At 42.5% G+C, this 116,882-nt stretch overlaps 5 protein-coding genes across 7 annotated transcripts in view; 4 read left to right on the top strand and 1 right to left on the bottom strand.

The window, feature by feature from the left end:
• Positions 1–686, top strand: part of LOC129837737 (uncharacterized) — an 8,891-nt gene extending 8,205 nt beyond the window's left edge. The window contains exon 7 of the mRNA XM_055904146.1: positions 1–686. This exon is cut by the window's left edge and continues 1,496 nt beyond it. The gene's annotated coding sequence lies outside the window, so the exon portion shown is untranslated.
• Positions 687–10,451: 9,765 nt separating this feature from the next.
• myom3 (myomesin 3) lies at positions 10,452–85,616 on the top strand. 3 transcript variants are annotated; one of them, XM_055903502.1, is made up of 37 exons: positions 10,469–10,659; positions 13,321–13,447; positions 22,612–22,716; positions 32,846–33,005; positions 33,631–33,788; positions 34,361–34,453; positions 35,574–35,662; positions 36,733–36,777; positions 40,866–41,006; positions 41,990–42,151; positions 44,560–44,701; positions 52,691–52,890; positions 53,280–53,333; positions 55,203–55,330; positions 58,262–58,445; positions 58,742–58,916; positions 59,227–59,348; positions 65,006–65,193; positions 70,171–70,297; positions 71,166–71,350; positions 71,471–71,585; positions 71,768–71,924; positions 72,227–72,333; positions 72,416–72,460; positions 72,731–72,867; positions 73,876–74,020; positions 74,361–74,420; positions 76,634–76,701; positions 76,837–76,944; positions 79,824–79,911; positions 81,195–81,233; positions 82,198–82,303; positions 83,294–83,457; positions 83,746–83,782; positions 84,006–84,028; positions 84,145–84,200; positions 84,531–85,616. In XM_055903502.1, the coding sequence occupies exons 2-37, from the start codon at positions 13,341–13,343 to the stop codon at positions 84,795–84,797; spliced, it is 4,287 nt and encodes a 1,428-aa protein (XP_055759477.1). In that variant the 5' UTR covers positions 10,469–10,659; positions 13,321–13,340; the 3' UTR covers positions 84,798–85,616. The 3 variants fall into 3 exon arrangements, 2 of the variants coding, with proteins under 2 accessions (XP_055759478.1, XP_055759477.1); XR_008756706.1 differs by lacking the exons at positions 84,145–84,200; positions 84,531–85,616 and having other exon boundaries at positions 10,463–10,659; positions 83,746–83,858; XM_055903503.1 differs by lacking the exons at positions 79,824–79,911; positions 83,294–83,457; positions 83,746–83,782; ... (1 more) ...; positions 84,145–84,200; positions 84,531–85,616 and having other exon boundaries at positions 10,452–10,659; positions 82,198–82,286.
• A 688-nt stretch (positions 85,617–86,304) lies between these two features.
• Positions 86,305–87,679, top strand: LOC129837380 (fatty acid-binding protein 10-A, liver basic). Its single transcript, XM_055903504.1, has 4 exons — positions 86,305–86,502; positions 86,800–86,972; positions 87,272–87,361; positions 87,565–87,679. The coding sequence occupies exons 1-4, from the start codon at positions 86,436–86,438 to the stop codon at positions 87,613–87,615; spliced, it is 381 nt and encodes a 126-aa protein (XP_055759479.1). The 5' UTR covers positions 86,305–86,435; the 3' UTR covers positions 87,616–87,679.
• A 10,892-nt stretch (positions 87,680–98,571) lies between these two features.
• On the top strand, positions 98,572–102,804 carry LOC129838140 (serine/arginine-rich splicing factor 10-like). Its single transcript, XM_055904883.1, has 6 exons — positions 98,572–98,774; positions 100,046–100,150; positions 101,082–101,185; positions 101,467–101,656; positions 101,788–101,838; positions 102,016–102,804. Exons 1-6 carry the CDS (start codon positions 98,710–98,712, stop codon positions 102,242–102,244), a joined length of 744 nt encoding a protein of 247 aa, XP_055760858.1. The 5' UTR covers positions 98,572–98,709; the 3' UTR covers positions 102,245–102,804.
• A 6,957-nt stretch (positions 102,805–109,761) lies between these two features.
• On the bottom strand, positions 109,762–114,178 carry LOC129838141 (proline-rich nuclear receptor coactivator 2-like). Its single transcript, XM_055904885.1, has 3 exons — positions 114,026–114,178; positions 113,221–113,442; positions 109,762–112,763 (listed from the first exon to the last, which is right to left on the bottom strand). Exon 3 carries the CDS (start codon positions 112,735–112,737, stop codon positions 112,267–112,269), a length of 471 nt encoding a protein of 156 aa, XP_055760860.1. The 5' UTR covers positions 112,738–112,763; positions 113,221–113,442; positions 114,026–114,178; the 3' UTR covers positions 109,762–112,266.
• Between the last annotated feature and the right edge of the window lie 2,704 nt (positions 114,179–116,882).

Genomic DNA, 116,882 nt, shown 5'->3' on the forward strand with positions numbered 1-116,882 from the left:
ACACTAACATGTTAATTTAAACCATGACTGTGAAGTTTCTGTTTCATTTGAAGGAATTCAATTTACATCCAGGATTCAAGCTGGGTGGCATAAGGTAGTAAGCAGCCAGTCCTCTTATGTCATAACGTCATAGGCACAAAGCTTTAATTTCAGCATATCTGTACTGTTGTCTCTTTAATTGATTGTTTCTTGTTTGCCATATTATCTGTGTTATTGTGTTCCACATTATATGCATCGCGATGCTGGAGAAAATGTATAGCAACAATTGAAATTCATAGTAGTATTGAAGGTGATGTATACATTTCTAAAATATTATTGTCAGAAATACTAAAATGGCAGCATGAGTTACCTGAGAAACGTGTCAAATAACTTTGCTGTGTGTTTTGTCTTCAAAGTATGTGACCTCAATAACATCCTTCCATTGTTTGCTGCTCTTTTGAGGTGATTCAATTACGATACAGGAGACAAAGGGGGTAATTCTCTACGAGGGTGTGGTGGTCATGGTACTTTGGTGAGCTACTAACACCAAACAGGGCACTTAGTATCTAAATGAAAATACCTATGCGTTTACTACACTTTGATATAATAATAGGCTAATAAACTGTTAAAACTGTCAGGTGTGATGTGTATCACATATTCAACATATATGTACAGTATAATACTGATTTGTTTTTATATGGGTCACTTTTATAACTAATATGACTGTGAATTTGATGTTTTCATTAAAAGGTAACTACTGTGGTACTGAATTGGTTGATCCGTCATCGCTGTCAAAAAGTACTTCAGCAAACATGAGCTTCAGTAACATTAGTACGCAGGGGAAGTTGAGGGGAAGTCTTTATGGGCTGGCATATCACGTGCTTTTTCTATGAATATTCTTTACTTTTACAAATATTATCGATTACTCTAGATGAGTGCCAGCGTGAATAACAAGAAGTTTCACTGCTGTCTCATTGAAAGGCTCCAGCAGTGTTGTTCCTTGTCATGAGGTCTTAGCCAAACACATCAGAACAACCACCCTCACTGCCATGTCAACCCATTTATGCAAACAAGACAAAGGTCTCAGAAAGAAATACAGTGTGTCCTCCTCCATCCATATATATTAGATGACTCAAACAATAAAGTGTAGGCTGGTGGGATATTGAACAAAGGTACCAAGGTACAGTGTGGCTGCCAGTTGCCAGGTTACGGTTTCTGTACAACCAACTGTCGAACTAGGGAAAAGGTAAGATTGGGAGAAGTTCAGGGCCCATTTTCATAAAGCATCTCGGAGTAGTAGCACTGATCTAGGATCAGGTCCCTCTGTCCATAATAGTGTGTTCATTTTGATCTAAAAGGCTGATCCTAGATCAGCACTCTTACTCTGAGATGGATTATGAGTATGGGCCCTGCACTTGTATGATATCATACAGTAGCTGTGCAGCACGTTCCATTCAAACGTGTCATACTGCTAATAGATGAATTCGCTGGCTGCTCTTGGGGAACATTCTTCCAGGAATTTCATAACTAAGCCACGTTCATTCTAATCCTTTTTTTAAAATGCGTGCTAACGTAAATCTCCTGGGCCCTGACATAATTCCCTAAAATCTACTTCGGCCCTGGAGTCGGAAATCTAATTTGACACCAGCTTTTCTGCAGTGAGAAACTGGAGAGGTTAAACATCACGTAATAATTGAATGGATTTAATTGCTCATAAGCATAAAGTTGGTGAAGGGGAACTGTATTCGTGGTTCTGCTGTCCAGAAGGGGGTCTTGCCTCCAGGCCTCCAGGCCATTTTTTTGCCCACAGTATGCAAGCGCACACACACACACACACACACACACACACACACACACACACACACACACACACACACACACACACACACACACACACACACACACACACACACACACACACACACACACACAATGTCTTACTATACTTGTGAGGACTTTTTGGGGACCCCCAATTGATTCCCAATCGAAATCAAATGTTTTTCTAACCTCTAATCCTAACCCTAAACCTTACGCTAACCCCTACGCTGACGCTAACCCAGCACATACACTGGGCCAAAATCTAAATTGCACCTGGGCTGGAATAATACATTTTGGCCTTTCTCTTGCATTTCAAAGATGATGGTACAAAAAAATACAAAAGAACGGTTGTTTTTTTCTTTGTATTATCTATTGTGTTATATTATCCTACATTCCTTTCACATTTCTACAAACTTCAAAGTGTTTCCTTTCAAATGGTACCAAGAATATTCATATCCCGGTTTCAGGGCCTGAGCTACAGGCAGTTAGATTTGGGTGTGTCATTTTAGGCGATCCTTAAGATTAACAGTCTTCATTATAATTTGAATTTAGGCAACTAACAACGACAGGGCTTTGTGTTGGAGACTATTTCTTCCTATTCAAAACACAAGAGGTAGCCCTACCTGTTTGACAGACAAAATTATAGTCTACTATCCATAGATTTTGTCAGCCAAACCCATCGGTGTCAGTGAAAGGCTTGGTGTGTTAATTAAGAGTCTAATTAACAAATAAAAAAATCCCAATCAAAATCTGTCAGTTTAAGCTAGAGATATCAGTTTTTTTGCATGGGCTGCGTCTCAATCCACCACATCCGCCTATGACGGCCTTCCGCATCTGTGGTGGAAAGTGGCCGAGCTACAGACCAGGAGACTTCCCGAAAATTGGTTTTCTCACAAAAAATTCTGTAGCGTCCGAACAGTTTGGCCTACTAACTAATATGACCACTCTATGGAAACATAAGACTCAGGAGCATGATGGTGTTCCCCGTTTTGCTCTACGACCCCCCCAAGTGTCAAGGGGTGGTAACCCGGTACCGGTTGAAAAACGTTATTGAAGTATCGAAGTAGATTTGTGCCAACAAAAAAAAGGGTTTAAAAATGTGTCAAAACACAAAAATATTTCCAGAGCTTTCTTATATCTCCTGATATAGGACACTTTATTCATTATGATACATTTTGTGACTGACTGTTTTGCCATTAATGAATGTGTTATTCGATGTGTTTCTATGGGCTTTAGTAGTAAATGCCAAATTCAAATTATGTATAGTTTTACGTCTACAGGGGTCCTACAATTCCAAATCAAATTTCTAAATGATCCATGGTATGACCATCCTAAAACAATTCCATATGATAGCTTAGTAGAACCCCCCCCTTATGTTAAAGAAAATGGCTGAATGTAACGGCTGTCTCTCTCCTCATCCTCGGACGAGGTGAGGAGAGAAGGATCTTCAGACCAAAATGCAGCTTGAGGGAAATAAGCCATCTTTTTATTTATGACGCTGATGGCAACACGAAAAACAAAACACTTTCAAAAATACAAAACAAGAAAACGACGTATACGAAACCTGAACATAAACTTACATAACTAACACGTAACACTTACGGACAGGAAACATACTACATCGAAACGAAACGAACAACCGAAACAATCCCGTATGGTGTAAGACATAACACAGACACAGGAGACAATCACCCACCAACAAACAGTGAGAACGCCCTACCTAAATATGACTCTTAATTAGAGGAAAATGCAAACCACCTGCCTCTAATCAAGAGCCATACCAGGCAACCCAAAACCAACATAGAAACAGATAACATAGACTGCCCACCCAAAACACATGCCCTGACCATAAACACATAAAAAACAACATAAAACAGGTCAGGACCGTTACACTGAAAGCATAGGCCTACCGCTTGTTACTTTAAGATGAAAAATAAATGATGGACTTGAATATATAAAGCGATCTATAACGACGCTTTAATCCGCAATGCTTTATGCTAGAAACAACGTGTAAAATGCAGGGAAAGACGTGACTCCGATGCATATGGGATATCTTTGATTTAGCTCTATGACATTCCAAGGCTGCGCTACAACCTTCTATTGCCGACTACACAAAAAAAATGTACTTTGCTTGGGAAGTAATGTGTGATTCTGTCACTATCAATTGATGTTCAACATTTCAACAGGCTATTAAACAACATATTAACTCTAAATCAGTCAGGAGCAAGCCAGGTAGCCTAAGAAGGAACGAACATGTGTTATTTAGGCTATATTATTATTGTTATTATTTCAAGGCTATAGCCTGCCATTTAAAATATATATTGTGAAACATTTGTGACACGCTAGAGGCTGGCAGAAGTGTTCAGCATTTCAACAACACATCAACAACAGCACTTCAACAACACATCAACAACAGCACTTCAACAACATGCCTATAAATGTAGCATTTAGGCTCTATAAAATGAAGGGGAAAAAGTGAAAAATACTTAGAGTTAAATAACAATTAAACGCAAAATGCCTTATACATTGCCTTTGAATGAACTTTTAGAAACACGAGTTTGGCCAGTATCTGGTTTGAGGATCATGCGGTGTGCATGTAGGCCTACCTGATGATATGCGGCTGCTGTGTTAAAAAACCAATGGCTTTTTCTTAAATTCGTTGATGATCAGATACTTCAGTAGTAACTGGTTCTGTTGAGCTACATTTTTACAGATGTTAGAGACCTTTAGCGCGGTTCCAAACTTAGACTATCCTCTTTTTTAACAATAGCCTGTATACAAATGAAAATGTAGTGAGCATGTAGTGAAAGAGACTGTAACCATCCTGACAATGTGAGAGGTGGAGTAAGGATGTGGGAAACTGTCCAGCCCCTTGGCGGGTATTGCAGACTTTTATTCTTACTTTGACTGTTTCCCTTTGAACAGATGTCAAGACTTTTGAGACTGTGTTCACTTGCAACAACACTGACAGAAACTCCACCCTGTCTGTCAGACATTCCCTCTACACATCCTCTCCTGCCTCCTGCTCTCCATACCCAAGAAGAAAAGACAGAGAATTGCAGTGATGACCCTCTGGTCTCTTCTAACATACAGTAGTTCCCAAATCTCCTTGAACTTTCTCAGCGGATTCCAAAATAGTTTTTTCAATTAAGTGCAAATTGTGCAAAAAGTGTCACCGCCTGCCCTCGATCAATTGATGCAGTGAGAGTTTTACTCACTTAGAAATAATTTTCAGGTATTAATAACCTGATGTTAGCTCGCACTGACCCTATCAAAGGAGAATGTTTACATCAACTTCTCCTCACAAACAAAACAGCCAGGTGGAAAAGCCAGCATTGTATTTTTCAAAAAGTGCATCCAGGAGACGATGGATGGAAAATAAAGACGTTATCTAAGAGAAGTACAGTTTCTAATACTTTTTTGCTCTTTGGTGTTTCATAACTTATCATCTTACATATTATATAAAGATGACTTAATAGTTCCTTTGGGAGTTGAACTCAAACCTTTTGTTCCAAATTTCTTTTTTGAGAGTGGGCATTTTGATGGGCTCACTTAGCATATTCTCTGATCTGAGGCAAAAGGCAGCCTCTCAAAAAGATACAGCTTGATGGGGGGGGCAAACTCAATTTTCTTTGAAGTAATGAAAATCTTATCAGCTAGCGTTTGAAGACTTTGATGGGCCTAAACAAGGGGAACGGGTACATTTTGGTATCTTTTACAACACACTATCACCCCAATAGTCTCTCTTGGCAGTGGCTATCTTTTTTTCTACTTCCGCATATTAGGTTCCGCTCAGATAAGGTGGACCAATTCAAAACAAATCAAATCAAATTGTATTAGTCACATGCGCCGAATACAACAGGTGTAGACTTTACAGTGAAATGCTTACTTACGAGCCCCTAACCAACAAAGCAGATTCCCCCCAAAATATGGATAGGAATAAGAGATAAAAGTAACAAGTAATTAAAGCAGCAGAGGGGTACCGATACAGAGTCAATGTGCGGGGACACCGGTTAATTGAGGTAGTATGTACATGTAGGTAGAGTTATTTCAAGAGAGTAGCAGTGGTGTAAAGAGGGGGAGGTGGCTAGATGTTCATATTTTCTTTGACTAGATGTTCTTATGGCTTGGGGGTAGAAGCTGTTTAGAAGTCTCTTGGACCTAGACTATGACTATGAACAGTCTATGACAAGGGTGGCTTTAGTCTTTGACAAATTTTAGGGCCTTCCTCTGACACCGCCTGGTATAGAGGTCCTGGATTGCAGGAAGCTTGGCCCCAGTGATGTACTGGGCCGTTCGCATTACCATTACCTAAGTGTCTAAGGCAGAGCAGTTGCCATACCAGGCAGTGATGCAACCAGTCAGGATGCTCTCGATGGTGCAGCTGTAGAACATTTTGGGGATCTGATGACCCATGCCAAATCTTCTCAGTCTCCTGAGGGGGAATAGGTTTTGTTGTGCCCTCTTCACAACTGTCTTGGTGTGCTTGGACCATGTTAGTTTGATGGTGATGTGGACACCAAGGAACTTGAAGCTCTCAACATGCTCCACTGCAGCCCCGTCGATGAGAATGGGGGCATGCTCAGTCCTCTTTTTCCTGTAGTCCACAATCATCTGACCTCCTCCCTATTGGCTGTCTCATCGCGGGTGGTGATCAGGCCTATCACTGTTGTGTCATCGGGAAACTTAATGATGGTGATGGAGTCGTGCCTGGCCGTGCTATCATGAGTGAACAGGGAGTACAGGAGGGGACTGAGCACGCACCCCTGAGGGGCCCATGTGTTGAGGATCAGCGTGGCAGATGTGTCGTTAGCTACCCTTACCACCTGGGGGCGGCCCGTCAGGAAGTCCAGGATCTAGCTGCAGAGGGAGGTGTTTAGACCCAGGGTCCTTAGCTTATTGATGAGCTTTGAGGGCACTATGGTGTTGAACGCTGAGCTGTAGTCAATGAATATCATTCCCACATAGGTGTTCCTTTTGTCCAGGTGGGAAAGGGCAGTGTGGAGTGCAAAAGAGATTGCATCATCTGTGGATCTGTTGGGGCGGTATGCAAATTCGAGTGGGTCTAGGGTTTCTGGGATGATGGTGTTGATGTGAGCCATGACCAGCCTTTCAAAGCACTTCATGGCTACAGATGTGAGTGCTACGGGTTCGTAGTCGTTTAGGCAGGTTACCTTAGTGTTCTTGGGCACAGGCAGTATGGTGGTCTGCTTGAAACATGTTGGTATTACAGACTCAGACAGGGAGAGGTTGAAAATGTCAGTGAAAACACTTGCCAGTTGGTCAGCGCATGCTCGCAGTACACGTCCTGGTAATCCATCTGGCCCTGCGGTCTTGTGAATGTTGACCTGTTTAAAGGTCTGACCTGTTTAAAGGTTACTCACATCGGCTGTGGAGTGCGTGATCACACAGTCTTCCGGAACAGCTGGTGCTCTCATGCATGTCTCAGTGTTATTTGCCTCGAGGCGAGCATAGAAGTAGTTTAGCTCGTTTGATAGGCTCGTGTCACTGGGCAGCTCTCTGCTGTGCTTCCCTTTGTAGTCTGTAATGGTTTGAAAGCCCTGCCACATCCGACGAGCATCAGAGCCGGTGTACGATTCGATCTTAGTCCTGTATTGACGCTTTGTCGTTTTGATGGTTCATCGGAGGGCATAGTGGGATTTCTTATAAGCTTCCGGGTTAGAGTCCCGCTCATTCAATGCGGTGTTAGCGCCAGCCTCTGACTGTGGTGGTATGTAAACAGCTATGAAGAATACAAATGAAAACTCTCTCGGTAGGTGTGTGGTCTAAAGCTTATCATGAGATACTCTACCTCTGGTGAGCAATAGCTTGAGACTTCCTTAGATATCGTGCACTAGCTGTTATTTACAAAAATACATAGTCTGCTTCCCCTTGTCTTACCAGATGCCGCTGTTCTGGTGGCGGCAATATTATGTTCAAAATAATTAAAAAAACAAGTTACAAACAATGCAAATGAACAAACAAAAAAACACAATCAGCTGGGGGCACGTAAAACGTCTGCCTTCTTCTCCGGCGCCATCTTACTTACTTTAGCTTGCACCATTGAAATATATGCATGGCTCGTTGCTAATGAAGTTTTGTTCGGATCTGACAGTTTGATTGAGGAGCAAGCTGGACTCTGTTTCTCAAACAGTTGCCTGATATGATGGCAAGATGCCAACTTTGCCCATGAAATATAATGCTAATGCTAAATTGATGTCTTTCAACAACTACAAAAACAAACACACAGGATGAGACGCTTCATGTCTGGTAGCCTATGTTTGGTAAGTTTATTAGGTTGAAGATATAGAGCAATTTTTGGTTTACAAGCAAAAAAGACATGTTTTGAGTAATGTTTGTGCATCCTCTCAACAAAAAGGTTCACACAGGTCGAGAGAAACATTTGAGATGACAGACAGTGACACATGGACAGATAGTGACACATTCAATACCGTCTTTCACACTCTTACCTGCATCTAGCTTATCTAGGGTGTCATTAGTCCAACAGTTGCAAACAATAGTTTCTATTGGACAAATTCAGGTATTTTTATCACTGTTTCATTTGCTTCCGTTTAAGAAACGTTTTCAACAGCATCAGCGGAAATAATACACCCCTGATCAAAACAGTCACATTGTATTCCTTCTCACCTCTACGCACTCTCCTCCTCTCACCTTTTCCCTTCGTTTGTGGACTTCAGTGAACAACACATCAGCTGTATGTGACCAGGCGAAAAAACCTTTCCAAACCAAACCATATCATAACTGCTACACGCAGCCTACATCGTTGTCCCCATATGAGCTAAAGTAACGTCCTAGTCAACATAGCTAATAGAACTAATGTGTTAGTAAACCCACTACAATCATGCAGTGACGTTACAGTGTACAGTCAGTAAGCAGTTACACCAGCGGGCTTGAGAAAGAGGAGGATGTTGAGTGCCATCTCGACAGCGAATGGGTGCCATATTGGAGAGAGTTGTAAAGGAGAGGGGAGATGTAGAACCGCTAGCTCCTTTCTCAACATGGTCTCATTAGAATGTCAAAATAGTGGCATTTAACCATTGTAGCTATACAGTGTGCCACTTTAAGCTGACATATTAGTTAAGTGTCACCTAAATTGACGTATCACTTGTATGTCACTATAAAGGTGTCTTTATAACATTACTGACTGACTGATCACTGATTTGTACGGTAAGGGGAGCTAGATTCTCCATTACAACAGTAACTAATAAAGCTGGTCTCTTCAGCTGCTTTGTTCTGGCAGTGGCTGTCCAGTTATTCTTAGTCAGAATGTCACTGGTGGTATATGATGAGAAGAGGGGGCTGGCAAGTCCAGCTTGCGTTGTTTACTGATATACCAGAGGCAGGTGTGGACAGTAAATGCTTTAAATAACCCCCCAACCCAGCACACAAAGAGATGGCCTTGGATGAAGCCTGTTAGTGTCTTTTTAAACCCTATCACACGGCATCGAACTATCTTAACACACACACACATACATGCTTGTGCGCGCACAAATGCACACACACAGGCGCATACACTAAAACACATGCATACGTGCATGCACACACACACACACACACACTAGAGCTGGGACGATAAACCAAAAATGATCGACACCGACCATAGCGATCACAGGCATTTTGCTGATATCGTTCAGCAGTCAAATGTTATAGTGAAATTGATTTTTGTCCATATCGCCCAGCTGCCATCTCTCTCTCTCTCTCTCTCTCTCTCTGTCTCAGCCAGTCTGAGCTCCATGTTTAATAGTGTAGAACAGTGTACAAGCTTCAAGGACTAATCAGAGATCACTGTAAAAGGATAAAAGGAGACAGAGAAAGGGGGGGTGAGGGAGGAGGGGAAGAAAGAGAGGAACTTGGATCAGGGGAGAGACAAAAGTGAGAGACGGTGAGTGGAGAGGGGTGGGAGATACAGGCAGGAGAGGGGGGTTGATAGAGAAAGAAATCAAGGACGGAAAAGTAGTCTGCCAGATAAAGGGAGAGGTTTGAAAGGAGGGATGGCGTGACTGGATCTCAGGTGCAAACACAATCACTAATAACCCTATAACCCTTGTTCTTTGAGAGGGTGTTCAAGGCCAGTCTTTCAATAGAAGAGACTTTACCCATTTCGCCCTTGGTCTAAATTATGAGACAAGGCCATTATGGGGCCAGATGAAAAGGAACACAGAGAATGAACTAGCCCCCACCCCCATTTTCTGTGAATGTTCAACTACCAATAGGTTTAAGATTATCTTGTTTTATAGACACATTCACTATAAAAAATCAACCATATATTCACACTCATCCCAAGCTGACAGTTACTGATCAGACAGTTGGTGGAATACCTTTGGCATCGTTTCCCCTGTGGCCATTCCAGCTGTTGCTTTCAGCTGCCTAGATCATACAGTCCACTCAATCCTATTGTGTTGTTCTATTGTTGCTACTGTGGCATCCTTGGCCGCAGGTCTGCAGTGCTGACTGTAAGTCTATCTGGCTGGATGGCATTGACCGGTGTGGGTGGGGGTTTGGGGGTTGGTGGTGGGGGCACTGGAGGGGACGTGTCAGTAGTCTATATTTACCACCTTGAGTGCATTGTGTTTGGCCACATTCCCTTCGTGAAGGACACTTTGTGTCCAGGGCCAGGATCACCTTCACTGCTCATACTGGGAGAGGCAGAGCGAGGAGCACAGGAGAGGAAGAAAAGAGGTACTGTAAAGAGAGGTGAGACAGGGAGATTAAGAGAGCGTGAGAAAAGTAATTGAGAGAGACAGACAGTGAAAGGTGACAGGGGACAGAGAGAGAGAGACGTGTGTCCTTCATGGTCATCTTGAGGGCCTGTGGAGTATAACCCTTTCTTCAAAGACAAACGTAAGTGGCTTTTTAATTCACCCTTAAGGTACACCGTGATGTCATGATGTAATCACTTCCTATTTTCTTTCCAACGGAGTCTCATCCACAAGGACGTGTTAAGGATACATTACAAGGGTCATAAACGTCACATGAATATATAGTGAAAACCAGTATGGGAAAGTAACCCAATGACAATTTACGTCTGGAGACGTAATAAGTAAGGGAGAATGATGGACTTTTAATTAAGCCAATGGCAGTGGTGCAAAGTACTTTAGTAAAAATACTTTAGAGAACTACTTAAGTCGTTTTTGGGGTATCTGTACTTTACTTTACTATTACTTTTACATTTACTTCACTACATTCCTAAAGAAAATAATGTACGTTTTACTCCATACAATTTCCCTGACACCCAAAAGTACTCATTACATTTTCAATGCTTGGCAGGACAGGAAAATGGTTCAATTCACGCACTTATCGAGAGAACATCCCTGGTCATCCCTCTGTCTCTGATCTGGCGGACTTACTAAACACACATGCTTCGTTTGTAAATGATGTCTGAGTGTTGGAGTGTGCCCCTGGCTATCCATACATTTTAAACAAAACCAGAAAATGGTGCCATCTGGTTTGTTTTTTATAAGGAATTTGAATTTATTTATACTTTTGCTGTTCATGCTTAAGTATATTTTAGCAATTACATTTACTTCTGATATTTAAGGATATTTAAATCCAAATACTTTTAGACTTTTACTCAAGTATTATTTAACTGGGTGACTCACTTTTACTTGAGTCATTTTCTATTCAGGTATATTTTTCTATTAAGATATCTTTACTTTTACTCACGTGTACTTTTTCCATCACTGGCCAATGGGATGGCATATGTGTTTACAAAAATGTTTGACTATGTTTCAGTGTTTGTATTATTTCTTCATTTTTCCTCAAATTCATGTGGTAGAACGTCATCCTCTTCCTCCACGGAGTGGCCTCATCGGCCTCCATATGCAAATAATTCATGTTACTATACTGCTGAGCTTTGCATGGTCAAGGACATTTCCCTTTGTCTCCATGAGATAAGTATTTTTTAAATTGAACCTTTATTTAACTAGGCAAGTCAGTTCAAAATAAATTCTTATTAACAATGACAGCCTACTGGGGAATAGTTACAGTGGCTTGTATTCACTCCCCTTGGCATTTTTCCTACTTTGTTGACTTACAACCTGGAATTAAAATAGATTTTTGGTTGGGTTTGTATCATTTTGATTTACACAACATGCATACCACTTTGAAGATGCAACATATTTTTTCTTGTGAAACAAACAAAACAGAACTTGTGCGTGCATAAATATTCACCCAATTTTAGTCTTCTCTGACCAGACTACCTTCTTCCATATGTTTGGAGAGTCTCCCACATTACTTTTGGCGAACACCAAATGTGTTTGCTTATTTTTTTCTTTAAGCAATGGCTTTTTATCTGGCCACTCTTCTGTAAAGCCCAGCTCAGTGGAATGTACGCCTTAAAGTGGTCCTATGGACAGATACTCCAATCATATCTCAAGCTGGTTGAGTGTCAAAAGAGTCTCTACTTTTGGCAGCCTTCATATGGATATGAGTTGAAATGACTCTCTCAGGACGATTAGGTAAAGCTCACATGTGTTGTTCAGACAATCCATGATCTACCAAATAACAAATAATTCATCCCCGTGTTACTTTGTCTTTTGTCATCAGAGAGTTGGACTGTGCAGTCTATCAAGACATACGGGAAATTGCACTGCGAGAAGAAAGAACATTACTCTCCACTTTCTCCACAGGGGTCCGGGTATCCAGACACGCACCAGCTAAGACAGATGCATTTTAATACGATGGAGGTTGACCTGTTTACCACCTGTGTACAAACAACCCTTTAGTTTCTCACAACAATGAGCTGTGAAGGGAAAACAGTGGGGATGCTATCCTATTGAAGCTTTTGCCATTAGCCACTTGCTAACATCAGACCAGCAGGATCACTGCAATGTAAATCAAAGCATTAAAGCATTAGACACTAGCCACTCGCTAATGTTAGCCCAGGTCGTCCAATGTAATTCGAACAGACCAGAAGGAAAAACAAATTAGTGTGTTTATAATGCTAACACGCTAACACTGGTGACAGTTGCTTGTGAGAGTGGGTGGAGGAAGTTATCACTCAAGCTCTGGCCTGGTTCTGTTGGTTGGGCGAGCTGTAGTGTCGGCCTCCCCCAGAGCAGAGAGTGATTAATGACTGCTTGGGTGGCAGGCAGCGGCATGGTGGCAGACCTGAACTAATGAATTATAACTCGCTCAATGGCCCACAAAGGGCCAGTTCATTTAACAGAGGCCTGAAGCACACCTTTCTCCATGCCAGCTGCACCTGTCTTTACTTCAAACACAAACAACACATTGGATTGTGTTGTTTTTGTGCTAATATGATATTACATGTTTTGGATGCATTTTCATTGACACCTGGCTATTTGAGATCCACCATGAGCATAATTACTATGGTCATAAATGTACATATTCCTCACAATGAAAGTGAAAAGAGATCTCTGTAACATTCCTTTGCGAGTCTCCAACATGTCAACTCACAGAGTGGTCCTACTGTGCAATGTTAGATCATACATCATCCTCCCTTCATCCCTCCCTCATCTCTCCTACCTCCTTCCTCCACAGGTGTTGGTCAGGGGTTCACCATGGCAACCAAGACGCTGATGACACGGGTCCAGGAAGAGCAGTCCCACCAGATGTCCCACAGCATGGCACTGGCCTCGCAGATCAAGAAGAAAACCTTCACCTCCAGGTAAAGGCACCCTGGCACACACACCCTGCTTCGTCATCATACCATAGATCATGTTCATCCAATGCTTTTTATAAAAAATTAGATAGAATAAAGAATTTCCAGAAGATATCTAGTTGAATATGGTGTTCTGTATATAGACTATATACAAAATATGTGGATACTCCTTCACATTAGTGGATTCAACTATTTCAGCCACACCCGTTGCTGACAGGTTATAAAATTGAGCACAATGCTATGCAATCTCCATAGACAAACAATGTCAGTAGAATGGCCTTACTGAAGAGCTCAGTAACCTTCAACATTGTACCGTCATAGGATGCCACCTTTCCAACAAGTCAGGTCAACTGTAAGTGCTGTTATTGTGAAGTGGAACCGTCTAGGAGCAACAGCGGCTCAGTCGCGATGTGGTAGACCAGACAAGCTCACAGAACGGGACCGCTGAGTGCTGAAGCGCATAGTTTGTAAAAATCGTCTGTCCTCGGTTGCAACACTCACTACCGAGTTCCAAAATGCCTCTGGAAGAAATGTCAACACAAGAACTGTTTGGCGAGAGCTTCATGAAATAAGTTTCCATGGCCAAAAATTGCCTAAAATTGCCATGCACAATGCCAAGCGTTGGCTGGAGTGGTGCACCCGGACGCTCGGGTTAGAGTGCTCGGCCTCCGACTGCAAGGCACTACAGAGGGTAATGCGTAAGGCCCAGTACATCACTGGGGCCAAGCTTCCTGCCATCCAGGACCTCTATACCAGCCTGTGTCAGAGGAAGGCCCTAAAAATTGCCGAAGACTCCAGCCAGCCTAGTCATAGACTGTTCTCTCTGCTACCGCACAGCAAGTGGTACCGGAGCGCCAAGTCTTGGTCCAAAAGGCTTCTTAACAGCTTCTACCCCAAAGCCATAAGACTCCTGAACAGCTAATAAAATGGCAATGTGTATTGCCCCCCCTCCCACCCCACCCCACCCCCATTTTTACACTGCTACTAATCTCTGTTTATTATCCATGCATTGTCACTTTACCTCTACCTACATGTACATATTACCTCAATTACCTCGACTAACCTGTGTCCCCGCACATTGACTCTGTACCGGTACCCCCTGCATATAGCCCCGCTATTGTTATTTTATTGTTGCTCTTTAATTATTTGTTATTTTTTTATTTTGTTTTTTTTTTTTTTTTTTTTTTTTATTTTTTAAAATACTTTCTTAACAGTTGCTTTTCTTAAAACTGCATTGTTAGTTAAGGGCTTGAAAGTAAGGATTTCCCTGAAAGTAAGGATTTCCCTGTTGTATATGTGATCATACTTCGTAACTATTGTATTGTTTTTTTAAAGAAAGGAATAACCAGCCTGTGGTCCAAGTTGATTGCTGTTTATTCTGATGATAGACACAAGAAAGCACATTAGATATGCAGGACAACAGTATGTTGGGGTGGCAGGTAGCCTAGTGGTTAGAGTGTTGGGCTAGTAACCGTAAAGCTTGCTAGATCAAATCCCTGAGCTGACAAGGTAAAAATCTGTTGTTCTGTCCCTGAACAAGGCAGTTAACCCGCTGTCATTGGAAATAAGAATTTGTACTTGCCTAGTTAAATAAAGGTTCAAAACAAATTATGTTGATGGCTGTAGATTTGTGATTCAAAGCATGCATGTCAATATCAGACTGGTTATTTTGTATTCAAACATCATAACAATGACAAAAATGTTACAAAATACAATAAAGGGAAGTACCAGACGACAAACACAAGGAACCACATTAGATTTGCAGGCTGTAGATTTGTGATTTGTCTGTTAGCATGGAAATAACTGAATTAGCAGGGAGCTAATGTGACCATTACAATTAGAGCATGCTAGCTAACTCGTTCTTATTGCAATAATATATAAAAGTCTAACAGATACTGTATACATACACAGTATAGTGGTTAGAGCCTTGGGGATCAAATCCCCGAGCTGACAAGGTAAAAATCTGTCGTTCTACACCTGAGCAAGGAAGTTAACCCACAGTTCCCGGGGCGCTGTGGATGTTGATTATGGCAGCCCCCCGCAGCTCTCTGATTCAGACGGGTTGGGTTAAATGCGGAAGACTCATTTCAGTTGAAGGCATTCAGTTGTACAACTGACTAGGTATACCCCTTTCCCTATATACACATCTGTGGATATACACATACCGTTCAAAAGTTTGGGGTCACTTAGAAATGTCCTTGTTTTTGAAAGAAAAGCACATTTTTTTGTCCATTAAAATAACATCAAATTGATCAGAAATACAGTGTAGACATTGTTAATGTTGTAAACGACTATTGTAGCTGGAAACGGAAGATTTTTAATGGAATATCTACATAGGCGTACAGAGGCCCATTATCAGAAACCATCCCTCCTGTGTCCTACTGTCACGTTGTGTTAGCTAATCCAAGTTTATCATTAAGGCTAATTGATCATTAGAAAACCCTTTTGCAATTATGTTAGCACAGCTGAAATCTGTTGTACTGATTAAAGAAGCAAGAAAACTGGCCTTCTTTAGACTAGTTGAGTATCTGGAGCATCAGCATATATGGGTTCAATTACAGGCTCCAAATGGCCAGAAACAAAGAACTTTCTTCTGAAACTCATCAGTCTATTCTTGTTCTGAGAAATGAAGGCTATTCCATGTGAGAAATTGCCAAGAAACTGAAGATCTCATACAACGCTGTGTACTCCCTTCACAGAACAGCGCAAACTGGCCCTAACCAGAATAGAAAGAGGAGTGGCAGGCCCCGGTGCACAACTGAGCAAGAGGACAAGTACATTAGAGTGTCTCGTTTGAGAAACAGACACCTCACAAGTCCTCAACTGGCAGCTTCACTAAATAGTACCTGCAAAACACTAGTCGCAACTTCAACAGTGAAGAGGTGACTGCGGGATGCTGGCCTTCTAGGCAGAGTTCCTCTGTCCAGTGTTTGTTCTTTTGCCCATCTTTTCTTTTTATTGGCCAATCTGAGATATGGCTTTTTCTTTGCAACTCTGCCTAGAAGGCCAGCATCCCGGAGTCGCCTCTTCACTGTTGACGTTGAGACTGGTGCTTAAAGCTGCAATATGTACATTTAGGGCGACCCAATCCGATCTGTTATTCTCATTGAAAGCAAGTCTAAGAAGCAGTAGATCTGTTCTATGTGTGCTATTTCTATGCTTCCCGTTATGAAGTTTCGTTTTTTACTATTTTATTTTCGTTTTTTTACACCAGCTTCAAACAGTGTAAAATACAACATTTTTGCAGTTGAGACCCAACATAACAATAATAATAATAAATTACAATTGTAGAATGCTTTTCATTAACAGATGTAAATCACAAAGCTCTTCGCATTGAGAGCAACCATTAAAATAGAAAAGCTTTAATAAAAGGGCTATAAACGTTCAAAGATAGCTAGTGTTATGGAACTATACAAGATACAGAAAAAAAATGAAGGAATGGACAAGGACAAAACAACATAACTCTAAGTTAACATATAAGATCAACAACAGACACCACATGCTCTTGAATGTAGGGTGGGTCATTTCAATCGTAGAAATATAATTAATATATCCTGTCCCTTCAGACCACTGTACACCATTGAAATGTAAATTGGAATTAAACATTTCACTTCTAATTGCTACCACAAATATGGCATCCGGTCCACCCACCTTTAAATGTCCATTTCTGTTCTATTATCTATATTTCTATCATTTCAATAGGTTTCTTATGGAGGATTGACAGTATAATTTAAAACAGCAGACATTCCCATTCAAGTCAACATTCTCTGTTATGTGGACCTCCATCTTTGTGGTACCATTTGAAAGTTGAAATGTCAATTTTATTCCCATTTTAGTACAGTTATCAGCCAAAACATGACGCCCACCCTGTATTCAAGACCATGTCGTCTCAACCGATGGCGGGCACAACACAAAAACCTCCGATTATGTCAAATAGGCTTTAAACTACAACATATGTGAGTTCACATGTTTTTTTTGATCATTTACATTTAAGGTAAAACAAATCACCGCAATTTTATTTTAAACAAATGTTTTAAAGAAACTATAAAAGGCACTGTTTGTAAGCTTTTAACTAATATCAATCTCTACCGTTAATCTTTTCCAGTAATGGAGACATGGATGTGTCATGCTATGGTGAGGTATGCAGAATAGGTCCACTTTGAGCACCTTCATCACCAAAAAGTCACTTTCTGAGCACTTCTACAATAGCCAAATATGTATGGAATGTTTTGTTCAAATCAATACAAATGGATTTACCCCATAGACAAAACACACTTACACATACTCACAGGGACAACCTAACTAAAGCATCAGCTGTCCACTTAGACTATCAATAAACTAAGTGCCCTCTTATACCCCTATAAACAGTAAGGAGAACACTTTGTGTTTGGGAGGCAAGTCAAGACAATAAAGTTGTAAGGCATCTTAAAGTAATAGGAGAGGTGCTAACTTTTGCTCAACTTTTATCCACAAGGGTCCATTACACTTTAACAAGAGCAACTACAGCTGCATTCAGGATATATTTTGAGAGATAATGCTTGTATCAGGTCTTATGTGGGCTGCTTGGCCTATATTTGGGGTTTTGAATTGCCCCACACTACAAAACATTTCTGAAAGTCAGAGTTTATTTCCCCCACAAAGTGAATACAGCCAGCTAATATATGTAGCCATATTGCTTCAGGCACTCCTTTCAGAAAGAAAGCCTACTTGTGATGACAATGCAAATTGTTGTGACTTCCCATTTTATTTTGTTTATTTGCTTGGACAGTTCCCCATTTCACAGACCTCAGAGAGAGCAACTTCTGCTTTTTCTTTTGTTTGGTTCCTGGACTGTTCCGCAGCGTGCAGAGAGAGAGTGATAGGGCGTTGTTGAATAATGTAGCATGGAGCCTAAGGCTGGACAATATCACTCTGGCTCTGGTCCACTAAGCACAGACAGTAAATAGAGGCCTGCTCCTTCAGAAAAGTGTGTGGTTTCGATATTGATATCATTACTCCCCAAAATGTTGCTGAAAAACAACACTATGGGGGAGAAAACACACTAGCCATACTTTACAGAGTTATAGTGTAAATTCATAGATGATAAGGATCAATATTAATGCATCTCTTTCCAATATAGAACAGGATATATGGGCATCCTATGAGATACACTACATGATCAAAAGTATGTGGACACCTACTCGTCCAACATCTCATTCCAAAATCATGTGACTAATATGGAGTTGGTCCCCCTTTGCTGCTATAACAGCCTTTCCACTAGATGTTGGAATATTGCTGGGCGGACTTGCATCCATTCAGCCACAAGAACATTAGTGAGGTCGGGCACTGATGTTGGGCGATTAGGCCTGGCTCGCAGTCGGTGTTCCAAATCATCCCAAAGGTGTTTGATGGGGTTGAGGTCAGTGCTCTGTGCAGGCCAGTCAAATTCTTCCACATCGATCTCAACAAACAATTTCTGTATGGACCTCGCTTTGTAAACGGGAGAATTGTCATGCTGAAACAGGAAAGGGCATTCTCCAAACTGTTGCCATAAAGTTGGATGTACAGAATCATCTAGAATGTCATTGTATGCTTTAGTGTTAAGATTTACCTTTACTGGAACTAAGGGGCCTAGCCCGAACCATGAAAAACAGCCCCAGACCATTATTCTTCCTCCATCAAACTTTACAGTTGGCACTATGGTAGCGTTTTCCTGGAATCCGCCAAACCCAGATTCGTCCGTCAGACTGCCAGAGTCCAACTGACGGCGAGCTTTACACCACTCCAGCCGAGGCTTGGCATTGTGCATAGTGATCTTAGGCTTGTGTGCACCTGCTCGGCCATGGAAACCCAATTCATGAAGCTCCCGAAGAACAGTTCTTGTGCTGACGTTGCTTCCAGAAAAGTTTGAAACTCAGTAGTGAGTGTTGCAACCGTGGATAGATGATTTGTACTCGCTACACGCTTCAGCACTTCAGCTGAGATGTTGTTGCTCCTAGACGTTTCCACTTCACAATAACAGCACTTACAGTTGACCGTGGCAGCTCTAGCAGGGCAGAAAAGGTTGACGAACTGATTTGTTGGAAATGTGGCATCCTATGACGGTGCCATGTTGAAAGTTACTGAGCTCTTCAGTAAGGCCATTCTACTGCCAATGTTTGTCTATGGAGATTACATGGCTGTGTGCTCGATTTTATTCCCCTGTCAGCAAACGGGTGTGGCTGAAATAGCCAAATCCACTAATTTGAAGCGGTGTCCACATACTTTTCTATATACATAATCGTGTATGTAAAAAAATACAAGTAAAAAGCTGTATTCAAGTAAGTCTTTCCAACATAGAACAAGCCACCATTATGTAAAATATACCAGTAAAAAGATGTAGGATCTTAATTTGAGCCAGTTTGCTACAGAAGGAAAACAATCCTGCAGCAACAGGAAATGTGAATTATTTTGTGGATTATAATTATTAATAGACATTTTTTGTAGGGGTTGATGCATTTTTTGTTCGGTCAAATTAAGTCAGATTTTTTGGGGTCGACATTATTAACTTTAGAAGCCTTTTTAAACCTCAAGTACACTACATGTCTGCTGTGCAGGTAAATTCTCAGCAACAAAAGACTGATCGAATGACGATCCTACTGTATGGATTCATTAGCAGTCCTGTCTTCGAGATCTACCCAATGGCTTTCACTGTTTTTCTCTTCACGCCTCGGAGACATTTAACAACGTCTTGTTGGCTGTACCGAGACAAATACACCCTCTGCACCTGGTTTCACACCTCCCTGTAACAGGGTAAAAATGAGCTATCCAACCAGCCTAAGGCAAGTCTATGGAATAATAGCTTGTTTACACTAGTACCCCAAGGACAAATTTGATCTCATTCCTTTTGTTCGTCCATCCAGATTGCAGACCTGCAGGTTAGTCTAATTTAATAACTCCAGATGAAACAGGAACAGTAGAAATCGGCCCTGCTAAATATGAAGGCAGATTTGAATCGAGACAATAAGGGTGGCTGGCTGTGATCCCTACTAAGCACTCATTGGTATCTGCTGGGTACTGAGGGCCTTTGTGTGCTCATGTGGAACTGCTACTCCTCTGCCCACTGTTGTGCCACTGCAGTGTCAAATCAAATCAAAAATGTATTTGTCACACGCTTCGTAGACAACAGGTGTAGACTTACTTATCAGTGAATCAGTGAAACGCTTACTTATGGGTCCTTTTGTGTGTGTGTGTGTGTGTGTGTGTGTGTATGCGTGTGTGTGTGTGTGTGTGTGTGTTTGAATTAGAACCACTACTGCGTGTTTCTGTCACAAACAGGCACAGAGCCATGGCTACTGGTGCATCCCCTGAAGGTCCATGACACCATTTGTTTTAGAAAGAAACAATTGTTACATTGGAAATGATGGCATGTGATCATGCAACAGCAATTGAATACAATGCTGCTGCGTCTTATTTAAGCACGTCTACACAACATGCGCTGACATAAAACATTGTCTGTTCGTTCGTCCTGTCTCTACAACCACGCCACAACAAGACAACATGGCTTCATGCACCACTGAAAAAGAGGAACAAAGCCGACTAGAACTAGCAGAACAGAAGGCAGCAGGTGATTATAACATTACTCTCAGTTGAGAGAAAACAGGTCAGCCACAGCATTGCCTGACTAGATTCCAGCTCGGTTAGGACCCCACATGGGAGCACCTATCTCAACCAGATATCACGTCAGCTGCAGTTACTGGCTGGGTGGGTGTTTTGTGGGACTTGTTATTCATGATCCATAAAAACAGGATGAACTCGCAGGGATGTTTAAAGATTCGACATGATGCTCATTTGTCATAACTGAGCAGACCACAGAGAAGATTTATGCACAATTGCTACAGCGGCCCTACTAAATCAAATCAAATCAAATTGTAAGGTATACACAGCAGGTGTAAACCTTACCGTGAAAAGCTTACTTACAAGCCCTTTACCAACAATGCAGTTTTAAGAAAAATAAGAGTTAAGAAAATATTTACTAAATTAACTAAAGTAAAAAGAAAGTAAAACAATAAAATAACAATAACGAGGCTATATACAGGGGGTACCGGTTAATCAAAGTAATTGAGGTATTATGTAATGTACTGTAGGTAGAGGTGAAGTGACTATGCATAGATAATAAACAGCGAGTAGCAGCAGTGTAAAGAAAATGGGGGGTAATTGCAAAAAACGAATATTGTATAATCTCGTTAGAATGTTACCATGGTAATAATTCATCACACAACTGATTTATTGTTCTTATCTTACCCTCGTCTTACATTGGTTTAGCACTGCTGTGTTCCCTTAAACTTGATTTGACGAAAGGCCTTGTATGTGTTACTTAAAAGCAAGAGATAACAACTTCAAATCTTACATTGAACAGACTTACACAATGCATTCGGAGGTAATATCACAAATTCTTTTACAAACGATTCAATAGCGACTACTGACTGGTGAATACAATGCTGCCTCTTAATTCCCTCTCTACCTCGCTGATCCAAATAAAGGCCTGTAGTCCACTCTAAGCTGTAGAGCTAGTCAGGTGGTCTTAGCGACATTGACATCGTTATTCACAGAGGTTATCAGTCTCTGTTATCATGCTCAACTTCAGCTCTATCTCAGCTGTTAATATTGCCCTTGTTTCCATTCAGCTGTTATTCTCAACGGCTTGTTCTGTTGGTAAGTAATCAGACTCCAGAGTACTTTGACATTTGCTGAGTGTCACAGGAATCGGAAATAATAAAGGCAAATGTAAGCAATGTTTCCGCATTTCATTAGACATTTTAATTTTAAAAGCCAAAGCCATGTCCCCAGTTTTAAAAACAATTGTTGAATAAAACAATGTGCTTGTAATGTAGTTTTGTTCTTTAAAGGTCACCTATGAGCGGAACTCCCTCTGGTTGTGTGGCCTCCCCTGGTGGTCAGAATCAGAATAGCAGGACAGTTGTAACTACACTTAACTTGGGGCTAAGATTTCCTATAGATGTCTGACACCCTCGTAGAAATGACACCATCTAGCTTCAGATACATGAACCCTGTCCCACAACTCTTGTCGGACAAAACAACCTCCTCATGATTAATTGATCCTTTATTGAATTATCTGATTTCTACTTTGATTAAAATACCCAATGAATCTAATATGTTGTTGTTTGTTCTATGTCCCTGTGATGCACCAGTGATGAGGAGGCTTCCTACTCTGAGTTCTATCCCATCATTCCCGGTGATGTGATGTCGGTCAAGGAGATCCTGAACATCGGCAAATTCCCACGGCACAGGACATGGTATGTTGAGAAGAGGGTGTCTGATGGGGTGGCATGATCCTATGTCCTATTTCTGTAGCGTGAGGTAGCTTCATGTACAAGCACACCCCCCTGCATAGGACGCTAGTCAATACAATACAATTGGTACAATTGGTAACTATTATGCTAAATTATGCTTCTAAAATGTATTTACGCACCAACAACAGCCCGTTGTAACAAGAGCACCCTGAGGTAAGATCAATGAATGTTATTATGAAAAAATGTGTCAAATTGATGGCAAAGTCAGAGTCAATGTTCAAACTGAACCGTCTCAATCTGCGACACCTCAGCGAGCACAAAGCAAAGACATCTCTGCTGCATCTTCTCCTGACTAATTCATCCCTGCCTGGTAGTGTTTCCAGGCTTATCTCTCCTGTGTAGAGCACATCCAGAGTGAGGCGTGGGAGTAGTCCAGCAGTCTAGGTCGCTGCCTTCAGAATACATGTACCGTTGCTCACATGGGTTTGAATCTGACCCACTGCACACTCTTTCATTCTACTTTTCCTGTTGCAATCACTTCTATATTTTTATCCCAGCCCCCGTCCCCGCAGGAGGCTTTTTGCCTTTTGGTAGGCCGTCATTGTAAATAAGAATTTGTTCTTAACAGACTTGCCTAGTTAAATAAAGGTTAAATAAAAATATATATATCCAATCAAATAGAGAATAGACTCAGAACATGACTCTGCAGTCAGCACAGTCTCTGACTCTCTGTGGACAACTATCATCTGTATGATACATACCATAGGCCTCTAAGTTAGCAACGTCAGCTATAAAAATCAATGGGACGCCATGAAACGCCAAAGCCAAAGCAATCTCTGCATCCTCCCACTCCAACATCCATGAAAAGATGAGATCAAGTTCCACTGGCGCTGGCCCCTTAGTTCAAGGGCCATCCTTCTGAAGCATCAGAGATTGATGATAAAACAAAGATTCCATTCATGTCTCTTTTATGATTTTCGCTCTTCTTTTTCTCTGTCATTTAAAACTCCAGCTGCTCCATGACCTCATATACTGGCTCAATAAGTTTATATGTGATGCCAATAAACTAAACAATAATCCCTGATGACAATTTAGTTGAGGGCTTATTAGCGAGCAAAGACGTTATAGAGGAGGGAGGGAAGAGAAAGGTGCTGCGGAGGAGGTGAATGTGATGGGTGCATCTTTCAGTTAAAGATGATTTCACAAGCTTGGGGATTTCATAACCAGCTGTCATGGTAGAGGATGTTATACATCTCAGAATAAATAGGGCTCCAGACTGGAAGGTTTAGGTCACGGTAAACAGGATAGGAAGGGGGGACATGGCGTCTCATAACACCCTTATCCAGGGGCACCTTGCCCTGTCCCTATTGTTCATGTGGCTGATAATGTGATTCAATGTAGGCCGTCATTGTAAATAGAATTTGCTCTTAACTCTTTTACTTCAGCTTGAAGCTGGAGTTTTGCTAAGCCAATCTAAAAGGAGTTCGATTTGGCATCTCCAAGTCTAATGTAACTGGGAAAAATGGTTGAAACAAAACATCAAGACCTTTTAGGTCCTTGAGGACCTCAACTCTCAAAACCGATCAGGTCATGCCATCACAGTACAAAGTTTAAAGTATGAAATAACTGTTCTGTGACAAACAAAAAACATGCTTGTTTGATCTATTCAAAGCATGTCAAAGCAGTACGAACCACGAAAAGTAAACGCACTGAAATGAACTCTTACACAGTGCAATGAACTCTGGTTCCTCTCTAACAGGAAAGCCAAGAAAGTGTAAGAAGCAATCTGGCGGTCACTGGCAGTGATGAATAGAGAGATTGAGTGAAGAGGACCTTTTGTCCTTCAGAAAAGAGAACAAGTGTTTGACAGCAGGAAGATTGAGATGCCGACTGAGAGGAAGAGTAAAAAAGGAAAGTTGTGGATCACTTGAGAGAAAGCCCATGCATCTGACAGCAGTAATAAACCCCAGCTGTGCAGACGTGTCTGCATCTCGTTGTCATCTGAGTGGCATGCTCTTTTATGCTCTCTCGTCCTCCCATCAAGTGGAGTGCCAACCAGACCTCAGCCTGCTAACGTGCTTAGCTCTAATTCCAAAGCCCGGGCTCACCTTTTTATTTCTCTGCCTAGTAATCCCTTTCGCTCAGACATTAACAAGGTCTTTCTCCCTTCCGAAGTATATTTGCTGCATGGAAACCTAAAGCCGTTCCACCCAGGAGAGGAGCCGGATAGAAAGGGGATATTTTTGGGAGGAGAGAGTAGAGACTGATGAAATCCTCCTTGAGTGAATTTGGAAGGATATGTGGGATGGATTCTAAACCCCTTCATGGATTCGTTGAGTCTATTTCTGGGACACCTGAACCAACACCTCTGGGATATGAGATTGGCATGACATTTTGTTTTGATTCGATAACAATGTGAACACGATGCACTCTCTCTCTATCTCTCTGTCTCTAACCCCCAATTAGTGGTGTGAGATTCTTGTTTATTCTTGTTTCACCTCTCTCTATTTCCCTCTCTCCCTCGCTCTTTCCTGCAAATCTCACCCTCCTATCTGGGAGGATAGTGTAAATTCAGGACAGTATGTAAATTCGCTGGATGACTCATGACTTAGCTCTTTTGTGGGGAGCTCAATACACTTCCAACAGCGTGAAATGATCTTGAAATGTCCACTTGGAGCAGAGTAAGCCATAACACTGCAGTTTTAGATGGACGTATTTATTGCCCAGCCCTGATTGACAGCCACACACTATACTCAACTCAATATTAGGAAGGTGTCCTTAATGTTTTGTACACTCAGTGTATATTTATGCATGCATAAATGACCACTTCTACAAACAAGCATGTGAGAATAAGTAAAGTGTAACTGATGTGTGTGTGTTCACATTACCAATTTCAGAGGACTATCACTGTCAGTCAGTCAGTCAGTCAGTCAGGCAATGGGACACCAGGAAGGAAACCTCTCTAGATCAGAGAGAGCCTAGGAGTGTATGTGTAATAAAAGGCAGATGGAGACCTTGATCGGGGCATGTGTGGGGCGGGATGGTCCACCAATCAAAGTGAATAACTGAATATCAACATTGCATAAGAACCAGGGCAATGACACAGCAGTTGTACAACTGAATGCCTTCATCTGAAATGTGTCTTCCACATTTAACCCAACCCCTCTGAACCAGGGAGGTGCAGGGGTGGGGGGCTGCCATAATCGACATCCACGTCTTCGGTGCCTGGGGAATAGTGGGTTAACCTCTACTTCCTCAGAAACCCGGGTCCGGGAGCACCCCCACCAGTAAAAAAGCTGACTTGCATAGGCTAGCATAGCGTCACAAGTAAATAGTAGCATCTAAATATAATTAAATCACAAGTCCAAGACACCAGATGAAAGATACACATCTTGTGAATCAAGCCATCATTTCTGATTTTTTAAATGTTTTACAGGGAAGACACAATATGTAAATCAATTAGCTAACCACGTTAGCAAAAGACACCACTTCTTTACTCCACCATTTTTTTTACTCCATCAGTAGCTATCACAAATTCGACCAAATAAAGATATAAATAGCCACTAACCAAGGAACAACCTCATCAGATGACAGTCTGATAACATATTTATTGTATAGCATATGTTTTGTTAGAAAAATGTGCATATTTCAGGTATAAATCAGAGTTTACCATTGCAGCCACCATCACAACTCTCACCAAAGCGACTAGAATAACTACAGAGACCATCGTGTATTAGATAATTACTCAACATAAAACTTTTCTTAAAAATACACAGCGTACAGCAGATGAAAGACACAGATCGTGTGAATCCAGCCAATATTTCAGATTTTCTAAGTGTTTTACAGCGAAAACACAATATAGCGTTGTATTAGCTTACCACAATAGCAAACATCAGCCCAGCATTGATTCAAGGCAAAAATAGCGATAACGTATAAACCACCAAAATATATACATTTTTTCACTAACCTTCTCAGAATTCTTCAGATGACAGTCCTGTAACATCATATTACACAATGCATATAGAGTTTGTTCGAAAATGTGCATATTTAGCGGCACAAATCGTGCTTATACAATGAGAATAGTGTCCAAATCCTCAAGCAATCTGTCCGGCGCCATCTTGGAAAGGCACGAAAACTATTCATAAACTTGACTAAAAAAATACAGGTTGGACAGCAATTGAAAGACAAATTAGTTCTTAATGCAATCGCTGAATTACATTTTTAAAATTAACATTACTGCGCAATACAGCGTGCGATAAAGCAAGGCTACACTGCAAGTAATGGCGTCTTATGCATTTGACTTTTTTCAACAGAACAATGAATTATCAGCATAAATAGTTCTTACTTTTTGATGACCTCCCATCAGAATCTTGGGATAGGTGTCCTTTGTCCAAAAGAATCATTGCTGGGTTGGAGAAAGTCATCTTCCACGTTGCAATTAGCAGTAAACAATAGCATGCGAGAGAGAGATACCCAACTTCCTACAACGCCAGAAAATGAAATACCCGAAAATCGCAATATACTGACATAAACTGATATAACTCGGTTTAAAATAACAAGATTATGATGTCTTTAAAGCCTACATCGAATAAAAACAGAGCCGGATATATCTAGGAGCTAAAACAGGAGCTTCTAAAAACGACATGCCAAGGTCCTCCCTGCGTCAGCGCGAAGAATCAAAAGAGGGGACACATCGATTCCAATCAATTTATAGACTTTCGGATCTGCCTAGAGACTCCATTTCAAGGCCCTCTATTCGCTGACACCCAGGGGAAGGCGTATGCAGTGCATCTCAACCAATAGAAGACAGGCAGAGTTATACACAGGTTGGAAAATTCTGCATTCTCAACTCCACATAGGGAAATTGCTCTAAGTCCAGTTCTGTTTCACGCACAGACATAATTCAAACGGTTTCTATCCAATAGTAATAATAATATGCATATTGTACGAGCAAGAATTGAGTACGAGGCAGTTTAATTTGGGAACGTCAAGAAAACATAGTGCTAACAGCTCCCCCTATTGACAAGAAGTTTTAACTGCCTTGCTCAGAGGCAGAAAGACAGATTTTTGCCTTGCCAGCTCAGGGATTTGAACCCAAAGCTCTAACCACTATACTGTGTAAGTGTACGGTATCTGTTAGATATATGTTACCTGCCGTCTTGACTGTACTGCAGCACAGCTCAGTAGTGATTTTCTTGAACTAAAGCTATAGACCAAAAGGCTATACACTGAGTGTACAAAACATTGAGAACACATTCCTAATACTGAGTTGCACCCCCTTTGCAGTTCTTGACACTAACCGGTGCGCCTGGGACCTACTGCCATACCCCGTTCAAAGGCACTTAAATATTTTGTCTTGCCCATTCACCCTCTGAATGGCCCACATATATAATCCATGTATCAATTGTCTCTAGGCTTAAAATCCTTCTTTAACCTGTATCCACCCCTTCATCTACAATGACTGAAGTGGATTTAACAATTGACATCAATAAGGGATCATAGCTTTCACCTGGATTCACCTGATCAGTCTATGTCATAGAAAGAGCAGCTGTTCATAATGTTTTGTACACTCAGTGTACATCCAGCATACTGAGCATCATTTTCTTATTGATCTTGATTATTAGAGGCCAATCTCTCACCGAATCACCAGGATCTGACATATACTATCTATAAAACCTGATCATAAGCAGAAATACAGTTTGTCAGATTATTTTATTCTACCCCAGGAGATTTTCCCAGGCTACTGTTAGCTAATGTTGAGTCGAAACATGCTTTTGTAATACTTTTGCAATGTCGCATTTATCAATATTGCATTGCTGCTATTGTTTTTGTTTTATGTGAGTTGTGGTTTCGCTGTTGGTCCGTGGTGTGTAACGAGGAGCAAACAGACGCTGCACTTGACATATTCATGAAATTGCTTATTCCAGTTACTAATAAGCATGCACCCATTAAGAAAATGACTGTAAAAACGATTAAATTATGTGTGGATTGATGAGAAATGTAAACTTGTATGGTTGAGAGGGATGAGGCAAAAGGAATGGCAAATAAGTCTGGGTAAGCAACCGATTGGCAAACGTATTGCAAATTAAGAAATCATGTGACTAAACTGAATAAAATGAAGAAGAAACTACACCATGAAACAAAGATAAATGACATGAAGAATGATTGTAAAAGCTTTGGAGCATCTTAAATGACATTTTGGGAAAAAAAGGCAAACTCAGCTCCATCATTCATTGAATCAGATGGCTCATTCATCACAAACCCGACTGATATTGCCTACTACTTTCATGATTTTTTTCTTTAGCAAGATTAGCAAACTTAGGCATGACATGTCCGCAACAAATGCTGACACTACACATCCAAGTATGTCTGACTGTCACGATCGTCGTAAGAAGCGGACCAAAGCTCAGCGTGGTTTGAATACATTCTTCTATATTTAATGAAGAACACTTAAACAAAAACAACAAAATGAATAAGACGAACGTGACCGCTATATAAACACTGTGCTAACATGCAACATAACATAGACAATCACCCACAACCCACAAATGACAACAGGCTACCTAAATATGGTTCCCAATCAGAGACAACGACTAACATCTGCCTCTGATTGAGAACCATATCAGGCCAAACACAGAAACAGACAAACTAGACATACAACATAGAATGTCCACTTAGAGGAACGGTTGACTTCATCACTACTTGTATTTATGATAGGTATTGACATGTTGAATGCACCGAGCTGTCTGTTTGAACTACTGACACACAGCTCGGACACACATGCATACCCTACAAGACATGCCACAAGAGGTCTCTTCACAGTCCCCAAGTCCAGAACAGACTATGGGATGCGCACAGTACTACATAGAGCCATGACTACATGAAACTCTATTCTACATCAAGTAACTCATGCAAGAAGAACAATTAGATAAAAAAACTGTTAAAAATAGACCTTATGGAACAGCAGAGACTGTGAAGCAACACAAACATAGGCACAGACACATGTATACACACACATGTACACATGGTTTTGTATTGTAGATATGTGGTAGTAGTGGAGTAGGGGCCTGAGGGCACACATTGTATTGTGAAACCTGTGAATGTATTGTAATGTTTAAAAAAAATTATAACTGCCTTAATTTTGTTGGACCCCAAGAAGAGTAGCTCCTGCCTTGGCAGCAACTAATGGGGATCCATAATAAATACAAATACAAATTGACATAGAGACCTGTAAATTAAGCCTACAAGGCTACTAATTCTCGAATCCGATTTAGATGTTCATCCGTGTTTCTCAAACGTCAAATTTCAAAGTTGTTCCAAAAGTTACATTTCAAAGTGTTTAAGGTTCAGTTTAGGAATGAACTCCTAATTCTTAGGGTTAGTGTTAAGTTTAGGCATTAACTTGAAATCTTAAGGTTAGGCATTAACTCTGTTACGGTTTAGGATAGGCAGATCTTAAGGTTAGGCATTAACTCAGAATGGTTAAGGTAAGGGTTAAGGTTTAGGATAAGTTAAAACTAAAATCTCAAAAAACAACTTTGTATCTCTGGATTCGAACATGCAACCCTTTGGCACCGGAGGTAACAGCTTAAAACAAAATTTAAAAAAATGATTTTTTTTAATCACTGGATTCAAAAACGCAACCATTGGCAACAGAGGCAGATGCATAATCATATCAACCATCCCCATCCAGCCTCCCGGGTGGCGCAGTGGTCTAGGGCACTGCATCGCAGTGCTAACTGCGCCACCAGAGTCTCTGGGTTCGCGCCCATGCTCTGTCGCAGCCGGCCGCGACCGGGAGGTCCGTGGGGCGACGCACAATTGGCATAGCGTCGTCCGGGGTAGGGAGGGTTTGGCCGGTAGGGATATCCTTGTCTCATCGCGCTCCAGCGACTCCTGTGGCGGGCCGGGCGCAGTGCGCGCCAATCAAGGGGGACAGGTACACGGTGTTTCCTCCGACACATTGGTGCGGCTGGCTTCCGGGTTGGAGGCGCGCTGTGTTAAGAAGCAGTACGGCTGGTTGGGTTGTGCTTCGGAGGACGCATGGCTTTCGACCTTCGTCTCTCCCGAGCCCGTACGGGAGTTGTAGCGATGAGACAAGGTAGTAATTACTAGCGATTGGATACCATGAAAATTGGGGAGAAAATGGGATAAAAATAAAAAAAAAAAAAAAATTTAAAAAAAACACCCCCAAGCCTTAGCAAAGCCAAAACCTACTTGGAGGTGATATATTGTGTTTTTGGGGTGGGCATGATCAGTGCGTGTGTCAGCAGACAACAAGAACATTTTTGTATTGGGTCTATATGAGTGCAACACAGTAGAACTACAGTATTGGCAAACCTACAGGACATGCACAAATTCTACAATATCAGTGATCTACAGTGCCTTGCAAAAGTATTCATCCCCCTTGGCGTTTTTCCTATTTTGTTGCATTACAATCTGTAATTTAAATGGATTTTTATTTGGATTTCATGTAATGGACATACACAAAATAGTCCAAACTGGTGAAGTGAAATGAAAAAAATAACTTATTTCAAAAAATTCTAAAAAATAAAAAACGGAAAAGTGGTGCGTGCAAATGTATTCACCCCCTTTGCTATGAAGCCCCTAAATAAGATCTGGTGCAACCATTTACCTTCGGAAGTCACATAATTAGTTAGATTAAGTCCACCTGTGTGCAATCTAAGTGTCACATGATGTCAGTATATATACACCTGCAGCCGAAAGGCCCCAGAGTCTGCAACACCACTTAGCAAGGTGCACCACCAAGCAAGCGGCACCATGAAGACTAAGGAGCTCTCCTAACAGGTCAGGGACAAAGTTGTGGAGAAGTACAGATCAGGGTTGAGTTATAAAAAAACTTTGAACATCCCACAGAGCATCACTAAATCTATTATAAAAAATGGAAAGAATATGGTACCACAACAAACCTGCCAAGAGAGGGCCGCCCACCAAAACTCACGAACCAGGCAAGGACATTAATCAGAGAGAACACCATCTCCACAGTGAAGCATGGTGGTGGCAGCATCATGCAGTGGGATGTTTTTAATCAGCAGGGACTGGGAAACTGGTCAGAATTGAAGGAATGGTGGATGGTGCTAAATACAGGGAAATTATTGGGGAAACCTGTTTCAATCTTCCAGAGATTTGAGACTGGAACGGAGGTTCACCTTACAGCAGGACAATGACCATAAGCATACTGCTAAAGCAACACTTGAGTAGTTTAAGGGGAGACATTTAAATGTCTTGGAATGGCCTAGTCAAAGCCCAGACCTCAATCCAATTGAGAATCTGTGGTATGACTTAAAGATTGCTGTACACCAGCGAAACCCATCTTGAAGGAGCTGGAGCAGTTTTGCCTTGAAGGCAACAGTCCCAGTGGCTAGATGTGCCAAGCTTATAGAGACATACCCCAAGAGACTTGCAGATGTAATTGCTGCGAAAGGTGGCTCTACAAAGTATTGGCTTTGGGGGAGGGGGGTTCAATTTTTTCATCTTATTTCTTGTTTGTTTCACAATAAGAAATATTTTGCATCCTCAAAGTGGTAGGCATGTTGTGTAAATCAAATGATACAAACCCCCCCAAAATCTATTTTTTATTCCAGGTTGTAAGTCAACAAAATTGGAAAAATGCCAAGGGGGTGAATACTTTCGCAAGTCACTATATTATAAGATTATGTATTTGTAAGGTGTCCATATTAGAACCATAAAAATATCATTATAAACTGGGTGGGTTGAGCACTGAATGCTGATTGGCTGAAAGTTGTGCTATATCAGACCATATACCATTGGTATGACAAACCATATATTTTTACTGTTGTAATTACGTTGGTAACCAGTTTAAAATAGCAATAAGGCACCTCAGGGGTTTGTGGTATATGGCCAATATACCACGGCTAAGGGCTGTATCCAGGCACTCCGCGTTGCGTCGCGCATAAGAAGAGCCCTTAGCCGTGGTATATTGGCCATATACCACACCCCCCTTATTGGCCTTATTGCTTAATTCTATTTCTATGATTAGGACAGCCTCAGTGTCACAAGGAGTTGGTGTATGTACTGTAGGCACGTTTGCCAATAGGCCTTTTCTCAGTGGCTTGCTAACAGGGAATCTCTTGGTTCTCTGGTCCAATAGGGATGTCCTGAAGGAGACCATGGCAGCGGATGAACAGGGTCTGAGAACTGGAGAGAAGTGGACCCTGTTTGGAAATGAGGCTGAGAAAGTGGAGGTGGAGGTGCTCAGGGAACAGCGTTTTGTCCGCCAACGCTGTGACCGCATGGCCTTGCGTAGGCAGGTAAGAGTCTGCTCTGATCTCATCCCATACAGATATACACGGACACTCCGGACACTGAATTATAGGCCTACGGTATTGTGAATTCAGTACGGCCAAATGTATAAAAACAGTTGCCAAGTTGAGAATCAACATGGTCTCATTTAACTATTGTAGTTTTATGTCGCCAACGCTGACATCCCTACATTTTCCCATGGCTTACTGAGTTTCTTTGACTTACGTTTCTTTGCCTTACATCAGTTGACCAGTAATCAAATCAAATCAAACTTTATTTGTCACATGCACCGAATACAACAAGTGTAGAACTTACCGTGAACTGCTTACTTACAAGCCCTTAACCAACAGTGCAGTTCAAGAAGAGTTAAGAAAAAAAAATCTAAACTAAAGTTACATTTTTTTAAATACAAAGTAACATAATAACATAACAATAACGAGGCTGTATACAGGGGGTACCGGTTCTGAGTCAGTGTGCGGGGGTACAGGTTAATTGAGGTAATTAGGGGTGAAGTGACTATGCATAGATAATAAACAGCGAGTAGCAGCAGTGTACAAAACAAATGGAGGGGGGTGCATTTGAATACCAGCTGTAAGTGTATTTGAATACCAGCTGTGTCTATCCATGTTCCAGGCTGAGCAGAAGGCTTCCATCCATTTGAAGTATCTGGAGGACCTGAGTCAAAAGGCCCCAGACTTCCCTATCCCACTGAGAGCCCACATGGTGTGGGAGGGCATGGGGGTCAAACTATCCTGCACCATCCAGGGATGCCCACCCCCTAGGGCCACCTGGTAAGCACTCACACTTAAGGATAATGACCTCCATTGAAAATCTCTGAAGATGGATAGGTTACAGTATGCTTATTATGTAGCTACACAGGTTTTGCCATATCAACCTTTGATTCCTGAATTGGAATATTGCTCTGATATTTGTGGGTGAAATTACCTCATTTGCTTCGGTATTAGCCTTGGCAATGTGTGTAACCGTCACCCTTGATAAGCAGATGCACTAAAAGACTAGCTGATGAAAAGAATATGTGTTCAGTATTCATGCCTGAGCATAGTCAGAGCTGTGGACCAGATGACCTGCGGCTTATGAGTTGAACAATTCCAGATGGGACGCATGCATCCCAATGAGCTCCGAGAGTCTTGACTCGACTGAGACGGAGCTCAAGAAGAAATGTGAGATCAAAAGCCATCTATATGCTAAAGGAGCCATGTTAACTGTTGCGTAGCATAGATTAGCATAATTAGCAACGGGCATGAACATTGAAAGCATAACAGTGGTCATGTTTACATTTAATTGGGATTTTTGTTAGTTTATACCTAGACATTTGGGCTGTTATTAACTCTCTCCTTCCCAGGTATAAGGACGGAGTACCCCTGAGTGCCTATGGCCAGGCTTGGAACTACAGTCTGAAGCAGAAGTTTGGCCTCAACACGCTGGAAATCAGAAGGTAACCGAAAGGATTTTCAAATGTGTGCCTTTAGCACACTGCTGTTCAAGACGTTGTAGTTACCTCCCCTTCCATTTCCTCCTCCTTCCTTCTGAGTGAATATGAGAGTGAGCTACAGTGTCTTCAGAAAGCATTCACACCCCTTGACTTATTCCCCATTTTGTTGTGTTACAGCCTGAAGTCAACATGGATTAAATCGTTTTTTCCCCTCACCCATCTACACACAATACCTTGTATTTTAGTGCCTTGTTGCAAACATGATACATGTTTTGGAATATTTTTTATTATGTACAGGCTTCCTTATTTTCATTCTGTAAATTAGGTTAGTATTGTGGAGTAACTACAATGTTGTTGATCCATCCTCAGTTTTCTCCTATCACAGCCATTAAACTCTGTAACTGCTTTAACGTCATCATTGGCCTCATGGTGAAATTCCTGAGTGGTTTCCTTCCTCTCCAGAAACTGAGTTAGGAAGGACGCCTGTATCTTTGTAGTGACTGGTTGTATTGATACACCATCCAAAGTCTAATTAACAACTTCACCATGCTCAAAGGGTTATTCAATGTCTGTTTTTTATTTTTACCCATCTAACAATAGGTGCCCTTCTTTGCAAGGCATTGGAAAACCTCCCTGGTCTTTGTGGTTGAATCAGTGTTTGAAATTCACTGCTCAACTGAGAGATCTTATAGATAACTGTATGGGTGGGGTACAGAGATGAGGTAGTCATTCAAAAATAATGTTAAACACTATTATTGGACACATGCAATTCCATGCAACTTATTATGTGACTTGTTAAGCACATTTTTACTCCTGAACTTATTTAGGCTTGCCATAACAAAGGGGTTGGATACTTATTGACTCAAGACGTTTTAGCTTTTCATTTTTAATCAATTTGTACTAATTTCTAAAAACATCATTCCACTTTGACATTATGGGGTATTGTGTGTAGGCCGGTGACAAAACATCTACATATAATCCATTTTAAATTCAGGTTGTAACAATACTTTCTGAAGGCACTGTACATGAGAATGTTGACATGTCTTGTGATTTAGCTTTGGGCTCAGCCTGGAGCCAAGATGGTGGCACAAACACATGAGTCATCACCCTTCCCCATCCCCAGGTGCTCTGTTGAGGATGCTGGGGAGTACAAGGTGGTTGCCAAGAGTTCTCTGGGTGAAGCTACTACCATTGCCACTCTGGTGGTCAACTGTAAGTAGCTGCTGATTCTGACAACTGTCATGGACATGGTGTTCCTAATATGGACACCGTACATGCAGATTGCTCCTCTGCCTCAAATTCAGATAGATCATGTTAAATTGGTAACCATGTCACATTTCCCCCTTTCCTGCTCCATACTAGTCCATACTTGTTTTACTCAAGTGAGACAACCTAAGGGGATGCTCATTCATACTTATATGGTAAATAAATCACCATTCATCCGTACCAATTATTTCCAATTCATCTTGATCCAGTTTCCATCTGCAGTGATGGTTTGCACCTAGATGACTGGCGTTCCATTCCATATCAATAGCCTACACCTTCAATCTAAACTGATTAGTGCAATACATTACATGCCATTACGAGTGAAAAAACACGTGTAGCTTAGCGCTTAGAGCAGTGGGCCAGTAACGGGAAGGTCGCTGGTTTGAATACTCTACCAGACAAGGTCAGAAATCTGCCGATGTGCCCTTGAGCAAGGCACTTAACCCTAATTTGCACCAGGGTCGCTGTACTGTTATGGCTGACACTGTAAAACAACACACTTCACTGCCCCTATAAAATATATTTTTATTAATGGGTTAGTCCGCATATTAACTAACCAAAAACCTACGGTGTCTGCAGTCTACTGCACACATTAACAGAACGTCAGACCATTCGTTACACCACCACAACAACTCTGTAGACAGAAGGGATGTTAATAATATTACAAGAGTAATTAATTAATTAAACTATGAACCTTTTCCCCAAGCTTCTTAATGGCCTAGAAACAGTGTGAGGGTGCCCTGACAATACCGGGACACTCCTTCTCCTAGATCAATTAAATGGTGAAGGGGGGGCCAAGCTCTCCTATTCACCTATCATCCATATTTCACATGCTCACGTTTTCCTTTCGATTGTTTGAAGTAGGCTCAAGGGAATATTAGTTGTGACGTGTATGAAAGTGGCTTTGCCAGAATTGATTTGTCTCTCTTTCTCCCTCCTTCCCTCTATCTCTCTGCACTCCCCCCCCCCCCCCCCCCCCCCCTCTCACCTCCTTGTCCTCCCACTCCACGATTCAGCATATCAAGGAGCTGAGGCCGCAATCAAGCAATCCTTGACCCCAAGTAAGTTTCATGCAGCGTCTAATGAAAAATTTCCTTTTTAATTTCTCTGCCGCCTTTTGAAGTTCCCTCTCTTCTCCTCCGCTAAGACTGAGCCTTTGAAGACACTGACAACTCTGAGGCTCTGCTGCATGTGCTCTGACATGGTTTGGCTGACTGGATGCAAGGATTGATTGGATGGCAAAGGGGTGCTTATGGTTCATTGGAGTGCGCGTTGAGGGGGTGTGTGTGTGTGTGTGCACATGAGTGTGCACATGAGTGCGCCTGTATATAAAGAGGTTGATTGGGAGGGGTAGGTGAACAAATCGCTGCCATTTCAGCGCCAGTCAGAGTCATGTATATTTCAGCACAGAGAGAGAGTGTGCGATTTGTTCACTTTTGCTGGCAGCTTAGCCTATATGTATAATGCTCCTAAGCCATTCTCCAGATATTGAGCAAGTAGAGAGGCTGGATGCACCCACAGGGAGACCATGCAGAGTCGTGATTAGACACTGACTAATAACCAAAAGCTTATTTATATAGATTGTTTAGCACTGCTCTGTTGCCTTAGTAAATGACTTGCTCTTCCTAGATTGTGTCAGCATCACACACGACTGGATCAAACTGTTATTGACAATAACAAACTCACTGTATCACACACTGTTTAAAGTGGTGTGCAAGTCACAATCAATGGACTCAGACAGTGGTGTCCTCTGCATGTTTGAAACGAAATAGCAATCATTCCGAATGAAGCTTTATCAGCATGTAATGCCATCCATACACACTGGCTGAGGAGAAAATGGGATTTGAATTGCAGAATGACATTAGTGTGGTGCTGAGACTTCAGTTTGTCATGCGGAGCAGGGAGACGGATACTATTATCCGATGTGCATTACTCCCTAAAACAAAGAGCAACCCCAGCACATTTATCATAATCATGACGGGGACATGCAGGGAATGACTGAAACAGAGAGAAAGTTTGGGAGAGATGGGGAGTTATTCAATTGATGTGCATCCGAATGATTGCGCTGGTCTGTTATTTAGACAAAGATCATTATGGAAACATGTCGGCGACCTTTCAGATCTGTTGGTGGGAATGGGATCTGACAAGGCCTGGTAGTTTTCACTTTTATCTCACAATTAGGCTAGACCCTGTTTGTCGACGGAAAAGGGGAGCTCCGAAAAGGAAGAGTTTTATGTTCGTAAATGAGCTTTTATTGTTTAAATACATTGTGAAAGAGATGGGTGTGTTTTTCACTATTTAATCATGGAATGGGGTTGTTCAGTGTATTTGTTTTACATCTATCACTTGATTGTTTTGTTTCAAAGAGACAAATAATCATGTTTTTTTGCTAAGTGCTATACATCTGTCTCACTCTCAGAGAAATAATTAGTACTGATAGGTTTTACACAGTCAAATGTAACAAATAACTAAATTGTTTATAAATGACTGTACATACGACACATACAATATTCAAAACGTGTTTTTAAAAACATGAATCAATACAGTTATATGAGATCTGTATATAAGACATTTACATTTGACATTTGAGTCATTTAGCAGACGCTCTTATCCAGAGTGACTTAGAGTAAGTGCATTCATCTTAAGATAGCTAGGTGAGACAACCACATATCACAGTAAACTATACAGGATACAAACATTCCATTCGAGCTACATACTGGATATATAGCGTTTTGCAAAAAAATTAAAACATTCATACTCATCTAAAATCTGAGAACAGTAATATTTTACACACATATGAAGGTACCCAGAAGCAATCATTTAGGACGAAAAAACACAACTGTGAAACAATTGTGGATATAGCGTTTTGAAAATCTTCTCATAAATCTACACACAATACCCCATAATATCAAAGCAAAAACATAAAAAATGGAAATAATACATTTACATAAGTATTCAGACCCTTTAATCAGTACTTTGCTGAAGCACCTTTGGCAGCGATTACAGCCTTGAGTCTTCTTGGGCATGACAGTACAAGCTTGGCACACATTCTTCTCTTCAGATCCTCTCAAGCTCTGTCAGGTTGTATGGGGAGCGTCGCTCCACAGCTACTTTCAGGTCTCTTCAGAGATGTTCGATCGGGTTCAGGTTCGGGCTCTGGCTGGGCCACTCAAGGACATTCAGAGACTTGTCCCGAAGCCACTCCTGCGTTGTCTTGGCTGTGTGCTTATGGTCGTTGACCTGTTGGAAGGTGAACCTTCACCCAAGTCTGAGGTCCTGAGCGGTCTGGAGCAGGTTTTCATCAAGGATCTCTGTACTTGGTTCCGTTCATCTTCATCTCGATCCTGACTAGTTTCCCAGTCCCTGCCACTGAATAACATGCCCACTAGTTAGCAGGTACGCGCTAATAGCGTTTCAATCAGTTATGTCACTCGCTTTGAGACCCTGAAGTAGGGTTTCCCCTTGCTCTGCAAGGGCCGTGGCTTTTGTGGAGCGATGGGTAACGATGCTTCGCGGGTGACTGTTGTTGATGTGTGCAGAGGGTCCCTGGTTCGCGCCCGTGTCGGGGCGAGGGGACGGTCTGTTACAACAGCATAATGCTGCCACCACCATGCTTCACCGTAGGGATGGTGCCAGGTTTCTTTCAGATATGAAGCTTGGCATTCAGGCCAAAGAGTTCAATCTTGGTTTCATCAGACCAGAGAATCTTGTTTTGCATGGTCTGAGAGTCTTTAGGTGCTTTTGGCAAACTCCAAGCGGGCTGTCATGTGCCTTTTACTGAAGAGTGGCTTCTGTCTGGCCACTCTACCATAAAGGCCTGATTAGTGGAGTGCTGCAGAGATGGTTGTCCTTCTGGAAGGTTCTCCCATCTCCACATAAGAACTCCAGAGCTCTGTCAGAGTGACCATCGCATTCTTGGTCACCTCCCTGACCAAGGCCCTTCTCCCCCGATTTCTCAGTTTGGCTGGGCGGCCAGCTCTAGGAAGGGTCTTGGTGTTTCCAAACTTCTTCTATTTAAGAGTGATGGAGGCCACTGTGTTCTTGGGGACCTTCAATGCTGCAGATATGTTTTGGTAGCCTTCCCCAGATCTGTGCCTTGACACAATTCTGTCTTGGAGCTCTATGGACAATTCTTTCGACCTTGTGGCTTGGTTTTTGCTCTGACATGCACTGCCAACAGGTGGACCTTTTATGAACAGGTGTGTGCCTTTCCAAATCATGTCCAATCAATTGAATTTGCCACAGGTCGATTCCAGTCAAGTTGTAGAAACATTTCAAGGATGATCAATGGAAACAGGATACACCTGTGTCTATAGCAAAGGGTCTGAATACTTGTGTAAATACGTATTTATTTATTTTTAAACCTGTTTTTATTATGGGGTATTGTGTGTATATTGATGAGGAAAACAATGAATTTAATCTATTTTACAATAAGGCTGTAACATCACAAAATGTGGAAAAAGTCAAGGGGTCTAAATACTTTCCCAAGGCACTGTATAATGTCTCAGGAATAATGGACCTTTTCAGAAATGGTCAAATGTTTCTCTCAATCGCATGTCTCTCATTAATCCTAATGTTCACCCCCTTGTGAGGGAGGCCATTTCAGGAACAAGGGTGCATGTGTGTGAGAGAGGGAGTAAGTGTGTGTGTGTGTGTCATTCGTGCTTGTGTGCATGCGTGCGTGCATTTCTGAAGATGAAAAATATCCCCCCTTCAATTACTAATACATGCCAGTTGGCGTATCTGGGCCTTCGTCCAGTTAATTAAGGTTCCTCTTTGCTTTGTGCATTTTTACTCGGCTGCCACAAGTGAGAGAATCTGAGGGAGAGCAAAGCTTGTTACTCATTGCTTGCTGAGAATAATGGGATGTGTTATCCCATTATTCTCTAGTGTCTTCCATAGTACGCAGATGGCAAACCTCAACTTCATCTGACATAACGTCATCATGAGGGTGGAGATGTTGGGGAAATGAGTTCTCATCTCGGTGGATTATTTCCCGTCTATATGTTTGTTCTTGCTCATTTCTCTTATTTTGCCTTCTCCTCCTCTTCTTCACCCCAACTTTCCCACCTCCACCTGCCTTTCCCGCTTTCTTTTCTTCTTACTCTTCCTCCTCCCCCCACCCATCCTCCTCCTCCTTCCTCTGTAGTTGCAATGCTGGAGCGGGAGGCTCTGTTTGAGTTCAGCTTCCCTCCGACCTGGGCGAAAGAGGGGGAGAATCTGACCCTGCAGTGTGCCTTCTCCTCGGCCCTGCTACCCTTCCAACAGGACGTGGCCTGGTTCAGAGATGGTGAGTGGAAGTGGGTATTAGCTTGGTCTGTTATGTTTGTGCGGTCTTGTCAACTCCTATCGACAACGACTATAGTTGGCAAGACAGTACAAACAGATATGGGACCAGGCTAGTATGAATTCTTCCCCAATATCAACTAGTATTGGCATTGTTGGCTGTATCATCTAAACTGTATACAAGCCATACTTTATACACAGAATGTACAAAACATTAGGGACACCTTCCTTAAATTTAGTTGTACCCCCTTTCACCCTCAGAACAGCCTCAATTCGTCGTGACATGTTGTCTACAAGGTGTCGAAGCGTTCCACAGGGACGCTGGTCCATGTTGACTCCAATGCTTCCCACATTTGTGTCAAGTTGGCTGGATGTCCTTTGGGTGGTGGACCATTCTTGCTACACATGGGAAAATGTTGAGTGTGAAAACCCCAGGAGCGTTGCAGTTCTTGACACACTCAAATCGGTGTGCCTGGCAACTACTACCATACCCCGTTCAAAGGCACTTAAATGTTTTGTCTTGCCCATTGACTATCTGAATGGCAAACACAATCCATGTTTAAATTGTCTCAAGGCTTTAACATTTTTCTTTAACCTGTCTCCTGCCCTTCATCTACACTGATTGAAGTGGATTAACAAGTGATATCAATTAGGGATCATAGCTTTCACCTGGATTTACCTCAGTCTAAGTCATGGAAAGAGCTGGTGTTTCTAATGTTTTGTACACTTAGTGTTACTTCAGGTGAATCTCCAAAAGCCTTCCCACTGGGCACAGACGTCAAATCAACATCTATTCCACATTCGTTCAACAGAAATGACGTGGAAACGACATTGATTGAACCAATGTGTGCCCAGTGGGCTGTTTTTATAGCCTCGGCTTCTTTGTATTATTCTGATGCACATCACTTGCTAGAGGGTGCTGGGCCCAAGAAACCTGGTATAAATGAAGTAGGACCCACCCACAGGAATGCCACCTCCCTTCCACAGGAGTCCAACTGCGCCAGTCCAGCAGGGTGGAGCTTCAGACCGCCCTTCGCTCTGCTTCCCTCACCCTGAAGGGCGTGCACAAGGAGCAGGAGGGCATGTACATGGTGCGTCTGCGTACCTGGGAAGGGGTCAAAGAGCATAAAGCCTACATTTTTGTCAAAGGTAGGTTCTGGGATGTTTTGTGTGTATCTGTGGGTCTGGTGTGAGGTTGCATATTCCCTGTAACATTCACAATAGCAACTCTGAGTTTGGAGTGTTCATAGTTTTTCTGGTGAAAATGTGGCCACCATACCTTTGGTGTCAGTGGTGGGATTTCGGTGCCAGTAGGGGCACTATACCAACATTAAGGCAATATTAAGAAACCACAATGCCAAGAGCAAGGCAGCTGCCAGCTGACATGTTAAGATCTTCAAGCAACTAGCCAACACTCAATACAAGTAGCTTCTTCCCAAAGTTGCCTGGAGGCCTTGAGATACGTCTGGGTCCCACAGGTGCCTGTGCTTGGGTTTAGCAGTAGTGTGTTTCGAAACAAACCTAACACTTCCACACTTTATTGAAACCCACCAGATTCACTGTCACCTCAGTCACGTCCACTGAATGTTTCATGACTCCAGTCACCCACACCTCCCCACCCCCTTGTCACTCCTCTCTCCCTCATCCCCATTGCACTGCATTGTATTTTCTGTCTTATTGAAAAATCTTGGTCCTTAACTGCTGGAGTTAGAGTCATTAGGGAGTGGAAGTGGAAGTGGATTTTTTTCTGAATTTGCGTTACAAATGGGTGGTAAGAGAGAAGAGACCAGGGCCGTGTTTGGTTTAGTCTTTTAGCTTATCAGAGGGAGAGATGGAGGGAAGGAGGCCAGAGGGAGAGAGACACACATAGGGACCTCTTCACCACCGAGTACAGCAAAGTAAAATTACAGACTGAGGGTGTCTACTAGTTCAACATGGTCTCAATAGAATACGTCAAAATAGTGAGATGTCTGACATTTGACCGCAAGGACATTTGTGAACAGTCATACTGATACCTAGGCAATTGGTCACGACTCATCGGCCTTAAAGCTAAGTCGCCCAAGGCACATTTGTTGTTGTTTTGTTTAACAAACGGAAGAAATGCGTATCCAGCAGCTTGTTAAAGAAAATCACAGTACCTACTCCGCTATGGCAAAAGTTACGCGCAAAAGTTACCTGCAAAAGTTACATCTTTTGTTGTTGTAATATCGCAAATGGACGTGGCAGTTTCACCGCAACGCATTCCAACTTCAATGTCTCACACTTGCAGCATAAACTGTAAGAAAGTTGGAAAGACATTTTGCCTGACATTTCTCTTCTCTTTTGTTGGTGCCAAAGCAACAGTCTCTCAAGCCTCAGAGAATAGAAAACGGGTCTAATACATGTCACATCTTATCTCTTTAATCCTCTTAACATAATTTCCTCGTTCCTTCTCTCTCTCCTATCTCTCTGTCTCTATCTCTCACTCTATTTTTCTCAGTCTCTGTGTAGTGCTCTCGTTTGCGCTGTCTTTATAACTAATGCAGATTTGATGACCTGTTAATCTTACCTCCAGACAACGCACCTTGCTTTCACATGGCCGCTCCAGACAGACATCGTGAGAGAGTTTAATTGAACTGCTGTGGATTACATTACCTTGCTGGCTTTTAATCCTCCCTCTCCCCCTCTCGCCCCCTCTAATTTTTACTCTTTACACTTTCTCTCTCTTTCTCCTTTTTTCCCCATCTCTATTTCCCTCTGTGTTTCTCTCCGTGTCCCTGTCTCTCTCTCCTTCTCTCTGTGTCCTCTCCCTCTCCAGCCTTTTAATTCAATTTCAATTTAAGGGGCTTTATTGGCATGGGAAACATATGCTTACATTGCCAAACCAAGTGAAATAGATAACAAACTAAATTGAAATAAACAAAACAGTAAACATTACACACAAGTTCCAAAATAATAAAGACATTTCAAATGTCATATTAGTATATATGCAGTTTTGTAATGATGTACAAAAGAGAAAATAAATCATCATAAATATAGGTTGTATGTAGAATGGTATTTGTTCTCCACTGGTTGCCCTTTTCTTGTGGCAACAGGTCACAAATATTGCTGCTGTGATTGTACACTGTGGTATTTCACCCTAAAGATATGGGAATTTATCAAAATTGGATTCGTTTTTTGTGAATTCTTTGTGGGTCTGTGTAATCTGATGGAAATGTGTCTCTAATATGGTCATACATTTGGCAGCTCAGTTTCCACCTCATTTTGTGGGTAGTATGCACATAGCCTGTCTTCTCTTGAGAGCCAGGTCTGCCTTCGGCGGCCTTTTTCAATAGCAAGGCTATGCTCACTGAGTCTGTACATAGTCAAAGATTTCCTTAATTTTGTGTCAGTCACAGTAGTCAGGTATTCTGTTTAGGGCCAGATAGCATTCTAGTTTGCTCTGTTTTTTTGTAAACTCTTTCCAATGTGTCAGGTAATTATCTTTTTGTTTTCTCATGATTTGTTTTGGTCTAATTGTGTTGCTGTCTCTCCCCCTCCCCTCTTCTTACGCCTTCCCCATTCCCTCCCCTACTCAGATGCGTCTGCAGTAGTGTCCGGTGGTCCAGGCTCTCCTCTGGACCTGAAGGTTTCTGATGTACAAAAGGACTATGTCTTCCTCACCTGGGAGCCTCCCAGTGCTGATGGAGCCTACCAAGTGGAGGGTTACTTTGTGGAGAGGTACTTTGCGACTGTAACACCGGTGTTTCACTAGTGTATGCACCGTTACGTTATACGAGGGAAATTGTGTTTCCATAGCTAGGGCTGACAGTGAGGACTTGTGAAGAGCAGAATCACCACCACTGCATAATCAAAACAATTGCTCTGAGAGGTGTTAAAGTTCAGTTAGCCATTGTTATTTAAATGTGAAGAGGCCTTTAGGGCTTTGTATGAATACCGTACCAAGGACATAGGTTGAGGACTCGTATAACCTTTTCACACTACCGAGCCAAGCTGTAAGTTCAAATAATCAAATGGATGAGTGATGGCTGTGTGGCATAGGCAAGATGCAGTAGATGGTATAGAGCACAGTATATACATATGAGATGTAATGCTTGTCATGGTTGGAAGAAGAGGAGGACCAATGCGCAGCGTGGTAAGTGTCCATATTGTTTTAATACGAATAATGAACACTGAACACTGAACAAAAACAATAAAACGACAAACGAACACTCCTGTACGGTGAAACAAAACACAGAACAGAAAATAATCACCCACAACACACAATGAAAAACAGGCTACCTAAATATGGCTCCCAATCAGAGACAACGACTGACACCTGCCTCTGATTGAGAACCATACTAGGCCCAACACATAGAAATCTAACAACAGAACAAAACATAGAAAAACAACATAGAATGCCCACCCCAACTCACGCCCTGACCAAACTAAAATAAAGACATAACAAAGGAACTAAGGTCAGAACGTGACAGTACCCCCAAAGGTGCGGACTCCGGCCGCAAAACCTGAACCTTTAGGGGAGGGTCTGGGTGGGCATTTACCGCGGTGGCGGCTCTGGAGCGGGACGAGGACCCCACTCCACCATAGTCTCGGCCCACTTCTGTGACACCTTAGGAGCGGCGACCCTCGTCACCGACCCTAGATTGGAGACCCTAGTAAAGGGCACCACTGGACTGACGGGCGCCTCTGGACTGACGGGCGTCTTTGGACTGACGGGCAGCTCCTGACTGACGGACGACTCCTGACTGGCGGGGGGCTCGTGACTGAAGGGCGGCTCAGGCGGCTCCTGACTGAAGGGCGGCTCAGGCGACTCAGGAGAGACGAGCGGCTCAGGCGGCTCAGGACAGACGGGCGGCTCAGAAGGCTCAGGACAGACGGGCGGCTCTGGCAGCTCAAGACAAATGGGAGCACCTGTAGGGAGGAGACGGAGAGACAGCCTGGTGCATGGGGCTGCCACAGGACCCACCAGGCTGGGGAAACCTACAGGAGGCCTGGTGCTTGGAGGAGGCACCGGAAGGACCGGGCTGTGGGGGAGCACTGGAGCTCTGGTGCGCAGCCTTGGCACCACTCCCCCAGGCTGGATGACTACTCTAGCCCGGACCCTCCAGAGTGCAGGCACAGGTTGAACCGGGTTGTGGGTGAGCACTGGAGATCTGGTGCATACTACGCGCACCTCCCCCTTAGGCTCAATTTCCACATTCGCCCTGCACGAGTGGAGCGCAGGCATAGGACGCACTGCACCCTCCCAGCGCCCCGGAGACACAGCACACAGAGCCGGCGCAGGATACCCTGGACCGAAACGGCGTACCGGAGATCAGACACTCTGAGCTGGCACAATACGCCCTGGCTGGATGCCCACACTCGCATGACACTTTCGGGGGGCTGTCCTATGGGCGCGTACTGGCGACACCATGCGTTTAACCGCATAACACGGTGCCTGACAAGTAACGCGCTGCTTACAATAAGCACGAGGAGTGGGCTCAGGTCTCCAACCTGACTCTGCCACACTCCCGTGTGCCCCCCCCAAAAAATGTATTTGGGGCTGCCTCTCGTACCTGTCGCGCTGCCGTGCTGCCTCCTCATATCGCCGCCGCTCAGCTTTCGCTGCCTCCAGCTCTGCCTTGGGGCGGCGATATTCCCCAGCCTGTGCCCTGGGTCCTTTACCGTCCAAAATCTCCTCCCATGTCGAGGAGTCCAGAACCCGCTGTTGCCCGATACCACGCTGCTTGGTCCTTGGTTGGTGGGTGATTCTGTAATGCTTGTCGTGGTTGGAAGAAGAGGAGGACCAATGCGCTGCGTGGTAAGTGTCCATATTGTTTTAATACGAATAATGAACACTGAACAAAAACAATAAAACGACAAACGAACACTCCTGTACGGTGAAACAAAACAAAGAACAGAAAATAATCACCCACAACACACAATGAAAAACAGGCTACCTAAATATGGCTCCCAATCAGAGACAACGACTGACACCTGCCTCTGATTGAGAACCATACTAGGCCCAAAACATAGAAATCTAACAACAGAACAAAACATAGAAAAACAACATAGAATGCCCACCCCAACTCACGCCCTGATTACATCCAATTATTACATCCAATTATTAATTATTAAAGTGGCTAGAGATTTGAGTCAGTATGTTGGCAGCAGCCACTCAATGTTAGTGATGGCTGTTTAACAGTCTGATGGCCTTGAGATAGAAGCTGTTTTCAGTCTCTCGGTCCCAGCTTTGATGCACCTGTACTGACCTCGCCTTCTGGATGATAGAGGGGTGAATAGGCAGTGGCTCGGGTGGTTGTTGTCCTTGATGATCTTTTTGGCCTTCCTGTGACATCGGATGATGTAGGTGTCCTGGAGGGCAGGTAGTTTGCCAACGGTGATGCGTTGTGCAGACCGCACTACACTCTGGAGAGCCTTATGGTTGTGGGCGGAGCAGTTGCCGTACCAGGCGGTGATACAGCCTGACAGGATGTTCTCAATTGTGCATCTGTAAAAGTTTGTGTGTTTTCGGTGACAAGCCAAATTTCTTCAGCCTCCTGAGGTTGAAGAGGCGCTGTTGCGCCTTCTTCACCATGCTGTCTTTTTGGGTGGACCATTTCAGATTGTCCGTGATGTGTACGCCGAGGTACTTAAAACTTTCCACCTTCTCCACTACTGTCCCGTCGATGTGGATAGGGGGTGCTCCCTCTGCTGTTTCCTGAAGTCCACGATCATCTCCTTTGTTTTGTAGACGTTGAGTTTGATGTTATTTTCCTGACACCACACTCTGAGGGCCCTCACCTCCTCCCTGTAAACCGTCTTGTCGTTGTTGCTAATCAAGCCTATTACTGTAGTGTCGTCTGCAAACTTGATGATTGAGTTGGAGGCGTGCTTGGCCACGCAGTCGTGGGTGAACAGAGAGTACAGGAGAGGGCTGAGAACGCACCCTTGTGGGGCCCCAGTGTTGAGGATCAGCGGGGTGGAGATGTTGTTACCTACCTTCACCACCTGGGGGCGGCCCGTCAGGAAGTCCAGTACCCAGTTGCACAGGGCGGGGTCGAGACACAGGGTCTCAAGCTTAATGACGAGTTTGGAGGGTACTATGGTGTTAAATGCTGAGCTGTAGTCAATGAACAGCATTCTTACATCGGAATTCCTCTTGTCCAGATGGAATAGGGCAGTGTGATTGCGATTGCGTCGTCTGTGGACCTATTGGGGCGGTAGGCAAATTGGAGTGGGTCTAGGGTATCAGGTAGGGTGGTGGTGATATGATCCTTGACTAGCCTCTCAAAGCACTTCATGATGACAGAAGTGAGTGCTACGGGGTGATAGTCGTTTAGCTCAGTTACCTTAGCTTTCTTGGGGACAGGAACAATGGTGGCCCTCTTGAAGCATGTGGGCCCAGCAGACTGATTTAGGGATTGATTGAATATGTCTGGGAACACACCAGCCAGCTGGTCTACGCATGCTCTGGGGACACGGCTAGGGATGCCGTCTGGGCCAGCAGCCTTGCGATGGTTAACACGTTTAAATGTTTTACTCACATTGGCCACGGTGAAGGAGAGCCCACAGGTTTTGGTAGCGGGCCGTGTCAGTGGCACTGAATTGTCCTCAAAGCGAGCATAGAAGTTGTTTAATTTGTCTGGGAGCAAGACATCCTGGTGTCTGAGACTGTGCTGGTTTTCTTTTTGTAATCCATGATTGACTTTAGACCCTGCCACATACGTCTCGTGTTTGAGCCGTTGAATTGCGACTCCACTTCGTCTCTATTCTGACGCTTAGCTTGTTTGATTGCCTTGCGGAGGGAATAGCTACACTGTTTGTATTCGGTCATGTTTCCGGTTGCCTTGCCATGATTAAATTCAGTGGTTCGCGCTTTCAGTTTTGTGCGAATGCTGCCATCAATCCACGGTTTCTGTTAAAGGACGGTTTAAATAGTCACCGTGGGTACAACATCACCGATGCACTTGCTAATTAACTCGCTCACCGAGTCAGCATATACGTCAATGTTGAGATGTTTGTTTCTGTCGGCGCGATGCGTGAAGAAACCGACTGGCTGTACCGACTCTAACATATCCCAAGTGAGCCATGTTTCCATGAAACAGAGAATGTTACAATATCTGTCTCTCTGGAAGGCAACCCTTGCTCGAATTTCATCTACCTTGTTATCAAGAGACTGGACATTGGCAAGTAGTATACTCAGGAGCAGTGAGCAATGCCCCTTCTGTGGCGCCGTTGTTTTGGGTCGCCTACTGGGATCAGACCATTCTCCTGGGTGGTGGTCCGAACAGAGGATCTGCTTCGGGAAAGTTGTATTCCTGGTCGTAATGTTGGTAAGTTGACGTTGCTCTTATATCCAATAGTTATTCCCGGCTGTATGTAATAATACTTAAGATTTCCTGGGGTAACAATGTAAGAAATACTACATAAAAAAACAAAATACTGCATAGAAGAACGCAAAGCGAGGCGACCATCTCTGTCAGCGCCATCTTGATGGCATCGGAGAGGAAGGCAGACGTTTAATGCGTCCCTGACCTATTGTGCTTTTTTGTTTGTTTATTCGCGTTGTTTGTAACTTATTGTTTTCCTTATTTTGTACATAATGTTGCCGTCTCTTATGACCGAAAATAACTTCTAGACGTCAGGACTGCGATTACTCACCAAGGACTAGCAGAATCCTTTTTTCCTTTCACGACTCTGACGAGCCCGATGCAAAGGATATACTGCTTCCTCGGGAACAGGCCCAGATCCCCGCGATTTGCGTGATGAGGAGGCGGAGAAAAAGGGGCCAAAGTGCGGGCTGCCTTCTGAGAATTCGTAGGCGATCTAATAAACCCCCACTTCCCTCCATTCTGCTAGCAAACGTGCAATCTTTGGAGAATAAAATTGACGAGCTACGCAGAAGATTAAACTACCAACAGGACATTAAAAACGGTAACATTTTATGCTTCATGGAGTCGTGGCTGAACGACGACAATATCAACATACAGCTGGCTGGTTACACGCTATACTGACAGGATAGAACAGCGGCGTCTGGTAAGGCAAAGCGCGGCGGACTATGTATTTTTGTAAATAACAGCTGGTGTACAATATCTAAGGTCTCGAGCTATTGCTCGGCTGAGGTAGAGTGTCTCATGATAAGCACACTATCTACCTAGAGAGTTTTCATCTATATTTTTCGTAGCTGTTTACATACCACCACAGTCAGAGGCTTGCACTAAGACAGCATTGAATGAGCTTTATTCCGCCATAAGCAAACAAGAAAACACTCACCCAGAGGCGGCGCCCCTACTGGCTGGGGACTTTAATGCAGGGAAACTTAAATCCGTTTTACCAAATTTCTATCAGCATGTTACATGTGCAACCAGAGGAAAACAATAACTCTGGACCACGTATACTCCACACACAAAGACGCATACAAAGCTCTCCCTCGACGTGTGTACATACCCCAACCAGAAGCCATGGATTACAGGCAGCATCCGCACTGAGCTAAAGGCTAGAGCTGCCGCTTTCAAGGAGTGGGACTCTAACCCAGAAGCTTATAAGAAATCCTGCTATGCCCTCTGACGAACCATCAAACAGGCAAAGCATCAATATAGGACTAAGATCGAATCATACTGCACCGGCTCTGACGCTCGTTGGATGTGGCAGCGCTGGATGTGGCAGCGCTTGCAAACCATTACAGACTAGAAAGGGAAGCACAGCCGAGAGCTGCCCAGTGACATGACCAGACGAGCTAAACTTCTTCATGCTCGCTTAGAGGCACCAGCTGTTCCGGAAAACTGTGATCACTCTCTCCACAGCCGATGTGAGTAAAACCTTTAAACAGGTCAACATTCACAAGGCCGCAGGGCCAGATGGATTACCAGGACGTGTACTGCGAGCATGCGCTGACCAACTGGCAAGTGTCTTCACTGACATTTTCAACCTCTCCCTGTCTGAGTCTGTAATACCAACATGTTTCAAGCAGACCGTCATAGTGCCTGTGCCCAAGAACACTAAGGTAACCCGCCTAAATGACTACCGACCGTAGCACTCACGTCTGTAGCCATGAAGTGCTTTGAAAGGCTGGTCATACCTCACATCAACACTATTATCCCAGAAAAGCTAGACCCACTGCAATTTGCATACCGCCCCAACAGATCCACAGATTAATCAATCTATTGCACTCCACACTGCCCTTTCCCACGTGGACAAAAGGAACATCTATGTGAGAATGTTATTAATTGACTACAGCTCAGTGTTCAACACCATAGTGCCATCAAAGGCTTCTAAACAGCTTCTACCCCCAAGCCATAAGACTCCTGAACATCTAATCAAATGGCTACCCAGACTATTCGCATTGCACCCTCACCTCCCCCTCTTTACACAGCTGCTACACTCTGTTCTTGTTATCTATGCATAGTCACTTCAATAACTCTACCTATGTGTACATAATACCTCAACTAACCGGTGCTCCCACACATTGACTCTGTACCCCCCTGACTCTGTGCCCCCTGTACCCCCCTGACTCTGTACCCCCCTGTATATAGTCTAGCTATTGTTGTTTTACTGCTGCTCTTTAATTACTTGTTACTTTTATCTCTTATTCTTGTCCGTATTTTTTTAAACTGCATTGTTGGTTGGTGGCTCGTAAGTAAGCATTTCACTGTACGGTTCATTTCACTCTACTACACCTGTTGTATGCGGCGCATGTGACTAATAACATTTGATTTAATTTGAAACTGGCCTGCTTACCTGTACGTTCAGTCTAAATGATAAGAGTTATCTTAGACATAAGCTATCTTTGTTTACTCCAAATCAACAACACACAGCAAACAAGACTAAACTGTTGGGCCACAACTTACTCGGATGTGTGTGAGGAAATTGGATCGGGGAGATAAAACCCCAGCCAACTTTGATGTAATATCCATTTGGCAAAGCCCAAAGAAGATGGATGATATGCATGATAATAATTCAACATGGAACACAGCGTTAACTGAATCAAAGCCCTCCCATAGGTAACAGGTGCTCACTAATCACTAAAGCTGATCGATGCGCGCGCGTGTGCGTGTGCGTGTGCGTGTGCGTGTGTGTGTGTGTGTATGTGCATGTGTGTGTGTGTGTGTGTGTGTGTGTGTGTGTGCATACTTTCATCATTACACATCTTCTCTATTTAGCATGCAGAGAGCACATTAAAATACTAATGTTAGGTCTCACTCTGATGTATTATACGATATATATATATATATATATGTATATTTATTATATGCATCAGAGAAAGACCTAACATCAGAGAGACCTAACCTTCCAGTCGCCTAGCAACACATACACAGCTTAATGTTCTCTCAAGCTATTTGCTTTCTTTGTTTGCTTTCCCAGGTGGCATTGCTTCTTGTTCGGTATTGATTTATCAGCATTCAACGGCTGCTTTTCGTCACATTTTCTTATGAATGAGTTGTGAGACTTGTTATGTTGATATTATGTATTTGGGTTGAAAAATGATTGTCCTTTGTTGGCTGAAATGTGTTTTTCTTTTATGCAATCGAAAATGTTTACAAATGTATTTTATAATGACAAAATTATATTCACGGAGAAATAACTAAATCGGTGAATGTTGCTCTAAAAAACTATTTTGAAAGTCCCAAAGTGAAATACATTTTTTGAAATCTCTGATCTTCTCCTTTCCCTTCTCTTATGGTCTCTTTCTCTCTCGCTCTCCCTCGCTCTCTCTCTCCCTAATCCTAGGTGTGACATTGGTAGTGGGCAGTGGGTGCGTTGTAATGACACCATTCAGAAGGCATGTCACTACCCTGTGAGAGGTCTGAGTGACAGCACCATCTACCAGTTCAGGGTGTGTGCCGTCAACCAGGCAGGTGTAGGACGCCCCTCTAAGGCCACCGAGCCTGTCATCACCACCGACCCTTTAGAACACACCAGAACTATGGGTAATCTGCACACTCAGATTTACACACACCGAACACACTCTGGGTAGAGGTCATTAGATAGAGAGAGACATAACATAGGCTAAATAGAATACATTGTGTGTGTGTGTGTGTGTGTGGTGGGGGCTATGAGAGCGAGAGAGAGAGAGAGAGGAGCGGAGAGGACAGATGGGTGTGCTGGTCAGATGCTGTGGATCATTAGGCACAGATGAAGTACGGCCAAAAGGTTGGCTTGCCTCTGACTGTTTCCCCCAGCTCTCTCTCTCTAGCTCTCTCTCTGCTGAGCCCTGGCATGCTGGCATCGTATGGACGGTTTCTTCCATGTTATCTACTCATTGTGCTATCATGCATTTCAATTCTTTATTTTTCTCTCTCTTTTTCTTCTCAATCAGTTATCAAGGTGGACAGAGGTAGAGAGATCACCATCACCAAAGACCAGCTGGAAAGTGAGAAACCACATACATCATCATTGTAGTACTATTACTGACTGTGTTCGTAGCTATGGTACTACAGCATTTTCAATTGTATCCCCCAGCGGTTTCCCTAGACCGAATAGTTACGATACAGTATCACTGCATATTTTTGCTTTCCCCTTGGTATTCTTTAGACATTTGAAAACACATGTTCTGCAATTCTATACAGTTTAACATTACTTTTTTTGGGGGGGGGGTATTTTTTATTTTTTATGGAGGGGTATTTTGAAAACACAGTATGTGGAAGTGGAAAGGGATTTTTTTGTTTTGGTAAAACCGATTTTTTGGAAACAGTTAACTTCAACACTTTAGCCATGGGGCACAAAGAAAATGGTGTGTTTGTATGTTTTGTAGTAAAGAAAGATACGCATTTCTGTTAGGGGAATTTTATAATTCCTTTATGTACTCATGAATTAAAATCAATCTGTCTATTTCTAAGAATTTGTAAGATACTTATTAACATAAAATAGACAGGGTCCAGTCTTATTAGAATTAGATAATAGTGTTTATTCTCGTGAGCGCGCTCCCATTTAACCACAAACAACAGTTTATATACAAAATATGATGTCATTGGTTACAGAATAAAGCTCCTCCTCTTGACCAAGATAAAACAGGTTCAAAAGTGAATTCCAACTCTCCAGCGCACACACATGACACACAATATCATTTATTCTCCTGAAGGCTCACTATGATTTATTACCACTTATTACCACAACTCAAGATAATGGAAGACCTAAGAAGTTACTCAGTGCCTTATCTAAACATCTCAGGGCTAAGTTGGGTCAGTTCAACCATAGTTTAACGATCCTTTTTGCTTACTTTATAACCCTCACCACACACCTCTCCAACTTAGTTGGAATGGTGTTTATTATGTTTTAATTACTCCCTGTTCATGCTACATAATCCTTTCCTTATGAATTAACATTATTAATCAGATATAATAATAATACAGTGTAGAGTTCAATTAGTTATAGTTTTATCTAAATGTAAACATTGTTTAGTCATTATTCATAAAATTCCTAACATTTTCCAATGACATCATCAACCAATTAGCAGACAGGCAATGCCTACTAACAATTGGTCAAAATCACATAGTGCACACCGTTGTCATTGGAAACACTTATCTTTCACTATCTTTTTTTACTACAAGACACCCGTGGCAATTTCGCCTATGATATTTAATATAGCAACGTCATGTTTCTTCGTATCTTCCATCATGCTTTGTGAAAGCAATGTACTTTGTTCCATTAGGTGGACTATTCTCTATGGTGTCCTAGTAAATGCACATTATAGCCCAGGGTAGTCAGCGTACTTCTCTCTGAACAGGGATCATAACATGACCCTGATGTAGCTCAAAGAGGGAGGAGGAGGCAAACACCATGGAAACACCAGGGAATGGTGTACTATGATGAGAAATAAAGTACTATCTCAGCCTCATAGACTGCCATACTCTCTTTTTTGAGGCACCCTGGTACAACTTAAGGTTTCAATGAATCAATAAGTGTGTGTGTGTGTGTGTGTGTGTGTGTGTGTGTGTGTGTGTGTGTGTGTGTGTGTGTGTGTGTGTGTGTGTGTGTCATGACACAGTCTGTGCGTTTCTCAGGAAAAAAAAACAATTTTATATCTGACCCTTGCTTGGTCATGTGATCCAATGCTCTGGGTCTTGTTTAGCAGGGTACACCGTAGCCAAGCTATTTGCAATGGAAAATTAAAATATGTGTTCCTATTGGACAAGTTCAGATAGTAATCCTCCCCGTCTCTAAATGTTTTCTCCTTCTGACCATGCCCCTGTTGTCTTTACTATCTTCTACACCCATCCTCCCTCCTTCCCTCTGACCTCAGGTCAGATGAAAGTCCCATTCCCTCCCACTGGTGTCCATGCCTGTGAGGTGAGTGACAACTACGCCGTGCTTAGCTGGACTGAGCCAGAGCCCAGAGGCAAGGAGCAACTTACCTTCTATGTGGAGCGGGTGAGTTAAGGCCTGTCCTCCTACTCATACACACAATACAGAGAAACACACACACACACACACACACACACACACACACACACACACACACACACACACACACACACACACACACACACACACACACACACACACACACACACACACACACACACACACACACACACACACACACACACACACAGACCAGCTAAACATTCATTAAAACGCAGGTCCAATTAACCCTCAACCCGGCCATCTTAGTGCGTGTAGTGTCAGCCCGCAGCTGCCCATTGATCTGTTTTACTGTTGTAGACTCGGAGCCAAATTAATGAAGAGCTCTGACCATTATATAAAGATTAAAGAGGAGGGAGAAAAACACTGGCGGTGTCAGTTTAGGTGGGCATCGGTGCAATCGTTAAAAACTGAGAGACCTTGAAGTTGCTCTCTTGTCGCTAGTTAATTTGCTTTCTCATGAACTAACAACAAACGTTCCTGTGATGTGCAAGGAATGATTCCAAGAGACCATTCCCTTAATGTCAAATAGAACTGACCCGGAACGTGGTTACCATGTTCTCAGAACTTAAGATATTATGTGTACAAAACATTAGGAACACCTGCTCTTTCCATGACTTAGACTGACCAGATGAATCCACGAGAAAGCTATGATCCCTTATTGATGTCACCTGTTAAATCCCCTTCAATCAGTGTAGATGAAGGGGAGGAGACAGGTTAAAGAAGGATTTTTAAGCCTTGAGACAACGATTGTGTATGTGTGACATTCAGAGGCTGAATGGGCAAGACAAAATATTTTTGTGCCTTTGAACAAGGTATGGTAGTAGGTGCCAGGCGCACTGGTTTGAGTATTTCAAGAACTGCAGCGCTGCTGGGTTTTTCACACTCAACAATTTCATTGTGTATCAAGAATGGTCCACCACCCAAAGGTCACCCAGCCAACTTGACACAACTGTGGGAGCATTGGAGTCAACATGGGCCAGCATCCCTGTGGAACGCTTTCAACACCTTGTACAGTCCATGCCCTGACAAATTGAGTCTGTTCTGAGGACACAATGGGGTGGAACGCAAATATTAGGAAGGTGTTCCTCATGTTTTGCGTATGTTCTAGGCACATTTCATTGGAACGGTGCAAGATATTTAGATATCCAGTTTTCTGTGAGTGAAGAGAATATTCCATCAAAGTCCCACCAAGCATACACAGACCATGGTTACCATGTTCTCAGAACATGAGATGTTCTCGACAAGTTAAAGGAGAACGTTTCAAGAACATTCATGTGCCCTCCAAAAAAATGTATTACACATCACTTATTGATGCCGAGCCAATCAAGGCCCTGATTGGTGAACCACTGACCCATTCATAGCTCTTTGTCTGTTGGCAATGTTAGGGATACTCACTCACACCGGTGCTTTTAACATAGTGTTTTCAACGTACATATTTAACACACATGGTTATATTGTGCATGTTCATTTATACAGTAATTATTATTCAACATGTCCTAGCCTGGGATTTGAACTCACAACCTTAGTTCAACGTACTTCTATCTTCCCGATGCGCCACCATGCCCGTGTCAGGTGTCAGTTAATCTGATTATTCTCTCATCCTTGAATTGATTGACTTATTTCAGCAATTTAAAGGCTTTCTGTATAGTTGCCTAATATTGGTGGGGCATATTAACCTATTAACATATTAATGGCCTGTTTTAATGATAGCCCTGAATCACTATGATCAATAAAATGTTTTCTTGAGTGTACTCTTAACAGAGCTGAGATTTACTTCAAAGTGTATTCACCAAACTGGATGTTTCAGATCTACACAAGTGCCTAGGGAGGGGGGGTTAGGGTTTCTTCTGGACAGGACCTCTGGCCCAATAAGCACATGCCCTAAAGATATCGAAACGTTGATGGAATATTCTCCTAACCCTCGAAAACTGGACGCATTAATGTTCTTGCAACGTCCCATAAAACACGTCTAGAACATTAATGTTGTATAATCCAATAAATTCTGTTTGACATTAAGGGAATGTTCTCCTAACCTTAACACCAAAACATGTTAAAAGGTTTCTCACAAGGTTTTAGCTAACATAGAATGTTCCCCCAACTAATGGAAAACTGGACAACTGGACATTACCTGTAACATTACACAAACGTTCTCTCTCCCCATAATTGTTAGCTGGGTCAAAGCTCTCTCTCTAGGCTTTGGGGGTGATTAAAAGTATAACTCTTGGTTTTCTAGGTTCACGGTTGTGAATTAGCCACAGTTTTGTTCTGGGTTAGTTTTAACGTCAAGGAGGTTTTATAGTACATGTTGTGGGTGTGTTCGTACATGGCCACCAAACTATAAAGGACACAAGTGTTCCTATTTTGATGAAGGTCTTACAACGACTAAAGTTTGTCAAAGTTTTGGTTGGGGGGGGGGGGGGGATCATTCATTTTACATCTCCCCCAAAGTGCCCCAGTTCTTCAATATCAACCAGGGCTCTGCATGCTAGATGCCCAACAGCTTGCAATTACAATAATGAGAAGAAAAGCGGCAAACTGCCACAGGAAATAGCTTTTTATTGGACTTTTATAAGTAACTCTGTAATAAAACTGTCCAATCCATCAAAAGCATCTGAAATTACCAAGATCTCCCGCTTCTGTTCTGCCCAGGAATATTCAAATATCCGCGGCTCGCCCTTGGGCTTGCGCTTTATAATCGCTGATCTCCTTTTAAACACTGGGTTTTATTCAAATGTACATTTTAAAAAGGACTTAAAGATATGGGAATGAAGTTAATGGAGCAGAAAAGAGAAATAATAGTGAGAAACACTTGGATTAATCACCGTGTGTATGTCTGTCTGTCTGTCTTTCTGCCTACTTCTCTTTCCATCTACCTCCGTGTCTCTTTCTGCCTGCCTGTCTCTCTCTCGGTTCGTACTTCCTTCTGTCCATCAGTCCATTGCAGGTAAAAACAGCTGGCAGCTGGCCAGCATGGACATCACGGTGGGCTCTCCCAGGTTCCCCATGTTTAACCTACAGAAGGGGAAGTCCTACTGCTTCCGGGTGCGCTCCGTCAACAAGTTTGGCGTGAGCGAACCCTCAGAGCCGAGCCCGCCAATCTCACTGGTACAACCCCAAGGTGAGGGAGAGGAATAAACTTATTCTTTCTTTAATGTTATACTAGTTCCATTGATATGGATTTGTGTATGCTGTTATAAATAAAAAACAGTTATATGATTATTCTACAGGGACAATGGTTCATCAGTTAACCATTTTTATCCTTCCTTCAGTACCTTCTCTATGGAAGAAAGTTTTTTTTAAACAGTTCTACCTTGAACCATAAAGGGTTCTCCTTACAGGGATGGCTTTAGATAGACTGTTTTTATTTTCCTAAGAGTGTGCCAATCAGCTGAGCTTACTGTGTTATCCTGTTAGCTGCTCCTGCTCCAGCCACCTCCGTCTTGGCCATCCGAGACACAGATTCTGCTGTCCTGCTTCAGTGGCAGGAGCCCAAGGAGAAAGAGGGCATTCTGGGATACTACCTGTACTATAGCGAGGCTGGGAAGCAAGAGTGGAGGACGGTCAACAACAAACCAACCACCAACACCAAGTACAGTACTGAACTCACTGTGCCATTTAAATTAACTGAGCTCCTCTATTTTGAAAGCTGTTTATATTGTGCATTGGATAAATGTTGTAGTTTACTCTCTTGCCACTAATTCTACAACAGAACATGATGGGACTGTTTCCAGGACACAGATTAAGCCTAGTCCTGCTCCATTGACATTTCCAGTTAAATTGCTTTTTAGTCCATAGAACCATCCCAATGTAGAAAGAATTGCTTAGGCATTAGGCCTATATGAATAGTCAAATTTGACATTGCAACACCTAGGCCTAAATGAGGTGTTTTTTCCTCTCAGGTTTACAGTCAATGGTCTGAAGTCGAAGAAGGAGTATGTGTTCAGAGTGAAGTCTGTGGGTCGAGCTGGGAACAGTATCTACTCCAACGAGTCTCCCCCTATCCTGGTGAAAGCAGCTCTCAGTGAGTACCAGACAAAAACAGCTGACTGACCCACAATGTTGGACATGCTCCTGGAACATATTCATTAGGGCAAACTGAAATAATGAAACAAATAGAACTAGTTCAGATAGTCTCTCCCTTTTTTCCCCGTCTGTTTTCAACGAATCACAGAATAGTAATTAACTAGGAAGTCAGGGCACCACGGACAAATTTTGTTTTTAGAGTGTCAATTTCACGAATATATCATATCTTATCGATTACAGTCTTCTATTAATGTATTATTACTTCATCAGTCATATTCTGAATGTCACAAACCCTTGGATATCTGCACGAACTCTAGCATAGATAATGAATCAGCGATATACAAATTGGCTTAATTATTTATTTACTAACTAACTTAATCAATCACAGAATTACTTAAACACACACAGACAATAGGTCATACTGACATGATAGAAAAGTCCCTAGTGGGCTAAGCCGATATGACAGCTTGGTAGACAAAGGAAAGGGGTGGGAACAGTTCAACAGTGGGAAGCTCTGAGAGGATTCACTGTAATACAGTTGATAACTACACTCATAGAAATTGCTAATACTTTGAACATGAACAAACACTCATTCGAAATGAAATTGCACATTTCATATTTACAAGTGTATGCCTTTGCTGTCCCTCTCTGCGATCGCTGGTCCGTCTGCTGGATAGTCCGTTGACAGAACGCCTCTGGTTTGTCCACCAGAGATCAATGTCTGTTGTAGGTTGTTATAATGGATACTTCAGAGTACAATTAGGAAATGTTCTCAGATCGGATGCGTGTACCAGACTAAAGTATTTAATTGTTCTTTAGTTTGTAGATTTCTTAGCCAATTCAACGTGGGAATGATCTCCACGTTCTCTGGTCTTTTCCTTTGGTAGAGTTGCCAACCATTTCGACATGTAGCGACAGCTTCCATGTTTCCTGGTCTTGTCCTGGAGTTGTAGTTTAAACCACTTCACACACCAGCGTCACCCGGCATGTTTTGGTCTCTAGAGTGATAGCCATTCCAACGTGGCGACCTCGTCTGGCGTTATCTTGACTCTAGTTTGTAGATTTCTTAACCATTCAAGACGTCCGGCTTGCCGTGGGTCTCTTTGGCATCAAGTATTACTTACATTTACATTTACATTTTAGTCATTTAGCAGACGCTCTTATCCAGAGCGACTTACAGTAGAGTGCATACATTTTATTACATTTTTTACATTTCATTACATTTTACATACTGAGACAAGGATATCCCTACCGGCCAAACCCTCCCTAACCCGGACGACGCTATGCCAATTGTGCGTCGCCCCACGGACCTCCCGGTTGCGGCCGGTTGCGACAGAGCCTGGGCGCGAACCCAGCCCAGCCTGGGCGCGAACCCAGAGACTCTGGTGGCGCAGCTAGCACTGCGATGCAGTGCCCTAGACCACTGCGCCATCCGGGAGGACCCCGGAAGTGGCGCACTTCTTCTTTGTTGAAAGTTTCAGAGTTCCAGCCATTTCAACGTGGGAACTCCTGTCCCTGCGTTTTTGACTAATGTACATTTAGTCAGAAGTCCTTTATAAGCACTCGCCTTGGAGGGCTGTTCCATGACACCTGATGTAATGTCTGGGCTCACAGGGGCGTTCTAAACAAGTATCTCGTTTAGAAGGCCAACATCACATTACATCTTCTCACAAATAGTTTCATATTCAATCATATAGTTTATACAACCATCAGATGCAAACCCCATAATTGAGAAGTGTACACAAACAAAGACACAGTAATGTGTGTTTCCTGTCCTTCATGAGATCACCAAATGAAACAAACTCGACATTACTGTCCCTTCAGTGTCCACGGACCATTCCCACATTCTCAAGCATAGAAATATTGTTTAATTGTCAAATTTTGGGGATTAGGAGTTTTGGCAAGAATAATGTCTTTGTTCTGCCTCAATACTCCATGGCAGCGAAGAGAGTTTCTCCCAGGAATTTATGACCGTTGTAAAAACTGTGGTGGGAGAGAAAGTGAGAGGGGGAGGGGTCACGATATACACCCAAAAGGGCCACGTCGTGACACAGGGAAATGTGTTTATACTTGTGAATGTTTTCATAGTGATCTCTTATTTACACTTTCACTGGCTAATTTGACGGGATAAGGAGGTGTAAATGTGAAATATTAAGTGATCATGTAAATTAGTTGGAGTCCATTTTCTTTTTCAGTCAGTCTTTGTTAGTAGCCAAGGCTTGTTTCTCTGTATTCTCCTTTCTCTTCATCAATCTATTCCTGATCTCAATTCACCATTAGTTCATAACAGCCTCATGAACCCATTACATGATGACAGGTATTAGATCTAATGGGTAGGCTCCTGAATTATTTTGGTTTGTCCACAAACACAGTGAAATACATAGACTTGTGATGAGGCAGGAACCTGATCAATAACTGCTGACCCCTCTCACTGCTGTCTCACCCTATAATATCATGTCTGATAATAATAATAATAACATGCACTCTGCAGGCTGCTACAATGTAATGACTGCTCATTTTAGCTGCCACTCACAGTGATGCCAGATTTCCCGAATCTGGACTCGGATCAGTTGATGATATGGTTGAAATCCAATATTTTGTGTCTGGAACCCTGTGTGGCCTTAAATTAACTGACCTGATACATGGAAGTGGACAGAATAGAATGGAATACAGAAGAATAGAAGCTGATTAGCTATTTATTAAAAACACTATCCATCTAAACCAGGGGTGTCAAACATACGGCCCGCGGGCCGGAACCGGCCCCCAAGGAGGTTCGATCAGGCCCGCAGGATAATTTGAAAGTGGAAAAAATGCATAAAAGACATGGAATTAATATTTTTAATTCGCTGCAATTCATGGATTATCCGCTAAGGGGCGCACTCTTTCCATCAGAGTAGAAGACAAGCCGCATCACTGAGACAGACTGAAAACAGCAGACGATATCAATGCGCCATCTGCTGCTTGTTACGACGTTGTTAATACCTTGGTCTCTACCTCTCCGCTACACCCTCATTAGCCAAAATGTCGTTATCCAAACGGAGAAAAGTAGATAAGGAGTGTAGAATTTTCAAAGAAAAATGGACCACGTCCTATTTATTTACAGAGATGCACGGAAAACCCTCGTGCTTGGTGTGTTTGCAACAAGTTTCGGTATTGAAGGAATATAATATTCGACGCCACTACGAGACTCATCACAGCGAAAAATATGACGGCTTGCAAGGACAACTGAGAAGAGATAAGATTAACGAATTGCTGGCGGGTCTGAGGAAACAGCAGTCAACTTTCATCCAGAGCCGAGAAGTCAGTGAAGCAGCGGTAAAAGCCAGCTACCTAATTGCTAGCGAAATAGCATTAGCATCGAAGCCGTATTCCGACGGTGACTTTGTTAAACGATGCATGATGAAGGCGGCTGAACTTGTATGTCCCGAGAAGCGACAAGCTTTTGCCAATATTAGCCTGACGAGGAATACTATAGCAGAGAGGATTTCGGAACTATCGGCAGATTTAGACAGTCAATTGAAACAGAGAGTCAAGTCATTTATTGCATTTTCCGTGGCAATTGACGAGAGCACTGACATCACAGATGTGGCCCAACTGACCATATTTATTCGAGGAGTTGATGAGACATTGACTGTTACTGAAGAGTTTCTTGAGTTGGTGCCAATGATGGACACCACAATAGCCGAGGACATTTTCGGCTCTGTCGTTGCTGCATTGGACAGAGTTGGAGTGGACTGGTCCCGCGCTGTCAGCCTGGCTACAGACGGCGCGCCATCCATGGTCGGAAAGAAAGCAGGTGTCGCGACAAAGTTCAAAGACAAAGTACAAGCCCTTAATGGAGGAGATCGTTTCTGGACATTTCACTGTATTTTGCACCAGGAGGCATTGTGTTGCAAGTCGCTGAAAATGGACCACGTCATGGTGGTGGTTGTTCGCACTGTAAATTTCATCCGGTCCAGAGGTCTGAACCATCGTCAGTTTGACAAACTTCTCAGCGACAGCAACATTACCCACAGCCTGCCATACCACACTGAAGTGAGATGGTTAAGCCGAGGCGCTGTGCTGAGGCATTTCTTTGATCTACGAGAGGAAATCGGACAGTTCATGGAGAAAAAAGGAAAACCGGTGTTGGAATTACAATCTCAGGAATGGCTACGGGACCTTGCATTCTTGGTTGATATTACTGAACACTTGAACAATCTGAACAAAATGTTGCAAGGCCGCAAAAAAGTTGTCACAGTTTTCTGACAACATACATGCATTTAAGTTGAAGCTGACTTTGTGGGAGATGCAACTGGCAAATGGCAACCCTGCTCATTTCCCCTGTCTGAGAGATGTGTGTGTGACCAGACCTGATGCGGACATGAAACGGTACAAAGACAAAATTGCAGGACTACTGCGGGAGTTTGAGAAACGTTTTCAGGTATTTGGTGAACTTGAGACAGAATTTTCAGTTTTTCGCTCACCTTTCACAGTTAAAGCTTCTGATCTGCCGGTCGAAATTCAGCTAGAGATAATTGATTTGCAGTGTGATGCAGATTTGAAGGGCAAATTTGCCTCTGTAGGTCTGGACAGATTTTATCAGTATCTACTACCAGGGTACCCCAAATTAACAGCCCTGGCTGCTAAAATTTTGTGCATGTTTGGGACAACCTACCTTTGTGAACAAATTTTCTCAGTGATGAATATCAATAAAACAAAAATGCGTTCAAGGCTCACAAACAAGCACTTAAATGACATTCTGAAAGTGACAGCTAGTCAGGACATGACACCTGGTGTTGATGCACTTGTACAGGCCAAAAGAAGCCAAGTTTCAGGAACAAATACAAGTCCAGACTAGACTAACACCTTTAAAATGCTGCCTTAGATACTGTTTGCATTGAAAGAATACAGCTCTGTGAAGATGAATCCTTACTGTGGTGATTTAAAAAATGTGCACTTTAATGTTAGTCAGCAGCTTCAAAACAAAAGTTGTGTGATGGAATTCTACTGTTCATACAACTCCATAAATTTTCAGTATGTATTGTATGTGTATGTATGTTTCATGTATGAAGTTTACAGATTTACAGGACAGGCGAACACTTTCTTCATTACACATTTCAAATCACTCTCCTTAGTTTGTAAGGTGTACGCAGGGATTACATTTAGATTTTATATGCGTATGTGTAAGTGGTTTAAAAATTCCTTTCTTTAAAAGTCTCATTTAATCTTAAAGTGCATTACTATATTTTTCAGTACCAATTAAAGTTTTGTGCCTTTGTACAATCAGTGGGATCAGTTGTAATGCATATTTGTGAATGATAAAAGTAAATTGCACATTTGTCTAAGGAAATATGAGGTGTTTCATGAAATGTTTTGTAAAAGGATAGTTCATTAAATTTCAATATTTTCCTAATGTTCTTGTGCTTCTTTACACCAAAACAAAGGAAAGACATGATATTTTGGTTATTTATAGCAGAGTATGGTATAATTTTAATGGTCCGGCCCACTTGACATCTCCCTAGGCCGTATGTGGCCCACGATGCGAAATGAGTTTGACACCCCTGATCTAAACTATCTATCTAAATGTAATACTTTTTTTGTTTGTCTCTGGGCAGGCTGAGGAAACGTATAGCATGCCCAAACTTTCTTTTCAAATACATCTCCCCTTCCCAGTTGCCCCATCCCCTTCCTCTGCCATCGCCCTGCTGCTCTGCACTGGCTCTGAGATGATTCTCACCTGGAGAGCCCCTGCTAACAATGGAGGAGACCCTGTACGAGGCTACTACCTAGACCAGAAGGACAAAGAGCTGGACGCCTGGAGAAAGGTCAACACCAAGCCTGCCAAGGAGAGGCAGCACAAGGTGAGGAAGGATCTGGTGCCAGTACCCAGGTGTCACTGCCGTTAGAATATTGGGTCACATTTGACATGACAAAGGCCCTCTACCAGTGTAATGTTAAGGATAAACGCTGATGCTCTGTATATTATCTTGTAAATAACTGACGACTTTTATCCCGCTTATACTACAGTTGCCAGAGAAAACAATACTGAAGCACATATTTACTGGTAGAAATGACATGTTTTAATTGATATTTAATGTTTGATAAGTAAATTCAGTCTTTTTCATCCTCCCACCAAACCTGGTCATTAGTTCTATCGGTTAGCTAGCCAACATAGCAGGCGGAACATAAACTTCTGAGCGGAGTTCCCACATCCGGTTTTCAGAACATCTGGTTGTTGGCAACTCCACTAAGGCTCGGTTGCCAAAGACATGACCCAGTTGTCCATTCTTCGCGATTTTGCCTGGCATTGAAGAGTAGCTTTGTCCTTAAAGAGACACTGTTCATTACAGTAGAGGAGATCGCATTGCATATCAAACACTAGGCTAGAAGCTACTGTGGCGAAATAGTTTGTTGCTAGCAAATCTGCCAATATGACGAACAAATTCAACAATACCAGTTGCTGAAAACAGCTGGTCACACTACAAACACGTGGGAGGATTTGACGTCATAGCTTCAACTGCGTCAAGAAGAACCGGAGAAATTCATGTTCATCACTCACCACGTTAGGTCATCAGATGCTGCAAAGAAATTATATGCAAAAGAAAATTAATGCTATCTAGCTAGCAAAGTTTTCCCCCGACCTGCGTTTACAACGTATCCTATTTCGGTTTGCGTGGTTGTTGTTTTGGCTTTCTGTAACTTTGTAGCAAGTATGGTCTGCGTGGTGCAGTGGTTTAGAATGGGGGAAAAGGCGCCTATTGTTGGAACTATTTCAGAGGTGTCCTATATCTTTTCCAACTGTTCCGTATATCTACATGTAATGCCCACTCTAGAATGCCTTCCTAGCTAATTATTCAACAATGCCGTGGTATAACTAAAATGTCATAACCAACAGGGGCACAACTTTCACATTCTGAAATTGCATTTTTGTCCCCTCTGGAATACACCCCATTAGAACTAACGTCTTTGAATCTACGTAGAAAACAGAATTAGTGGTGGTCAGAGAGCTGAACATAAGGCTCCGGTGGAGGTATACTGGAGAAAAAAAACACATTCCCTCTACTACCTTAGCTGTGTTACTAGGCAACGAGTGGTGGTGCCAATGGAGACTAATGGAAATTGTCACCTGTCTCTTTTTGCAACGGAAATGACAGGTGTCCTGTAACTTTATGGCGTGCAAAAGAGTTATATTTAAGCAATAAGGGCCGGGGGGGGAGTGTGGTATATGGCCAATATACCACGGCTAAGGGCTGTTCTTAGGAACAACGCAAAGTGTAGTGCCTGGTCAAAGCCCTTAGCCATGGTATATTGGCCATATACCACAAACCCCCGAGGTGCCTTATTGCTAATATAAACTGGTTACCAACGTAATTAGAGCGGGAAAAACACGTTTTGTCATACCCGTGGTATACAGTCTGATATTCCACGGCTGTCAGCCAATCAATATTCAGGGTTCAAACCACCCAGTTTATAATGTTGTTTTTAGAGTCAACAGAACAAAGCAATTCAAAGTCTGCCATACTGAAAAAAAGTTTAGAAGTTGGGAGCAAACTGTGCTTTTTCACTAACCAGGGTCTTGTTCAGGAGGCAGGGATATAATGTCCAATAAGAAACGCTTGTTATCGTTTTCTATTGCAAAACATATTGCAACGGTGTGCCCTAATGTCCAAGGTATTTAACATATAAAGCCATTGATCTGCTTGCAGGCATTAATGAAAACACAGTGGTCACATGCAGTGCCCTCTGTTGGGCGAATCCAGCCCCTAAAACTGCCCAGTCTCTTCCAATAATAGTTCCTCCCATCTCTGAGTTCGCTTTTTTTTCTTATTTTTACAAGCTGCTCACTTGCTGCCTCCGTGTAAATGAGATGAATTAGAATATTGATCCAGCGGAGGCGTCATGCTCGGGGCACTCTGGTCTTCCTGCTTGTGTAAACCAATGTAAATTATTTTACCCGGTGAATCCTTTCCTTCCACCACCACTGGTTTAGCAGTCAGGCAGGTATGTCACCTATCCAGCCTCATTAGAAGAATGTCTGAGATGTGAACCCTTAGGATTTTTCGTTATCTCTCTTAGTTTGGAATTCCACCACCATTTTGACCGCAGTGCTTTTACTTCCACTGATTCAGAATCAGGTGAACTGATGCCATCTGGTGGCGATAAGTTGAATTGACAGACACTTTGGGACGAATGCCCCTTATCCCCTACCCCGGCTATACTTCACTGCAGAGCTCCAAGCAGCACTGTCTAGGTATTGATTTGATGAATAGGCTTTTGTTGTACCTAAGTAGGGCTAGCCTAGTGACCAATCTATAAATATAGGAGGCATAGTCTTTCGATGGTGTGATTCCTATCACACTTAAATAAGCCCCTCAGGTTTGTCTATTGATAGCCATTGTCCCATGAATAACTTCATAGGCGATAAGGACTTTAAAGGCTAAGTGGCTGTGAATAAAGTGGTTGGGATTGATGATCTGAATCCCCTTCCTAAAGCCAGCCAAACTACACTGGCAGAATTTATACTTTGCTTTACAGTATGTGGCTCAGTTAGGCTTAGCCGAGTTGTTCTCAACTGTAGAATGTACACTACCGGTCAAAAGTTTTAGATCACCTACTCATTCAAGGGTTTTTCTTTGTTTTCATGTTTTCACTATTTTCTACACTGTAGAATAATAGTGCAGACACCAAAACTATGAAGTAACACATATGGAATCATGTAGTAACCAGAACAGTGTTAAACAAATCAAAATAAATGTTATATTTGAGATTCTTCAAATAGCCACCCATTGCCTTGATGACAGCTTTCTAAAATATTGGCATTCTCTCAAACAGCTTCAAGAGGTAGTCACCTGGAATGTATTTCAATTAACAGGTGTGCCTTGTTAAAAGTTAATTTGTGGAATTTCTTTCCTTCTTAATGCGTTTGAGCCAATCAGTTATGTTGTGACAAGGTAAGGGGGTATACAGAAGATGGCCCTATTTGGTAAAAGACCAAGTCCATATTATGGCAAGAACAGCTCAAATAAGCAAAGAGAAACGACAGTCCATCATTACTTTAAGACATGATGAGTCAATACTGAAAATGTCAAGAACTTTGAATGTTTCTTCAAGTGCAGTCGCAAAAACCATCCAGCGCTATAATGAAACTGTCTCTCATGAGGACTGTCACAGGAAATGAAGACCCAGAGTTACCTCTGCTGCAGAAGATAAGTTAATTAGAGTTACCAGCCTCAGAAATTGCAGCCTAAATAAATGCTTCACAGAGTTCAAGTAACAGACACATCTCAACATCAACTGTTCAGAGGAGACTGCGTGAACCAGGCCTTCGTGGTTGAATTGCTGCAAAGAAACCACTACTAATGGACACCGATAAGAAGAAGAGACTTGCTTGGGCCAAGAAACACGAGCAATGGACATTAGACCACTGGAAATTTGTCCTTTGGTCTGGAGTCTAAATTAGAGATTTTTGATTCCAACCGCTGTGTCTTTGAGAGACGATGTGTGGGTGAACGGATGATCTCCGCATGTGTATTTCCCACCGGAAAGCATGGAGGAAGAGGTGTTATGGTGTGTGTGGGGGGGGGGGGGGGGACGACTTTTCTGGTGACCCTGTCTGTGATTTATTTACAATTCAAAGGCACACTAAACCAGCATGGCTACCACAGCATTCTGCAGTGATACGCCATCCCATCTGGTTTGTGCTTAGTGGGACTATCATTTGTTTTTCAACAGGACAATGACCTAACACATCTCCAGGTTGTGTAAGGGTTAATTTACCAAGAAGGAGAGTGATGGAGTGCTGCATCAGATGACCTGGCCTCCACAATCCCCCGACCTCAACCAAATTGAGATGGTTTGGGATGAGTCGGACTGCAGAGTGAAGGAAAAGCAGCTAACAAGTGCTCAACATATGTGGGAACTCCTTCAAGACTATTGGAAAAGCATTCCAGTTGAAGCTGGTTGAGAGAATGCCAAGAGTGTGCAAAGCTATCATCAGGGCAAAGGGCGGCTACTTTGTTTAATACTTTTTTGGTTACTACATGATTCCATATGTGTAATTTCATAGTTTTGATGTCTTCACTATTATTCTACAATGTAGAAAATAGTACAAATAAAATAAAAACCCTTGAATGAGTAGGTGTTCTAAAACTTTGACCAGTAGTGTACATCACATCAATGGAGTTGAGTAGAGACGAGAGTGTGCGGACTGTATCTCTGACTACATCGAGTCGCTGTCAGTCGATAGTTCTAAAAATGTAAATACGGAAACCCTTACAGTGTACCCATGTTTGTCCTCTGTAGCTCCGTGCCATTCTTTATTTGCTGAAATCCATCATTTTTTATAAAACGTTAATCAAATGCAACCACTGACTGTTTCCTCGTCTCGACTGACAGCGTCTCGATGTAGTTGGAGGTACACTCCTTCCACAGTCGTCGCAACCCAACTCCACCGACATGTCCATATGTGTGGAGTTGAGAAAGCAAGCTAAATTAGGATGAGAGAGCACAACCTCAGATTTAAGATGAATCTCTGCGAATCTGCCCGAGGTTATCCAGATACTGTGTTTTATTATCTTTAAACGGTACCTTTTTTGATTTGTCAACTGTTTGTCCATTCAGGAACTGATGTGCTGAAACTCAAAGCTAGCTGACCCTTGATTTCTCAATGACCAGGGTATTGTTCAGTAGGCACCAAACAGAAAACTTGACCAATAAGAAATGTTCATTTCTGTTGCAAAATGTTTTTAAAATGTTTTTCTAAGGTGTGTCCTAATGAACACAACCCTGGTTGTAATTTGTACAGTAACTGTGTTCATTTTGTGCTGTCTTATTTACAGGTCTGTAATCTGGATTGGGGGCATTACTATCAGTTCCGTGTTTTTGCTGCCAACGTGGTTGGTGTTGGTAAACCCTCTGAGCCCAGTGAGGCTTTCCTGTGTGAGGAGTGGACCATGCCTGAGCCAGGTGAGGATGATGCAGTCATCATGAAAATACACACACTCACTTACGCATACACGAACGCAAAGAGTACACACACACACACACGTTTACTCTCTAAAACACACACACATTCACACGTTTGCTCTCTAAAACACACACACTCTCTCTCTTTCTCTCTCTACTCACTCTGCCATTCGGTAATGGAGCAGTTCAGTACACAGCCGTGGCCAGCTGTGTTGGCCCCATGGTCTTTCTCATATAATGCTGCCTGTTGTGATATTCATATTGGAAATGGAGAGAGCCACACACCATTTATCCCGCACAGCCCATTAATCCAGCTGAATCCAGCCGGCTCTCCCCGTGTCGTAAATAATTTAAATGCGACTGAAAATCGTTAAGCAAATTAACTACCGTGCACTGGCACTTAGAACGAAGGGGTAGATTAAGCAAAATCACTTTACTTGTTTTTAAATGTTATTATTGTTATTTGTTTGTTTCTTTATGATGGCCTGTTCTGTCATGGACAACTTGGCTGTTTATGGGGGATTATAGAACACGGATAAATTTCTATATTTTTCCTGTTTTAGCATGATTTTAAATCATTTCAAATACTTTATCTGTGCTTGAATAAGCATGCATGTTGCAATGTAACCAATAGAAAATCCTAAAAAGTGCGGACCGTGCCCACCTAGCACTCAAATCAGGATGAACCAAACACTGATTTCAAATAGTACTTGAACCCAGGTCTGGTTGGTATATTTCTAACACAGTAGACACTTATCAATCCATGTACTGTATATAATGAAAGACTGTATGGCTTGATACAGATAAACAAATGTGTTTTTTTCCATATTTCTTTCTTTGTGTTATTCTAACCCCACTCATCCCCCAGGCTGCCCTTATGACCTGGAATGCAGGGAGGTGAGGCATAACTCTCTGGTCCTCCTGTGGGCACTGCCTCTCTACGAAGGACAGCAAGGACCAATCACAGGGTACCTGGTGGAGCTGAGCGAGGGTGACCAATCACAGAGCTGGACTGCTGTGAATGAAGAGCCAATTGCAGATACCTTTTTGAAGGTTGGTGAGATATATTTGGTTTATGTAATAAGGATATAGATACATTGAAATAGAGTTAATATGTTCTTGTTTTTGATAAAATGGATCAAATATTTCATTTTGGTGTGATTGTGTTCCCAGGTGTCAGGTCTCCAGGCAGGTCGGACCTATCGTTTCAGAGTGTGTGCCTTCAACAAGGCTGGAATGGGCATCCCTTCTCTGCCCTCTGAGCTTATCAGAGCCCAGACCCAACCAGGTGAGTCATTTTAGGGTTTAGTTAGCCTGGTTCAAGGTCTGTTTGTGTTTGGCGTAACAATGACCATAGGAGTTGGCAAAAGAGCACAAACATGTCTGGGACCAGGCTTGATTGTAGCAATACAAGTCCCTGATTAACAATATCACCAGAATTACTTTTGAGTCATGTTCTTTCTCCATCAGGCACCAGAGACATAGAGATCGGTGTGGACAATGATGGTTTCATCTTCCTGGCCTTTGAGGCCACTGAAATTACGGAGAAGAGCACGTTTGTCTGGAGCAAGAACTACAAAGAGGCTATTGAAGCTGGGAGAGCCAGGGTACTGTGGGAGAACAATAGGTACTGCAATGTTGTATGTGTGTGTGTGTGTGTGTGTCTTTACAGAGAAAGAAAAAAGTGACCTGTAGAGTTGAGAGAGGGCATGTAACCCATGAAAGACTTGTTTAATGTTAAGAGGTTAGCAAAGGGTCAGACTCAGTGGAGATTCTTCCTCACCTCACACTATGATGCAAAATGTACTCCCTTTTCACCTAGCACTATGGTCCCATTCAGGCCTACTTAGTCCCCTGGTCTGTCCTTTAAACCCACTGTCCTTCTAGCCGCCCTTTTAGCTAGCTGTCCTTCCTTCTGTCCATCCCCAGGTCCATCCTAACCTTCACAAACGCCACTAAAGAGGACCTGGGCCTGTACACAGCAGAGATGAGTGACAACCCAGACATCTCTTCCAGTTTCACTTTTACTGCGGAAGGTACTTTATACTCCAAGCTAAAGAAGACCTGCGCAAAAGATTGCTGCTCCCTGTAATTCTCCCTCTCTTTCTTTTCCCATAGATCTGGACAGACTGACTGAGCTCGGCTGGCACATCTGCCACCCATGTAAGACTTAGTTACTGTAATAATACAAGTCTCTATCGAGCTAAAACAATTGATAGTATTCCTTTTCAAATAGAAACAGGCATTATAATGTATTGTTCAACATCCCAATTTCAACAACCCATTCCCTCAGATGTTTTGTTGGGTAAGCCCTATTTTTCAATTCCTGTCATTGTTGTTGAGCACCCTTCCTAGATTCTTTTGTTTGCTGAAGCTTGGAGGCCAACCTGAATCCATAACTTATTCCCTATTCATTGTTCTCTCCCCCTACAGTGATAGCCCTGCGCTCCAAGTGGCAGGTGGAGGTGTCAGAGAAAGGGAACGTGCGTCTCTGGATGCAGACTGAGAGCCTGAGCAACGCTGCAGAGCTCCGCCTCATTCTCAACGACAGAGAGATCTCCAGTACTGCAGTGAGGAGCATTTCAAAACGCAGGCTATATGTTCTAATCTCAGAACCCAGAACTAAATCGTGTGCCTACTAGTTGTCAGGAGAGTGTGTGTGTCCCAAATTAATACGAAAACTAGCTTGGGTGTCAGAATGTTCCTGCTTTAATCGATGGTGCAGTAATGTATGAATAGGAAGACGATGACAAGTTGGTTAAAACAGAAATAGACCGATCCAGGCAAGTTATAGCATGTCTCCCAGAGGTGTGCATAAACTACTGCATTTTGCATACACACATTTATTTCTGAATATATGCAGATGGTTATCTGTTCCCGGATGCAATTTCATTTCCAGTGAAAATCTCCATAAATCAACGAAATGTAGATGGGCCACAAAATAGCAAAATGTTTTATATTTTCCCGTTCAAGTTTGCATTAGTAAGAGGTCAATAGACTGTATAGAAAGAGAAAGTAATCACAAAACAATCCCAATAAAAAATGTTTACCCTCACCATCATTCTTGCAATTTAATTTAAACACAAATCACCTTCATAAAGATTTTCACCAGAATGTACGTAGCGATATGATAGCAATGTTGATTTGTTATCAAATCAACCTAAAACAATAACCACAGGTTGGAAGACTACTGTCGGCAGAGGTTGTTGCAACAGATGTGGATTTTCCATGGGGTTAATAAACTAATATTACACAACTTGCATGTTTTGGACTCAGTGTCTTGCACGTGGTTACTCGGTAAGGAATAGCATGATTGCATCCATGCACGTGTGTTCACGTGAACGTCAACACTGCTAAGGGTTTATTACTAAATGACTACAGATGAGGATTTTCTGAATAAACCAAACACCATTTCCCCCATTATAGCCCCTTGCCTTGATTAGCTGAAATCAACTTGTAGAAATTATTGTAAAAACGTGGGTTCTGTGAGGTGTGCGTGCCTGCGTGTGTGTCCACATGTATGTACATACGCGTGCATTCATGTGCTTGTGTGTGTCCTCTCTCTTCTCTCTCCCTAGGCCCATAAGATTAACTTTGACAAGGCCAGTGGGCTGATAGAGATTCTGTTTGACCAGCTGTCTAAGGAGGACGAGGGCTCCTACACAGCTCAGCTCTGCGATGACCGAGCCAAGAATCAGTTCACCCTGGTGCTCGTGGACGAGAGTGAGTCCATCTGGTCACCCAAACTCATTACCGGGATGTCCATACTACCGAACCGAGCTGAGCTAAACCAAGCTGTGATGAGCTGGCCTGTTGTCGCATCCACCATAGTTGCTGGAAGTGCTGAGCTGAGTTTGCTTCAGATCGGCACAATAGTGTGAAAAGGGCAGCTTACTATTGCTGTGAACTCTAAAGAGCAGTAAATGTTTGGCATGGCTTGATATATAGATTTGTTCCAATCGATTTGGTTATTGCAGTCAATGTTACTGTCTTACTATTGGTAGTTACTACATATCCTCAGTGTGCTAGTAGGGATGTAACCCTGTGGTTGTGTCTTTGACAGAGTTCCGTCAGACACTGGCTCAATCCATGGCCAACAGAATGGACTACAAGAGAAAGTCAGGTGAGTGTTCCCCTATTGGCCCCTAGTTTACCGCTGACCTCTGGGCTGGATCCAGTGCTTCATTTTGTAAATCAGGAGGTCCTGGAACACATAGTGAGTGCCAGGGGGGGGGGGGGGGGGGGGGGTTATCCGGGGGGCTCTGAGGTACACATTGAGTCAGTGGCAGCGCAGCAGACGGAGTAAACAGCCAAGTAGCCTACTGTCTATGGTGATGAAACGGACAGCACTCTCCAAAGCATTTTAGACGTCACTGCAGTATGCCCACATGCTTGAGTACAGCTGCGGGGCTTACACAAGTCTGAATTTCATATAGCCTAATTTTCCAGACGTCAATGTACATCAACATTTTTACACGACACTGCAGAACACATTATGCATTGTGCACACATACTCAGCTGTGGGGCTGACACAACCAGCATTTCATATCATTTTCAAGACATCAAATGTAGCAGTAGAACAAATATCACAACATTGGAATATAACTTCAAATAAGATAAATCAGTGTAGGCTACAGCAGAACACACACATGACAATATATAGGCCTTCCTGTGTGATAATATGAAGCACATATTCAGATTACCTTCACAGTACTGAACAAGTTTGTAAAGGGAAAAAAATGTCCTACCTTAGTTTTCAAAACCTCCCACAATGACTCTCCCCATGTCAAGTCCATTGAACCCCTGAGAGTCAATTTCTTGCTCAAAGCCATGAGCGGGCCTGTGGCTGGGACAATTAGCTTCCTTCTAAGGATTTTCTGAAGATTCTGGCTGTAGTGTCTATTACTTCATTTTGAGTGTTAAGTATTTATAATTTTTATTTAACTAGGCAAGTCAGTTAAGAACAAATTCTTATTTACAATGACGGCCTAACGCGGACGAAGCTGGGCGAAATTGTGCATCGCCCTATGGACTCCCAATCACGGCCGGTTGTGGACCAGGGTCTGTAGTGACGCCTCTAGCACTGAGATGGAGTGACTTAGACCGCTGCGCCACTCGGGAGCCCTAAAAACTATTACCTGGGTATCCTCTTTAGCCTTGTCTATAAGGCTTGCTGTCACCAAATGTGCCTTGGTTCGGGCATGTTCAAAACCTTTTTTTTTCTGAGGGCATCCCACCCACTCTTTTGCTAGTTTCATCCCTCCCAGTGATTTCTAGACCCAAGCTCCCTACCTTTTTGCATGTTGTACAGCCCAACTTTTAATTCTACATGACAAGCCAGGGGTTATATGTTTGATTGTTCTTGAACTGCAAATTGCACCTGCTCTGAGCACTTCGTTGGTGGATGCACTGCCCCCCTCCCCCCAGCTCCCCGTCTCCCTCTCCCGCTGAGTCTGACTCGCTAGTAGGCCTCCCGCAAGTGGAGGTGCCGGTGGTGATGCTGAACTGGAGGGATTAGCAGCGCTGCTAGCTAAGGCATTGCCATCAGGAACAGTTTGCCCCTCACTCCTCTCCTCCGGCACCGACAGTTCTCTGGCTCGTTCTGGGTTCGATTCATCATATTTTTCTGAATTTTTGGACTTTAAAAAATGGCGTCAAACTCGATTGCCTTTTCTTTTCCATTTTTTTTTGGGCTTCGCACGATTCAAATTCAGTAGGGAGACGACCATCCTAGGCTATGTAACTTGATTACATAGGGACCTCTTCACCAGCTGACCACCACTACCAAGAACTGTGTGAAGATCAGTTACTTACCCCACCGGCGCTCCCCATAACCTCTATGTACAAATAAGAGAGCAGGTTTGGAATCAGTGTGGCAGGATAGGATGATTACACAGAAGGATCGCCATGCTTTTACATGATGGTGTTTTTGGGGGGCGGGAGAAATAACGAGAAGGCAACTTGATTTAACGCTGATCGCTTTTATTAGAATGTCTACAGTGCGAACAGTGGAACAATTAATAAATAATGCCGCGAGAGGTACCGGATCCGGGAAAATAGGTGCCAGGAACCAACAAAGTCAAATCTGAGAGGTGCCGGATCCTCTCAGAGAGTTTCTCCCATCCGGCTGACCAAAGTCCATTACTGCCAACAGTAGATAAAGATCTAATTTCTGTGAAAAATGCTCCTGTCAAACAGGCAGCTATAACTTTAGAACATAATATATAATGCTGACACACCAGAATATAGCGAGTTTCATTGATTGACTGCCAGCAAAGACAGCCGCTATATCTCTGTTCCAGTGTGCGCAGTTAATCATTCGCTCTGTTTTTCAAGGACCCCATTTTCTGGAGTTTTTGTCATGGACCGTGACAGAGGACTGTGAGTTTATAATCAAATGCAAGGTAATTTATATATATCCAATATGTTATCTTTGTTATGAAATAATCACGTGGATTCTGTATTCTAATGTGCATGTGTTGTTATGAATGTATTCAGTGTTACTGTATCATTCCAATCCTCTGTCATTCTGGGTCCAGGTGACCAACGTCAGCAAGGATACGACTCTGAAGTGGTTCAAGGACGGCGTGGAGACTCCAGCTGTGTATGACCAGCAGACTGGAGTCAGCACCATGACTGTGCAACAGGTACACACACCAGATCCAGTCCTCATAGGGCCGGTTTCCTGAACCCAGATTAAAATGAATCCTGGACTAAAACACACTTTCAATGGAGATTCTCTATTGTGAATGGATCCAGGACTAGGCTGAATCTGGGTCCAGGGAACTGGCCCATAACCCCACTATTTAGCGCACAACTGGATATTTGACCTGGTGACCTTCCGGCTACAGATCCGCCTCTCTAACTACTAAGCTACCAACCACCTCATATTTGCAGTATAGTAATGTACACTACCATTCAAAAGTTTGGGGTCACTTAGAAATGTCCTTGTTTTTGAACAAAAAGCTAAAAAAATCTCTATTAAAATAACATCAAATTGATCAGAAATACAATGGTGACATTGTTGTTTTTGTAAATGACTATTGTAGCTGGTAACGGCTGACTTTTAATGGAATATCTACATATGCGTACAGAGGCCCATTATCAGCAACCATCACTCCTGTGTTCCAATGGCACATTGTGTTAGCTAGTCCAAGTTTATAATTTTAAAAGGCTAATTGATCGTTAGAAAACCCTTTTGTAATTATGTTAGCACAGCTGAAAACTGTTGTCTGATTAAAGAAGCAATAAAACTGGCCTTCTTTAGACTAGTTGTGTATCTGGAGCATCAGCATTTGTGGGTTCGATTAAATGCTCAAAATGGCCAGAAACAAAGAACTTCTTCTGAAACTCGTCAGTCTATTCTTGTTCTGAGAAATGAAGGCTATTCCGTGCGAGAAATTGACAAGAAACTGAAGATCTAATACAACGCTGTACGAGATCTACCTCAATCAGCCCGGCTAACAGGTGCCTGTATGTAGCCTCGCTACTGTTATAGCCTCTTTTTACTGTTGTTTTTATTTCTTTACTTACCTATTGTTCACCTAATACCTTTTTTTGCGCTGATGATTAGAGCCTGTAAGTAAGCATTTCACTGTGAGGTCTACCTACACCTGTTGTATTCGGCGCACGTGACAAATAAACTTTGATTTGACTACTCCCTTCACAGAACAGCACAAACTAGCTCTAGCCAGAATAGAAAGAGTAGTGGGAGGCCCCAGTGCACAACTGAGCAAGAGAACAAGTACATTAGAGTGTCTAGTTTGAGAAACAGACGCCTCACAAGTCCTCAACTGGCAGCTTCATTAAATAGTACCCGCAATACACCAGTCTCAACGTCAACAGGTAACTCCGGGATGCTGGCTGTCTAAGCAGAGTTCCTCTGTCCAGTGTCTGTGTTCTTTTACCCATCTTAATCTTTTATTGGCCAGTCTGAGATATATATTTTTCTTTGCAACTCTGCCTAGAAGGCCAGTATCCCAAAGTCAGCTCTTCACTGTTTTACCTTTATTTAACTAGGCAAGTCAGTTAAGAACAAGGGATTTGAACTTGCAACCTTTTGGTTACTAGTCCAACGCTCTTACCACTAGGCTACGCTGTCGCCCTGTTGATGTTGAGACAAGTGTTTTGCAGGAATTATTTAATGCTCAGTCCCCTCCTGTACTCCCTGTTCACTCATGACTTCATGGCCTGGCACGACTCCAACACCATCATTAAGTTTGCCGATGACACAACAGTGGTTGGCCTGATCACAGACAACGACGAGACAGCCTATTGGGAGGAGGTTAGAGACCTGGCTGTGTTGTGCCAGGACAACAACCACTCCCTCAATGTGAGTAAGACAAAGGAGATGATTGTGGACTACAGGAAAAGGAGGACCGAGCACACCCCCATTCTCATCGACAGGGCTGCAGTGGAGCAGGTTGAGAGCTTCACGTTCCTTGGTATCCACATCACCAACAAACTAACATGGTCCAAGCACACCGTGAAGAGGGCACAAGAAAACCTATTCCCCCTCAAGAGACTGAAAAGATTTGGCATGGGTCCTCCGATCCTCAAAAGGTTCTACAGCTGCACCATCGAGAGCATCCTGACAGGTTGCATCACTGCCTGGTGTGGCAACCGCTCGGCCTCCGACTGCAAGGCACTAGAGGGTAGTGTGAATGGCCCAGTACATCACTGGGGCCACGCTTCCTGCCATCCAGGACCTCTATACGAGGCGGTGTCAGAGGAAGGCCCTAAAAATTGTCAAAGACTCCAGCCAGCTTAGTCATAGACTGTTCTCTCTGCTACCGCACAGCAAGGGGTACCGGAGCGCCAAGTCTAGGTCCAAGAGGCTTCTAAACAGCTTCTACCCCCAAGCCATAAGACTCCGGAACATCTAATCAAATGGCCAGACTATTTGCGTCCCCGTCCCCCCTTTTACGCAGCTGCTGCTCTCTGTTATTATCTATGTATAGTCACTTTAGTAACTCTACCTACATTACCTCAATTACCTCGACTAACTGGTTCCCCCACACATTGACTCTGTAACGGTACCTTCTGTATATAGTCTCGCTATTGTTATTTTACTGCTGCTCTTTAACTACTTGTTACTTTTATTTCTTATTCTTATTTGTATTTTTTAAATGGCATTGTTGGTTAAGGGCTTGTAAGTAAGCGTTTCACTGTAAGGTCTACAGCTGTTGTATTCGGCGCATGTGACTAATACAATTTGATTTGATCAGTGATCATCACACACACACAGACTGTGTCAGAGTGTCTCTACAGTATGAGTGTTTATAGATCATTGCATGATTACCCACCGGGCACACACTGGTTGAATCAACGTTGTTTCCACGTCATTTCAATGAAATTACGTTGAACCAATGTGGAATGGACGTTGAATTGACGTCTGCCCAGTGGGTAGGATTGTCTGTGTACAGAAAGTCAAACGTGTTTTGGGTATTCTCAAACCCTGTGTGTGTGCGGACGTGCCTGCGTGTGTGTCATAGTGATTGACTGTTTTCTCTCTGGTGAATCTCAGGTGACTAAGAAGGAGGCAGGACACTACAAAGCCGTGGTGTCTGATGGTAGAGGACAGGATGCCACCACACTGGAGTTACTACATGAAGGTGAGACATCATGGCACTGTCATGGACAACCATATCCATGATGGCCCATATTTGTAAAGCAAACAGTTTTGCTTCGTAGATCCTAACGAATATGATGACTTGGACTGGGGGGGACCTGATCCTAGATCAGCACTCGTACTCTGAGAAGCTTTGTGTCACGATCGTCTTCTTGTGAGAGATTGGACCAAGGCGCAGCGTGTGCAAAATACATCTTCTTTATTTTAAGAAGAGAGAAAAACAAACAAGAAACGAACAACTAATCACAAACTAACAAAATAACAAAACTGACGACCGTGAAGCTAATAATACAGATAGTACTGCCACAAACACTACACATAGACAATTACCCACAAACAGCTAAAGCCCATGGCTGCCTTAAATATGGCTCCCAATCAGAGACAACAATAACCAGCTGTCTCTGATTGAGAACCAATTCAGGCAACCATAGACTTTCCTAGACACCTACACTGAACACTAACCCATCTACTCTACTTAACCCCCTACACATTACAACCACCATAGACAATACAAAAAACACATACCTTCCCCATGTCACACCCTGACCTAACTAAAATAATAAATGAAACAAAGACAACTAAGGCCAGGGCGTGACACTTTGTGAATACGGGCCCCGGTCTAGCCGAAATATCAGTGAAATGTTACAGTAGGTTGTCTCTTAAGTTACATTGTTATGAGGCCATTTCAAAGTGCATTATGTCTCATGATTATTCTGAAAATGCAGAAACTGAGACTGCACATAACGTAATATTATCCTCCATGTATTATGCATGAGGTTAATGAACATTATAAACTGGGTGGTTTGAGCCCTGAATGCTGATTGGCTGAAAGCCGTAGAATATCAGACCATTAATCACGGGTATGACAAACTACTTCTTACTGTTCTAATTACGTTGGTAACCAGTTTATAATAGCAATAGGGCACCTCGGGTGATTGTGGTATATGGCCAATATACTACTGCTAATGGCTGTATCCAGGCGTTCATAGAATGTACTATATGGACTTTGGTCAGCCAGATGGGAGACACTTTTGTTGACTCTTGTTGGCCCCGGCAGGAACACTGTAGACCAATCACAGCGCTTAGGGACCCAGCCCAGAGGTCAGAGGTGAACCAGAGGCCAATAGGGGAACACTCACGCGTTGTACCATGCATAAGAACAACCCTTAGCTGTGGTATATTTGCCATGTACCACACCTCCACAGACCTTATCACTTAAATAGAGCCCAATGTCTGGAGACATAATTATTCTGTCTTTATTTACAGAGTATGACAAGCTCCTCCAACTCCTGAGCAAACAGTGTGGTAAGTTCAGCATGGATTTCCTAATACTATTACGCCAACATTTCAGTACCAAAACAGGAGTGACTTCTCAAGCATTCTATGAACAATTTTTGGATGGGAACAACAAAGTCATTAAATGATGAAGAATAAGACCCCTTTTTCTCAATTTTCACCTAAAATGACATACCCAAATCTAACTGCCTGTAGCTCAGGCCCTGAAGCAACGATATGCATTTTCTTGGTACCATCTGAAAGGAAACACTTTAAAGTTTGTGTAAATGTGAAAGGAATGTAGGAGAATATAACACATTAGATCTGGTTAAAGATAATACAAAGAAAAAAACAACCGTTATTTTGTATTTTTTTGTACCATCTTTGAAATGCAAGAGAAAGGCCATAATGTATTATTCCAGCCCAGGTGCAATTTAGATATTGGCCACTAGATGGCAGCAGTGTATGTCCAAAGTTTTAGTCTGATCCAATGAACTATTGCATTTCTGTTCAGAATTTTGTGGCAAGACTGCCCAAATGTGCCTAATTTGTTAATTTATTTATTAATAACTTTTCTTGTTCAAAACTGTGCACTCTCCTCAAACAATAGCATGGTATTCTTTCACTGTAATAGCTACTATAAATTGGACAGTGCAGTTAGATTAACAAGAATTTAAGCTTTCTGACAATATCTGATATGTCTATGTCCTGGGAAACGTTCTTGTCACTTACAACCTCATGTTAATCGCATTAGCCTACGTTAGCTCAACCGTCCCGCAGGGGACCCACCAATCTTGAAGAAGTTTTTAACTTCTTAAGTAACAACGACAAAACCCACATCCTGACTACAGGTTAGAATCAAAATACAAAATGTATTGGACCTAGACTAAAGTTTAGACAGCCTGCACTGTCAACTGTCAATATCCCAACAATGACATTCTGTCACAGAGTATCATCTCTCTGAGTTTGACTTTTTCCTCTCTCTGTGGCACAGCGCTGTCTGCAGGCCCAGTGAGGATTCAATGCACTGCTATGGGCTTCAAGCTCTACTGCTCTCTCAAGTACTATATCAGCTACATGAAGACCAGCTGGCACTTCAAGTGAGTTCCCTTGCCTGGCCTGGCCTCTGTACTCTGTCCTGCCACACGGGCTGTGCTCCAGGCCTACTGTTTCCACTTTGTCTACATTATACAGTCAGCCTATGCTATACAGAGTAGGGTGAAGCTGCCCCTAGGCGCTGAGCTTGGGTCAGTTTAGCATTTTCCCCACTAATTGTTAAGGTTGGGATTGGGGGAGGGGAAGTTGATCCTAAATCTGTATCTAAGGGAAACATCACACCAGAGTATGGTACAGGGAACAGGGACTGGGCTTTTAGCGCCACCTGCTGGCAGCTTTTATGGTTCGCACCAACCACTAACCCTGGTTCTACAGAGTTACGGAGCAGGCAGGCTTTTGTTCTAATCCAGCATTAACACACCTGATTCAACTAATAGACTAATCATTAAGACTTTTGATTAGTTGAATCAGCTGTGTTGGTGCCTGTCTGGAGCAAGAGCCTGCACATCCTGTACCTCTCCATTACGAGAGCTGGTGACAACCCAACATGGAAAAAACACATGAATTTCACGTGAACACAGGTGGAGTGTTCCAAAAACACATTTTCATGTGATCACATGTGATCTTATGTGAAGTTAATGTGACAACATGTAACTCAACATGTGATAACATGAAACTACACATGTGAAATTGTGATTTTTCACGTGATTGTTCTGTAAGGGCACTGCTGTAGCAACATGGTTTGTTGTCTGATTTAAACTCAGAGTTGCTTTAGCGTTTGTTTTTCTTCACATCGCCCCACAGCTTCCTTAGTGAGACAGTCTGAGCCTTTAATCCCAAATCCATCTCATCTCACCAGTTTGAAAAAGACCAAACGTAAAGGCTTTTTACGAACAAACTTAGAACTGAACAAGTAAAGCCCTCAGACATAAATAGTCATGGCCATGTGTGGAAGTATCTTTTGTTGGACTTTAGAAAAACAATATTCTATTCTATTGAATTGTATTATCATATTCTATTTCATTGTGTACCAGGGAGAGTAGGATTGACCAGTTGGAGAGGTGTAAGCCTGGCAGCAGTATGCAGAAGCTGTGGGTCGAGGTCTTTGCGCCCACGGAGAACGATAAGGGGAAGTACACTCTGGAGATGTTTGACGGTCAAGAAAAGCACACACGCTCACTGGACCTATCTGGACAAGGTGAGTCTGACCAGTCTGATTCACTCAAGAAGCAGTATTGTCTCAAAGCAGTTAAGAGAAATAGGTTTCATACAGGGATTTTACTGTTTCAGATTCATGTCAATGTCTTCACAGTTAGAATGTAAACAGTCAGAATTTGACTATTGTTACTCAATTATAATTAAATGTGTCTGCAATCTTGATCTACATTCATATCTTCCAAGACAGGCAGTTAATGAATATTACATTCTTCCTACATACAATTCAGTGATCTATATTTAATAATCTCTCTCTTTCTCTCTTTAAAAGCCTTTGCTGATGCTCTGTTGGAACACCAGAGGTTGAAGTAAGTGCAGTACCATATTTGATGGTGCGCGCCCAGCATGGCTTGCAGTGGTAAACACTAACACAAACAATTGCAGGTACTATTTTCTATCACTATTCTCACATTGGACAAACAGAAAACTGTTCTACATTCAATATTGATGAGTTGACATATAGTATGGTAATGGATATGAAACCATTTGCAAATGTATTTACGAGTTTTACCCTTGCTCTTTGCTACAAAGGCAAGTGGCGGTTGCTGAGAAAAGTGAGTAGCCTACTCTTTCATTGTTTCTTAATACTTGTATTTTCTGTACACTGGAATGATTGAATGAGCTTTCTATGGATGATTCAAGGGGGTAAATGTCCTTCTCGTTGCTTTAGATCGGGCCAGGGTGACCAAGGGCCTACCAGATGTGGTGGCTATCATGGAGAATAAAGTAGGCTAACTACTAAATAATACTGTTCTATTACGTGGTTACCATGTTCACTAGTACTTCATTATCCTTTTACGTACGATTTTTGTGATTGTACTGTTAGACCAACGAGTAGAAGTGCTGATCTAGGATCAGTTTAGCCTTTTAGATCATAATGAATACAATTAAATGGACAGGGGGGACTGATCATAGAGCAGCATCTTCTCCAATACGTTTTTCTTTTTAAATAACCTTACCTGCTCAAGTCAACAGTGATAAGTGATATTTGGTCATTGTTCATATTTACATGGACTGTTGTGAATCATGTCATCTTTATTTCCCTCTCCTCCTCAGTCTCTATGTCTGACCTGCTTCACTGATGGTGACCCTGCCCCAGAGATGTTCTGGCTGAGGAACGACAAAGGCATCGTCTCGGGGGGCCAGTTCAACATCGCCAACGAGAATAAGTGCAGCACTCTGACTGTAAACAACGTGACTAGCGAGGACACGGGCAACTACAGCATCTTTGTGCGCAACCAGTACGGCAGTCAGACGGTCAACGTGACCGTGAGCGTGTACAAGCACGGCGAGAAGCCCCCGCCTGATGCAGTGGAGATGTAAGGAAGGAAGGAAGGAGTGTTGGTTTTGTTGCACTAAGAGAGGATTCCAACTGGGCACAGACGTCAATTCAATGTCTTTTCCACGCTGGTTCCACATGATATGGAAACAGCGTTGATTCGACCAGTGTGTGCCCAGTGGGTTGTGTTTGTGTGGTGGTTGAGCCAGTTAGTTTTCATGGGGTTAAATTAGAGTTAATGAGGAGTGAAATACAAGAAGCAGTTAACTTGTGGCATTTGGATGTAGCAATGACTAAGAAGTTACATGTGCAAGAGGGAATGCAGTCAATTTGAGGTCCAGTCAAACTGCAACAACCTGTATTCTTGTGTCATTATACTACCAATAAATATCCCAAGAGTGTCAGCAACAATTTTATGATGTCGCCCCTTTCTTTCTGGAGCAATTTAATTTAGGACCTGTGAGCAGGGACTAGAAAGCTCTGAAGTAGGATTCATTGGCCAAGGCGAGCACGTTAAATGTTCATTTCATGTCTTGACAGCAGCAGACTTGATCCGAATTCCAATTATCTCCCCTGTTGTACTTCACTAGATATGTCATGTTAGTCATGCACATGGAGCAGATTACATAGGTGCACGACACGTCAAGCGTGTTTTTCTATGTCAACCTAATTTATGCTTTGACCTCCGTGTAATGAGGCAGTAATCTCACTCACTCAGTCTGCACCTGCAGCTTAAGTAGGTCTATTAGCTTGTTAGCTCTCCACATACAGTATTTGTCATATCATGTGTCTCTGCAATCGCTTGTGTGCTGCTAATAAAGTCATTTGATCTTGGTGGCTTGACACGGTTTCATTCACCTCAACATGCTTCTGATGTCGTTATTGTTTGAGATGTCTGCCAGAGGGATTCGTCATTCAATGATTATTAGAAACATCTCATAAAAGTGTGGGAAACCATTATGCATGCAAAGAGTAGCTACAACATGTCTTCTGAACTGATAGAAGAGCGTTTGTCCAAGGTGTCATTCACCCATCGCCTGGTTAAACAGTCGGGTTGTTTTTAGGAAGATTCCACAGGACATCAGACCTGGGTTCGAATACTATTCAAACAGTTTCAGAGTTTGCTTTAGCCTGCCCGGAGAGCCATATGGTCTGGTTTTAGCGGTTCCATTGTACTAGGCACGCTCGATAAAGCCCAGCTAAAGTATTCAAAATGATTTCATGTAGCAATTTAACCCAGGTCGGCATTTAGGACAGTATTGAAAGAAGTGATCCCCCGAAACAAACTTGAGATCTGCGTGTCAGAAGTTTCAGAATCTATTGGGATGAGTAAAACCCATGCATATGTCAATTTATGGCTATATTTTATGGCTATACGATAGCACAGCTCAGACGTAACATACTCTTCCCCATCCCAAGACAACTGGAAGTTGGGGTCATGCCAGACAGAGATGTAAGTGAACTCTGGGTTGTTCAAACAATGGGGGACATTACTTCAGAGGCTGTGTTACTGATTAGACACAGAGGCACAGAGCGGAGCCCCTTCTACCTGCTGATATAAGTAGCTGTGGGGGACACAGTGCCGTCTCTACATTTGTGTTGAGCTTCGCACAGCTGTCTCAGGCTCTTATTGCCCATTTTGGTGAAGGAGGAGAAACCGGACCGGTACAGACACAGACGACATGGCCTTCAGTGGAACGTGGCAGGTGTATGCTCAGGAGAACTACGAGGAGTTCCTCAGGGCCATCTGTGAGTTTCCTAAAGATTCATTACATCGCACGTATAGGGTTGTTTAGGGATGAATTTGAAATGTATTTGCTTGATTCCTCGTGTCCTCTTTCTCAAAACTCATTGGAGGCTAGAAGATTAATGGTACCTCCCCTCTGACCTTCTCATCTAATGAGTTTTGAAAAGGAGAGAGGATGTAAGGAATCAAGGAAATAGAAGAGATTCAACTATAGATTCCCAACTATGACCCAAAATGAAAAGGTAGGGTTTGCCTCCATGGGTCCAAGCTAATGAGTCATCCTCCTGCCCATCCATCAGCACTCCCAGAAGATGTTATCAAGCTGGCCAAAGACATCAAGCCCGTGACTGAGATCCAGCAGAACGGCAATGACTTCGTCATCACCTCCAAAACTCCTGGCAAGTCCATCACCAACTCCTTCACCATCGGCAAAGAGGCCGACATCACCACCATGGATGGCAAGAAGCTCAAGGTAAGCAATCCCAATTTACCTGACTGTGGTGAATCTATACATATGAAAGCATTGATTGATTCACTGACATATTGTTAAATCGACAGGTTTCATCTTTGAACTGAAGTCCAGTAATGCTTGGTAGTTTAAAGTTCTGTCTTATGGATGTTCTGTCTTATGAGGGAGGGGGGTCAAGACGATCGTCTTGTATCTGCAGTTGGTGTACGTCTTGTTCAGTCTTCCAAGTTTCTTAGCTCATCTGTCCTCACTCGTTATTGCTACACATGACTGATCACCTCTCTCTTCTCTGGCCCCTACAGTGCATTGTCAGACTGGAGGGAGGGAAGCTGATGTGCAACACAGATAAATTCACACACATCCAGGAGCTCAAAGGAGGAGAGATGGTTGAGGTAATTTGACCTAATGTTGGTAACACTGAAAAATAACACACTACACGTCTGTCAGTACAGTGTGTCAAATATAAGCATATACAGTTGTGACATATGGGGCACAGGTCAAACAAGCTGGCTATTTCTACCTTGTGTGGTTTTATTTGTATAATAGTGACCTGACCACAGTAACTAAACACTTTTCACTACCTCCCACATTTCAGACGCTGACAGTGGGCTCTACGTCACTCATCAGGAGGAGCAAAAAGTTGTGAACCTGGAATGGTAGCAGGCAGGGGGCAGTCCTTGGTTATTTAAATAAACTTGCTTGACGTAAAACGTGTGGTTTATTATGTGTGCTGTGAATCATCTAATAAACAGTGAACACTGATTGGATAATAGAAACTACCGGTCAAAAGTCTTAGAACACCTACTCATTCAAGGGTTTTTCTTTATTTTCACTATTTTCTACATTGTAGAATAATAGTGAAGACATCAAAACTATGAAATAACACATATAGAATCATGTAGTAACCAAAAAAGTGTTAAACAAATACAAATATATTTTATTTTGAGATTCTTCAAATAGCCACCCTTTGCGATATTACTGCACGGTTGGAACTAGAAGCACAAGCATTTCGCTACATTCGCATTAACATCTGCTAACCATGTGTATGGTTGTATTTTATTTTATTTGCCTTGATGACAGCTTTGCACACTCTTGGCATTCTCTCAACCAGCTTCAACTGGATTGCTTTTCCAACAGTCTTGAAGGAGTTCCCGCATTTGCTGAGCACTTGTTGGCTGCTTTTCCTTCACTCTGCAGTCCAACTCATCCCAAATCATCCCAATTTGGTTGAGGTCTGGGGATTGTGGAGGCCAGGTCATCTGATTCAGCACTTCATCTCTCTCTTTCTTGGTAAAATAGCCCTTACACAGTTTTCAACATTGTCCTGTTGAAAACCAAATGATTGTTCCACTAAGCACAAACCAGATGGGATGGTTTACCGCTGCAGAATGCTGTGGTAGCCATGCTGGTTTAGTGTGCCTTTGAATTGTAAATAAATCCCAGACAGTGTCACTAGCAAACACCCCCAAACCATAACACCTCTTCCTCCATGCTTTCCGGTGGGAAATACCCATGCTGAGATCATCCGTACACCCACACCGCATCCCACAAAGACACACTGGTTGGAACCAAAAATCTCCAATATGGACACCAGACCAAAGGACACATTTCGAGCGGTCTAATGTCTATTGCTGGTGTTTCTTGGCCCAAGCAAGTCTCTTCTTCTTATTGGTGTCCTTTAGTAGTGGTTTCTTTGCAGCAATTCAACCATGAAGGCCTGGTTCACGCAGTCTCCTCTGAACAGTTGATGTTGAGATGTGTCTGTTACTTGAACTCTGTGAAGAATTTATTTGGGCTGCAATTTCAGAGGCTGATAACTCTAATGAGCTTATCCTCTGCAGCAGAGGTAACTCTGGGTCTTCCATTCCTGTGGCGGTACACATGAGAGCAAGTTTCATCATCGCGCTTGATGGATTTTGATACTGCACTTAAAGAAACTTAAAGAAAATGTTCCGTATTAACTGACCTTCATGTCTTAAAGTAATGATGGACTGTTGTTTCTCTTTGCTTATTTGAGCTGTTCTTGCCATAATATGGATTTGGTCTTTTACCAAATTAGGGCTATCTTCTGTATACCCCCCTACCTTGTTACAACACAAATGATTGGCTCAAATGCTTTAAGGAAAAAAATTCCACAAATTAACTTTTAAGAAGGCACACCTGTTAATAGATATGCTTTCCCGGTGACGACCTCATGAAGCTGGTTGAGAGAATGCCAAGAGTGTGCAAAGCTGTCATCAAGGCAAACGGTGGCTATTTGAAGAATATCAAATATATTTTGATTTGATTAACACTTTTTTGGTTACTACAAGATTCCATAGGTGTTTTTTCATAGTTTTCATGTCTTCACTAATATTCTACAATGTAGAAAATAGTAAAAAATAAAAAGCCTTGAATGAGTAGTTGTTCTAAAACTTTTGACCGGTAGTGTAGATTTCACATATGATTCAAAATACACAGTCTATAATTTCACAGTGCCCTTTCAAGTCGGGTACATAAACTCATTTCACATTGTGAAACAAACCACTGAATCGCTAGTACATAATTTACATTGAAGATGTACAAAAACCTGTATCCTGATTCAAATGAATGTATGTACAGGCGCTAACCTACGGATTTCACATTACTGGGAATACTAATATGCATCTGTTGGTCACAGACCTTTAAAAAAAAGGTAGGGGCATGGATCAGAAAACTAGTCAGTATCTGGTGTGACCACCATTTTCCATAAATGTTGTCACACTCCTTTTCAATGGCTGTGCGAAGTTGGTGGATATTGCCGGAAAGTGGAACACACTGTAATACATGTCAATCCAGAAAATGCTCAAAAGGTGACATGTCTGGTGAGTATGCAGGGCATGCTCAGCTTCCAGGAATTGTGTACAGATCTTTGCGACATGAGGCCGTGGATTATCATGCTGAAACATGAGGTGATGGCAGCGGATGAATGGCACGACAATGGGCCTCAGGATCTTGTCACGGTATCTCTGTGCATTCAAATTGTCATCAATAAAATTCCATTGTGTTCGTTGTCTGTAACTTATGCCTGCCAATACCATAACCTCAATGCCACCAATTTCACGCTCCTTCAAAACTTGAGAGAAATAAGCTTTTTGTGTGTATGGAACATTTCTGGGATATTTTATTTCAGCTCATGAAACATGGGACCAACACTTTACATGTTGCATTTATATTTTTGTCCACTATACGGATTTTTTTGTTTGTTGCTGAAACCTTCCTCAGCGTACATGGCCATTACTAAATACACAGGTGGCCACAGGTGTTCAGACTGATGGGCAATATTGGCCAATAAAATCAAAGCAGGGGATTCTCAACTGAGTATGACTTCAGGACAAGCTGATCTTTCCATTGAGCTGCTCCAGTGGACTTGCTCAGGGAAGTACGCCGGATGGCCCCACTGGGCACAGATGTCAATTCAACGTCTATTCCACATCGGTTCAACGTCATTTCATTGAAACGATGTGAAAACAATGTTGAAGGGGTCTGAATACTTCATGAATGCACTGTACCTAGTATCGGGCATAATTACACGTGGCCATTGACCAATTTTATAAAATGACTGCAAAATAGAGTTGGTGATTGAAATAATTAATAATGGGGTGTATTCATTACGTCTTTCAATGGAAACCGGTTACCGTTTTAAGAACCAAAAGGATGCAAACAGAGCAAACAGAACAAAATTGGGATGGACCTCCCTGAATTTGTCCAATACAAACTCTTGTTTTCGTTGCAAAACGTCTTCCGTTTGGAGTAAACAGTTTCTGTTGCAAATCTTTTTGCAACAGCAAAATGATTTGCAACAGAATCAACGTAAGGAATAAACCCCAGCTGTCAATGACGTTTGACGTCTTCCATTTTGTGCTTCTAATCTTCCCCCTTTTGCACATTAGTTTGACTAATCTACAACGGCTTATCATTTACTGTATGTGATTGTGAAGGAGAATGAATGGGCACAAGCCAAGGTAGAGAGACTGCTAGGGAACCACCTGCTTGAACAACCGAGCTTCCCCCCACTAAGGCTGTGTTTAGACAGGCAGCCCAATGCTGATATTTTTCCCACTAATTCAGGGGTGTCCAACTCATTCCATGGAAGGCCTAGTGTCTGCTGGTTTCCCCCCTTTAAATTAAGGCCTAGATAACCAGGTGAGGGAGTTCCTTACTAATAACTTACCTTAATTCATCAATCATCAAAGGGAGCGAAAAGGCCCTCCGTGGAATGAGTGACGTGCACTAATTGGTCTTTTGACCAATCACATCAGATCTTTTTCAAAGCTGATCTGATTGGTCAAGAGACCAATTAGTGAAAGAAAAGAAAGATCAGAATTGGGCTGCCTGTCTAAATGTAGCTTAAGGTGTGCTGAAGGACAACAACCACTAACAGGAGAATGCAAGAGGCCGGTAAGTAATGCAAGTAAACTGAGTTATTAGCTAAACATTCTCAGCCAGATTTTGGACTGATAAATGATATGTAGAATAAAAAGTGTAACCATTCAGGAGTACTCCATTTGCACAACACTGAAACCATGAAGGGCAACTAGTTCAACCGCGCTGGAACAGACATGATTTTCATCTTATGCAAAATCCCATATTATACAGTATATTATAGAATGAGCAGAGTTTTTTTTTTTTCTACCCAAAATCACAAATGCATGAAAAGTATTATTTTGTTCCCCACTTTAGAAACCATGCACTTTTTACAAGTTATTCCAGTAAAACAGACCTGATAAACAATGTTTAAAATAAATGTACAAACATTTAGGGTGCACACCCACTAACAGTATCATAACAATAAAAACTTTGCAAAAAAGGGGATGGAGTATCCACAATTAAATACTTGACAGAACATGTACATAACTAAAAGAAAAGCTGTATGCTGATTCAAATGAATGTGTGCACTCATTCAAGTCAAGATGACAGACAATGCTTACACATCTGAAATTATTAGAAGAGGCTCCTAAAGTCCAACTTTCACTAACCACCAACAAGGGAGTGAAATATCTAACACATTTTCAAAACCCATCAGACAGTTTTAATGGGATAGTTTGACACACATCAAAACCTCACATGCACTGGCCCAGCACATATAGGCTCGCTAGGCCTACACAAAACACTTCTTCAGTATCATGCCATTCACACATTTGTTTGTGCATGCCGCCACCTACCGTGCAGTAGTGGATCATGTTACAGATTGATACGAAAAATGCATATTGAACAGAAATGCACCACCAACCAACCCTACACATACAGTACCAGTCAAAAGTTTGAACACACCTACTCATTCAAGGGTTTTTCTTTATTTTTTACTATTTTCTACTTTGTAAAATAATAGTGAAGACATCAAACTATGAAATAACACATATGGAGTCATGTAGTAACCAAAAAAGGTGTTAAACAAATCAAAATATATTTTTGATTCTTCAAAGTAGCCACCCTTTGCCTTGACGATAGCTTTGCACACTTTTGGCACGCTTGACAGCTCACCCAGGTGGGAGAAACAAAATGATTAAGACAGGTATTCACCCGGCAGACTGTCAATCAAAATGCCCAAATTATCTTTCTTCTTCACCATCAAAATCACGATAGGCCTACAGCACATGTCAAAGTCATTCCCCGGTGGGGTCGGTGAGTGTCCTCAGGTTTTCGCTCCTCCCTTGTATTTGAACGATGAATTAAGGTCACTAATTAGTAAGAAACTCCCCTCGCCTGGTTGTGTAGGTCTTAATTGAAAGAGAACCAAAAACGATCAGACCCTCCGTGGGATGAGTTTGAGACCCCTGGCATAAAGGTTCATTCTAAAAAGGTGCATATTTGGGCAACAACCATGTGCAAAGATGGAGTCAGATTGGAAGCCTAATAAACAACCAGTTCATGTGTTCTTCTTCTTATTCTTATTTGAGTATAAGGGTGGTTGGTATTCAATATGTTGCATTACCACCCCCAACTGGACTATAATATTAACATATATAGTTTTTTTTTAGCTATTATACAAACTAATCACCCTTCCAACTAACCCTACACTCATTTTTTTTAAACTACCCCATTCCACTACTTTGACCCTATCTATGCCTGCACCATGCCAACTAACCCTACACTCATTTTTAAAAAACTACCCCATTCCACTACTTTGACCCTATCTATGCCTGCACCATGCCAACAGCCTGGGAGAACAGGACACCACCACTCAACACACCCTGGAACTCTAATGAAAGTCAAATCTCATATACCCAAATACTTCTCTGCCTCGTTCATGCATCGCCAAAGAAGGGTTTTTCTACTCTCTCCACCTATGGTAATCAAACAACGTGATTGGTCAATTGAACATTTAATCTACATATTGGTCAAGTTTTTGTAATTGATTGGCCGTGTTCCTCTGCCCAGACGCATGCCAGATCTTACAACGCCTGGATAGGTATTTTAAGTATCCGCTAACCACATATGTTATAGCAATCTGTCAGTCGATGACACAGTCGGTGACGTGGTACGCAACCATTGGTTGACGCATGAAACGTCTGAGCAGTAGAACGTGACCATTGACAACTCACATCATTTTTGTATTTGGTTCATACAGTTCGACAGAGGACTGTATCTGTGTGATTATGGCATATGTGACAGCATGAGCAGTCCCATTGAGGCTATCTCCATTTCAAAGGCTTCAATTTTCTTCTTCTTTTGTTTTGAAAAAAAGTGTAAACCTAATATTGCTTTACCGCCACCTGCAATGCCGGAGAACTGAACCAAATCTTGGGATTTATTTATTGCAGCCAATAGATGGCGACGATATAGTTTAAAGCCATTTACTAACCATGTGCATCCCAATTTGAAGAAGACAATGCTTTGATCACTGGCTGATCGCTCCCAACCCATAGGAATCCCAACCCAGTTGACTACTTTAAAATACCCGAAGCCCTCAAAGGCAATGTCCATGCTAAAATGTGTTATATACATCTAGAGTAATGTTTCTAACTCTTAATTGATTAGACTAGCACAAAGCGGCTATTTTGAAAGGTGTGTATATAAATGTTCTTTATCAGCCTTCTGTAATTTGTCTACCCTAAGTGATGTGTTCATAGCTGTGGTGAGGGTGCTGCAGCACCCCCTGATGAATCAAAATTATTATAATAATAATATGTACCAGTCAAAAGTTTGGACAACTACTCATTCAAGGGTTTTTCTTTATTTTGACTATTTTCTATATTGTAGAAGGATAGTGAAGACATCGAAACTATGAAAAAACACATATGGAATCGGGTAGTAACCAAAAATATATTTGGGATTCTTCAAAGTAGCCACCCTTTGACAGCTTTGCACATACTTGGCATTCTCTCAACCAGCTTCATAAGGTAGTCACCTGAAATGCTTTTCCAACAGTCTTGAAGGAGTTCCCACATATGTTGAGCACTACCTTCAAACCCAGTGTCTCTTTGCTTGACGTCATGTGAAAATCTAAAGAAATCAGCCAAGACCTCAGGAAAAAAAATTGTAGACCTCCACAAGTCTGGTTCATCCTTGGGAGCAATTTCCAAATGCCTGGAGGTACCACGTTCATCTGTACAAACAATAGTACGCAAGTATAAACACCATGGGACCACGCAGCCGTCATACCGCTCAGGAAGGAGACGCATTCTGTCTCCTAGAGATTAATGTACTGTGGTGCGAAAAGTGCAAATCAATCTCAGAACAACAGCAAAGGACCTTGTGAAGATGCTGGAGGAAACAGGTACAAAAGCATCTACAGTGGGGCAAAAAAGTATTTAGTCAGCCACCAATTGTGCAAGTTCTCCCACTTAAAAAGATGGGAGAGGCCTGTAATTTTCATCATAGGTACACTTCAACAATGACAGACAAAATGAGGAAAAAAATCCAGAAAATCACATTGTAGGATTTTTTATGAATTTATATGCAAATTATGGTGGAAAATAAGTATTTGGTCAATAACAAAAGATTATCTCAATACTTTGTTATATACCCTTTGTTGGCAATGACAGAGGTCAAACGTTTTCTGTAAGTCTTCACAAGGTTCACACACTGTTGCTGGTATTTTGCCCCACTGTATATCCACAGTAAAACATCTATATCGACATAACCTGAAAGGCCGCTCAGCAATGAAGAAGCCACTGCTCCAAAACCGCCATAAAAAAGCCAGACTACGGTTTGCAACTACACATGGGGACAAAGATCTTACTTTTTGGAGAAATATCCTCTGGTCTGATGAAACAAAAATAGAAGTGTTTGGCCATAATGCCCATCATTGTGTTTGGAGGAAAAAGGGGGAGGCTTGCAAGCTGAAGAACACCATCCCAACCGTGAGGCACAGGGATGGCAGCATCATGTTGTGGGGGTGCTTTGCTGCAGGAGGGACTGGTGCACTTCACAAAACAGGTGGCATCATGAGGAAGGAAAAGTATGTGGATATATGGAAGCAACATCTCAAGACATCAGTCAGGAAGTTAAAGCTTGTTCACAAATGGGTCTTCCAAATGGACAATGACCCCAAGCATACTTCCAAAGTTGTGGCAAAATGGCTTAAGGACAAAAAAGTCAAGGTATTGGAGTGGCCATCACAAAGCCCTGACCTCAATCCCATAGCAAATTTGAGGGCAGAACTGAAAAAGCGTGTGCGAGCAAGAAGGCCTACAAACCTGACTCACTTACACCAGCTCTGTCAACTTATTGTGGGAAGCTTGTGGAAGGCTACCCAAAACCCAAGTTAAAGAATTTAAAGGCAATGCTACCAAATACTAATTGAGTGTATGTAAACTTCTGACCCACTGGGAATGTGATGAAAGAAATAAAAGCTGAAATAAACCATTCTCTCTACTATTATTCTGACATTTCACTTTCTTAAAATAAAGTGGTGATCCTAACTGACCTAAGACAGGGAATTTTTACTAGGATTAAATGTGAGGAATTGTGAAACTGAGTTTAAATGTATTTGGCTAAGACATATGTAAACTTCTGACTTCAACTGTAGGTCCTGGATGGCAGGAAACTTGGCCCCCGTGATGTACTGGGCCGTATGCACTACCCTCTGTAGTGCATTGCGGTTGGAGGCCGAGCAGTTTCCATACTAGGCAGTGATGCAACCAGTCAGGATGCTCTCGATGGTGCAGCTGTAAACCTTTTTGAGGATCTGAGGACCCATGCCAAAACTTTTCAGTCTTCTGAGGGGGAATAGGCTTTGTCGTGCCCTCTTCACAAATGTCTTGGTGTGCTTAGACCATGTTAGTTTGTTGGTGACGTGGACACCAAGGAACTTGAAGATCTCAACCTGCTTCAATTACAGCCCCGTCGATGAGAATGGGGGCATGCTCGGTCCTCCTCTTCCTGTAGTCCACAATCATCTAATTTGTCTTGATCACGTTGAGGGAGAGGTTGTTGTCCTGGCACGACTGCCCGCCTTCCGAAACTGTGGACAACGAATCCCATCATTAGGGAGGAGACATAAGTCTCTCCTTATTATATCCATATCTCTACTGTAACCCTTATTCATGACTCCAATTCCATTGGACCTCCCCTTTAACCTTGTGAGGCAAATGACCCCACGCTTCCCAAATGCTCTGTCTAAACGCAAATATGTCTCGCATGCGATACAGTTTTGGAAACACTTGGAACATATTTTTCATACAATGCATTCAGAAGTATTCAGACCCCTTGACTTTTCAATTTTGTTACGTTACAGCCTTCGTGTTTAGCAAATGGTAGGCTTACCACATACAGTACCTATTTTTCAACATTTGGAAAATAATCCTTTTCAATGTCCTGGAGAAAGAACCAGTTATGTTCAACACATTGCAATACATCAGGGTGTATATATCAAGCACACTGGTAAAACACTGGTGTTGCAGTAATGAACATTTACCAACAGATGGCATCAACGTGCCATTGTACACCCATAACAAAGGCTGGTCCATTTTTAGCCCAGTGGGCCTGCCTATCAAATGTAGGTCTTCAGCCTGTCGACATTGCATTATTTGGCTAAAAATAGGTAGTGTCATACGAGTCATCCTGATCTTGCAAGCTTACATTCTGTTTCACTACACGGATATCAGCATAACGAAACAGAATGGTTCGTACGAGGCTAAATAAAATGGGCTGGTGGCTTTGAAAAAAAAGTCTAAGGTCGATTTCCAGTCCCAGTCTGCCACTGCTGCATACCTCTCCAGATTACTGGAGACCAGGGGCCAACTCTAGTTAGCACAGGCACAAAGACAACACCTCACCTATTTCTACATTTTCTCTTAATCTGATTTTAAACCTAACCCTCAAAATCATCTTTTTGTTTTCATACATGTTTACGATATAGCCAATTTCAACTTGTTTGGGCTGTGTTATCTAGTGGAAACCTGTCACCTTTGTGCCAAAAATATCCATATTTTTTCCAGTAATTGTCTTCAAAGCTGATTCGTTCCATCACTCACAGCCGAAGATATGAACACTTAATATTCACCCAATGTCTGCCATGCTTCTGGATGACGTTGTTGACGCTCACGCTTGTTCCAGTGTGCACTAAGGTGTTATTGACTCTGTAAAGCAGATTGCAGCTACCCCGAAACGGAGTATGCGAATGTAGGTAGGTTACGTTGAAAACAACGGTCGGCCACGTTGGACGCTGTCTCCAGTTCATATATACCTCAGTGCTCGAAACAATTCCACACAACTCTCCCAAACCAGGCCTACCCCAAACATGCAAAACTCTAAATATGACAATTTTTTTCCTGGGTGTTTTTTTAGATGGTCTAAATAATTTCAGCAGTGACCTTACCTCTCGAACCCAAGGGTGCCCAAGTTGACTTCCAGCCAGTGCCTGTCTTGGGTTCTCAGTTGATAGTATGGAGGACAGCTGGATACATGTGAACTATCGACACTGTTTTAACATTTATAAGCATTATTAATTATCCCTAGTGATACGGTTTTGGAAACCTCTGGAACTTAACTTTCATATACAGTGTATTTGAAAGTATTCAGACCCCTTGACTTTTTCTACATTTTGTTACGTTACAGCCTTATTCTAAAATGTATTTAAATCATTCCCCCGTCAATCTACACACAATACCCCATAATGACAAAGCAAAAACAGGTTGAGTGGTCAGAACGGCTGGGATCAACTCCTCGGCCACAGAGTCCAGTGTGTGCTCCTAGCGAAATTGTCCATTCATAAATTCGGAGAATCTGACAATAGTCTGAATTTACAAATGCCCAGAGCGCACTCTGAGCACCTCTGGCACTCCAGGTTGAATTTACGAACACACCCTATGTGAGGTTTTGTGTTTATTTTATTGAACCTTTTTAACTAGGCAAGTCAGTTTATCAACAAACTCTTATTTACAATGACGACCAAACCCGGGCGACGCTGGGCCAAGTGTCGCCTTCCTATGGGACTCCCAATCACGGCGGGATGTGATGCAGCCTGGATTCGAACCAGGGACTGCAGTGACGCCTCTTGCACTGAGATGCAGTGCCCACTCGCCCTAATCTTGCCTAATTAGCGGGCCGGCCGTGGTTACTCATCATTTAACATCTAAACACTCCTTGCCCAAAATGCCAGATGGCCACCCCTGGTGGGCAGGGCTAAAAGAATGGTATTTGAGCCTGCGCGCTGGCCTCCGTTTGCCGATAGATGAGACCACCTCGCTGCTTTTTGCTACAGCTAGAACAAGTCCTATAATTTACTGATATTAAGTTAGATTATAAATTTCAACCGTAATAACAATATTTTACAATGGCTAGGTACATGAGACCCCCTAACCCATCACTCTTCATTAGAAACATCTCCGACGAATCCAGGTAGCTATGATCGAATCATTCGTGCGTGCGAGGTACAGCTACGTTAGCTAGGTGGCTAAACTGTTGTTTACTGATTTTAGCTAGCTAGCATTTACAATGAAAACGTGTAGATAAGTGTTGTCAGTTGCTAGTTGCCTTTAAGTTTGTCTATAGTGAGAAACATTAACTAGTTTAGTTATCCAACTAACGTTATCTGAAAAAGTTAGCTTATAGCTTTGATACAAAGCTTAGCAAGCTAACGTTAGCATGTCTGCTAGGCTGCACATGAGTTTGCACCAAATATAGTGGTTTGCACAAAAACAGGAGAGTTGTTTGAACCAACTGTGAATTACCTAATTTAGCTGGCCATCCATCTACCTGCCAGGTTGCCAGCAGTGGTGGAAAAATTACCCAGTTGTCATAGTAAAAGTAAATATACCTTAATAGAAAACGACTCAAGTCACCCAGTAAAATCCTAACGTTACTTGAGAAAGAGTAAAAAAAATATTTGGTTTTAAATATACTTAAGTATCAAAAGTAAATGTCATTTCATAAATGGTAAGCAGTAAAAGTATAAATCATTTAAAATTCTTTATATTAAGAAAACCAGACGGCACGATTTAATAAAAAATAATAAAAAAAATACGGATAAGGGGGCACACAAACTCAGGCATAATTTACAAATCATTTGTGTTTCGTGGGTCTGTCAGATCAGATGCAGTAGGGATGACCAGGGATTTTCTCTTTGGGTCCGCGAATTAGACCATTTTCCTGTCCTGCTAAGCATTCAAAAACTAACGAGTACTTTTGGGTGTCAGGGAAAATGTATGGATTAAAAAATACATTTTCAAGAATGTAGTGAAGTAGAAGTCGTATAAATATCAAAGTACAGATACCCCAAAAAACTACTTAAGTACTTTACATCACTGGTGTACTGTCTGTTTCTGCTCTTTTGCCAACTCCATATCATGGAACTGGCTGAACCAGTACCTGGGCTTAACTTGCATGCATGCCAAACATGACAATGAGTGACAGGAGTTGGCATGATGGCATAAACAGACTGGCTACCATCTACCTGGCTTGTTGTGCATTAAATACCTCTTGTCCAATGTCACATTTTATACCCCCATTTCTATGGTAAGTATTAAGCCAATTGAGTTGAATCTGAAGGTTCTCTTATTGGCCACAGTTGCAGGTTTGCACTTTGAATCACACTGGTTTAATATTTGCCTAAAAGGGTTGTACTTTACTGGCCATTACATTAAATGTCCTGTCATTTCATAACACTTTAGGCCAGAGGAACTGCGCCGTGAATTTGGTCGTTATGGGCCTATTGTAGATGTCTACATTCCACTTGACTTCTCTACACGGCGACCAAGAGGATTTGCTTACATTCAATATCCTTTATACTCACGTAATGTATTAATGAACATGTCTTTCATTCGGTGCATTATTATTATTCACACGTGGGGTCATATCGACAATGTCACACGTCTTGAGTTTGCCTACTGTTTTGAAGTAATTATTGTATATTTGTCATAAAAATAAGGCTATACTGGTTTAATGGGAGGGGAACATTAACATTCAAACATAGTAAAATGTCTACAGACATTAATCAACATCTCTCCTAACTAAAATTGCTTCTGTTACCCTAGAAATGTTAAAGACGTACAGTTCTGGAGAAACCCCAACAAAGAATGTAAAGACTGGTGTAGAGTAGTTTCAAGCCAAAGGGACCATAATGATTTCAGGCGACACGAAATAGTGGGAAAAGAACACCGAGCAAAGTTAAAGCATGAAGATACAAGGAGGAGAAAAGAGGGCATTAAGGCTTCCATTTGTCTGCCAAAGAGAGGAAAATAAAAGGATGTATTGGGCGAAGACAAGCCGGAAATCTCAAGTTCTTCTGCCAAGCAGTTAGAGCGTTAAGGTCAAGCTGACGCTCAAAGGTCAAGCATGTTAAAGGTAACGAGCTTAATGTTTTGTATCCTACCAAATAGAACCCTTGCTCTTCACCTTCAAATATTTTGCTCTGTGTTCTCTCTGTACAAAAGGGCAAGAAAATCATATCATCTGTATAACTTTAATTGTATACAAGTTTAATGAAATAAGATTTCAATGTTGCATTTGTATAGCCTTTGTTCTCATTACCTCCCTGCAATTTGAACAGAAGTTTCAGCTATATGTTTTTAATCTTTTAGGTTACTATTGTCCCATGTTGGCACACAATTGAAGCTTCCAGCCTCTTTACTTAATTAAAATACATGTCTCCCCATTCCCACACCCCCTCCACAAGTAAAAGTAAAAAGCCTTAACAGTCTGTAGCACATTCGAGGACGTGCGAGATGCAGAGGATGCCCTCCACAACCTGGACCACAAGTGGGTGTGTGGTCGACAGATCGAGATCCAGTTTGCACAGGGTGACCGAAAAAGTAAGAATAGGTTTTATTTAGGTACCCTGTATGAGTGCACTATTTACTACCTACCAATCAATTCAACTTGAAGAATTTAAGTTTCACTGTCGGAACAGTTTACCCAAGAATCTAAGTAGGAAAGTCTAACTAGGCCTACATCACTTTTAGCGATAATATCTTGACTCGAGTCTCTCAGACTAGAGAAATCATTGCCGACCTGCATGCAAAATTATTTTTAAAACCCTTCTTGCTCAACTCCTTGTGTCCCCGTATTTAATTTGAATGACTTGTCCCTCCAGCCCCCAACCAGATGAAGACTAAGGAGAGCTCTCCTCGCAGAGGGTCCCGCAGCAGCTCCTTCTCCCGCTACGACGACTACGAACGCGGCGATGGCCGACGCAGACGCTCTCGCAGTCGCAGCTACGAAAGGCGCCGGTCGCGCAGCCCTTCCTGCGACCGCCGTCCTCGGAGGTCAGAGAGCCCTAGAGAGTGAGTTCCCCTGTGACACTGAAACTAAACCAATGTTTCACTTGTCAAGTAATCCTCCCAAGGGGCTTTCATTGCAGTCCGAAATGCCTTTGTATACAGAATGGTTCTTACTTTCACTTTTCTCTTTACAGCTCTCGATCAAATGGCAGGCACAGGCGAAGCAGAAGCCATGAAAATGACAGGTAGACCAATATATACGACTCCTTATTCTGACTTACCTAACACGGCACAGTGCAATAAGATTGCATTTATACTGCATAGGCCTATGTGTTTTCAAAACACCATTTGTCAAGTCAGTGTGTTCATTTGTGTGTTGACTGATTGTTCTGTTCATATCCCATCTTCCTTTTTTCTACCAGGTACAGGGGCCCTCCACGTGAACACCACAGGATGCACCACGCACCCCCGCCTCGTGACCGCTCCGCCTCCCGCTCCCCCTCTCATCCCAGATCCAGGCCCAAAGACACAAAGTCCCAGTCCAAATCCCCCAGCCCCGTCAAGGACTTCCACACCTCTACTGGCTCCCAGAAACAGGCCTGTCGACGCTCCTACTCGAGATCTGTGTCCCGATCTCGCTCCAGATCCTAGGACCCCACCACCCTCAAACCCTGTTAGTCTGTAGCTAAAGATGTTTTTGAATATGGTATCTAGTGAGTGGTTATTACACACCCCACCTCGGTTCATTAGTTGAGTTATCATGATATCTCTGGGCTGATACCAGTCAACAGAGCTGGTTGTCCCTACAGATGGATAGTAATTTTTTGTTAGTTCAGTTTCATTCACCTCTGGAGAAAATTGGTTGTTTTTAATTTACCTTCATATTGGTTTAATTCTATTATTTGAGAACCCAATGGAATTAAGTTTAGCGCATAAGAATTGGTCAACTATGAAATGTCAAGGTACTGCTTGTTTTGAGCTAACGGGTATTAACCTCTGGCTACAGAAGAAGTTGAGTGCAAAAACCCATTTATAAGAAAATAAGTTATGCATCTGGAGTTTGCAGTGATATCTAGCCATCAAGTTTACTGCTATTATTTTTGTACATTCGATGTAACTAAAGTCTGCATTTTTTTTAAATCAGTTTTTATTTTGTTTGTTCAAATCTTGCAGCAGTGTTTTCTCTGTGGATTAAACATGTTATGTTTTAACTTTTCTTAATCACTTGGCTTGTAAAAAGATATCGCTCCCTTGAAAGTACGGGCGAGACACCAGACAGTTTGTTAGGTACACTTATCTATTACCGGGTCAGCCACCCCTAGCCAGAACCACCAAACCTTACAGTTGGCAATTAGCATCTCCTGGCATCTGACAAATCCAGATTTGTCCGTCGGACTGCCAAATGGTGAAACGTGATTCATCACTCCAGAGAACGTTACACCATTTCAGCAGACACTTGGCATTGCGCATGGTGATCTTAGGCTTGTGTGTGGCTGCTCGGCCATGGAAACCCATTTCATGAAGCTCCCAACAAACGGTTGTTGTGCTGACGTTGCTTCCAGAGATTTTGGAACATAGGACAGATGTGCTTCAGCACCTCTAGATGTTTCCACTTCACAATAACATCACTTACAGGTGACCGGGTCAGCTCTAGCAGGGCAGAAATTTGATAAACTGACATGTTGGAAGGGTGGAATCCTTTGACGGTGCAACGTTGAAAGTCACAGAGCTCTGCAGTAAGGATATTCTACTGCTAGTGTTTGTCTATGGATGTGTGCTCAATTTTATACACCTGTCAGCAACGGGTGTGGCTGAAATAAACAAATCCACTAATTTGAAGGGTTATCCACATACTTTTCTATATATAGTGTATTTACTAAGAATGTTACTAGTGATGGGCACCATTATGGAAAATCTAAGTTGCGTTTTTCTAATTGCTATCGTTATCGGTTTGTATGAAATACATTGCAATTTGCAACTGAGTGAACGTTAACTTTTCTGTTCACTTCCATGGCTCTGAAGTCCAGACAACTGCTTGTGGATTGCCTTTTGGGCCAGGTGTGAATGTTCTAGCATAAACCTGCCCAACCAGCTTGAATACAATGGGAACTCACATCCACCCTGTTAAATTGTTATCATTTAGGTCGAGGCCAGACTGATCTGTGGAGAACGAACACCAAATTAGAATGGATAAATGTTGGTCAATGCGTGCGGGTTTAATTTACAGATGAGCTATGTACAGGTGCAGAGATCTGTGAGCTGCTCTGACAGCTGGTGCTTAACGCCAGTGAAGGAGGTAAGAGTCTCCAGCTTTAGTGATTTTTGCAGTTCGTTCCAGTCATTGGCAGCAGAGAACTGGAAGGAGAGGCGGCCAAAGGAAGAATTGGCTTTGGGGTTGACCAGAGAGATATACCTGCTGGAGTGCGTGCTGCTATGGTGACCAGTGAGCTGAGATAAGGTGGGGCTTTACCTAGCAGAGACTTGTAGATGACCTGGAGCCAGTGAGTTTGGCGACGAGTATGAAGCGAGGGCCAGCCAATGAGAGCGTACAGGTCGCAGTGGTGGGTAGTCTATGGTGACAAAACGGATGGCACTGTGATAGACTGCATCCAATTTGTTGAGTAGAGTATTGGAGGCTATTTTGTAAATGACATCGCCAAAGTCGAGGATCGGTAGGATGGTCAGTTTTACGAGGGTATGTTTGGCAGCATGATTGAAGGATGCTTTGTTGTGAAATAGGAAGCCAATTCTAGATGTAATTTTGGATTGGAGATGTTTAATATGAGTCTGGAAGGAGAGTTTACAGTCTAACCAGACACCTAGGTATTTGTAGTGGTCCACATATTCTAAGTCAGAACCATCCAGAGTAGTGATGCTGGACGGGCGGGCAGGTGCAGGCAGCGATCGGTTGAAGAGCATGCATTTAGTTTTACTAGCATTTAAGAGCAGGTGGAGGTCACGGAAGGAGAGTTGAAGCTCATTTGGAGGTTAACACAGTGTCCAAAGAAGGGCCAGAAGTATACAGAATGGTGTCGTCTGTGTAGAGGTGGATCAAAGAATCACCAGCAGCAAGAGTGACACTATTGATGTATACAGAGAAGAGAGTATATAACTCATATCGAAGTAAATTTGGAGTCACGTGATGATCCATGAGTGGTCCATATCATTAGGCAACAGATGAAATAAATGAACTTCAGCTTGATGCTGCTTTCCAATAAATATGGAGGATCTTATTCTGGTGACAAGATGATCGGTACTTGACTGCCGTTTGACAAGTAAAAATATTCTCACTCTCAACCATAAACTCATTATGTAGACTAGACGACGCACAAACCATGCCAAGCCCAGTGTTGGCACATTTGCTATTGAACAAAACAGTTGACAAAACTATCAGTTGAGTTGAAAATGCACTGGAAACCCATTGAACTTCAGATTTGTATTCGGTGCATATTTTTTTTAAATGAAACTCTGACTTTAGCATCACATCTGGAGGAAACCTGGCACCATCCCTACGGTGAAGCATGGTGGTGGCAGCATCATGCTGTGGGGATGTTTTTCAGCGGCAGGGACTGGGAGACTTGTCAGGATCGAGGGAAAGATCAATGGAGCAAAGTACAGGGAGATCCTTGATGAAAACCTGCTCCAGAGTGCTCAAGACCTCGGACAGGGGCGAAGGTTCACCTCCTAACAGGACAACGACCCTAAGCACGCAGCCAAGACAACGCAGTAGTGGCTTGGGGACAAGTCTCTGAAAGTTCTTGAGTGGCCCAGCCAGAGCCCGGACTTGAACCCAATCTAACATCTCTGGAGATCTGAAAATAGCTGTGCAGCGACGCTCCCCATCCAACCTGACAGAGCTTGAGAGGATCTGCAGAGAATGTGAGAAACTCCCCAAATACAGGTGTGCCAAGCTTGTAGCATTATACTCAAAAAGATTCGAGGCTGTAATCTCTGCCAAAGGTGCTTTAACAAAGTACTGACAATTAGCAAAAATGTCTAAAAAACTGTTCTTGTTTTCTCATTATGTGGCATTGTGTGTAGATTGAGGGAAAAACAATTTAATATATTTTAGAATAAGGTTGTAACGTAACAAAATATGGACAAAGTCAAGGGGTCTGAATAGATTCCAAATGCACTGTATGCATATTATGGACAGTATGTGGATAGAATATGTAATAATTCTGAAGAAAACGTAGGATAGAATATTATGTGCAGCAATAGTTGAATAGGACGGCGCCGGAGAACAAGGCTGACGTTTTACCTATTCCTAACCAATTGCGTGCATTTGTTATTTTATTTGCATTGTTTAACTTATTTTTTAAACTTATTTTGTACATAATGTAGCTGCTACCGTCTCTTATGACCGAAAATAACTTCTGGGCATCCGAACTGCGATTACTCACCAGGGACTGACAGAATCCTTTTTTTCATTAACGAGTCCGACAAGCCCGACGTGAATGATGTACTGCTTAACCAGGAACAGGCCCAAATCCTCGTCATTTAAGTGAAGAGAAGGAAGAGAAAAAGGGTCCAGAGGGCGGGCTGCCTTCTGAGAATTCATAGACAATCGAATAAACCCCCACTTCCTTCCATTCTGCTAGCAAATGTGCAATCTTTGGAAAATAAAATCCATTACCTACGCGGAAGATTAAACTACCAACGGGACATTCAAAACTGTAATATCTTATACTTCACGGAGTCGAGGCTGAACGACGACATTATCAACATACAGCTGGCTGGTTATACGCTGTATCGGCAGGACAGAACAGCGGCGTCTGGTAAGACAAGGGGCGGCGGACTATGTATTTTAGTAATTAACAGCTGGTACACTATCTAAGGAAGTCTCGAGGTTTTGCTCGCCTGTTGTAGAGTATCTCATGATAAGCTGTAGACCACACTGTCTACCTAGAGTTATCTGTATTTTTTGTATTCCACCAGAAGCAAACAGCTCACCCAGAGGCGGCACTCCTAGTAGCCGGGGAATTTAATGCAGGGAAACTTAAATCCGTCTTACCAAATTTCTATCAGCATGTTAAATGTGCAACCAGAGGCAAAAAATCTCTGGACCACCTTTACTCCACACACAGAGACGCATACAAAGCTCTCCCTCCATTTGGCAAATCTGACAATAATTCTATCCTCCTGATTCCTGCTTACAAACAAAAAATTAAAGCAGGAAGCACCAGTGACTCGATCAATAAAACATTGGTCAGACGAAGCAGATGCTAAGCTACAGGACTGTTTTGCTAGCACAGATTGGAATGTGTTCCGGGATTCCTCCGATGGCACTGAGGAGTACACCACATCAGTCATTGGCTTCATCAATAAGTGCATTGATTACGTCGTCCCCACAGTGACCGTACGTACATACCCCAACCAGAAGCCATGGATTACAGGCAACATCCGCACTGAGCTAAAGGCTAGAGCTGCCGCTTTCAAGGAACAGGACTCTAACCCCGAAGCTTATAAGAAATCCCGCTATGCCCTCCGAACCATCAAACAGGCACCAGCTCTGACAGGCACCAGCTCTACTACACCAGCTCTGACGTTAGATGAATGTGGCAGGGCTTGTAAACCATTACAGACTACAAAGGGAAGCATAGCCGAGAGCTGCCCAGTGACACAAGCCTACCAGATGAGCTAAACTACTTTTATGCTTGCACCGAGGCAAATAACAAACATGCATGAGAGCACCAGATGTTCCGGAAAACTGTGTGATCACGCTCTCCGCAGCCGATGTAAAACCTCTAAATAGGTCAACATTTTCAACCTCTCCCTGTCCAAGTCTGTAATACCAACATGTTTTAAGCAGACCACCATAGTCCGTGCCCAAGAACACTAAGGTAACCTGCCTAAATGACTACCGACCTGTAGCAATCACGTCCGTAGCCATGAAGGGCTTTGAAAGGCTGGTCATGGCTCACATCAACACCATTATCCCAGAAACCCTAGACCCACTGCAATTTGCATACCACCCCAACAGATGATGCAATCTTTATTGTACTCCACACTGCCCTTGCCCACCTGGACAAAATAAACACCTATGTGAGAATGATATTCAATGACTGCAGCTCAGCGTTCCCTCTTTTACACTGCTACTCTGTTGTTATCATCTATGCATAGTCACTTTAATAACTCCACATGTACACATTACCTCAACTAACCGGTGCCCCCACACATCGACTCTGTACCGGTACCCCCTTGTGTAGTCTCGCTATTGTTATTTTACTGCTGCTCTTTAATTACTTGATACTTTTATTTCTTATTCTTACTCATATATATATATATTTTTTTAACTATTGTTGGTTAGGGCTTGTAAGCATTTCCCTGTAATTGTATTCAGAGCATGTCACTAATCAAATTTGATTTGACTAGAATACAGTATATAAACTCAGCAAAAAAATCCCATTTTCAGGATAATGTCTTTCAAAGATAATTCATAAAAATCCAAATAACTTCACTGACAAGTCGTGGTTTTGTCTCACCAGTGGTTATGGTCGGATTCGTGTTTATCATCAAAGGAATGAGCATTACACCAATGCCTGTACTCTGGAGCGGGATCGATTTGGAGGTGGAGGGTCCGCCATGGTCTAGGGCAGTGTGTCACAGCATCACTGGAACTTGCTGTCATTGCAGGCAATCTCAATGCTGTGCGTTACAGGGAAGACATTCTCCTCCCTCATGTTGTACCCTTCCTCCAGGCTCATCCTGACATGACCCTACAGCATGACAACGCCACCAGCCGTACTGCTCGTTCTGTGCGTGATTTGATGCAAGACAGGAATGTTAGGGTTCTGCCAACACGGATCTCAATCCCGTCTGGGACCTGTTGGATCGGAGGGTGAGGGCTAGGGCCCTTCCCCCCAGAAATGTCCAGGAACTTGAAGGTGCCTTGTTGGTAGTGGGGTAACATCTCACAGCAAGAACTGGCATATCTGGTGCAGTCCATGAGGAGATGCACTGCAGGGGTTAATGCAGCTGGTGGCCACACCAGATACCGACTGTTACTTTTGACCCCCTTTGTTCAGGGACACATTATATTTCTGTAAGTCACATGTCTGTGGAACTTGTTCAGTTTGTCTCAGTTGTTGAATCTTATGTCCATACAAATATTTACGTTAGGTTTGCTAAAAATAAACGCAGTTGACAGTGAGGACGTTTCTTTTTTTTACTGAGTTAACATGAATTGGGTACAACCTTATGTAAACAAAGTGACCAGTGTCTATGTACATAGGGCAGCAGCCTCTAAGGTGGAGGGTTGAGTCACCGGGTGGAAGCCGGCCTGTGACAGCGACCGAGTTCAGGCCAGGGTACTGGGTGGGGGCTGCCTTTGAGAGAGAGAGAGAGAGGTGTTTTTCAGTCTCTTGGTCCCAGCTTTGATGTACCTGTATTGATCTCACCTTTTGGATGACAGTGGGGTGAACAGCCTGAGGCAGCTGAGGTCCTTGAACTTCTTGGCCTTCCTGTGACACCGGGCGCTGTTGGGTAGACTGCACCACCCTCTAGTTGGCCCTGCGGTTGCAGATGGTGCAGTTGCTGTACCTGGCAGTGATACAGCCCGACAGGACGCTGTTGCACCTCTACCTCTGTCTGTGTGGGTGGACCATTTCAGATGTCAGTGATGTGTATGCTGAGGAACTTGGAAGATTGCCCCCTTCTCCACTGCGGCCTCGATGTGAGTGTATTACAGCCGCTGTCCATGATCAGCTCCTTTGTTTACGTTGAAGTTACTTTCCTGACACCACTCCGCCAAAGCCCTCAGCCCCCCGTTGGTAATCAGGCCTACTACTTGTCATCTGCCAATTTGATTGAGTTGGAGGCGTGCATGGCCACACAGGAAGTACGGGAGGGGGCTGAGCAGGCACCCCTGTGGGGCCCGTGTTGAGGATCAGCGTAGTGGGGGTGTTATTACCTACCTTCACCACCTGGGGGCAGCCCATCAGGAAGTCCAGGACCCAGTTACACATTACACAGGGCGGGGTGCAGACCCAGGGCTTAATAAGCTTGGAGGGTACCAAGGCCTGCAAGGCTGAGCTGTAGGAAAAAATATATATAGTCTTTCTTACATAGGTATTCCTCTTCTCCAGATGGTATGCAAATTGCAGTGGATCTAGTGTGAAGAGATCCTTAACTATCCTGAAATAATTCAGAAAAAGACAGACACAAAGTAGGGGGGAAAGGGAAGGGATTTTATTTTTTTGAGTTTACTTTTTGATTAGACCAATTAAAGCAGTGCTTTAGTTCCTCTTTTTTTTTTTTTAAGTCAAATTGAATCAAGTTTGGACATGTGGCATAATTTCATATTCATTGGTGACAGTAAACAAATGGGACAAATTAAAAGCCAATTCGTTGAGAAACCCTTGAGTTTCAAATTTAGGACAAAGAGACTTATACATGTATGAATCATTATCAGAAACCAACAGAACACATCTTTGTTCTTTAAAAAGAAATGTCAGTGCATTTAAACACACAGATCAAAACAGGTTGACAATAACACAGGGCCAAATTCAATTATCTTCTGGCAGAAGAAACAGCAGATAATTGAAGGTGGTTTTAAGACACACATTTTTGGTCAATGAATAACATTACCTAATCACAAAATATAAATCAATGTTGATCAACAACAGAATTTTGCAATGTTGGGTTAAAATGTAGGCACAATCAAGTCGAACAACTCAATTCAGGGCACGTTTTCCAGACAGATCATAAGTAGTCCTGGAAAAAAAAGAAATTCCAATGGAGACTATCCATTGAAATAGTGGTTTTAAGCCAGGTTTGGGGTCAATCTGTCTGGGAAACCAGCCCCCAGTGGCTGTATTCAGGCTGTAGCACACCTGGAAACTTAAAATAATGTAACAATTCACACATATCGAAGTCTCCTCAAAAGGTCAAATGTAAGCTAAGTTTTTTTTGCACAGTGCATTTTTTTGCCCTACACTGTGCACAATACAAAATAAAAAACACGTGCAAGATTACTGACATTACACAGTGAAGGGGTATTGACAAATGCTATAGGCAGATTCTTTTTTACAAAAATATTCAGTATTTGAAGTCAAGACATGTCCTTAGCATGACTTATACATTCAGTGTTATTACTAAAAATACTTTATGAAGCAGGTTTAAAAACACACTGCTAAATGTACATATGCTACAAGTATTTTTACACATTTCATTATTTACATGGCTCTTTTTCTTTAACTTATTTCAAGCTCGTGAGCTCCGTTTTGTTGTCTCTAAGATGGCCATTCCAGTTCCCATTCTGCAAAGAAAATAAAAGACGGCCTCCCCTCAAATTAGAACCTAGAGGGAGATAGTCAATTAACCACCCACTGATAAAAGGGCCTCTCAGCCTGTAACTTATAAAAACTATTTTGATTGCAGTGCAAGAAGAGTAGGGTGCAGGAAGCAGTGAGTATCTGGAGATTGCTTCTGGAGACTTTAAATGTAAACAGATCCACACTGGCCTTGCGCCTAACGTCCTCTGTGCCACGTTATGCACTTCTCTCAACGTTGCACTTCTGCCACACAGCAAACAGTGAAACTGCCACACAGCAAACAGGGCCATGGCATAGGAGATCGAGGTTGTGAAACGTACAGTTCCACGTTCCTGTTGAATCTGGCCCTCCTCTGCATTGTTTACTGTGTGGGGTTTCAGTAGGGAAGGAGATAGTTTGAAAGTGGCTAATAGCAGTACTGATTGCGTTGGAAAAAAAGTCACCCAGAGGACCAAATTCTCTGTGCCACGCAAGCCAACGTGATATGGCACTGGTAACCACGTCAGACATACAAGGGAGAGATGGTGAAAAAAAGAATTACAGCAAGAGACATTGGTTTGGTTAAGACAAAACTGACTCATTGATTAATAACCACATCACAAATAGACAAAATAATTGTATGATAGAGCTGCAGGCCTTGGACCAGAACAACTGCCATAGTGCAGAGCGCACAGCGCAATAAAAAAGTACAGGAGTTGAACGTCCAAGGCCTGTGTGCCATAGCCTCTACACTTCAGTTTGAGGTTATACTTGTGACCTGTACTCACTACTACAGCGGATTCCCTCCTGAAAGATAGCTCTGGTTTCCCTGCAGAACAGCGGATTTTACATCCCCCCCCAAAACCAGAGGGAAAACAGTAAGTCAAAAAAAAAAATGCTACTATTGTAAATTGTGCTTCAGGCAGCACTAGGTTGTCAGAAGTGAAATCCTTAATGATTAACAGAACTTAACGTGCCAAAGAATTACCGGTCCACAGAAATGGACTGTGAATGAGACTGCATTAACATGTTATGACTAACAGTATCCAACCCTACCGTTTGGGAAGAAAAGCCCACAGACTTGCTATAACGGCCAACAAAAAAACAACAAAACAAAAAAACAGAGCACAAATACGAAGGATATCCAGTTCATCGTTAGTGACAGAAACAGACTCCAATGAGAGCATTCTCCCCCACCAACAAGGCTGCAGCGCTGTAATACCTGTGGTTCTCAAAAAAAAGAAAGAAAAAGAAAGGGTGACAAACATCTGCAGAGATTTCCCTACAACATGCCTACCACCCTTCGAATACCTCAATCTAAAATAGCCAAAAGTATATTACAACGCTGGGGCGTTCAAGGCAGGTAGGAGCCTTCGTTCACACGTTGGCTTTGAAAGGTCAGGTTATGGGAGTCCATCTCTAGGCATGCACCTTGAGGAGGCTCTTCAGCTGGAAGGCCATCATCTCCCTGCTGTCACGAGTACCCATGGGGACCCAGTGGCTGGGGGGCTTGGGCAGCACGCTGGGGGAGGGTGGCTCGCTGAACTTGGCCCCTGCATAGCTCGGGCCGCCACACTGGGTGGCCAGAAGTATGTTCAGGTGAGACACAGCGCCCTCCCAATTCTGATCGTAGGCATTGGCAAAACGGACAGAAGTGTTTTTCTTCTCAGCAGACGCGGCCAGCCGCGCCTCTGGAAACCAGGGGTAGGCTGCGCCCTTGCGGTGGCCATGTTGGTAAGGACCTCCCGCCGCCCCCGAGGATGCTACGGTTGTCACTCCATTCTGATCGCGGACAACTCTCTGCTTGGCCCGGCCCAGCTGATGGTTCTTCTTGGGCAATGGGCGCTCTGGGTGGGACACTGGAATGTTGTACCTCTCTCCACCTCCCATACTGTACTTTCCAGACTATGTGTCACCTGAAGGAGGAATACATTTAAATTAAGAAACAAAACAAAAACATTGAAGCAATTCATTTCTAACATTTACAATTTAGTTATCCAAAACTTACAAGTGGCTTGCTCAAGGGCATACAGATGTTTCACCTATTCAACACAGGGATTCGAACCAGCGGCAGTCCAACGCTCTTAATGCTAAGCTAACGATAACTGTAGCCCAACAATTAAACATGACAATTGTCCCCTGTTGACAACATTGCTTTAACAATATGGTAAAAAATATATATATAATATATATATATGCGTAGTTCATATTTGAGACGGGCAAAATATAATGAGACGGGCAAAATATAATTAACAGACTGCTGGAACAAATGTGCATTACTTAAGTTACTTCAATAAGCTCAATTTGACTACGTACAAAAGATCAGCCCTTCCCCCACCCGACAGCAAAAACAGTGTAGCAGCCAATGCCTACCTCTTTGTTGTTAGAAAGTTGAATGTGCAGAGATGTTTCCTTCTTAATTTCTCCTTTCCAATTGGGCTCCAGGTCCTCGAAGTAGTCTTCGGTCTACTTCTCGCTGCACTTTTAGGTCCAGCAAGATCTGGAGTTGTCATGTGCCAATGAGCGTCGTTTTCCCGTGAAGCCGAGTAGAACATCAATTCACTTCAGCGCACGAAAATGCTCAAAGAAGCCGATCTAAACAAAACATTTTTTTTTTTTAGAAATACTTCGGGTAAATATAACGACACTGCTCCAAGTAAGTAAACTGTTGTTACAAATTGAGAATGGGGACAGTTTTCATGTAACAAACATGCATCTTCACAAAGCTAACAACATTCCACAAACTGTCTGGTAAAATTCATAAACTGGTAGCAACATAATGCATATTGGTTTACTGGAAAATAAAGCAGGTGGCTAACTAGCGTCCATGTTTAGCTATGTAAAGCCACCACGTAAACAGCGAATAATGCGTTCACTTGCATGGAAGACTGCGAACGTCGTCAACTAACGTTACGTTAGCTTGGTGTAGAAATCGAGCGATTGATGTTCAATCGATCGATGTTCACTTTAGCTGAATATTTTTTTTTTTTAAATACACCTAGATTAACCGTAATTTGTGCTTGTTAACATTACTAAAGTGAAATGTATTCATGGTTCTTATTATCATTGTAAGTAAATAGCCGTCTATCTAGGTCACTTCTCTGGCAACAAAACAAAGAACGCCACTCATAAGTCATATGGCGTCACAAATTCTAGCTAAATTAACACCGGCTCTTACCGACTTCCTCAGGCTTAGTTGGTAAAAGCCCTTTGTCAGAGATTGTTGAATTGACGTCTGAACGCTCTGAATGTAGAAATTGCTATATCTAGAAATGTGTGTATATCTCTACTCCCTCTCGACTGTCTGATTTGCAACAAAATGGAAGCTGGGGCAGGTATATGTAGCTGCGCAAGCTGAGCTCTGACCAATCACAACAACTCTGTCACCGAAGGACCAATCGGAGAGGCGATTCACAGACGCATTCACGTCTGTTGCCAGACAGTTGACGCGAAAAGACAAACCTCCCACCCTAGGCTTCCTTTGTTGAGGGTATTTCCATGAAGAAGTGGTAAAGCATCAAGAAAACCACCATTTAGATTCAAATAAAATAAAACAGATCGACATGTATGTGTCTTTCAAACCTGACATTCAATAGCCGCTGCTTCGGCAAAAGCTTATACTGGGGTTCCAAATGAACAATTGACAAAATATGTCATGATATGTAGACCTACATTACTAAATCATTTGAGTAGCCTACAATAACCAGGTTTCCATACAACCTTTTTATGCTAAACTGTTGGCTAGAGTGCACGTGTCACGACCAGAGTGGGCACATTCGCTGTGTAATGTAAAATGTGTTGTGACAAAACCATCAGTGGAGTTGGAAATGGGATGGAACCCCGTTTAACAGAAAAAGTAATGTGTGTGCATTACGTCATCACGCACAGTCTTTTATCAACAACAAGTCAATCTGATGGAAACAGGACTCGTGGGGAAATGCGCATATTGTTTATATGGGGCTTTTAGAATATTCGCATGAAATTCTGTTGCCAATTGGACGGAAACCTAGTTTGTGAGATAATCTGTCAGAGATCAATTCCTTCTAAGATTATGATATGATTGGCTTCTCAATGGTTCAGTATTATGTAATCCAACTCAATAGCAGCCATGGCAATGTCTATTCCTGAATATAACAGCATTTCTTAATATATTTATAGTGGCTTGTATTTGTATTTTATTACGATATAATATGGTTTCTCTCTTATTTGAAAAAAAGAAACAACATTTAACCGGATTTCCTGTAGTAGTGGGTGGGTGGTGATTCACGGGAAAGCAAGAGAGCAGCAGCAACAGGCTTTTGCAAGACTGGGCAAATGACTGTCATCAGTTACCTGCTAACAATGGGCCCACGTCTCAGTAATTTCTCAGATATTTGCTCAAGATAGTAAAAAAGTCCCCATAGCTTATTCCCTTTATATGTTGTTCTGTATTTTGGGTTCAGGATTATTGACCATAGATCATAAAGTGAAATACCTTTTATTTGATTGTGTTACACAAAGTTGCACTCTCAATAAACCCCACCCCTAACTGCGTCACTATGGTGGCCCATATGTATATCATTTTTGTTTTGTTTTGGGGCTCTATAGTCAGCCACTGTCAAGATGTAGGTCTGTTATTAACAGTATTTTCTCACTCAGTATCTGTGTGTTTCATGTTGTCTCTGTTGTTCGATAAGATACTCAAATGACATGCCCCTAAACCTGACCTAATTTTACCATTGCAAATGTTTCCTAACGTTAACTTGGCTGGGAACATAGAACAACAATAGTGCAAGTCCTAACATGTTACACTAGAAACCACAAAGCTCGGATTTATAAACCGTTTCCTGACATCATACCACTAGGTGTCAATGTGCTGCATCCTCTGATAATATACTATCCATTTGTACACAGTGTCTGGTTCGTTTGGGGTAATTGCATTTGCCATTGTCATGGAGCTCTCTCCAAGCCGCCTGACAGTGGCGGTTTATTTCAGGACACGTAAGGAGATCTGCCCTGATTTTACACAATTATAGGAGGATATCTTCTGTTTCCAGTGACGAGAGCAGCACCTCAGACCAAACCTCAAACAACAAACCTTTATGAGGACAATAAATATGTCTCGCCTGTGTCTGATTTCAGCTTCCATGTTTTACATCAGAGCATGTTTATAATCTGTGGTAATAGTACAGTGATAACAGTATACACTGAGTCTGACTTATTATAGAACATACTGTTCTAGATTTTGAAGGCTGGGTTTACGTGTTAAATATTTATAGCAGGTCCAAGTCTACGGGACAAAACAATTGTATAATGGTTACAAGGGATGAATTCCAACTGTGCTCGACCAACGTCTAACACTCATCTGTGTATCTCACTGTAAAAGAGTGTTGTTGCAACATTTTGCCAGTCTATCAACCCGTATACCTTGAGTGAGTACCCAGTGTGTACTACACACCCCTGTGACAAGTCCTTGCAAAGGTTGGGCCTCCCCAGGCCAGAAGCTAAGTATGGAATTTAGGTCATTGGAAGGCTCATCTAGGTCACACAGGAGTATAGAGGAGGTACACGCAGGATGTCACATAATCCAAGTTGTCAAACTCTCCTGACATGGGAACACAAGCAATCCCTCTCACCCTATTTTGGGCAAGAGGTTGGGTGTGTTTGTGTAGAATTAATAATGACTACAAATATATTGTTTTGTGATACATACAAAGAGCTGAAAGGAAAACCAACAGGCTGTTGCAATTGCGTTTTACATTAGGTAATCTGTTGTAAGCAAATAACCAACTGTAACACAATGACTTTGACTTTGTTCCATTCATCTGAAAGGAGGGAATAGGACACGGTCAGACTACACTTTAAGTGAGGGGTCATATCCGTGCATTTTTTTCTCTCTTTAAGAGAGGCGGTGGGAGAGTGGGAGGAAATTTGATCTTGAGACATCACTCAGCAATATAGCCATAAAAGTATGAAACCTGGCCTGAAGCTATTTCTCATTGAATGTATAAGGAGAAGATACTTTTTGTATTTGGTTCTGGGTTCGGAGACTAATG

The sequence above is a fragment of the Salvelinus fontinalis genome, chromosome 38 (assembly GCF_029448725.1).
Source record: "Salvelinus fontinalis isolate EN_2023a chromosome 38, ASM2944872v1, whole genome shotgun sequence".
Lineage (NCBI taxonomy): Eukaryota > Metazoa > Chordata > Actinopteri > Salmoniformes > Salmonidae > Salvelinus > Salvelinus fontinalis.

What these genes read in the sequence shown, in the direction of transcription:
- LOC129838141 (XM_055904885.1), bottom strand. Translation starts at nt 112,737, where the DNA reads ATGGGAGGTGGAGAGAGGTACAACATTCCAGTGTCCCACCCAGAGCGC.
- LOC129837380 (XM_055903504.1), top strand. Translation starts at nt 86,436, where the DNA reads ATGGCCTTCAGTGGAACGTGGCAGGTGTATGCTCAGGAGAACTACGAG. An exon ending in TGGATGGCAAGAAGCTCAAG is followed by an intron (nt 86,973 to 87,271) that starts GTAAGCAATCCC and finishes TGGCCCCTACAG; the next exon opens with TGCATTGTCAGACTGGAGGG. An exon ending in AAGGAGGAGAGATGGTTGAG is followed by an intron (nt 87,362 to 87,564) that starts GTAATTTGACCT and finishes CCCACATTTCAG; the next exon opens with ACGCTGACAGTGGGCTCTAC.
- LOC129838140 (XM_055904883.1), top strand. Translation starts at nt 98,710, where the DNA reads ATGGCTAGGTACATGAGACCCCCTAACCCATCACTCTTCATTAGAAAC. An exon ending in AACATCTCCGACGAATCCAG is followed by an intron (nt 98,775 to 100,045) that starts GTAGCTATGATC and finishes ATAACACTTTAG; the next exon opens with GCCAGAGGAACTGCGCCGTG. An exon ending in TGCACAGGGTGACCGAAAAA is followed by an intron (nt 101,186 to 101,466) that starts GTAAGAATAGGT and finishes TTGTCCCTCCAG; the next exon opens with CCCCCAACCAGATGAAGACT.
- myom3 (XM_055903502.1), top strand. Translation starts at nt 13,341, where the DNA reads ATGGCAACCAAGACGCTGATGACACGGGTCCAGGAAGAGCAGTCCCAC. An exon ending in CCACCCCCTAGGGCCACCTG is followed by an intron (nt 33,789 to 34,360) that starts GTAAGCACTCAC and finishes TCTCCTTCCCAG; the next exon opens with GTATAAGGACGGAGTACCCC. An exon ending in CAAGCAATCCTTGACCCCAA is followed by an intron (nt 36,778 to 40,865) that starts GTAAGTTTCATG and finishes CTTCCTCTGTAG; the next exon opens with TTGCAATGCTGGAGCGGGAG.